This window comes from Culex quinquefasciatus, chromosome 2 (genome assembly GCF_015732765.1).
Source record: "Culex quinquefasciatus strain JHB chromosome 2, VPISU_Cqui_1.0_pri_paternal, whole genome shotgun sequence".
Taxonomy (NCBI): domain Eukaryota; kingdom Metazoa; phylum Arthropoda; class Insecta; order Diptera; family Culicidae; genus Culex; species Culex quinquefasciatus.
In genome coordinates this window covers 167,604,424-167,748,602 of record NC_051862.1, presented here as the reverse complement: position 1 = coordinate 167,748,602, position 144,179 = coordinate 167,604,424, and the positions used below count along the sequence as shown (strand labels likewise).

The 144,179-nt window shown below is 38.2% G+C and overlaps 6 protein-coding genes and 2 long non-coding RNA genes across 11 annotated transcripts in view; 5 read left to right on the top strand and 3 right to left on the bottom strand.

Moving 5' to 3' along the window:
• LOC6036387 (brefeldin A-inhibited guanine nucleotide-exchange protein 2) overlaps positions 1–7,124 on the bottom strand; it is a 15,216-nt gene extending 8,092 nt beyond the window's left edge. Inside the window, 4 exon segments of the mRNA XM_038252474.1 lie at positions 1–1,233; positions 1,236–1,607; positions 1,610–2,140; positions 6,387–7,124. The exon segment at positions 1–1,233 is cut by the window's left edge and continues 681 nt beyond it. Of these exon segments, the coding sequence (XP_038108402.1) occupies positions 1–1,233; positions 1,236–1,607; positions 1,610–2,140; positions 6,387–6,609 (2,359 nt within the window). The 5' untranslated portion in view covers positions 6,610–7,124.
• A 3,829-nt stretch (positions 7,125–10,953) lies between these two features.
• Positions 10,954–36,440, top strand: LOC6036388 (RISC-loading complex subunit tarbp2). 2 transcript variants are annotated; one of them, XM_001846390.2, is made up of 6 exons: positions 10,954–11,104; positions 11,322–11,799; positions 18,968–19,268; positions 19,558–19,701; positions 34,332–34,600; positions 34,658–36,440. In XM_001846390.2, exons 2-5 carry the CDS (start codon positions 11,543–11,545, stop codon positions 34,578–34,580), a joined length of 951 nt encoding a protein of 316 aa, XP_001846442.2. In that variant the 5' UTR covers positions 10,954–11,104; positions 11,322–11,542; the 3' UTR covers positions 34,581–34,600; positions 34,658–36,440. The 2 variants fall into 2 exon arrangements, with proteins under 2 accessions (XP_001846442.2, XP_038108355.1); XM_038252427.1 differs by lacking the exon at positions 19,558–19,701.
• Positions 28,283–33,594, bottom strand: LOC119766759 (nuclear exosome regulator NRDE2-like). 3 transcript variants are annotated; one of them, XR_005277110.1, is made up of 3 exons: positions 33,186–33,572; positions 32,850–32,982; positions 28,283–28,661 (listed from the first exon to the last, which is right to left on the bottom strand). XR_005277110.1 is itself a non-coding variant. In XM_038252424.1 (3 exons), the coding sequence occupies exons 2-3, from the start codon at positions 32,704–32,706 to the stop codon at positions 28,615–28,617; spliced, it is 1,155 nt and encodes a 384-aa protein (XP_038108352.1). In that variant the 5' UTR covers positions 32,707–32,982; positions 33,186–33,594; the 3' UTR covers positions 28,283–28,614. The 3 variants fall into 3 exon arrangements, 2 of the variants coding, with proteins under 2 accessions (XP_038108352.1, XP_038108353.1); XM_038252424.1 differs by having other exon boundaries at positions 31,599–32,982; positions 33,186–33,594; XM_038252425.1 differs by lacking the exons at positions 32,850–32,982; positions 33,186–33,572 and adding an exon at positions 31,599–31,867.
• A 4,197-nt stretch (positions 36,441–40,637) lies between the features above and the next one.
• On the top strand, positions 40,638–76,436 carry LOC6036390 (mothers against decapentaplegic homolog 3; the record flags this gene model as incomplete). The annotated part of the gene is made up of 8 exons (XM_038253582.1): positions 40,638–40,930; positions 70,990–71,083; positions 71,223–71,461; positions 71,523–71,761; positions 71,980–72,145; positions 74,676–74,881; positions 74,945–75,089; positions 75,155–76,436. Coding segments are annotated over 8 exons (1,506 nt in total), but the record flags the coding sequence as incomplete, so codon positions are not given.
• Positions 76,437–86,794: 10,358 nt separating this feature from the next.
• On the top strand, positions 86,795–87,048 carry LOC119766880. Its single transcript, XR_005277186.1, has 3 exons — positions 86,795–86,832; positions 86,887–86,950; positions 87,002–87,048. It is a non-coding gene; the product is annotated as an uncharacterized LOC119766880 (long non-coding RNA).
• Positions 87,049–89,195: 2,147 nt separating this feature from the next.
• On the top strand, positions 89,196–89,449 carry LOC119766879. The gene is made up of 3 exons (XR_005277185.1): positions 89,196–89,233; positions 89,288–89,351; positions 89,403–89,449. It is a non-coding gene; the product is annotated as an uncharacterized LOC119766879 (long non-coding RNA).
• An 8,182-nt stretch (positions 89,450–97,631) lies between these two features.
• LOC119766391 lies at positions 97,632–102,983 on the top strand. Its single transcript, XM_038250904.1, has one exon. It carries the CDS (start codon positions 97,632–97,634, stop codon positions 102,981–102,983), a length of 5,352 nt encoding a protein of 1,783 aa, XP_038106832.1.
• A 6,237-nt stretch (positions 102,984–109,220) lies between these two features.
• On the bottom strand, positions 109,221–109,867 carry LOC6032193 (40S ribosomal protein S14). The gene has a single exon (XM_038253203.1). The coding sequence runs from the start codon at positions 109,662–109,664 to the stop codon at positions 109,425–109,427; it is 240 nt and encodes a 79-aa protein (XP_038109131.1). The 5' UTR covers positions 109,665–109,867; the 3' UTR covers positions 109,221–109,424.
• Positions 109,868–144,179: the final 34,312 nt, after the last annotated feature.

The window sequence follows — 144,179 nt, the reverse complement described above, 5'->3', positions numbered from 1 at the left end:
GTTCCTTGGTCATCTTGTGCTTGACCTGGGGCGAGTGCAGATCCGTCGTCAGCATAATCACCGAAAAGGCCAACACGTAGACGGTGTCGGCGGATGCGAATAGGGTGTTGTTCGGGTTGCAGTCGCAATATCTGCTCGCAAACTTCTCCATCAACCGATCGATCTTCTGCGCCTCGCCGGGCAGACGGAACCCTTCCAAAAAGTACCGCAACGCGGCCACAATGTCCAGCTCGGCAAAGTTCATAGCATCGATATAGGCGCACATCACAGCCTTGCTTTGTTCGTCGTTATCCCCCAGGTAGTCCCCGACCTGGGTCTTGTCCAGCCGTTCGTCCTCGTGCAGCCACTTGGCCACGTCCTCGCAGCTCGTCCCCAACATGCCACGCTCCTGCAGAAACTGCATTCCCTTCTTCGGTTTGCGGTTGAACATGTCAATCCCCGTTTCCATCACCTCCTTGCGCTGCTTGCGTTCCTCAAGCTCCTCCGGAAGATCCAACACTTCCCGATTCCCACCGGACGTATTCGTACTACCGACCGAGTTCATGCTGATCGTCGACCCACCGTGACTCTTCAACGGCTCGTGCACTTCGTCCGGAGATTTTGGATTCGTCGCAACGGCCGGTGGATCGCCCAAACTGGTTTGCGAGTTTGGATTCGCGTACAAATCCTTGCTCCACTCGACCATGCACTTCAGGATCGACACCAGACACTCCAGCCCGCGGATTCGCATCGACTTTTCCTGATTCACCGACGTGCCCAGCTCGAGCGCCTGCCGACCCTGAGCAATCTTACTCAGATCGTTGACGAGTCGCTCAAAAAGATTCGCCGCCGAAAAGTCACAATCGTAGTTTACGTAAATGTCCACCACGCTCTGTGCGTCCGCACAGATCCGGGTCAGCGCCTGAATCACCATCCACTTGTGCTCAAACGAGGAACTGGGCGCCTCCAGAATGTTCAGGAAGATCTCCTTGAAGAACACCTCGATCTGCTTCTTGAGGTGCATTTTAAAGTTGGACAGCAGGGCCACGAAGATCGAAAGGGACAGCTCGAACACCTCCGGGACGGAACTTCCGCCGTTTTTGGACAGCGCCACGCACAGGTACTGCTTGATGGCCATGATGAACATTTCGTTCGAGCGAAAGACGGGGCCGGCATTCTGGAGAATCGACAGTAGCAGATGAAGCGAGAGGATCTTCGATCGCAACTCGTGCGACTTTGGATCCGGATGCCCTTCGGGAGAGGTTTCATGGAGAGTTTGCACAGCGCACGGAACACCAGGAAGGCGTCCTTTTGCAAGATGTGGGTAAACTTAGCCGTCACGATGCTGTCGTTTTCGCTCGTCACTTCCATGCTCTCCTGGGAGGGTACCCGCGCGATCGAGGTACTGTCCGTGCCACCGTTGGACACCCCACCGATGCTGCCCGTTTCGGCGTCCCCGGACTCCCCGGTACTCTTCGTGCTCAGCTCGTCCACGGCCGACGCCGCAGCCGCTATCACATTGTCCACGATCTCGTCGACGATTCCACGCACCATGTCGTAGTCGGGGTGCTTTTCCTCCGCCGGGGGAGTCACCGGAACTACCGCCGTCGTCGTTGCTGCGTTTGACCCATCTCATACGCTTGATTCTCCATCCGGGTGAAGATCACGTTCAACATCTGCGTCAACGTCGCCCGTGCCGTCGTCTGGTTGATCAAGTTCTTGCTGGACAGATAGATGTCGTAGCAGGTCCGCACGCCCTGCAGCACCGTGCCCTCGTGCACCTCGACATGCTGCGACGTGACCACCGTCAGCAACGCCTTGATGATCTGCAACTGCACGCCCTCGTCCGTTTGCGGGCCCATGAAACAGTTGCAGATCGTCGTCACGATCCGATCGATCAGGAACTTGCCCGGGTTCGCCGAGTCCGGAATGTTCCCCGTCAGATGGCCGTACGCGATCAGCTTTTGCAGGCAGTCGAGCGCCGTCACGACGATCCGCGGCGTCTTGCTTTGGCACGCCAACTCGAACGGCAAAAAGTACTTCTCCGCGTTGACAATGTTGGCCGAGTCGTTCTTGGGCAGCGGCAGGGCCGCCGACGGAACCGGCACCTCGCCATTGTGCTCCACCTGGCCGGCCTCCTTCAGCTCCTCCCGGATGTCCTCTGAAAATGAACGAAGAAAAAAAAAGGAATTCAATTAGCGTCTCACACTCAATAACAAGTTCATCAAAGTGCCATTACAAGGCGGAACGTATTCCCGTCACGTGCGAGCGCGCCCAACGGAAACACGTGGACATCAAGAGTGGAAGTCATCGATTTTTTTCAGACCGAGTCCTTCTTCTCCCATCACACTTCCCTCCTTTTTTCCCCATTTGTAGAAACACACATTGAAGTGTGGTGCTGTAATCGTACTTCCGATGGCATGCATGTTTCAACCCAACAACGTAAGAGGTTTTGACGCGAGCAGCAAAATACGAAACGAAGAAAGGAAACCTTTCATGCGAAGGTGAAACGCGCATACGGACGAAGCTCTTGGAAATAGAACGTAGGTGCATTGGAGAGTAGCTCTCGATTAATGGCAGGCTTTTGAGTGGCCTAATTAAATTTCGTGAAATTCAATTATTTTCTGAAATTTGATTCAATTCTACTTTGAAATTCCTAGCTAAAATCTTTAAAAATAAATCAAATTTTCCAATGCATCAACATTGAGCAAATCAAATGAAACACGCTGAGCAGAGAAGATTGATCACGGTCACCGGCTGAGCGGTTGCGATGCGACCAAGCGTGTCGGAGAAATAAAGGTGTCATAAAATGTTTTACACTTTGTACGAAACGACACGGTGGCGGAGGGGGTTTCTACCAATATGCAATGATGTGTTTGAAAATCCAAAAGTCGTCTGATCAAAAGTCTTTTGCAAATTCCAGATTTTTAAATTCTTAAATTCTTAAATTCTTAAACTCTTAAATTCTTAAATTCTTAAATTCTTAAATTCTTAAATTCTTAAATTCTTAAATTCTTAAATTCTTAAATTCTTAAATTCTTAAATTCTTAAATTCTTAAATTCTTAAATTCTTAAATTCTTAAATTCTTAAATTCTTAAATTCTTAAATTCTTAAATTCTTAAATTCTTAAATTCTTAAATTCTTAAATTCTTAAATTCTTAAATTCTTAAATTCTTAAATTCTTAAATTCTTAAATTCTTAAATTCTTAAATTCTTAAATTCTTAAATTCTTAAATTCTTAAATTCTTAAATTCTTAAATTCTTAAATTCTTAAATTCTTAAATTCTTAAATTCTTAAATTCTTAAATTCTTAAATTCTTAAATTCTTAAATTCTTAAATTCTTAAATTCTTAAATTCTTAAATTCTTAAATTCCTAAATTCTTAAATTCTTAAATTCTTCAATTCTTCAATTCTTCAATTCTTAAATTTTTGAATTGCTCAATCTTTTAATTCTTAAATTCCACCACCATCATAGATTACAAAAAAACTTTAGAGTTATTTTGGAGTATTATTTTAGGTTAGAAATCCAAATTTTGATAAACATAAAAAATCGTGATTCGATTATCCGGATTGGAATTTTTGCGAGGATTTCGGATAATCGAGCTCAAATTGTTTTGAAATTTCTCGAATCTCTGCATTTTTCAATTTAGAATTTCCTAATTTTATTTTTTATTTTGAATTTTAATTTTTTGTATTTTTAGGCTGATGCAAATATTTTTTAAAGTTTATGACTTAACCCAAAGATTAAAAAAAAAAATGCAAAACAACTTCAATTTAAAAAAAACTTTTTTTTCAAATGTTGAAACCATGGTTCTAAATTTCAAATTTTATACTTTTCTTTTCTTTAGAAAACATTATTACTGGTATGTTCCTCTCAAAAGTTGGCATCATATCTTTCAATTTATGAAAATATTTGTTTTTCAAATATTTTGTGATTTTCCAATATGTGATAAAAAAAATATTTTATTCCAGAGCCAAAAACTCAATCAGTTTGACTGAAAGTGGGAAAATAAATATTTTAAATCACTTTTAAGCAATTCTCCACCAAAACCGGAAATAGATTTTATTTATATATTTTAATTAGGCTCTAACTTTGTGGGAGCTTTCCCAATGATCGAAGTAGCCATTTTGTATTCAAAAATCTGTAGGTTTTGGAATTATCTGATCGATTTGTTGTCTTCGGCAAAATTTAAGGTATTGATGAGGGCTTTTCAAAACAAAATAGGAGCATAGAAAAAAAATCCGATATTTTATGAAAAAATTTTCACATTTTTCACAAAAAAAAAAAAAAATTCCCAAACCCCGCAATTTTTAATTTTTGATATTTTTTTTCATGTGTTTTACGGGACAACAACAGCAACATTTGAGCCGCAGAGAAGTATGGAGAACAAAATTGCCACCGAGTTATTATCTATTGAAAAAAAAATTAAATTCGTCGATTTGAAATGTTAGTCTTGAATATTGAATATTTGGCATTCGAAAATGTGGGAATGTTTGGATTAGACTTAAAAAAAACTTAAATTTTCTTTTATTCACTATATTTCAGCAACCAGAGGTCCAATCTAAAATGTATCTTAGGCAATTTTTTTGGTATTTTTTTGGATCTTATTGAAAAACATATTTTTAAAAATAAACAATTACAAAACAAAATCGAAAAACGCGAATTTTCAAGCTTTAAATGGCGAAAACGGCATACTTTATCAAAAAGTCTGTAAAGCATATTTTGATTTTACATTAAAAACTGAAGTCAAAAAATTGTGTAACTAATTTGAATCGGAACACGGCGGAAAAATTGTTTTCTAAAAGTTGCGGTTTTTGTCTCGTAAAATATTTATATTTAAAAAATTCAAAACTTAAAAATATAGGAGTTTTGGGAAATTTATTTGTTGTAGAAGAAGGTTATAATATTATATTATTATTATTATTATTAAATTATTTAATTTTTACTCATAAACACCTAAAAGTTTGCCGAAGACACCATATCAATCAGAAAATTCCTTCAAAAGCTACAGATTTTTGAACATTTACGTACCTATTTTTGTATGAACAGTTGTCAAAACTTGTTTGGAGACTTTTATGAGTGAATCAATGACACAAAATAACTTCTTTGATCTTTAGGAAGGCCACCACTAAGTTTGAGCCAAATCAAAAGAATGCAAAAAATGAAAATGGTGAAATGAAATGATAGACATATATTTTTTATTGGTAAAATGTTACATTTGAGCTCTTTAAAGCGAAGCGATGGTTGACGATAATTCAAAATAAAGTTTAAACACCTTTTAAATTTCTGTATTCCTATTTTATATTTTTAAAGGTTATTTCCGTGAAATGTTATTTTTTTAAGTTATGGTCACCCAAAAATTTAAGTCTTGCCATGATTCTGCTAAATTAACGATTCTTGCAATATTATTTGTATTTTTCATTCCCAATTAAAAAAAAACTACGCCGTTTAAAAATACTTTTTCTATGCTTAGTTCTCACACTTTTGTCTTCCAATTATTTCAGTATCCATCCCATGTTTGAAATCTTTTCTACGACACCCGTTTGACTGTTGTTGACCTTCCGCACAATCCTTTCCATTCAATATTGACCCACTTATTTTATTTTGTCGAATCAATCGATTGTATTTCGATAAACTGAAAGCCTTGTTCAGTGCTTGGAACAAAATCAACCAAAAGTCAAGTGCTAGTTTATATCACTCACTACGATGACTCTCCGCGGAAATCACAATCAATTTCCCACAACCGATCAGCATGTTGCGCTTCGCCACTTATCATCCACAAGCGCAGCCAGCGCACCCTAATCAAGATTTATGCCCTATTATACTGAACGACGACGAGGGACACAATTAGAAACTAAACCAGTCTTGCTCTTCTTTCCACCCGTGACTGAATTCGAGTTCTTATCAAAGTTATCAAATCCCCCAACTGTAATTCACTCGTTGGTTTTTCGCACTCTGTAGACGATGGTTTCAGAGAAGTGAATCACTGCTCCGCTAGTTGCAATGCAACTGAGCGGCAATCTTTCGACGTCCAGCGAGCGATTTACTTTTCCAAAAGGCAATTATTGCCTCACACCACCAACTTCTTCACATCCTTCCATGGTCAGCGTCCTCTGCTCAGAGTGGCGACTTGACGTAACATTTCGCCACCTGGCTTAGCACAGATGGGGCCACCACCCCCGGAAAAAAAGGGAAAATCAATACAAAAACATATGCTGGGACCCGTCCTCGAGGACGTCCAATTCTTCGTCAACACAAAAAAAACCTCCCGTAGGGACAGTGACGAGGGGAAAAGTGGAGCAAAAAATCGATAACCCCTATCATTGGCCAGTCAATTATTCAGGGAAGGCCGCGACGATGCCCCACTTATGCGCTGGGCGGCCTTCGGAACAACGGTGACTCACCAAGTGCCGCATCGCAGGCCCGCTTCAGCTGCGAGTGATGGGACCGCTTGATGTCCTTATCGCCGAGGATCTTCTCCAGCGCCCGCACGATAAACATTTCCTTCGTTTTGCTGTTGCTGGTTCCGCCGCTCGAGGAGGAGGGGGTGGTCGGGGTGGCCACCGGAGTCGTGCTGCTGCTGCTGCTGGTCGTCGTCGGCGTTCCGCTCGTGGCTAATGTTGGCATACTTTACGGTGACTACTCGCTGTTATCAGTGTCTCTTTTGGATTTGGCCCAAGGGCCTAGGCCCGCGGTCCCCGCCGGATGTTATCACTGCGAAAACCTCCAACCCTCGCAGTCCAACCGAGGGCCATTTCACAAAACTTTTTCAAAGAACAAAAACACACTTAAAAGGTCTCCTCCCCCAGCTCCCCTTCGAGGACCACCCAGGTGTTCACCGTGTGACACGGTACCCCGCGGCGGGGCGGAGGACAAGTGGAGACGTCGTGGGGACGAAACGAAAAAAAAAAGATTCTCACTGCAATTTCTTCGATAAGGAAAAGTCACAAATTCGAACACTTTGCGACGCGTCCGGGACCGAACGTGGCCGTGAAACCGCGCACCGGATTGTCCGCTACCGGAGACACCCTATTGCGGACCGATTCCGAGGGTTTTACGGTGCGAAAATAAAGATTTTGTACGATTTTTTCCGACTTTTCGTTCCCGACGACGATTTGCTGATGACTTGGGCACGTAGAAGCAATTTGACAGTATGATGACGTTTTTCGCTTCGCTCTCTCTCTCGCGTTAGGAAATTTTAGTACAAAAGTGCATCGGCGTACGGGGTGTGCTAAATTGTTAAATATTTACGCAAAAGTATTCAAAAAACCAAATTTAATTTTGGCTGGTACAAATTTTGTTTAAAGTTTTTGTCACACTTTTCAGAGCGAGTTGTGGCGCTATAACCACGGCAAATAGAGTCCAGGGCATTTGTGGAAATACAATGTCCCATCCCAGAGGGTCCCGGAGTACCAAACCTTCTTAGCATGGTGCTCCCAACGAATACAACCAACTCTCGGAGCGGATGGTGGTGTGTCCCCACGCTTCTTCCTCCCCTGTCGATTTAGAATTGTGTTGTTGTTCGAACACTCAGTGCTCAAACTCAACCCAATTACGAGTCATCTCTGCGATACGGCTTTACGCAGTAGGCCTGGCCGCTTTAACGTTTGTGATGTTTCAATGCATTCCGATGCAATGGCGCACTACAAATGTTAATAAATGACAAGAAGAGTGCTAGGCGTCATATAACCTAAGGCACTCTCCAGGATCCCTTCGAAAGATTGGCTGCGCTAGGGTCTGATTAGATTAGATTAGATTAAAGTTTTTGTCACACTTTTCAAAATTGGCCTGAAAAATCAGGGGGCAATAAAAAATATTTTTTCAAAAAACTTCAAAATTGCAATGGGAATTATAAAATAATAAAATTAAAAAATTATAAAATTATAAAATTAAAAAATTATAAAATTATAAAATTATAAAATTAAAAAATTATAAAATTATAAAATTAAAAAATTATAAAATTATAAAATTATAAAATAATAAAATTAAAAAATTATAAAATTATAAAATTATAAAACTATAAAATTATAAAATTAAAAAATTATAAAATTATAAAATTATAACATTATAAAATTATAAAATTATAAAATTATAAAATCATAAAATTATAAAATTATAAAATTATAAAATTATAAAATTATAAAATTATAAAATTATAAAATTATAAAATTATAAAATTATAAAATTATAAAATTATAAAATTATAAAATTATAAAATTATAAAATTATAAAATTATAAAATTATAAAATTATAAAATTATAAAATTATAAAATTATAAAATTATAAAATTATAAAATTATAAAATTATAAAATTATAAAATTATTCAATTCAATTCAATTCGGTTTTATTTGTGAATAATCCAAGTTACAATGAGTTCATTTAGGTATATAACAGAGTTTTGGTGTTCCTTTCAGCTGTGTTTTACATCGTAATTCAATCGAAAAATTATTACTTATAACTATGGAATTGACAAGAGTAAGAAAAAGTTTTCAAAAAATTTACTGAAAGTGCAATGGGAAAAGGATAGATAAAGAGAAAGCTTAAAACTAGATCACAGACAAAAATAATCAATTATAGATGTGCTTGATCATCAGCTCCCCGAGGGCCAGAAATTGCTCCGCCTTGTTACGGCAGCTCCGAAACCGCGTCATCATCTCCCCCGCGAGAGCAAAGAACTCCGGCAGGGTAAAGAGATCTTCCCCGGTGACTCCTTGCTGGGCCGCATCGCCGCTACCGGCAGCGACCACGCTGGCAAACGAACGCCCCCATCCAGGAGGGATCGCTGGGTTGTCCGCTGGAACCGTAGGCTGTCCAGCTGCAGGAACGGCTGCGCTCGTACTTCGCTGAGGAGGGTGGGCTTTCTTCTTCCTCTTTTCCTGCTCCTCGAGGTAGGCCTTGCGCGCGACGCATCCGCGGTAATTGCCGGTATGGTTGCCGTCACAGTTCGCGCACTTTACGCGCGGCTTGGTTTGTTCTGCCTTGTCCCCCAAGTCCGCCTTTCGTGGCAGTGCGCACGCCTCGGAGAGTGTGATTCACCGCACTTCACGCAGCGGGGCCGGAGGTTGCAGTTCCGCGAGCCGTGGCCGAATTTCTGGCAACGGTGGCATTGCGCTACGTCCGTCGGGTTCTTGGTGTAAAACCGCCAGTTTACCCAAAAACCGTCCAACGTCTTAGTCCGCCGCAGGTCTTGGATCTTGACGGTGCCGCGGTCGAAGTACAACAGGTACAGAGTGTGCACACCCGTGACCGTTGTCTTGCGCGAGAGCACTTTAATCTCCCGCGGTTTTATTCCGGCGTTCGAGAGGTGTCGCTTCAGGTCGGCGATCGGACGGTCTTGGTAACCCTGCAAGACGACCTTAACAGGGGCTTCTCTGGGTCGTATGTGTAGAAGTTGAAGTTGCTACGCTTCAGTTCTTCAAGCACCAGGTCGAAATCTTTTTTGCTCAGTGTAATCACTTGCACTGCCGACTTACCGATTTTCAGACAATATCCGAGGCCTTCCAGCAACTCGTCAACATCGTCCGCCAACGTGTCCAAAACAAAAATTGGAGGTGGTCTACGTTCCGCTGGAGAGTTGTTCTTTTTTGACGTCGGCACTTTTTTCCGTGCACGACCATCGTCGTCGTCGTCGTCGTCGGTAGTGCTGCTACCGTCGGTGTTGTTGTTGTTGTTTTCTTCATCGTCGCTCAGCATCTGGAACTCGTTCCTGATGGGGATGTTGGCGGATGTTGATGTGCCACTGGTCGTGGCACCGGAGGTACCGGAACGGGTTCGCACTGGTGATCTCGGAACATATCCGGGATGTAGTAACTTTTTGTCGATGCCTTTTGCGCTCACTCTCCCCTGCGCGATGGCGGTCGACACGGCGTTGGTTTGTTTACCTTTTTGCACACGGCCGGTAGACGAACTTCGCGGGTTTTTCGAGGCCGCACTCGAACTGCCACGACCACGGCCGGCCCTTGGCATGCTGCTGGAGCAAACTCGCGGCTAATCACGGTAAATTACGGCGAAAAATTTCGAAAAAACGATGGAGCACTGAGCACTTGACTGCTGCTTGCACTCGTGCGTACACGGAGGTGATTATAAAATTATAAAATTATAAAATTATAAAATTATAAAATTATAAAATTATAAAATTGGGTCCTAAAATGAAGCTTAGGTTGCTGATATTTTTGTTTACAGCGATAAAGCTTATTTTTCTGAGTACAATGACCCTTTGTACGACCACAAAGAGTTCAAAATGGATTTTTAAATCAATTTTGAAAAATTAACCTCGCGGTCCTTCTTGACAGAAAAGCTCCTACTTGACAGCTCGTTCCAAGGGGAACATGGTTGATCCATCGAAAAAATGTTGTCTTGTCAATTTTTTTTTTTAGTTAAATGTAAAAAAAAGATCAGAAATGGTTTTTAATGGTGTTTTTTACCGTTGTACATAAAAATTTACATAGGACTTTAGTACCCAATTATAAAATTATAAAATTATAAAATTATAAAATTATAAAATTATAAAATCATAAAATTATAAAATTATAAAATTATAAAATTATAAAATTATAAAATTATAAAATTATCAAATTACAAAATTATAAAGTTATAAAATTATAAAATTATAAAATTTCAAAATTATAAAATTATAAAACTATATTGTGAAAGCAGACAAAAATCAAAATACGAACGCAACCTGTCAAAGCTGTTGCGCCACAGACTGATGTACACGCTAACGACAAACCACTACATTTTTGTTCGGCGCAACAGATTTTTTCGCGCAACAGAAGTGTTGCGCACTTCGGTTTGGTGGTAAGCGGATAATAAAATTATAAAATTTGAATTAAATTTGAAATTCTGTATGTTTTAATTTATTTTTTCTTGTACTAAAATTCAAAACAACTTTCAAACTCGCTGGGCATCAGCGACTGTCAAACAAACGTCAACATCGAATTCCCAAATTCCCATCATTCGACGGTTCGTCGCTGTTCGATCGCCGTCAGGTTAGGTGTGCGCCGTGTTTGTGCAGGTGAAAATTATCTGATTATCATTGTAAAAGTGTTATAAAGTGTTTAAATTTTACCAAAAGTGGTAGTGTGATATCTGTGTAACCGAATTCACCAATAATTGCCAAGGTGAGCACCGAATTTGGGGTAGTTTTTCGGGATTGAAAAGTAGGGTTTTCTGCAAGCCGACTGGGAAAATTCATCATGGCGGACGGCAGCGGCCGGAACGGTCAAAATCCATAAGTTTTTTTTTTTGCTGAAAATGGAAAGGGGTCTAGTTGGCAGCTGCTTGATTAGTTTACAGAAGGTTAGCCAGTTCATAATTTGGGTTTTCATTTAATTCCAGATGAGTCTGCTTCCGGAGGAGGATCTGAACGCGTATATCATGCAGACCCGCGGCGGCGCTCCCGGAGATATCCTCGGGGACAATCCGCCCCTCGGGCAGCTGAACAACGTGCAGCACAAGCGGCCCCGTGGACCGAAGAAGGAGCGGCCACGGCTGGCAAACAGCAAGACTCGCTACCCATTGAGGAAGCGCTCAAGACGGAACTGACCGGTTCGAACAGCATGAAGACGCCGATTTCGGTGCTGCAGGAACTGCTGAGTCGCCGTGGCATTACGCCTCAGTACGACCTGATGCAGGTCGAGGGCGCCGTCCACGAGCCGACGTTCCGCTACCGGGTTTCGTACCAGGACAAGGACGCCATGGGAACGGGCAAGTCCAAGAAGGAGGCCAAACATGCCGCGGCGAAAGCGCTGATCGACAAGCTGACCGGATGCTCCTTCGGCGACACACCGGTGGGCGGGGTGAGCGTCAAGAGCGAGTGAGTATTATTTTTTAAATATTTTTTTTAACATAACCGGAACGTATCTCCGGAAAGCATCTCCAGGGTGTTTGGAAAACCAGTTAAGCCGAAAAAATATTTTAAGTCGACGTACCTACTTGAATTTCACGTCTGTGTTTGGGAAGTGCAATTTCAGGATCTAAGCATTTTAGGTACTTGAAGTTCACGGCCGTGATAGGGAAGCATTGCAATTTTTTTTATTCAACAGATTCATGGAATCTTTCAAAACATGAAAAAATATTAGTTTTTATAGCTACCTAAAAACAGAATACTAAAAAAATTCGAATAAAATATTTGGAAAATTTTGGTTGTTTTTTAATACCCCTGACTCAAGGCGGTTTCAAAAACACCCAAAAAGCAATAAAAACTGGAAATTTGGTTTATTGGACCTTTAAAAAAACTCCAGATATGTTTATTGGACCTTCTTAAAAAGACTCTACAAATGTTTCATTTTTAACATTTGAAATTGGAAAATTAGTTGCTAAGATATTGGCAATAGAAAGTGTGGGAATGTTTGGATGAGATTTAAAAAAAACTTCAATTTTCTTGTTTCCTTTTTTTTATTCACTGTATTTCAGCAACCAGAGGTCCAATCTTCAATGTTTCTTTGGAAATTTTATTGGAAATTTTCTGACTTATTTTCAGGAATGAACACTGTTTAAAAAAAATGAAATACAGGAATTTTTCAGTTAAAATTAAACTTTGAGTAACTAAATTTTAATAACCGTACACTTTTAAGTATTTTTGATTGCAAATTTGATTTTACACCGAAAAGTGAAGTCAAACTTTTTTTTTACTAAAATTTCTATTTTTTTTTTTTATCAAAAAACTTAACTTAAATCGGCGGCAAAATTTTACGCCATATTTCTCTATGACTCAAAATTTTTGATTTTTTCCGAAAAACATATCATATGCTTTTTTTTATTTTCTGAATAGTTCTTATTACAACTACAACTTTGAATATTTAAGTATCATTTTTGTAAGGAAAGCTGCCAAAATTGTATGGAGCCTTGGGTAAACCAATTACACAAAATGGTTTCTTTGGTTATAGATAAGGACCCCACAAAGTTTGAACCAAATAAAAAAATATAAATAAAATCAATTTCCGGGTTTGGTGTAGAATGGGTGGGGGACATTTCGCCGAATGTCTTTTCGCCGAATGGGACGTTTTGCCGAAAAGGAAAAGAAATGAAAAAAAATATAAAAAGGACAAAAAATGATTAAACTATTAAACTTACTCCAGGATAACTCAGCGGAACAGTTGTCAATAAGGAAGACTACTTTGTTTATGCAAACTTTTGCGACAAAAATGAAAATTTATATAAAAAGTATGAAAACGAATATATCATATCTAATACGATTTGGCAAAAAAACTTTTCATAGAATCATTAATAGTTTTGTTACATTTTTGTGTGTTTTTCCATTCTTTAAAACATGAGCAGTTCTTATCATACTTCTTAATGCAAAATTGAATGACTAGAAAAAGTTTCTGAAAATTGTCTGTTCTTTTAAAATCAATATTGTTTTTGTGTTTTCACATACTTTTTAAAAAAGAGCAGTTCTTTTGATGGTTTAAGTGTAGTTGTCAGTCTAGATCAGAACATGTTTGGAAAAACATCAATTCTTTGAGACATCTTTATCTTTTAAACATTTTTGTTTGTGTTTTCCATTCTTTAAAACATGAGCAGTTCTTATCATAGTATTCAATTCGAAATTTTATGACTTCAATAAAAAGTTTCTCAAATTGTCTACTCTTTTAAAATTAATAATGTTTTGCTTCCACATTCTGTTAAAAGAGGAGTTACTTTGATGGTTTTTAAAGCGAAGTTAACTTTCTTGAACATGTTTTTGAATTTCTTTAAAACATGAGCAGTTCTTTAAAAAATCTGACTTCAATATACATGTCTGTGGAAAAATTATCCACTGTTTGAAAAAAAAAAAAAATTTGTTTCACTCTTTTTCAAACAAATAATTTTGAATATTGTCTAACAAAACTATTCTAAAAGTTTTTGTCCCTACAGTAATCTTGTCTTTGTTAAACTTGTTGTAACTATGGATGTAATTCTTTCTTACTAAGCATTAAGCAGTAAAAAACAACAACAAAAAAAAACTAAAAAAGAGCAGTTTTAAAATACATGAAATTAAAAACACTTTCTCTCAAATAGCATAAGAGACCATCTCTCAACCATTTATACAATGTCGAAATCTTAACAAAAAAACAACCCCCACACAACCCCCTCAGCGTCTACGTGATTTTTGGATGACCCCCAGCCAGTACCTAAAAAAATCGGCGAAATGTCCATTCGGCGAAACGACTTTCGGCGAAACGTACCATTCGGCAAAACGACCTTCGGCGAAACGACATTCGGTGAAATGTACCTGATCCGTGTAGAATTCCCAGTGTTGCGATTTTGAGCGCTCATCCGCTCATGAGCGAGCATTTTTCGCTCATTCGTGAGGAGGAGCGCGACGCGAGCTAACTCACGTTTGCTCGTGCTCGTGTTTGCTCATTTATTTTATGAGCGAAAATGCTCATTGCTCGCGCTCGCGCTAATTTTTGCTCATTGAGCAAAATGAGCGGTATTTTTTACCTGTAACGGGTAAACGTTAATAACTTTTTTTCAGCAGAGCTTCGAGGTTGTTTTTTTTTAAATGGAGGCTTGAATAGGCTAATCTTAATAATATTGGATGAATATACAAAACATATTTTTGCCTTCCTCACCTCACTGAGGCAAGGCTATAAAATAACTCAAAAATTGAACTTTTTAAATAAGCCTCCCAGATATACCTTTACGTATACATATCGACTCAGAATCAAATTCTGAGCAAATGTCTGTGCGTGTGGATGGACGTAAATTTTTTTCTCACTCACTTTTCTCGGAACTGGCTCGACCGATTTTGTCCGGATCTATTTTTTTGGATTTGCCTTCAGGTTCTTTAAGTCTTTTTTAAATTTCATCCGGCTTGGTGCAGTACTTTAAAAGATATGTTCGAAAAACTGTTTTGGTTGATACTAAAAAGGGTCATTATTTACATAATTTGAAAGCTCTGGCGGATAGCTGTCGGAACTTTACGCTCAGTGCACGCACACAAACACTGCAGTGCTTTCAAATGGTTCATTAAATTTATCATACCTAGATGGCAGCACTCAGATGTATAGTGTCTTTACTAAGTAAGCGTTAGCCAAAGCTTTCGTAGTGTGTGGTTGCAAGGCTTTTAGGAGGAAGGCAGCAACCACCTTCCGGTGGATTAAGTAACGTTTTTTGTTTTGAAACTTGTTTTAGAGTCAGAGTTAAGTTGTTACATTAAGATCTGTACACAGCAAAAAACCATAGAAATATTACATCTGGGAAGGGGTACGTCTTTTATGTTAGAAAAATGCGTAATTTTACTTCTGAAAATGTGTAATTTTATCACTTTTCTGGTGTAATGCAACTTTTTCAGTCTAAATCGAGGTAAAATCATAACATTGAAGAGGTAATTTTCAACCTTACAAAATTACACCTTCCAAATGTACACTTTTTTTACTGTGTAGAAATAATTCGATTAATAAAAAAAAGTTGATAAGAGAGTGACACGTGAAAGTGAACTATTTAATAAAGCTGAAAAGTATCTTTTAAGGAACACAAATATTTTTTCTTGGTAAAACGTTTAGTCATGTTTCAATTCCTGGGCACCTCATCTTGTTTAGTCAATTATTTGTAAATAATTTTGCATAATAAATGTCAAATCTTTGTCTTGGATAATTTTCACAACAATTATCTTATTTATATGCTGGAGTCGATCCAAAAAAATAAATGAGAAATGAGCGTGCTCACAAGTAAAAACATGTTTTAATATAAGAAAAATCGATTACCATCCTATTTACAGCTTATTTAAGCCCTAACAATTCCATTCCTTGACAGTTTACTCTAAATTTGAAAGTGAAATAAGCTAAAAAAGTGTCTGGGATTCTTAGCAAATTAAGACACCTTAATTGCGAGTCAGCCATTTTTCATTTATCGGGAATTTGATCAAAACTAGTTTTCTAAATTATCAAACTCTGAAAAAAAATAGGCTGACAAAAGTAAAGTTTAATTGTTAATTTAATTTTAGTTAACCGCGGTAAATTTTCTTGAAATATTTCGAATTTACTAAAATCCACCAAAGCATTTACCATTACCACATTGATCACACAAAAAACTGTGGTAGAAAAGTATCCCCCGCAATCCACCGCGATCAATGTTTGACAGTTCGACGCCAACGAATGATCTCAAGAAAATTTACTGCGGTTAACCAAAATTAAATTACCAATGAAACTTTTATGAGTTCATGTCCCTTTTTCGCGATGAAATTATCTTCAAAAGTGGCAATCCAATTGGCCTGTGCCAGATTCATCAACAATACTAAAAATCTACCTGATTTGCTGATGAGCGCTCATTGAGCGCGAGCGCATGCGATGAGCATGAGCGACTTCACGGCTTCTGGCTTGCTCGCTCATTCGCAACCCTGAGAATTCCTCACAAGAGTAATTTTCCGTCAACTCAGGGAAGTATTAGACTACGACAAACAAACAAACAAACTCGCATACAAATAAACTTTTTGACAGTTTGGCAGCTTGCCTGCATTTGTTTGCAGAAACGTCAGCCTGAGCCTGCATACATTTCTAGCAAAACAATGCAAAAGTTTCTAGCATTGGGTTTGTAAACAAAAAGTGTCTCCGGCTCACGCTAGAGGATGTTTGGCATTTTGGCTTTGTTTGCGAGTTTACGAGTTTTGCAAACTGTCAAACAAAAAAGTGCGAGATTGTTTGTTTGCCATAGTCTAATACCTACTTCAGGCGAAATCGGAAAAAGTTGCCCCAATACCTCTTTGATTTGCGTGAAACGTTGTCCCAAGGGGTAATTTTAGTCCCTGATTACGAATTCTAGTGCCATTTTTTGAACATTTGAAAATACGTGTTTTTAAATAATTTGCAGCCTGAAGCTAGATTTGATGGCGTACTCAAGGTTACAAAAATAAGTTTGAAAAAAAACCATTGCCATATTTTTTGTTACTTATAACTGTAAAAAAAATGTGGCAAGTCATTAGTAAGAAGTAATTTTTTTTTTTGAAAAATTGGCAAACTAAATTTAGCTCAGATCTACCCATAAATGATAGGTCATTTCGAATAGCCTTTGATATATTGTGGCCGAATTGCGAAGACTGAGTTGAAATTTATGAGAGATTACATTGCTGAGCAATTCTCTACGAAATCGGTCTTTTTTCTTCAATTTTAATTTTTGTATTTTTTAATCCGACTGAAACTTTTTTGGTGCCTTCGGTATGCCCAAAGAAGCCATTTTGCATCATTAGTTTGTCCATATAATTTTCCATACAAATTCGGCAGCTGTCCATACAAAAATGATGTATGAAAATTCAAAAATCTGTATCTTTTGAAGGAGTTTTTTGATCGATTTGGTGTCTTCGGCAAAGTTGTAGGTATGGATAAGGACTAGACTGAAAAAAAATGATACACGGTAAGAATTGTTTTGGCTATTTTTTATTTCATTTTTTGTCACTAAAACTTGATTTGCAAAAAAACACTATTTTTATTTTTTTTATATGTTTTAGAGGACATCAAATGCCAACTTTTCAGAAATTTCCAGGTTGTGCAAAAAATCTTTGAGCGAGTTATGAATTTTTGAATCAATACGGATTTTTTCAAAAAATCGAAAAATTGGTCGCAAAAATTTTTTAACTTCATTTTTCGATGTAAAATCAAATTTGCAATCAAAAAGTACTTTAGTGAAATTTTGATAAAGTGCACCGTTTTCAAGTTATAGCCATATTTAAGTGACTTTTTTGAAAATAGTCGCAGTTTTTCATTTTTTAAAATTAGTGCACATGTTTGCCCAGTTTTGAAAAAAATATTTTTGAAAAGCTGAGAAAATTCTCTATATTTTGCTTATTCGGACTTTGTTGATACGACCTTTAGTCGCTGAGATATTGCAATGCAAAGGTTTAAAAACAGGAAAATTGATGTTTTCTAAGTTTCACCCAAACAACCCACCATTTTCTATCGTCAATATCTCAGCAACTAATGGTCCGATTTTCAATGTTAATATATGAAACAATTGTGAAATTTTCCGATCTTTTCGGAAAAATATTTTCAAAATTTTCAAATCAAGACTAACATTTTAAAAGGGCGTAATATTGAATGTTTGGCCTTTTGAAATGTTAGTCTTGATTTGAAAATTCCGAAAATATTTTTTTCGAAAAGATCGGAAAATTTCACAAATGTTTCATATATTAACATTGAAAATCGGACCATTAGTTGCTAAGATATTGACGATAGAAAATGGAGGGTTGTTTGGGTGAGACTTAGAAAACATCAATTTTCCTGTTTTTAAACCTTTGCATTGCAATATCTCAGCAACTAAAGGTCGTATCAACAAAGTCCGAATAAGCAAAATATAGAGAATTTTCTCAGCTTTTCAAAAATTATTTTTTTCAAAACTGGGCAAACATGTGCACTAATTTTAAAAAATGAAAAACTGCGACTATTTTCAAAAAAATCACTTAAATATGGCTATAACTTGAAAACGGTGCACTTTATCAAAATTCACTAAAGTACTTTTGATTGCAAATTTACATCGAAAATGAAGTTTTTTACGACCAAAATTTCGATTTTTTGAAAAATCAGTATTGATTAAAAATTCATAACTCGGTCAATGATTTTGCACAACTTGAAATTTCTGAAAAGTTGGCATTTTATGTCTTCTAAAACATATCAAAAAATAAAAAAATTAAAAATAGTGTTTTTGTAAATCAAGTTTTAGTGATAAAGTTAAATAAAAAATCACCAAATTTTTTTACCGTGTATTATTTTTCCAGTGTAGTCCGTATCCATACCTACAACTTTGCCGAAGACACAAATCGATCAAAAATTCCTTCAAAAGATACAGATTTTTGAATTTTCATACATCATTTTTGTATGGACAGCTGCCAAATTTGTATGGAAAATTATATGGACAAACTAATGATGCAAAATGGCTTCTTTACCAAACCAAAAGTTTCAGTCGGATAAAAAACAAAAAAATCGAATGACCGAAATCCTAGAGAACTGCTCTGCTATTTAAATAGGTATGTGGTTTTACTTAAACTGTTAAATTTTGTCCCCCGTCAGTCCCGAAGCCGGCAGCGGTGACGACGAACCGTCCGGCAACCCGATCGGCTGGCTCCAAGAAATGTGCATGGCCCGCCGCTGGCCACCACCAACGTACGAAACCGAAATGGAGGTGGGCCTGCCCCACGAGCGACAGTTCACGATCGCGTGTGCCGTCCTGAAGTACCGCGAGGTCGGCAAGGGCAAGAGCAAGAAGATCGCCAAACGGCAGGCGGCCCAGCGCATGTGGCAGCGGCTGCAGGACCAACCGCTCGAACCGAACCAGATCATCCAGATGCTGGACGAGGAGGGCAACGAGGAGGTGAGTTGGGTTTGTGTAGAGTTTGATTGAGTTGTGGTTTTTGTGAGGAAATTTGCTTCAGAGCTGTGAGATTTGAAAGAATTTTGGAATCTTCCCTTGAAAATGTTTGCAAAAAACTTGGTCGAGCCCTTCAGCTGGAATTCTGTTTTGAAAAGAAAAGACACACACAATTTGTAGTTTCAGGGAAAGATCCCCAAAATTCTTTCAACTCTTCGCGGGCCCCCACTTTGATGAAACAGAAAATAAGAAGTAACAAATTGTGTGCCTCTTTGCGCGGTTTCAATTCCAGCTGAAGGCGGCCAGCATCTCCGGACGGTACGCCGGCCTCAAGGATGTGCGCATCCCGAGCCTGACGACGGGCCACGGCCAGAAGGTGTCCCAGTTCCACAAGGCTTTGAAGTCTCGCAGCGGCGAATCTCTACGTAGATTGCAGGTAATTGGACATTTGGGGGACTTTTTTTAAAATTCTTTTGATGATTTCACCCTGCTCTGAGCTGTAAACTTGATTTGTGACGATTGTAACCCATTTTAATATCACACACACAGGCAAAACCTTATCTCGATGAAGCTACCAAGAAGAGAGTTGAAGAATACTTGAAAGCATTTCCGTACCATAATTACAATTAGAAAAGATGGCATTCCTTTTCATTACATTGTGTCTTAATGCAAATAAAACTAAATCTGTTGCAAAAACAAACCCGTGTCCACCAAACCGAGGAGCTTTACGAGACCGCTTTTCTGTCGTGCTCGCACTGCAGCCGTCCATTGGGTAGCGTTTTTTGAAGAAGTGGCTCCGCTGTCTTGGACGTAAAACAAAACTCGCAACAAAAAAAGCTCTAGAGCCAAAACAAAGTTGATCAAGAGCAGGCCTCCAGATCGTTCCCACACCCAAATATCTCTAACCGAAAGGCCAGCCAGTTTTCACCCCGTAGGAGGCACGTTTCATGCTTAGACGCGGCATGGAAACGCGAATTCTGGTTCAAAGGTAGAACGATCGGGTTGTAGAGACTCCGATTAGGCGATTGTTCCTCGGAGCCGTTTATTTCGCGGAGAGTCTCTCCCCTAACGAAGATGAAATGGCCTGTTTTGGTTTTAGATTTTCAAGCGTTATGTTGAAAAACAGTTGGTTTGATAAAAAAGCAGTTACAAAAATAGTGTTTAGGTTGCAGGATGTTTATAGGGGGAATATATTTATTCTAATCAATCATCTATCTTCAGCATATGGAGAGTTTGTTACTCAATCAAAGCTCCAAATAACTGTTCAGGCCATAAACTTTCCAGCAACAGCTCCACCTAGAACAAGCACACAAATTTGTTCCATTTACTGGGCAACAAGATAAAATTTAATGCACTTTTGATCACAATTTCTATTTCGCGAGACCCCCTGGGCATGAGTAGAGATCTCATCGCCGTTAGCAATGTTGGCTTAAAAATAAAATTCATTGGATAATATCACCCTCCCCCCAGCCAACATTTTTGCCATGCGAAGCGGGCCTCTAACACTGTGTCTAGGTAACACCTAGCTAGGAGCGATCAGTGGACAAACACAAGAGGTGATCCCAGGGTCGATTAGGAGTTCATGAAGCAAATTAGTCGTCTCCACCCTTTTAAATTGAAAAATGAACTCTGAAACCAGCGTCTACTCACAACAACAGAAACCGAGGCCTCTTCTAGGCATTGTAGGGTCTAAATTACTGCTTGCCATACAATTTTGAAATCAATGATTAGAGTATTTAGGATAATTATTTTCAACATTACAATATTTATCTGTTTGTTATCTCCACGTTACTTTCTATAACAGGTTTTAAAAAGAATACTTTCTGTTGTTACATAAGCCTTTTGCTTGTTCAACAGACAATTTAGAAATGTTAGGTGTTAAGCGGAATTAAGCTAGACCATTTAGAAATTTAGAAGTGCAGGTTTAGGCACACTTATTTTAACCATGAGCTTCAGTTTTATTTTTATTATTATTTAGAGAAGATTTGTAGGGTTTATTCTCCCTAATGAGTTCGTTCCTTAGAAATTAGGAGAAAAAAGATACTGCCGCCACCTTTGTTTAATATTTGCAGGTACCCAGCCTCATCAGCGGAGCTGGTCAAAGGATGACCAGGTCAAACTCGTTACTGACCAATTCCGACATCTACTGGCGAAGGTGATCTAGGACATCTGACGGCGGTTGCGGGGTCGTCCTCTCAAAAGCTAAGTAACAAATCAGTAAAGTAATCGTATTACAGGCCTGCCTATTATGGTCATGTTGAATACGATTAACTACAACACTAACCATTTAAACTTTCAGCAAACAAGACTTATGACGGACGTGACAAGACGAGGGCCTGTTAAGCTTTTAAACATTGTTTTCTGTTGTTTTCTTTGCTTCTGATAATTAATTACTTTCGTTGATTGATTGTAAACCTCAACATATAAATTCATTTTGATAACTTTGCGTTTGTTGGGATGGTTTAATAATCGGTTAGTAAAGGTCCATTTGTGCGTGGATAGTGTACTCCGTTCGCTAGGGTTCCTTGGAGTCAGTTCTGTGGGGTTTAACAGTCTCGACAGTTTAAACCTATAGCGCTGATTTTGGGAAGCTCGTGCGAACGGGTTTTTAATGAACATTGGGGGCGGCGATTGAGCACGAAGTTTCGATTTAGCTTATTTACATCATTACACGATTACATACTCTCACAAACACAATCTCATTTTAACCTACCCAATCATGTCCTCAATCCCCGCTCCCATGGAGTGCGAGCGATCCGCATGTGATTGACACGACCATTACCGTTCCTTTACACAACCGGACTTGGACTGACTTGATCCTGGCTATCCCACCTCGATCCGCAAAAAAAAAAAAAAAATTTCTATTTCGCGAGACCATTTGTCATCATTTTGTACGCAAGATGAGAGCTTAACCGCTTTATAGTTTTTATAGCGCTTAAGATATGAAATTTGTTCCCAACTACCGGCAACATGTTCTTTTGGCCATTATTTAGTCACTCATTTGAAAAATAATCCCGAAACATGTAATTAATTTGCAAGCGCTATTAAAAAAAACAAACACGCCGGGTCACTTGTCTTTTATACCTGAGCAGTTCTCTCAGATTTCGGTCATTCGATTTTTTTTGTATTTTTTAATCCGACTGAAACTTTTTTGGTGCCTTCGGTATGCCCAAAGAAGCCATTTTGCATCATTAGTTTGTCCAAATAATTTTCCATACAAATTTGGCAGCTGGCCATACAAAAATGATGTATGAAAATTCAAAAATCTGTATCTTGTGAAGGCTTTTTTTCATCGATTTGGTGTCTTCGGCAAAGTTGTAGGTATGGATATGGACTACACTGGAAAAAAATGATACAGGGTAAAATTTTTTTTTGGTGATTTATTATTTAACTTTTTGTCACTAAAACTTGATTTGCAAAAAAACACTATTTTTATTTTTTTGATTTTTATGTGTTTTAGAGGACATCAAATGCCAACTTTTCAGAAATTTCCAGGTTGTGCAAAAATCTTTGAGCGAGATTTTGAATCAATACTGATTTTTCGAAAAATTGGTCGCAAAAATTTTCAACTTCATTTTTCGATGTAAAATCAAATTTGCAATCAAAAGTACTTTAGTGAAATTTTGATAAAGTGCACCGTTTTCAAGATAAATCCATTTTTAAGTGACTTTTTTGAAAATAGTCGAAGTTTTTCATTTTTTTAAATTAGTGCACATGTTTGCCCACCTTTGAAAAAAATATTTTTGAAAAGCTGAGAAAATTCTCTATATTTTGCATTTTTGAACTTTGTTGATACGACCCTTAGTTGCTGAGATATTGCCATGCAAAGGTTCAAAAACAGGAATATTGAACAACACACCATTTTCTAATGTCGATATCTCAGCAACTTATGGTCCGATTTTCAATGTTAAAATATGAAACATTCGTGAAATTTTCCGATCTCTTCGAAAAAAATATTTTGAAAATTTTCAAACCAAGACTAACGTTTTAAAAAGGCGTAATATTGAATGTTTGTCCCTTTTGAAATGTTAGTCTTGGTTTTCATATTTTAACATTGAAAATCGGACCATTAGTTGCTGAGATATCGACATTAGAAAATGGTGTGTTGTTTGGGTGGGACTTAGAAAACATCAATTTTCCTGTTTTTAAACCTTTGCATGGCAATATCTCAGCAACTATGGGTCGAATCAAATAAGTTCAAAAATGCAAAATATAGAGAATTTTCTCAGCTTTTCAAAAATATTTTTTTTCAATGGTGGGCAAACATGTGCACTAATATTAAAAAATGAAAAACTTCGACTATTTTCAAAAAAGTCACTTAAAAATGGATTTAACATGAAAACGATGCACTTTATCAAAATTTCACTAAAGTACTTTTTGATTGCAAATTTGATTTTACATCGAAAAATGAAGTTGAAAAATTTTTGCGACCAATTTTTCGATTTTTTGAAAAAATCAGTATTGATTCAAAAATTCATAACTCGCTCAAAGATTTTTTGCACAACCTGGAAATTTCTGAAAAGTTGGCATTTGATGTCCTCTAAAACATATGAAAAATTAAAAATAGTGTTTTTTTGCAAATCAAGTTTTAGTGTCAAAAAGTTAAATAAAAAGTCACCAAAATTTTTTTACCGTGTATCTTTTTTTTTCAGTGTAGTCCATATCCATACCTACAACTTTGCCCAAGACACCAAATCGATGAAAAAAATCCTTAAAAAGATACAGATTTTTGAATTTTCATACATCATTTTTGTATGGCCAGCTGCCAAATTTGTATGGAAAATTATATGGACAAACTAATGATGCAAAATGGCTTCTTTGGGCATACCGAAGGCACCAAAAAAGTTTCAGTCGGATTAAAAAATACAAAAAAATAAATTTAAGAAAAAATACCGATTTCGTAGAGAATTGCTCACCTATTCAAATCGAAGGCTGAAGAAAACCGAGCGAGAAGCGAAGAAAAACTAAAAAAAAAAACAAAGGCTGGCCACCAACACCAGCAGCAGCACGTGTGTAATCCAGTGATGCCAGGAAACTTTCTCTATAAATGCTACTTTTCTTGAGTGTTCGCAAAAAATTTCATCACAAATGGCAGCACTAGGCAGACACATAAAAGCGTTGAAAGGAAAAAGAGCTCAGCCGAAAATACAAAGTGCATAGACCAGAATACACTTGGGATTTTTTTTAATGTTTGTAAAAGGAATACGAATAATTTTTAGTAAATGTCAAATTTTCACAAAATGCTGATCTACTGGTTGGTGTTCTTGGTTCTTTTTTAAACTCCGGTCTTTTGAAAGAACCGTTCCAAGATGATATAATTTTTAAATTTGTTATAAATATAATTTATTGAATTTCTAACAAATTGTAGTGTTAAATTTGCTTTTGAGGATTGAAAATACAATTTCAAATATTTCATTGCTAATAAAAAATGATCCCAACATTGTGCCTTGGCATACTTTTTCAAGTTCTTTGGGATGAAAAAAGGCAGGTTAAAGAGGGGCTATTTCCCGACATTTTCATAGCTGAATTGTTGTATTTCATTGGGGTGTCTATGGCAACTTTCAAACCAATATAATATATTATATAAAGAAACCCTCTTAATGGCAAAACGAAACTATTGGCACTACGCCCCCCGGGGCATGGCCTTCCTCTAACGTGGGATTTCTGCTCCAGCGCCTCTGACGAGACAGGAGAAACCGGGACCGACGTTTTACTTCACCATCCGATAGAAGCTCAGTGGATAAGGCGGGAATCGAACCCGCGTCTCATAGCATCATCGGGATCGGCAGCCGAAGCCGCTACCCCTGCGCCACGAGACCCACTTAATGGCATTGATGTCAAAATATTAAAAATAAACCACTTTTTAAGAGCTCATATTTTCAGTTTCCTACTTTTTTTTATTCTAAAAGTAAATGATTTTCTAAACAAAATGAAGAAACTTTTCATTGTACTTATCGTGCATTAAAGTTTTACCCGAATACAAATTTGAGCATTTAAAATTGCTGAACTTATGAACGAATAAACTTCAGCGTTTATGAACATTGTCGATCAAATTAGAATGTAGAAAAGAGTTAACAGAATAGTTTCTCTAAATGAAATATCAGCATTAGTTCAATTTTGGCAGAAATAAACGCAATTTTAAAATTAATAGCAATTTCTCCAAAATCCTATATTTAAGTTCAGATGCCATTCAATTATTCGAACGCTAAGGTTCGAGTATAAATGTTGACATAGAGACCGCCAAGACCTATGGTTTTCAAGGACATAGCGAAAGAGCCGTTCAAAAGAGCGGCACTTTTTAAAGAGCGAACGAAAATGAGCGGCTCCCAAAAAAAGCGGTTTTGCCCACCTTTAATTCTGGTTGTTTAATGCCAAACTGAATTCAAAAACGCTTTAAAAACGAAAATATTTTTTCAAAAAATAAAATTAATCTAAAACGTTTTTCGATCCAGTTTGGCATGCTAAACAATCTTACAGAAAAACAATTGTTTGCCCAAAAAATGATCGAAACTTTACTCTTTTAAAAATCTTCATATAAAATCTTATAAATATAAAATAGCCTCTCTTTCACAAATTCCGATCACCTTCCCCGCAACTGCCTTCAAATGATTGCTGTCACCATGCGATACCGCACAAGCAAAAGAGAGAGAAAGAGAGAAAAAAAAAGAGTAAGAGCATGTGAGCATGCTGCTCAAGTATCGAGCTCGGCATTCGTTCGTTTCAACTTTTTGTTCGTTCACTGATCTGGTTCTTCGTAATGGCGATCATGACAGGCGCGCTCAGTCAGCACTCAACGGTTGAGTCGACGATGAAAGCTAACTGACTAGCTCTTTCAAGTTTCGGGAAATCACTTTTTAAACATTGTGTTCAGAGAGCATCGAAGATAGGGGAGCGTTATTTTGTTACGAAACGCAACATTTAAATTTGGCATAGTGGAAATAGCTTTGACAGTGTCTGTTTCGCGAAACCGTTGCATCAGATCAAAATGTGGTCAGAGACCAACCTTTAGGAAATTTGATAAGCCTTAAAAAAACACTGAAATAAAATAAACGCCATTTCTATGACACTTTTTGATTTTTATGTTTAAAAGTCAAAATAAAAAAGCCCTCGATTTTTTTTATTCGATTTCGTTCAAAATTTTTGAGGTCTAATTTGTTTTTTTAAATCACAAAAGATGCAAGAATCCCTAAAAAAAACTAAAATCATTTATAAAACAGTTTTTTGAACGTCAACATTTAAAAAAAATCTAAGCAGTAAACTGCCGTTCTAAGCATAATTGTCCCATGTAATTTTTTGACGATTTTGACCTTTTGACATTTTTAAGTTTAGTTTGTCGTAAAAACGAAACTATTGGCACTACGCCCCCCGGGGCATGGCCTTCCTCTAACGTGGGATTTCTGCTCCAGCGCCTCTGACGAGACAGGAGAAACCGGGACCGACGTTTTACTTCACCATCCGATAGAAGCTCAGTGGATAAGGCGGGAATCGAACCCGCGTCTCATAGCTAAACTGTCTCAAGTTTTCGTAGAAGGGAAGAGTAAGCCACTCGGAAGAGTAAAAACAGGAGTTGTTGTTTGTCTCGATGCTCAGCACGTAAAGAAGGCCGCAGCCGGACGTGCGAGCTCATTTATTCATCCTCCATAGTATTCATGTCACTAATACCCTTACAAGTAAAGAGAACGTCAAATGACATTTTAATGATAGGGCGGTACCTATCAGTTCTTCCCCTTTAGAGAAAATACATAGTTTTAAGATAAGAAAATTCATTCAAGAAATTACAAAGGTAATGTAGTTAGTTACACAGAAAATAATCCAAATTATTTAGATGAGCATGAGCATGAGAGATCACCCATGGTTGCCCCTCCGTTGCTGAACAGAACCGTAATATCCTTTCAGCACTACTGATTATAGGCTTCGACGATCAAGTGGTGTTTCCCTTATCAACAGCATGTATGAATGCGCTGAAAAGATAAAACACCATGATTGCTAAAGCTAGATCAGTTGCGAATAGGTAACAGTCATTGGCCACCAACGGCGCCCGCCATGTCAGTTTGTAGACCTCGATTTTAAGGGACGGGAATGTTAGTTAGCGCAGGTTGCTACTAGGGCAGCTGATTTACTCTGTGCTTACACCCCACGAGCGCCAGGAACCTGAAAACTTGTTAGTAGGATAGGGTGTTTGGTCAGGATTCATCATAGAAGATGATGATGCGACCCAAAATCATAGTGTTTGTTGAACGGTATTTTGTATTATTCTCAAGGCAAGCAATCGGAGGCTGCGGATGAGACATTTCCGTTTATCTGTTGTTAAATTTTAAATGAAATGGTCCAGTCTTAGACAGCCGGCTGTGGAAAGATAGAACCAAAATCATTTGTAATTAAAACTGAAGGGTTAAACAGTGTAATTTTTAACTTGAGATGATTTCACGAGTTTTGAATGATTGATGTTTAGTGAGGTACTGATTAACTTTGCGAACGACGAGTTACGATGTATCGAGATGAAATGGTATGATAGGGTTTTGTTGTTGTTGCACATCGACAACGGACGCGAAAAATTTACCGACCCGACGAAAAGGCATCGCAAATCGAACTGACTGTCATCGGGACAGTCAAAGCCAGCCGCACCTTCACACGCACACACGCACGCGAAAAAAAACGAAAAACACACTGCGACGGACGCGAAAAATTTTGCGACCCAACGAAAAGGCATCGCAAATCGAACTGGCTAACTGTCATCGGGACAGCCAAAGCCAGCCGCACCTTCACGCGCACACACGCACGCGAAGAAAAAACGAAAAACACACTGCGACGGACGCGAAAAATTTTGCGACCCAACGAAAAGGCATCGCAAATCGAACTGGCTAACTGTCATCGGGACAGTCAAAGCCAGTCGCACCTCACACGCACACATGCACGCGAAAAAAAAACGAAAAACACACTGCGACGGACGCGAAAAATTTTGCGACCCAACGAAAAGGCATCGCAAATCGAACTCGAAAATAATCCAAATTATTTAGATGATGAGAAAGAACTAAGTGTTCAGAAATCGTAAAATTATTATCTATAGATAAATTCACTATTCACCACAGGCTTCTTAATTCTCTTCGAGCGCCTAAGGCAAACCGCCGGCAATTCTGCCGCGGATGCGTCTCGCTTCCGGCTTCTGGATCGTGCTGTTGCAGCCTCCGGGAAACCCCGGAACAAGCCGCTTCCACCGTATCCGGCCCCCAACATATCTTCGTCTAAATTCAGCATCTCCACGTCCAAATCCACCACTGCCGCGTCCGGCGCAGACTTCTCAAACGGCGTCATCAGGTTCGGCCGTTCGCCTTGTTGCTGGTAATGTGGTTTAAGCTGACCGCGATGCGCTAACCACACCGCGCTTCCAGCCGACACCTGAAACGTGTTCAAAGAGAATTTTTTTAAGAATGTTACCAAAATCCATTTCTTTGAAATGTTTTTATTATTATTCTTATACCAAACGGTATCACCTGCCATCAGGTTATCTAACTCGTCAGATGACTTTTTGTTAGACACTGTAGGTACTTGTACCTTATCATCAGAGGCATGCTGAACAGATAAATGTTTCTTATAATTACTTTTAGGATTTAATAAATCTAGCATAGTCTTTGGTTTGTATGAGAACACTTTCTCCGAGGGTAATTGCCCTGTACTCGTCGTTATGTTATTTCTAAAGTTCATCAAAAATAAGTTAATCTGGTCTTCCAAATCAATATTATCCAACTCTGGATCAATCAAAAACTTTTTCAAAACGTCTTTAGTTGTTCTTACTAATCTCTCCGCTTGGCCATTGCTCTGCGGATTATAAGGAGGACTTTTCATTACCTTAATTCCTTGCCGACTAAGAAAAGAAGTAAAGTAATGAGAATTGAAAGGAGGACCACCGTCCGATACCAAAACATCTGGTAACCCAAATCTAGCAAAATAAGCAACCAACTTCTTCAAAACCTTAGCACAATCCGTGCCATGCTTCATCCACTCAACTTCCAACCACTTTGAATATGAATCAACAATAAGTAGAAATGTGTGATGTGAAAAATAGAAGAAATCAATATGAATTCGGCTAAAAGGCCTGGTAGTTGGTGTCCATTTAGACAAAGATTTCGGTTTTGGCACCACTGCCATACTACCACAAACGTCGCATGTCGTAACATAGTTTTCTATATCCTTGTTGATTCCAAACCAATAGACTTGTCTTCGTGCCAATTGTTTCATTTTTACTATCCCTGCGTGATTGGCGTGTAAAAGTTTTAAAATCCCGCTTTGCATTACACGTGGTATCACCACCCTGTCTTGGTACAATAAGCACCCTTCAACTTCTTCCAAATCATTCTGATTTGCAAATACGTCAATAAAGCGTTTGTCTACCCTTGCTGGCCAACCATCACGCAGATAGCTTAAAATTTGTTGTAAATAAACATCGTCAGTTGTCGCCTTAGCAACCAAAACAAAATCTATTGGGCAATATTTACTGAAGTTAATGCTCCTAACGAAATCTTGATCCAATTCGGCTGGTACCGACTGCTTCAATGGAAATCTCGAACAAAAATCCGCATTTCCCATCTTAGCAGACGGCCTGTACCGAAGCTCAAACTTGTAAATGGACAATTCCAAAATATAACGCTGTAGTCTAGTAACGAATATTGAGTTTTTGCCTTCCTTGCCGAAAATTCCCAGCAATGGCTTGTGATCAGTGTAAGCAATGAAATCTTGTCCAAATAAGTACTTATGAAATTTCTTAATAGTGCAAACTAAAGCCAAAGCCTCTAAATGAAGAATAGGATACTTCTTTTGCGCGTCATCTAAACTGAAAGATGTAAAACAAATGGGTTTTTCAACACCATCGACAACATGAGCAATCACTCCACCCAGGCCATAACCTGATGCGTCAGAAACTACCACAATAGGCTTGTAAGGATCATAAAACTCCAAAATATTGGCTGAAATGAGAGATTGTTTACTTTCAATGAAAGCTTTGTCACAATCATGACTCCAAACAAACCTCACATTTTTCCTCAACAAGTTATACAAATGGTACAACTTGGAAGATAAATTTGGAACAAAACGATTATAATAGTTAATCAAACCCAAAAAGGATTTTAGTTCATGTACATTTGTAGGCACTTTTGCTTTTTGAATCGTTGAAATTTTGTCAGGGCTGGTCAATAAACCTTTGTCCGTAATAATATGTCCCAAATACTGAAGTTCTGTAACAAAAATCTGCATTTTCCCAATTCACCTTAATATTTGCCTTTGCAAGTTTTTCTAAAACAATCAACAATTTGCTTTTGCAACCCTCAACAGTTTCACCTGCTATCAGAACATCATCCAAGTAGCAAAACACATTTTCAACTCCGCCCAAAATTTGATCCATAATATGCTGAAAAATAGACGCACTAGGAGAAGCCCCCTGTGGTAAACGATTGTATGTAAATAACCCTTTGATTGTATTGATGACCGTGAATTTCCTGGACCTCTCCGATAATGCAAGTTGAGTATAAGCTCCTTCGAGATCTAACGAACAAAAAACCTTGCAATTAGCCAATTTAGCAAAAAGATCACTAGCAACTGGCAAAGGGTAAGCATTAGCCACCAAAACTTTGTTAATTGACACTTTACAATCAATAACTAACCTTATTTTATTGTCTTTTTTCATAACAACAATCACCGGAGAAGCCCAGTCACTGGCCTCAATTGGAGTGATCACATTCTCTTTCTCCAATCTATCCAAATAAATTAAAACTTTCTCCCTTAAACGGTACGGAACGTCATAAGCTTTCTTAAATATTGGTACATCACTTTTTAAAACCAATTCCGCCTCAAATCCTTTGATTGGGGTGGAAAAATCCTTGACAAAAACCTGAGAAAAATCTCGTTTAATCTCCTCAATCCATTGATCACTATTTTGCACACTCACGCTGTTAACTTGTTCATCAATATTTGCATTGTTTGAAAAAAATTGCCTCCATTGAGGAAAGAAAACATCCATCCAATTCCTGCCAAAAAGCGGAATGAATTTGAAATCAGAATTTAACACAAGCAACTTCAATTTATGCTGGAAACCATTAAGTTTAACCGAAACATCTGTTTCTCCCTCAATTTTGAGTTGATTACCATTAACCACCAAAAGTTGCTTATCACACCTGTTCAAAGGTTTGTCAAAAAATTTAAAATACTGAACTTTTCCAATCACAGTCACAGTAGACCCACAATCAATTTCCATTTGGACGAAAACATTATCAATCATGACATTTATCAAACACGGTTCACTGATTTTATTAATGGACTCCACACACATGCATTGTAAACTACCTTGGTTCCACTCGGAGTAGCTTTCCGCATCCGAAGTCTCCTCATTCGGATCCTCCCTCGTGTTCATACGCCCCAATAGATCTGCCAGCTCTCTCTCAGCACTGGTTCCCGGTCGCGCCATCTCGACGAAATTCACAGCATCACGTCGCAAATTCTTCCAGGTGAAGCACCTCTTTTTAATGTGCCCCAGTTTCCCACAATAATCGCAAACAGTCTCAGAATAATCAGGCTTAACCCTCTCAGTTCGATAATTAAATCTGTTGTTGTTGTTGTTATTGTAATTTGTGTTTCTTTGATTGTTATTACGGTTATCACCTTGAAATCTGACTGAACGTTGTGTGTTATGTGTATTTTGTGTGTTTTGTGCGCGCTGCTCATGATTATTTTGACCCGATCTATTGTTGTTGTATCTATTATTGTTTCTATTGAAGCCCGATCTGTAATAGTTGTTATGTGTGTTTGAATGTTGTCTATTGTTGTAGGGATGTGAACCTAACCTCTCGTGCACTGGTCTTCGAACTTGGTTGACCATTTCAGGTGGAGGGTAGTTAAATTGTCCAAAATTAGCACAAGAATTTTGATTGTTTAGTGCACTCACGTTACGTTTTGCTATGTTCCAAGTCGTGATGAACTTGTCCATCTTGTCCAAGGTCAACCCCTCCTCCTTCAACAAATTCTCCATCAAATTCCCGTCAAGAAGACCCGCCAGAACTCTGTCCATTATGGCCACGTCCTTAAACGCACCAAAACCACAGAATTCCGCCTGCAACTTGACCGCCTGCACGAAATCCTCATTGGATTCATCAGGTTGCTGGTTTCGCTGACTAAAACGAAAGCGTTGGACTAAGTCCGGCTCCGTTTTGTCCAATTTTTGTTTCAATTTTAACACAATATCAGCATAAGAGGCTTTATCCAGCTCATCTTTGCTGTAGTGCAGCTTTAATTGAGAAAAAAGAAACGGTCCGCAAATCGTTATGAAATGCGATTTTTGGCGATCAGCCGCAACTTGATTTGCGTGAAAGGTATAGGCCAATCGATCAGACCAGTCCGTAAATGACGTACCCTTTCTGTACGATTCAATAGAGGTAGCAATTCCATTAGAACCCATGTCTAATTTACAAAGTTTTACAAATTAAATTACCAATAATTTTTTTTGAAATGACAAAAAATAGAAAAAAATAGAGAAATAAAAAACAACGAAAAAGCTCTATTACACACTGTTCAGGGATCAAAAGTTTTTGTAGTACTCACCGACCACGTGCCCGGCCTTTGCCAGCTTTTGCTAGTACTCCACAAGTGGAATGGACACCTAACCTCAAAATCCACACGAGGCTCGAAATTTCCCGAACCGGTCCTCCGTAGCTCCGCAAGATCACAACCAAACCTAAATTCACCAAAAGAAAAATAATCTCTCTTAAAAGCAGTCCCAATAATGGTGCAACTACCTTAGATTTCACTTTCACTTTTTCCCAACTGCTGGTCAAACGAACAAAAGGCTAAGAAAATGTGCTTTAGCACAAGCCAGTAACAAGAAGAAGAAAGCTTCCCTTTCACAAAATTACAAAAAGCACTTTTACTTTTTCTTACCACCACGTCGAGCAGCAATTGCCGGCCCTGGTCAAAAACGCCCTGCCGCAACACAGCAAAATCCAGCCGAAATTCTCCCACCGGTCGAAATATCCAGCACCCGGAACTTCCCGGAAGATTTGCACTCTCGTTCCCGTCGGCTACGTCACAGCACCTACCGTCAAACCACCGACCAGCGAGATCTGCACACACACACCCGGCGTCACCGCAGGTTAAACAAAATGGCTGCTGCCAACGCCGCACGAGGCTTTTTCAAGCAACAAATTCACCGCGTTTTGCCTTCTCACGATCGACTCACGACCGACTCACGCACAAAATTTTTTTTTTATCAGTGTTTTGGAAGCCTCACCGGCCAATCGTTCTCCGCGAGGTAAAACGAACTTTTATAACCGAACAAAAATAAATTATTGCACGCACCACGACCGCGTCCAGTTTCCTCGTCGCCAACTAAACTGTCTCAAGTTTTCGTAGAAGGGAAGAGTAAGCCACTCGGAAGAGTAAAAACAGGAGTTGTTGTTTGTCTCGATGCTCAGCACGTAAAGAAGGCCGCAGCCGGACGTGCGAGCTCATTTATTCATCCTCCATAGTATTCATGTCACTAATACCCTTACAAGTAAAGAGAACGTCAAATGACATTTTAATGATAGGGCGGTACCTATCAATAGCATCATCGGGATCGATAGTTTGTCGTATACTTTTCGAAAAACCCGTAAAATCTAGGAAACTCGTCAAAAACAACACCATCGTTACACTTCTACGCATGATTGTCTCACTAAGTATTTTCTTTCACGGAATCATTAGTTATACGAAGCATTGAGTCTTGTTTACATAATGTATAGCAAGAGGATCATAAATAAGAGTGATAAATCATTAACTAGGGCAATCGGGGACACATAGGACGAATAAAAACCTACGGGACAATTATGCGTAGAAACACAGAAATCGATCGAAAATTCCAATCGCGTTTTTCTCAGTTGCACTTTTTTGAACATGGGACAATTATGCGTAAAACGGCAGTAAGGCAGTTTTAAATTTGGATTAAATTAGAACAAATCCTTAAGTATCAGATCAAAACTAGGCAAAACAGTTTTGTAATTCGACAGACAACCAACTAACCATCCCTTTTTTTCCCTCCCGAAACCCCAGAACACTTGTCTGAACGACAAGTCCGTTGACTTTGTCCAGATGCTGCACGACATCGCCACCGAGCAGCGCTTCGAGGTCACGTACGTGGACATTGACGAGAAGACGCTGAGCGGCCGCTTCCAGTGTTTGGTGCAGCTGTCGACGCTGCCGGTTGCCGTCTGTCACGGCAGTGGTGCCACGGCCAAGGAGGCACAGGCCGCCGCCGCCCGCAACTCGCTCGAGTATCTGAAGATCATGACCAAGACCTAAGCTGCGGGTTTTTTTATGTGGTAGGAGCTCGTTTTAATTGAGTACAGTTTTTTGGAATGATTTGATTAACTTTTCAGATTTAACTGACGCCAACTTCGACGATAGACCAGCATCGCAGTGGTGAGTTGCAGTGAAGAGAAGATAATTTGGGCGCAAAGTAAGTAATAACGATGGCGCTTACGTCGCAACAAATTGAGCCAGGCGTCAATATTTCCTAAAGCAAACACATTTTTACTCTGCGTATTTGTCTTAACGATTGATTTTTTTTACACGTCGATAGCAAAGTCTTGTATCGACATAAGCCATCACACAATACGGCGAATATTGTAAAGATTGTATTTCTAATTGATTTTTATTTGTTTGGACAACTTGTCAATTTGCTTTTATTTTAAAATTATGATTTTCATGCCTTTTCGGTTTTACTTTTGTATGCTTTATTTATAAATCTTGCAGAGAAAAATTATATCGAATAAATTAACTATATACATAAATAACTAGTATTGCTAAAAAATATTAAAATATTACACAAAAGAAAAAAAAAAACAATTATTATAGTATCTTAGCTACACGCACTACTTATTGCAGGTGAAACTGTAGCGTTGTGACGACAAATCTTTTCGAAACAACACCGCCGAAAACATTTGTCGTGTCAATTGATAAGAATTTGACAAAGGGAAAATAACAGAATCAACATCATTCGAGTTATTTATGTGTGTAGTATAATCACGCGAAAATCCTCAAAAGCGAGTCCAAAATCCAAGGATCGTTCGAGTTTAAAACTGATCAAGCAAAGAAAAATTATTAGAAAGTTACACAATTTTTACAACACGACACAAGATAAAAATTAAAAATAACGCAAAATACTTGCAAAGTGAAACGAAAAACAAAAAAAAGGTTAATTTCTTTAAAAGCAACCCGCAAATATTAGATGCAAAAATGTGTGCGTATTGAAGCCAACAAAAACAAACAAACAAAAAGTAAAACCAAGATCGGCAGCATCTCCACAAACGGAGCATGCGCCAATCTTGCTTGAACCAACATAATACAAGCTATACTTTGCATAGAATTAGTGGGTTTTATTTTCCAAAATCAATATAAAATAATCGATGCGTGAAGGATTAGAAAATCGTCACGTGCTTAATCGATATAAACTCAAAAAAAAGTCTATGTTTTTGCCTCAGTTTGAAATTTTTCTTTTATTTTTGTGCTTTTAGTTAGTAATCCTTAAAACTACACATTTCAAGTGTTTCCATTCTATCTTTTTCCTCATACATTATAATAAACGCTATTTCAAATTAATTACCAAACGATATGAAAAATAAAACAAAATAGTACATGTATTTGCTGTCATTAATGGTAACAACCACAAACACACACACAGAAACTACAAGAAACATAATATGCTACAATGAATGAAAGCAAACAACATATTTGAGACATACCAAAAAGGGTGGGATTTTTTCAAAATGCATCTTACCAGACACAGAGGGAGAACATCAAACTACGACGAAAGCTAAGAGAAAAGTCCCATACTTGTAGGAAAATGGGCATTATTTTAATGCAAAGTATAGAGGTTGTAACCAATCCTTGAAAAATAAATTTAAAATAATCACACTTGAGAGAGGATGAAGAAACACACGAAAAACAGCATCAGTAGCAGGTCCCTACGTGGTCTGGATGTATCGTGTGCGCCCGAATATGCTCTTTCCCGATAAATCTATGGACAATGAAAAGTGTCTTCAACGTGTTGTAGCTGGAGCAGAGATTTCCGATCGGGAAGCAGCGTATTGTGTGCATAATATTGTAGTTTTCATGTATTTCAGCATAATGAATAAAAAAAAAAAAAAATGCATAACTGCATGTTGCTGGCTTCCGGAAATGCTTACTGTTTGAACTTAAAAGAAACTCCCAAACATGTCTCCAGTCCAGCTACACGTATAAATTGTTTCATATTTTGCCCTCCTTACCATACTGAGGAAAGGCAAGACAGTCATTCGAAAAATCACCCTTTCAATTTGACCTCCTAGACTCACCTTCACGTAAACAAATAAAAAATCAAATTATTCGCTCTACAGCATTGCCTTGGCGTTCTCGATTGCGAGATTCCTATTCGAAACTAGCTGCCCGAAGGCTTGATTGTTAAGGCACAAAAAAGGTTGTTAGTTCGAATCCCGGGGTGGATGGGGAAGTGTAAAGTGCCTTAACAATCAAGCCTTAGAATAACCAGCCGTGTTTCGAGCGTCATTGTTACAGTGATAAGTGTTTTTTTTTGTGCTTTAATAAAGATTACATTAATTGTTATTTGATTTTAAAAGCCCTTCCTATATCATCGTTGATCAGAAGGCACGGCGTCAGGTAAATTGTGCATAAATTTTCCAAATAATGTGTAAAACTTTCACGGTAGAAAATTTATTTCTATATGTACAATCATTTATCAGAAAGACACGCAGACATTTAGTATAGAGCATTAGTGCGCTGGCCACGGGGACGCCCAGACCAGTTTTTGCATTATCATCTCTTCCATTTTAGTTGTATCGCTGTTAAGATTCGATTGTGAGCGCGGGAGCTCGCGGTTACTCTTTTTTATTTGATATTTTATTTTTCATAAGTCCTTCTTCATCAGTTCCTCTTAGATTCCAAAATATCCATTTAGTTTTTCTTCAGTTAGTTTTCCTCCAGTTAGTTTTCCTTCAGTTAGTATAACTCGCCTTCACACAAAGCCCTCGTTTCTGGTTTGCACCGGAAGCAAAGCAAGATCGCCCCAGCAGCTGGACACTGAGTTGCGGCTGAGGACAAAAGCAAAGGCCAGCAGAGCCAACCAAGACCCCTACACAATCCCCCTTCCCTTCCTACGCCTTGTCTTTACATCAATCCCTTCCCTACTAACCCCGAGTAGGCCGCGGGTAATCGGCTCCCCTCCCACTAACATTTACACACAAGATCCTCTGTAATTATTAAGTCAAATGTAATTACGAAAGCCGACTCGGTCCTAACCAGGTCCCAGCACCGAAAAGGACCTAATAAAAATAATTTTATGAAAAAAGTCCTTCTTTTATCATCGTTGATCGGAAGGCATACCGCCGGTTTAGTTCGTTTAAGTTATTGTTTTAATTTCATCACAATCGATCTAATGATCTTTTCAATAAAAATAATTTAAAAGTTTTAAAATCAAGCGTAACTTTTAAAAAGGTCTACAAATAGATAATTTTCTTTATTTCATATTTTAGGGCAAATTTTAATATTTTGAAATTATTTGTATTGAAAGATCAGACAATTTAAGAAAAAAAAAAAAAAAATAATTATATTTATAACTTTGAAATTTTGATTATAATGCTTTGTGCATCATAAAGGCCAGATGGGTCACCCAAAAATGAAAATTTCCAAAACTATGGTATCTCGTATGGTCATAAGAATCATTTTCCCATAATAACCAAAAAATATTATTATTTTTGTAAATTCAACGACAAATCGATGCCACTGTGCTCTCTTTCTTGAACTTTTGAATGAAAAAATGTTTAAACACCTGTCCAGGTTGTTTTGCAATTATTAGTTTCCAAAAGATTGACGATTTTTTCGCAAAGTTATTTTCATTTTAATGATTTTTTTGAGTTTTCTGAAAAAAATTGTTTGCCCCCTGATTTTTTGACATAAATTTTGAGATATATTTACAACGGCATTAATCCGAATCTAGAGAACAGCATCTAATTCCAGCGTGTCTCTAATGTTGCCATTTCAGCACTTTTACATTCAATTACAGCTTATTAAAAGCTTTTTCAACTGAAATTGAAACTGGACGCATATTTTGCTAAGTTAAATATCGTCTCTTAGCTTCGAGTTTCGCCTCAATCAACATAAGTACATGACGAAATCCAGTCTGCAACCCGCTAAAATCACCATCTCCATGCAAATGCTCTTAAATTTTATGTTTTTTTTTTTGGTAAAACTGGTGGCACTACCCAATAACTTATGAAAAGGCTGGTAACATTTTTATTTAAAGTTTTTGTTGATTTAACATAAGACGTTACAATCAGCACTTTTTCACCAGTATCAAAACTGTAGTTAACTTTTTGGCTATCAAATCGTGATGTACAAACAATTCCCTTTAACAAATTTACATTTAACAGGCGTTTTTTGTATAAAACTAATTGCTGATATCATTGTTTACAGCGATAAAGCTTATTTTTCTGAGTACAATGACCCTTTGTACGACCACAAAGAGTTTAAAATTGATTTTTAAATCAATTTTGAAAAATTAACCTCGCGGTTCTACTTGACAGTTCGTTCCAAGGGGATCATAGTTGATCCATCAATAAAATGTTGTCTTGTCAATTTATTTATAGTTTTTGCATTAAAATGAAAAAGAGTGATCCGAAATGGTTTTTGATCGTGTTTTTTACCGTTGTAGATAAAAATTAACGTCGGGCTTTCAGTACTGACCCAATTTAAGTATTTTTTCACGAATTCACGAATTTTACGCGTTTCGCATAATTGTGAATATTTAACATTGAATAAAGATGTGCTTACTACAGCTTTATCTTATTTTCTCATAATCTGGTGATGGTGATGGGCCCGAGGCTGTTCCGTTTTGCAGGTCTTGTTGAAAACTTTCAAAGGGGCTTTAAAATATGAAAAAAATGTAACAGAAAAACACAAGGCAAATCAATATTTAACAATGAAAAACCTATACCTTTCCTTTGTAAGAAAGGCAAAACACATTTTATAAAATAAAAAGTCTAATAAAGAAGTAATTTTAATTTTACATCTCGTAATTTTCTGTAATCTAATTTTAGAATGAAGGCTAGACGCGATAACAAAATAAAAAAAAAATTGTTACGATTATCCATTGTTTCTATTAGAAGTGGGCAAAAAAAAAAAACGAACCGTGGCTCACAAAAAAGAACCGCGGTTCTTTTTTAAACTCCGGTCTTTTGAAGTTGGCATGGTTTTTGTTATAGGTAATTATAATTTATTGAATTTAAAAAAAAAAATGTTGTATTAAATTTGTGTTTGAGAATTGAATATGCAATCGTTGAGCAAAATCCATTGAAAAGTTTAAAGATTTTGGAAAAAAAACCTTTTGTTAGAAATTATTTGTTTTTTAGTTTCATAAACTTTTTATTTGTTTTATTCACTTTTATTCTTTTTTGCTTTTATTTTTTTTCTTCTACAATAATATACCTACCTCATCGTTTCAAGTTACATTGCCCGACTATGACTTCAATCGTCTGACATTTCTTTCTGCTCCCAACTTGTTCGTATTTGTGCAATCCCGAGCTAATAGACGATAGACGTCTGGTCGTCCAATTCAGTATGGGTGTTTATGAATGGGACCTATGGTTATTGTTTCACGATGAATGAAATGGTTATCAATTGGGTTTTTAAATGTTTTTATAACTAGTTCCAGCTGTCCTAGGGCAAGATTGTTCTTTTGAATCTTTATGGTATATTGAATTGTTTTGTTGTTGCATGGTTTAATTTTTTCAGTGATCTTTTCTGCTTTTTCTGGCCTTCCTTAGACTACATCTTAAGTTACCACCTTCGATGCCATCCCCTTGGCCCAAGGAACCAAAGGAAAGCAAAGCAGAGCAGACCATCAGCAGCAGTCCAAGTCCAAGTCTCGCGTACATATTTGGCAAATTTCCTTCCTGTTTTTTGCTGTCGGTGTGTCGGCCGTGTCCGAAATTGTGAAATTTTCGCGTCGACCCTCGCGAATCCGCTGTGTCTGTGCCCGCCCGGTAGTCAGTGGTGGCCACAGTCGTTAGTTATCCGGTTCGCGGTTCTTGAGGTCGCGCTTACGGACGTCGAGTTTTGGGCTGAAAGGTCCGAAAAAATCCGCGATTCGGTGCGACTTTTTGTTATCTTTTCCTTGTGGCGTGTGTGACGACGGCCGTGGCCCCGCGCATCAGTGTTGGTTAGTCGTTGCCACTAGTGCCCGCCGCCGCGGTTCCCTCCCCCCTCCGGTGGCCGTCAGTCACGCAGCAGATTCTGCCTCTCTCTGTGTGTGGTGCACCGCCGAAGAACGAACGGTACGCCGCGGTGGTGTTCCAGAGTTAGTGAAATAATCGATTTTCTGCGGTCTGTCCGCGCTTGATTGTTGAGTGTCGTGCCAGCCAAGTCCGGAGGTATTGCGATCCGGTGGTCCATCCCCGAGATGCTCCGTTTAGTCCGCCGATCGTGAAGCGTCTGCTCGGCTGGAAGAAGGCCTCGTCCGATGATTCCGTCGAGGGCAAATGGTGCGAGAAGGCGGTCAAAAGCCTCGTCAAGAAGCTGAAAAAGTCCGGCGCCCTGGAGGAGCTGGAGCGGGCCATTACGACGCAGAACTGCAACACCAAGTGTGTTACGATTCCCAGGTAAGCGGCGAAAGGGGGCAATGTGTTTTTTTTCTGTTTTCGAGGGGGGTTTAGATTCGCCGTGCGGAAATACGGGATATTTGGCTGAGTCAAAAAAGGTTGTGCGGCTGTGTGGTGAACAGCAGAGCAGAGTACAATCAAAATACGATTGATACGGAGAAATTGACAATTAAAAAAGTAACACTTTTTGATACAAGGGCTACAAAGTTCTACTATTCAGAACTGAAATGGGTGCTGAAAAGGTGTACTTTTTTTGTAATTCTTTCAATAACGTTTTAATTTCGAACGGTGAATATGGACGTTTGACTTAAAATTCCATTCAAAGGGTGTTTTCCAGAAATGCAAAAACTGATGTATGCAATTCGATGCAAAATTTGTTTTTTTAGCACTTATCATATTTATCGAACTCAGTGAATCTCGTTGAATAAATGTACGTCTCGTGCTACAGTTTTGCCTCTTGTTTTGAAGACTACTATTTTGCAAATCAGTTATGAAAATAATTACTATTTCGACCTTTCTACAGTGAAAATAAAAAATTACAGTGCTAAAAAGTTTCATATATCACAAAACTGAGTGTAAAAAGGTTATTTGAGTTCAGCTGTTGTATCGAAACCAAAAACTTTTTGACACTGTTTTGATTTGTTGACAAATTTAAGCGGAGAAGTTCTCTATAGAATCATGCAAAATTTAAATTATTGTGTGTTTTAATTTATTTTTATGATACTTTCTGCATCGATTCCTTATGTCCAAATAAGCCAATTTGTATCATCATACAAGTCTCCATACAAATTTAGGGGCTGTAGAAAAGTGTTATAAATATATTCAAAAATCTTGAGAAGGGATTTTCTGATCGATTGGTGTCTTCGGCAAAATTGTAGGTTGTGATGAGGACTATTCAGATGGAAATACTAACAGTTAGTTAGTCCAGCGAATCCACTGAGGCGGGACCCAGGGAGACGACTCCTACACCTGCATTGAGCTAACGATCTAACCCTCTAGGTTAGACTGGACCAACATTTACTTACCCGTCCGACGGAAGGCGTGGTCAGACAAATCGCGTCTCGAAAAATGCCACCAGGACCGTCTGGGATCGAACCCATTAGGGGATTATCCCTACACCACGGTCCCGGACCTAGTAACAATCTTATAAAATAAAATAAAATAACTTTTTTTACACTAAATGTTTCTATGTTTAGATTTGTTTTACTAGACAGAAAGTGCCATAGGGACGTGGCGTTACATCGTGCTGCCATCTGTTTTTTTTAAGTGCAAGAGTGGAAAAGCGCTGAGTCATCATCTGAAAATAGACGGCGTCCTATCTCGTCCAGTAAAATGAAGTCGATAAAGTAGTCGGTTTCGATGGAGAAAAAGTGGAAAACGTGGTCTAAAAATAGCGACGCCATCCCCCTATTCACAATTTCATATTTTTTTTATAATCTTATAGAGTTTTTGAGTACTTTTCAACTATGATTTGAAACTTTTTTGTATGGAGCGTGGACAATCGCTAAACACCCCTCCATCCCCCCCTCCCCCCCAAAGTGTCCACGTGTTTTATGGATGATCCCATCACAGTTTTAGGTTTAATTATTCAACAAAATTGGTTTTTTTAGTGTCTATACTGAAAAAAATATTCTAAAAGCACAGAAAATTCTACACAATTTACTGTTTTAGACATTGTTGATCCAACCTTTGGTAGCTAGCTGAGCCTTACAATGAAACTGAACAACTGTTGTTTTTCAATCATTAGTTTTCAAAAAAATGTATTCGACGAAAAAAAAATAATAATTAAAAAAAACATTTTGCGATGATAAACATCGATAATTTTCAAAAACTCAAAAGATTTTTAAGTCAACCCAAACATGCTAAAAATGATTCTAAACGCAGGGGAATGCATTTGAAATTGATTTCTGATAATTGCAGTTCAATTTCCATTGAAATCGAAAAAAAATTGCCTCCTGATTTTTTAAGCCAACTTTGAAAGCAGGGATGGAGATAAATACTTTAAATTTTTGCAATACAACACAATATTTGATAAATTTAGAATCATGGTTTTAAACGTGAAAAAATCCCAAAATCGAAATTGTATGTAAAAATTGCGAAACATTTCTGATAAAGGTCAATAAACCAAATTTCCAGTTTTGCTTTTAAACCGCCTTGAGTCAGGGTATCAAAATCAAAATGAATATTTATTGACAAAAAACGTAAGGTCGTTTGAAACACAAAAATTTTCACGTCTCCCATCTGTCAAAATAAAATTTTACAAGTAGTTTTTGCATTGCAATTTTTGAGTGTTTTGTTAAAAAATATTAAGTTTATTTTCTGAAAACGTTGCAACAATATTTTTTATTTCAAGTATTGTTCACTTTTACGCTAACATCTCTAGAGCAACACGAGAGAAGGGCGGATAAGCATTTTGACAGCTGGAACTATATTGCAAATTCCAAGACAATAGATAACTTTTTCACAAAACTCGACATGTTAAACAACAGCTGACCTTCACAGCTTCCTTTAAACACTGCGTTTTTTTTTAAATATTAACCTGTTTTTTCCCGAATTTGCAAAATAGTCCTAGCTTTGAAAAGGCTTATGCGCCCTTTTCAAATGTTGCTTCAGATCTGTAAGAGGCAGCGGTTCTAAAATTATTCGAAAAGCAAAAAAATAAAAATGTGGTTTGCAGAACCTTTAAAAAACTCTGGAAATGAATATTTACGTTTTATTCTTTGGCCTTTTCAAACACAATGTCCGGTATTCTTTATAAGCAAATATATCCGTAGTAACAATCCAATAGAGCGAATCTGCGTATGTAAACATGCAGTCTATCCTCCTCTTACTTGACGTGAACTGTCACTTGAGCAAAAGTGATAGACTGCTTATTTACAAACGCAGATTCGCCCTACTGAACTGTTACTACGGAAATTAAAAATATTCAAAATTTTAGGCTTCGACAAATTCGAGAAGAATATTTCTGGAGTTTTATTTGGAATGGTCCAATAAACCAAATTTTCAGTTTTTGCTTTTTGGGTGTTTTTTAATACCCCTGAATCAAGGCCGTTCAAAAACATCAACAAAGCAAAAACTGGAAATTTGGTTTATTGGACTTTAAAAAAAACTCCAGATTTGGAAGAATTGTGGACTTTTCGACTTAAAATTTTGGAAATTATTTGTTAGTTGTATGAATCAAAAACTGAAGCCTATCATTTAGATATTGTTTAAATGATTCTAATTCATGCACCAAGCATCTTGCAACCAATTTCAACAGAATAAATCTAATTGTAAAATTGTATCCCTTCTAAATCACAACAAAACGTTCCCGGAAAAAAGTGTTTACGCCGCAGAACAGGTGCAGCACTCGAATTCTAAAGGTCTATTTACATTGAATCCTATGTCGCCTAAACCATAACACATGTAAAGCTGAAGCTATTATATTTTTGTTCCGAACCAAACAAAAAATAGTCTCTAGAATTGGGTCTCTTCTCTCATCCGCTAATTTCGCGACTCAAAACGCAAATTCTCGCATGTCGAAGAGTTCGCTCTCCCATCTTTCGTTCGTTCGTTCTAACAAAATTCACAAACACAGCTGAAACGCGTTGAGTTCACGAACAGTGCTTATGTGAGACCAGGATGGATATAATAATATTGCGTGTCTGCTGCTGCCCTGGCCAGACATTGAAATTTATTTTTTCTCCTTTTTCCTTCTCGTTTCGAGGGGTAAATCAATAATCTGGAGGATTCATTGCACTTTGCACACAGGCGCAGCAACACAGGCGCAAGGTCAACAACATTTTGCGCGCGAGACGACCCCTACACACAAGCGTTTGTTTATTTCAGCGGCGTGTGTGTGTGTGGATGTGGGTTGGCCAGGCGGAGTCGGTTCCTGGAGATTGCGGAATATTCTCCAGTGGGAGGCTTTTTTGGATGTGTTTGTGTTTGTTGTATGAAATAGTTCTAACGATTGGTGGAGAAGCTTGGTATTTTATCTGTTTTTATTTTTAATAAATTTTATAAAAAGAGTACTTAAGTTTTTTTTTATTTAAAGTTTTGTAAATTAAAATTGTACTTTAAAATTTCGCAGCTATTCATTCAACGCAAATTTTTATTTTTAACCTGGAATTTAAGTTTAAAGCTAAATAATTCTATATGTAAACTTCACATAAATAATTATAACCAGACAAGTTGGACAGACGTGGAAAGGAAGTACAAGGATGATAAATAAACATGTCCTCGCAATGTACCGTTCTTTCCGTTTTCTTGTGAAATTGCCACTGGTGCTGCTGCGGGGAGACTTGCGGGATTTCTTTTTTGCTTTGTGCAACATCTTGTCATTTTTATCTTTCTTGTACCATTTGCTGGAGAGCACTTGATATTAATTTTTCAATTATTCTGAACGTAGGATTAATGAGGTTGAACCGTTTTAATAATTTAAATAATTAATATAAAGCTGTTGCAAACATCTTTCAATGTTTTTACTTTGAAAAATATTTGCATTGCCCTTATTTAACCTTAGAATTAACATAAAAAGCAAACTTTACGTTTCTATTTTTTTTTCTTATGAAAAGTTTTCTTCACAAGGTGGTAGATTATTACTTTCCATGCAGTTGCAAATATTTTTCAAAGTTTATGTCGCTGCCCTAACATTAATTACGCACGGAATGGTATGGAATCTTAATGTCCGTGGTAGAGAAGTGTTCTTAGTACTTCAAGAATAAATTTTCATAGAATTTTGAATTTTTGTAAATATTTGTTAACTGTAATCACGAAAATGTTTATTTATATTTTATAGAAGAAGATAACAGTTGTTTCTCAATAACATATTTTATGTTTTTTTAAACGCAATTTGAAAAAAACTGCAATTTTATGGGCATTGGCAGTAGAACAAATTTCATATGAAATGTGAAAACTTTTTATTCGTGCTTCGAATTCAGTTTAAAATGCAATTTAAATCTGTATTTTTACAAACAAAACTAGACAAATTTAAAAAAGAAAATTAAAACAAAAATCTATTTTTTTCATAAATTTTACCTTAAATTTATACACCCAAACGAAAAATATACCTCAAAATCTGCAACAGTGAATTTGCTGCAGAAAATGTTATATTTTATTACATTTTTTGCAGCAAGCCCATAGATCATTTTTGCCCGCGTGTAAACACGTCAGCGATCTGCAGTTCTCACCAACACATAGAATGCTGGCGCGTCCCCGAGCAACAATCTAGAGAGAACATTATGTTCGCGCTCTGTCCCTCACCATTCATCAGATTCATGGCGCGGTGGTAGCGTGTCGGATCAGCAACCTAGAAGTTGATAGTTCAATCCTCGTTCTGATAAGGTTTTTTTTTCTGCAATACAATCAAACTGCCGTCGGTAATGTCGATAATTGTCGGTAACGGGCAAAAATGTCATACCCCTATATCGCAAAAAATGCATGAGGACAGTTTTCATGCAGATTCTGATATACTTTCATGCTGCCATGCATCAAAATCATGCGACCGCCGGTTGGGTGTATGTATTTTGTAAAAATGCTTGTCAATTTAGTTAACTAATTAAAAAATAATGTTTTTTTTTTCTAAAAAAATATAGTGACAATTTTAATAATAGTACAGTTGATGTAAAAATAAAATTTGCATACTGATTTTAAAACAAAAAACTATGTCTATCACAAACACCACCGAATTCAATTTAAATATCAAAAAAAAGTCCACGTTGCTTGTTTTGCCTACTCCATAAGCCTATAATAAGCTTGATATTGACTTGAGACAAACCTTACAAGTTGAAAAATGTTCCAAAAATAAATTTAAATTCCGCCAATGTCAACCCGGTTTACGGTACCGGAATTATGAAATTTTAAAGAAAACGTTACTTAATCCTGGTTGGTGCCTTCCTCGCATATTTTTATCAAAATATCTGAGATCCGGCCTCAAAAAAAGAATAAACTTATAGCTATTGATAGGGTTGTCAAATCTTCAATCTTTTAGGCTTGTTGGAAAGGTCTTTTGATTACCTATCCAACGATGGGTCACATGACAGTTCCGGACAACTTTTTCATCAAAATATTTGAGATCTGGCCTAAAAAAAGTGTATAAAAAACACTTCTTACAAAAACCGCCCTTTTTACAATATTTCAAACTACAGCCCAATCGTTCTTTTAGCATAACTTTTGAAGTACTTTTCTAAACTTCATAATATTAACTAGGGTCTTGTGGAACCCCAAGATGGATCGAATGAGACCAAAACGGTTCAAATCGGTTCAGCCAGTCCGGAGATAATCGTGTGCATGTTTTTCGGTGAACGGACTTACAGACATAGACACGCACAGACATTTGTTTAGAATTTGATTCTGAGTCGATAGGTATACGCGAAGGTGGGTCTACGAGGTCGAATAAAAAAGTTCATTTTTCGAGTGATTTTATAGCCTTTCCTCATTGAGGTGAGGAAGGCAAAAAGGTATATGATTTTTCGAAAATAAAAATAGTACGTTCATGAAAATTTCATGTTTTATTTTTAGATGCAAAACTACACTGCAAAATATCCGATGGTAAAATTGCATGCAAAAGCATGCATATCAGCTTCGTAAAAAAATACACTTAATATTACACACAGCATGTACATTTTTTGCAAACACAAAAAAAAGTTTCGACCGATAGGATTCAAACCCAGCACCATCAGTAAGGACTGACGCTTTAGCCCGCTCGGCCATCAGACCAATGAAGAATGGAAAGGATGAACGCATATATGACGCATATTGACATTTCGGTCAAGTAGGTTTCCCATACTGAAGGGCTACATATTTCAGGGTGTAATTTTACATAGAATTTCATAAAATAATGCAACATTTATTTCACACCCAAACCTTTTACACGCAGCTGGATTACTACTTTGTTTTGCTATGTAATGTTGCAATCGAAAATGGATTTATCATTTTCTGAAAAGGGCATGGCATAAATCGAAACATATTTTTTTTCAAAATAGAAAAATATTTAATATTTTTTTTTACAAAATATTTCTGTTAACAGAGAATTTCACAGAGAAAAAAACATGTACTATTAAAGGGACACATTTTCTAACAAACATATATTTGTTGTATGGAGCGTGTGCAATCGTCATAAACCCTGCTTGCAGTTTGAAGTTCTAGCTACAAATTCCACCCTGCTAGGTGGATACGATCAGGTACACACGCTCTCGCTCCTGCTGCTGTTTCTGCAGCGATGCTTATCTCCTTCTGGGAGTAGGTACTTCCCATTCCTCTTGCTTGGATGATGGCCTGTGTCGCGTGGTGGGGAAGATCTGCTACTTCTGCGCTGTTGTAAAAGCTGAAAGCGAGAGTTACACAATTCTGCGCTTCCAGTTATGTACCTTCTTGAGTGCAAGAAAAAGAGCGAAAAGAAAAAAAACTTGTTACATATTTCCATCAACGAGAACGCAATTATGCTGTACATGCTTCAACTTGCCTCGGAGGGACCAACCGACGTCATCAGAGGAAGCGCGAGAAGGGCACGGGACGGAAGTGGGTCCTGAACACGGTTCTGCTGATGTTTACACTTTTGCTAGGGTTCATTTAACTCTGCACTGCTCTCGGTGTAGTGAAAGGATCCTTTTCCCTTTCAATTTATATTTCTCTCTCTCTCTCTCTGTGACAGGGAGATGCCGGAATTTGAACGATTCTGATGATGCGAAAGTTTTCAGGATTACTGGGGCTCTGGGTGTAATTTTGGTCTTTTTTTTGACAAACCCGTGTCCCGTTAGTAGGGCGGTATTACATTTTGACTCTTGAATGCCGCTGGGGAAATACTTTTGTTTGTCGAGGGGCGGTACTCAAAACTCGTTGTGCGGCAAATTATGAATTGTTTATGAGCGATTTAATATTTCAGCAGAAATCGACGATTCTGAGGTGGTTAAACAACTGGAGGGCATTTTTTGAATTCATAGCGAAATCGCAGGTCAAAATGATTTGACATTAAAGTGAATAATTAAATACTTTTAACATTAGCTGGTTACATTCGGAGCACACTCTGTGGAACTAAATAATAGCTAAAAATTCCGAAATATTTAATTTTCCGATCAACCGAGTCACAAAAAAAATGTTGTAACAGCATATTTTTGCTTTTCGGGTGTTTATGTTTTAGGGATACATAAAAAATAGCAACAACGAAGAAATAAACAGGTTTTATTTTTTTTAATATCTACAATTTAATGATTGCACAGAATGCAAATTTCAAAACATTATACAACTTTAGTATTAACCAAAATAGGGGAATAGTCCGGATTCCAAGCATACTCGTTTGAAAATTATTTTCTTTTTTTAAAATAATTTTGAGATATTTTCCCTGTGCTTTGTCATAACGAGTTTCATAGGTTTGATGCTTGTTTGGCAAGGAGTATGATTTGATTCGATGTGGAATTAAAATCGAAGTTTGCAGAATATTGCTCAAGCTTCCGTTTTGTATTCAATTCAAGTTAGTTATCCGCAAACGAATATTTGAACTTTTATGAATAATTGAACATTTTAGACTTGCGAATAAAACACATTTGTTCATTTCTGGAGTTTTTTTTGAAAAGGTCCAATAAAAAAAATTTCTAGTTTTTGCTTTTTGGGTGTTTTTAGAACCGCCTTGAGTCAGGGGTATTGAAAAACACCCAAAAAGCAAAAACTGAAAATTTGGTTTATTGGTCCTTTTCAAAAAAAACTCCAGATTTATTCTATTGTCAGATCCATACAGCGTCAGTGTTTATTTGGTCGAAAAGTACTACACAGAAAAAAATATTTCTGTAAATTTACATTATTTATCATCAAGGTATCATGATAAATGATGTATATTTACATTAGGTTTATTGGAAATTTACATTAGATTCATTGGAAATTTACATTAGTTTTGAAAATTTACATTAGTTTTGGAATTTACATTAGTTTTGAATTTACATTAGTTCAAATCAACTAATTCTGATTGGCCAATGGGAATGAGCAGCTCGACTTGGTTGCAGTAGGAAAGGGTGTGGCCTATGTTCTATTTTAAATGAGTGAAACGGGCAGCAAAAGGAAATTCGGATTTTAAAAGTTGTTTCACAGGTAGGGGACGCTTTCTCGTCGACGGCCAAGTGGAATAGCTGGACTGAATCGAACGGACGACGGGTAGGATGTTCGGTGTTACTGCTGCTACCCGCTGCCGACTGAGCCATCTTCGCATTTTATAAACGAGCGGCTAAAGCATCAACTTCTTCTGGGCGAGGCTCAGGCAGTGGGCCAGCGAAGTATGAGAACGATAGAAAGAGAACCAAATATTACTATTTTTAGTTCGGGTAGTTTGAAGTCAACGTTTGGCAGAAATACATTGGATATATGATTTACATTAAATAGGAATTTACAGGAAGCCGAACACGGGTAGAAATTCGTCAGATTTGAGTTTCCATGCTCAACGTTTCCATTAGATTCATGATTTACATTAGATTTAGATTTACATTGGAGCAATTTCCATGACTTTTTACTCTTTACATCATATTTCAACATTACATTGAGTGAGTTTACATAAGAAACAGTAATTACGTGCTGTGTAAATTTACATATTTTTTTCTGTGTAGGTAATTCATTGGCAGATCTGATTCTAGTTGTAATGTACGACAAGACTATTGACGGACGTGACAGGACGAGGGCCCAGTTTAGAGGTTTCAACATCAACGATGTGCGGCTGGATTACCCTCCCAAAAAAAAAATAATAATAATAATTTTGAGATATTTTGTTCACCATTCAATTCAGGTGCACTAATTCGTTTGTACAAGACGGAGCACATCATCCAAGGAAGTTGTTTTTTTTTTCTTATTCTAAAATTGTCATACCTACGGACCCAATCCTGCAAAATCTTGATTGTGAAAATAGTCAAACTGAGTTGTAAATTATTTTGTAAACAGTTCTTTAGAGGATGAATAAAAAATTACGTCGATAGTTCCCGTAGTTTTGAAGATACTAAAATGTGTGTAACAATGTTTTAGGTGCAACAAGCTCTGGTTGATGTGCACCGTTAATAACATATATAAGGTTGCTTTTACTATTCTAATTACTAATTTTGGGTTTGTTGATTTAAATTTTAAATCAATTGAATTGAAAACAAACGGTTTGAAATGTAATTTTTTAGCTCTTCGCTATTTAGATGTTTTTTTTTCAAAAAAAGATTTTCTTGAAAAAAAAAAATTCATAATTTTAAAAATTTTAATACAGTTTTTTATCATTTTTTCCTTTTACTATTGAAACCGAAGCACAAAAAATCAATGTTTGAAATTAGTCATTAGTCACTGACAAACTGACATGCCACGAGCAAACCACTTTTGACCGCAGTTGTCTTCTTCTTGTTTGACGTTTTTCCTTCTAGGGAACAATCTGTCAACCGTAAAATTATGTAAAATTATCATTTAAACCCAAAATATGACCAAAAACCAATTTTTCGACAATTTGGGTCAATTCTGACGACAGATTTAGATTCTACGGCCAAAATTACACGGAAAAACATATATTTGGACAATTTTCGAAATTCGTTAGGGTGGTCCCATAAGGTTTTCCCTTGAAAATTAAACTTTTTCAAATGGCGATATCTCGAGTTTAAAGAAAAACACCCCTGAGATTTTTTCAGCGTTTGTAGTGATGGATCTCCTCTTTCAAATGCAACCTGGCGCTTAAAATTTGGCTTGCGCCTTTTCGAGATATTTAAGTTGTAAATTTGCATCTTTTTTACCTTTAAAATAACCTTTATGCTCTTTCTATAAATTTAGTCGTAGAAGGCGTAGATTACGAGATAAAATTTTGGTGTCTTCGACAAAGTTGCTTGGATTGGCAAGCCCAACAACTTTCTACAAGACAAAAAAAATCCTGAAAAGTTATATTTTCAAAATCATCCTAATCGTGAATCACCCTAATTTCCAACCAAACCAAAAGTTGCCCCTTTCCATATGCAACAACTCTTCTGAAGACACCAAAGCTCCAAAACTTCTTCATTTTACGGAAAATCCATTTTCCACCTAATTTTGCGATCTGGACCACTGTGCAATGTTTACATGCAATGTATTGTTGAAGTCAGCATAAACTGACACAGGCTTTCGCCGAAACGAACAGCGCGCTCTAAAATCGTTCTGAGCGCATACTTTTTTGAAACGACGCAGATTACAAGTCGAATCATAGTCGCAATATGAGCAGTTCTCTCAGATTTCGGTCATACGATTTTTTTTTTAATCCGACTGAAACTTTTTTGGTGCCTTTGGTATGCCCAAAGAAGCCATTTTGCATCATTAGTTTGTCCATATAATTTTCCATACAAATTTGGCAGCATACAAAAATGATGTATGAAAATTCAAAAATCTGTATCTTTTGAAGGAATTTTTTGATCGATTTGGTGTCTTCGGCAAAGTTGTAGGTATGGATATGGACTACACTGAAAAAAATGATTCACGGTAAAATGTTTTTGATGATTTTTTATTTAACTTTTTGTCACTAAAACTTGATTTGCAAAAAAAATACTATTTTTTATTTTTTTTCATTTTTTGATATGTTTTAGAGGACATCAAATGCCAACTTTTCAGAAATTTCCAGGTTGTGCAAAAAATCTTTGACCGAGCTATGAATTTTTTAATCAATACTGATTTTTCAAAAAATCGAATTATTGGTCGCAAAAATGGACAAACTAATGATGCAAAATGGCTTCTTTGGGCATACCGAAGGCACCAAAAAAGTTTCAGTCGGATTGAAAAATACAAAAAATAAAATTCTAATAAAAAGACCGATTTCGTAGAGAATTGCTCATATCGAAAACACGTGTGGGAGAGAGAATTAGTTCAGCGAACCTGGAGGTAGATGGAGTTGGTGTTCGCTGAAGAATTTGCGGTCAGAATTTTCTCATAAAAACATATGGGGTAGCACGTCAGTTCGTCAGTGATGTTATGTAGTAGTTTGTACATAGTAGTTTTGAGCTTTTTTTTATTGTTTGATTTTTTCCAAAGTTAAAATTACGAGTGCTGCCATGCTTCAAGTACATTTTTTATAACTTTCTAGAGTTTTTTAAGGCCCTATAAACATTTGAAACCCAATATCTAATAGGACCTTTTTTAAAAGAAAATCTAAATTTGTTGTTAAGTTTTTATGTATACTACTACTACGTTGTCAGTTTTAAAATTGATATTGAAATTATGTTCGGTTTTTATTTATATAGAAATTATATTCGGTGATAGATGTTCAGAACATTGTTCACTTTCCGAAATGCATTTAAAATACATTCCCTATCCAATATTTTGGTTACTTACTTCCAGAACACTGAAGTAATCAGCCATCTCTGATCAAGCTATAATTGTGTGGGGTTCTTGATACTATTCAAACATGCATGAATCCCGAGTTGTTTATGGTTGCTTCACGCAAAAAAAATTGTTGAAGCTCGAAGCAAATCTCGATTTTTTCTGCACTCGTGCGTATTTATCCAACTTGGTAAACCTCGTTGGATAAATGTACAACTCGCACTGCAAAAAACCTTAATCTTTAATTTCGCAAATTAATTTAAAAATTACGAATTCAACCAAGGAACTGCTCTGCCCCAACAACAGCCATAAAAATTAAGCAATAACCATTTGACTTCCTGCGCCGCGGTGCCAATCGAATCGGTTCAATCTTATCTGCGCGCGCGATGTCTGAGGTTAATTATGTTATAACCGTTGCGTTGGTTAGTCCTTCTCCCATGCTCATGCACCAGAGTGCACCACTCGTCATGGAAACTCGTTCTATTCCAGTTCGCGTCGCCCGAATCAGACAGTCTGATGCGTCTGCGTGAGTATGCTCGGCTCGGCTCGTCGTCGTCGTATTTTTATTTTGCACCCTCGCGCCGACGACCAGTTTAAGCCATGTGTTGGTTGGGGTTTTGTTGTTGTTTTGGTGTGTAGTGTATGTTTATGTTGGTGTTTGGGTTTGAGATTTTGTTTTGCGTCGTTTTTTTGTTGGCCCCACACATGTCGAGCCGAAAAAGTTCGCAAATTCGCATGCATTTCTAGTTGTTTTGTTTGGCAAAAACCGCTATTTGCGAATGTGTTCGTGAATTAAGTTCTACCTACACGCGAAAAAAATGGCAGCAATTTTAGCCAGACGGGGTTGGGCGAAGGGTAACGAAGCCGATAATGGTCCGTGGACGATTTGAGACCATTATAGGCGACGATTTTAATTTTAATGGTTGAATTAGCGGGTTTAACCCGGAATAGATTAGTGCAGCCCCGGCGGTGGACGGCGGTCCAATTTATAGCTCATTTTCAGAGTGTAATTTATTCAAATTTTTGGCCCAACTCGAAAAACCTGATGAATATTTTATTTGCAGAGTTGTTTGTGAGTTTGTGTGTGTGTGCCTGTGTTCTGATGGCGAATACAAATGACTCATTTCGCTATCGCATGCAATTTGTGTGTGCCGAAATTTGCTTCCTGTAGGTATTGGGTTTTGATGGGTTCGTTTTTTGCAGTTTCTGCGATCGTTCTGCAGACCGATGACGATGCCTGGCTGCAGTTAGTGGAGTCGTCGTCGCGGTGGGGTCTTTTGAATAATGCATTTTTGAACAGAACCATTCGCGCCAGGAGATGGAGAATGAGGAATGGGAGAAAAAGTTTTTGGCTCATCAAAAATATTACTGAATGGTCTAATAATCATTGAAATTCGAAATTTTAAAACGTATAAAAAGGGAAAATTTAGGACACTTTTGAAAAGGTTACGTCCTAATGATTTGTTACCAAATAAATTATATATATATGGCTAAACAGTTGCAGAAATTGAAAGAATATTAAGAAGCGCATTTTTTAGTTTTATAAATGGACTAGCGGCGTACTGGACTTCCAATCTAGAGGTTGTGAGTTCGATTCTCGTACCGGGATGATGAAGTTTTTCTTTAACATTAGTTTTTCTAGACGGGCTTGATCTGAAAAATCGCCGAAAAAAAAGCATTTAATCCAATTTTGAATCTTTGAAATGCATCAAAGGAGAGTTCGTAAATTTTAGGAAAAAAAAAATCAAGGACTTTATTGGTTTTATGTGATTTTGTCAATGTTTTGATGAAAAAGTATTTTCTTAGTTCAAGTTTGGTCGTGTTTTTAACAGTAACTTGTTACGATTCCAGATTAGACCAATGCAAAGTTTATTTAAAGTTTCTGTCAACCCCGAAAAATTTCAAATAATGAATGCTAACAATATATTTTTTTTACTAAACAAAATGTTGCAAAATCTAGAGAGCCTATATGAAGAGGCGAAATGTCACTCTCAGTTTCCAATCGAACTGTCAAATCGGGGTTCCAATCGAGCAACAAGATCATGCAAGAACAAGGTCGGTATCTATTTCAAATAATTTTGGCAGAAAAACGAGACATATAACAATCACAAGTATTGTAAAACTGTTGTTGATAATAATCTGGTAGTTTTTGTTATTTTTGTGCTTGTTCGGTGCAAGAAAAGTGCCAGCACCAAAGAAAAACTACAAGTTTTTCAACCTTAAATTTGAATGACTTTCGGTGTTTGAAATTTCTCCCAGAACCCAGATGGTCGGAAAAAGTAGCAAAAAATAAAAACAAATATTTTCGTTAGCTTACATCTATTTTGCAATTTGGGGTTTTATATTTTTAATTTAATTAGGTTTAAACAATTTTTTGATACTTTTTGCTTTTTCTTTTGCAAATTTATCTAAGCTAATTAAGTTTGCGATTCAGTTTTTTTTTGTCTCATTTAAACATTAAAAGGCGTGTTTTTCAATAATTTCCATAAAAACGTAGATTGTATCATAAAAATTCCTAAAACTTGATTACCCTACCTTTGAAAAATCTTGAGCCATGTCATGAGAAGGATTTTTTAATAACCTTTTCAAAATCAGCAGGTTGAAATTTCTTGTGTTTTTGTAACCTGATGTGCAATTTTCTATTTGAAGCCATATTTTTATTCAAGATTTGATCTCCATTACGTATTTCGTATAGTTTTTTTTTTAAATGCGAAACTTGATGAAAATGTTTTCAATATGCTCTTTTTGGGTGTGATGGAGATGGAATGCCCCATTTTATTTTGCTGTGGGCAGTTGATTGAACTTGTATAGAAACACAAATTAGTGTGTGTGTGTGTGTGTGTGCAACCGACCAAACGGAACCACGCGGTCGCTTCTTACAAATTGAGTTGTTTCCATGTATTTTTGGATCTACATTCTATACATGCAAATAACTCGCATAGGCATTTGGAAGGTGTTAGCTCAGCCGAGCTTCGGTGACCCATTTCTACGCTGGCTAGCCGAGCGCGAGGTACTTCAGCTTTATCGACAAGCCCCGCCCTGAAGAACGTTTGGACCAATCGGATTCAAACGTTATTTAGAACTTCCGAACCCTTGTCAAATGGACAAGGACCCAGCGCGTATATAGTTGATAGTAACAGTATTCCTAATTCCAGTCATAGCTCACCAAGTCGCGAAGGCATAGTGGTTAGCATTTTTGCTTACCAATCCAAAAGACGGGGGATCGAACCCCGACTCGAGCGACTTTGATTTTTCGTTCATGTTCAGAGTTTTCAAGATTTATATTTCCTATACTTTCTCATTGGGAGCAGATGGGAATCGAACCCAGGACCATTCGCTTACAAAGCGAACACCGTGACCAGTAAGCCACGGCCGCTCCTATTGTATAGAAACACAAATTAGGGAGCAAAATTGTTTTTTTAATGAGAACGTTTTCAGATGTAAATTGTTGCTTACTTTTAAAAAGTAAATAAGTAAAAACATTCAAAATATCGACTATGGTCATGAATTTAAGGCTACCAACTCTTGCTTAACAAAAATCCGTACACTTTGCCGATAAGACACCATGGCACAGTAGTTGTTCGGTAACTGGGCTGAGAACGTAGCCCAGTCACCAAATGTGTTAACTGAGCTGAACAAAAAATAACGAGGTGACCACCGATGCATAATATTTTCCAGATGAAATATAAAATAAAAGTTACTCAAATTTATTTACAATGCTTAATTTTTAATTTTTCTTTAATTGTAACTTGAAATCAAGGGTCCTGATTGCTCAAAATCAACCACTCTATCCGCGAGCACAAATAGCAGGCGACGCGATACTGCCCTGATGAATCCCTACTGTTTGTCACTTTGAAACCATTCGCTCCCGAACACTCTCTTTCTACTCCTTCTCTCTCTGATCGGCTCAGTCTCCGAACGGCTCAGGCAGGCCGAACGTCGCCGATCACTCTGAACTGAAAACATTTTTCTCTGATGCGCTGCGTTATACTCATTGATTTGGGTTGCCTAAAATCAATGTTATCAATTAAATTGTGCATTTATTTTGATTTCAAAACATTATAGACACCATTCAAAGAAACATCAATCAAGAAAAAATCAAATTGATGGCAAACTGAGGGCGGGAAAACAAAAAGACTGCCACGCTGGCGTTTTGTGAGAATGGCTCTTCACTGAGCATGGTAGTGTGTGAGTGTCGTCGAGCGACGGAGTAGGCAAAAAATTTCACGATGTATTTGTTCGCTGAGTGAACAGTTCGGGCCACTCGCTGACTGCTTGCGAGTATCATTCGCTCGTGAATGCTAGCGGGTTGTACCTATTCTAATAGGCGACGAATGGATAGGCGATGAGTGAGTGGTTTCTGTTCATTGAACCGAAAATCAGAACCCTTGCTTGAAATTAAACAAAAGTTCGAAAAAAGTTTTTTGATTATTGAATATGATTTTTGCATCCATTAACCCCTTGGTCATTTTGGTTTTTTGACGTTTGTCTGCTTTTTAACTGAGCTACGGCCCAGTTAAAAAGCAGATCAGTTAAACAACACCCAGTTAGCGAACAACTACTGTATAACAAAAACTGTCAAGGAATTATTTAGATAAATTAATTTAAATAAATTTGAGAACTACAAATATAAAACTGTGGCGTTTTTACAGCTAACAAATTTCACAAAATTAAATCATTATTGTCTTAATTTTTTTTTTTGTAAGTGTCTAGTTTGCTTTTACGAAGGATATCGTTCTCAATTTTTTCACGAACACTTTTCCAGTATTTTTTTTTAACATGTGAAAGACAACAGTTTATAGGACTTTTAAAAAAACTATAGATTTGTTAGTTCAAAGGTTTTTACAAGTTTTAGAAAGCCTTTGGATCTTTTTATGGATAAATATATTTAGTAAGGAATGTCTAAAAGAGCAGTTCTAGAGTGTTTTTCAAAAGATCCTATTAACATATGAAAGAAAAAAAAAATAAAAAAATAAAAAATCAAGTTTGAATTGAGAAAACCCGGAAAACTCTCCCTTTTCAAATCGAACTCACAGTTAAATTAAAATGTCTAAATAACAAAAGCTTTGACCAAATCAAAAAAGCAATTCAATGTTCAAAAATTGTTAAAATTCCATACAAATCCGTATTATGCGTGAAATTCCCTACAAAAATTCCGGCCTGTTACAAATCCGCGAAGAGGGTCGAAAATCCGTATGGTAAGGAAAAAATCCGTACAGTTGGTAGCCTTAGTCATGATTTAAAACAGTCGATTATCCGAAGTTTTCAGAAAAAAATGTTTGGAATGGCTGGTACAAATTTTATACAAAGTTTTTGTCACCTCTCCCTTGAAAGTCGGGCTGAAAAATCAGGGGCGAAAAAATACTTATTTTTCTAAAAGGATTAATTTTTTATGAAAATTTAAGTAAAATAAACTGAAACCCATCTAACATGCATTCTCCTGCGATGAGAATCATTTTTAGCATGTTTGGGTCAATTAAAAATAATGTTGAATTTTAACGAATTTTCGATGCAAAAAGTTTTTCTACGCCAAAAAATAGGTTTTCTTCTAATCATTCATTTTTTGAAAACTATTGATTGCATATCAACTGTACGGGTGTCGAATGGTTTTTTCATTGAACAGATGAAATTTTCGGGATGATCAAAGTTGGATAATCGAAATTTCGGATAATCGAGTCTGGACTGTATTCTGACAAATATTTGAAATGATTAAGGCAAGGTTTACTCGTAATTCATAAAACATAAACAGCAGGATTAAAAAAAAATAAGCAAAGGGTTAGCAACGCAGACCCATAATGTGGGAGCTGCTTGGCTATATGCCGTCATCGTCACCGTCATCCTCCGCCAAACCATCACAAGGCAAAGGCATTACGACCGATTGTGGCGGTGTAATCATTCACTTCAGAATGCAGGAATTTTTGCGTTTTTGGATTGAACAACAACGTGTGCAACTTCTCTGGACAAGGGGGGAGGTTGAGGTTGGGGAAGCATGCATCAATAATAATATACATTTTAAATTGTTGTATTTAATGCTGTTGCCCCTTTCCCGTTTGCGTTTGTGAATGCTTCTTCGTGGTTGAGCCGATTTCTGACGTGATGATGATGTTGTCGACTTCAGTTTATGGTTATGTGAGGTCTGTCGTATACGGTTGAGTAATTTCCAGTTCCTACCGGGGGTCCTGGTGGGGAGTGGCACGAATTGACCATTCATGGTGATACCAAAACAGTGAACTGGGCTTTGAATGATACATTGTTGTTGAATCTTGAGTTGTGTGATAAGTGTAGAGTCTCAAATCTTTTTCAAGTTATGCTTTACACTTTACCACAAAGTTCTGAAATCGTCAACTGTACAAATTTTAAAATCGCTGTAAAGATCAGATTTTAGAATTAGAGTGCCATGCGTCTTCATTTACTCCATGAAACAAATTCATTCATACCTTCTCTACGTATCATCTCAAGGTACCAAAGCTTGTACGCAAACTTGCCTCATCATTAAACTGCTTGTATTCCTGGATGTTCCAGCACATGTTCGATTCCCCAACAGTGCAGAAACTCTGCACTGTGGGAAAAGTGTCATAATTTGAAGGTCAGGTCTGCAAAAATATTTAAAGTAATTAATCCCAAAAAAAATGTAACGATTAAACTCCTTTAAATATTTTACCTAATTTTAAAAAAGTTAAACATTAAAAACAATTTTCATTGAATCTCGCAGTGACAATTCTTCGCTTGCATTTCCTCCCACCTCTCCCCAATCTTCCAGAGCCACAAAGTGTGTTGCATAAATTTCCGTACACATGCGTGTGTCTGTGTGTGTATGAGGCAGACAGGAAAGCATTACCCGGCTGGAAGCAGCATGGTTCGTCACAGAACTGCTCTCCTCCCCAGAGTGTAAGAGCTATGTATGCGCCCCGTCTGCGTGCCGTACATCAACACAAAACACATGCAGTTTGGGGTTTGGGTTTGTTGAGTTTGAGCGAGAGAAGATTGTCGAGAGAAGTTGATGCTCTCTCTATTATGGTTCTTGGCATCGGAGTGTTGAGTTGGTGTGTGTTTTGTGATGTGTGAGTTGAATCGTCATTTTTGTTGGGATACACAATTTAAATTTCACATGTACACAAAAACTAAGCTTAAATTTACACAATTTAATTTGGAAACAAATTTGACAGTCGAACCAGGATTTTTATTTCGCTTTCGTTATCCGTTATCGTTATCCGATGTTCGATTATTCGAAGGTGTGTATGGGACTTCGGATAATCGAATCATGAACATTACCATCAAATTCGAGTCTGCGGCCCATTTTAGTCAAATTTGAATATTTTAGTATAAAAATCAATTTTTCCATATGTCATCACCGCCATTTTGGCCGCCATCTTGAATTTAAAAATTCTTAATCATTTCAGAGTAGTTTATGTTTTATTTTTTTTCGTGATTCGATTATCCGAAGTAAAATTTTTCCAAGGCCTTCGGATAATCGAGTCTGGACTGTATGAATTTTTGATTGCATGATCCCAGATCACTTGAGTAGAGCATTTTGAGATTATATTAGATCTCAAATCTAGTATTTTTTTTTTTTGAAAAGGTCCTATAAACCAAATTTTAATATTTTGCTTTTTGGGTGTTTTTAGAACCGTCTTGAGTAGGGGGTATTTAAAAACACCCAAAAAGCTAAAATTAAAAATTTGGTTTATTGGACCTTTTCAAAAAAACTTTGGAAATATTCAAAATAAGATCACAAAAACCCGATTTAATATCACCAGAGGTGAAATAGAGCCTTTCTTACAAAATGATGAAACTCCGACAAATATATTGGTGCAATTAATTTTTCAGAAACAAAATTATACCACCCAGTGAGAATTTGACCAAAAGCTTCGAATATTTTAAGGCTAAACCTCGAATAACATTTTTGGTCGCTAGGTATTAAAATTCAATTAGGAAAAAATATTGGATTGACATTATTAGAAAAATATAAAGGGTACTCAGTCTTTAATGTTAGTCTATGATTAACTTGTATGTATCGCTATTGCACTTTGTCGATCTATTATGAGAAGCCAAAAAGAACACGAAAAAAATAAAAAGAAAACGCGCAAGCGTAAATGCTTCGACTTGACGACTTGTCGATCTTTCGAGCGAGAACGTGCCGGGACTTCGAATTTGATGTTCAGTATATGATTCTGTATAAAACCAACAATTTAATTGAAAAAAATAGGGTAAAAATAAGACGAAAAACATGGCTAAAAAAAAGACTAAAACTAACATTTCAAAAGGGCGTAATATTGAATGTTTGGCCCTTTTGAAATGTTAGTCTTGGTTCGAAAATTTTGAAAATATTGTTTTCGAAAAGATCGGAAAATTTCACAAATGTTTCATATATTAACATTGAAAATCGGACCATTAGTTGCTGAGATATCGACATAAAAAAATGATGGGTTGTTTGGGTGAGACTTAGAAAACATCAATTTTCCTGTTTTTAAACCTTTGCATTGCAATATCTCAGCAAATAAAGGTCGTATCAACAGAGTCCGAAGAAGCAAAATATAAAGAATTTTCTCAGCTTTTCGAAAATATTTTTTCCAAAAGTGTGCAAATATGTGCACTAATTTAAAAAAATGAAAAACTACGACTATTTTCAAAAAAGTCACCTAAATATGGATTTAACTTGAAAACGGTGCACTTTATCAAAATTTCACTGAAGTACTTTTTGATTGCAAATTTCATTTTACATCGAAAAATGAAGTTGAAAAATTTTTGCGACCAATATTTCGATTTTTTGAAAACATCGGTATTGATTCAAAAATTCATAACTCGCTCAATGATTTTTTGCACAACCTGGAAATTTCTAAAAAGTTGGCATTTTATGTCCTCTAAAACAAATCAAAAAATAAAAAAAAAATAAAAAAAGTGTTTTTTTGCAAATCAAGTTTTAGTGATAAAAAGTTAAATAAAAAATCACCAATTTTTTTTACCGTGTATCATCATATCATTTTGTATGGACAGCTGCCAAATTTGTATGGAAAATTATATGGACAAACTAATGATGCAAAATGGCTTCTTTGGGCATACCGAAGGCACCAAAAAAGTTTCAGCCGGATTAAAAAATACAAAAATTAAAACTGAAGAAAAAAGACCGATTTCGTAGAGAATTGCTCAAGGACTTTGTGTAATCGAGTCTTAACTGTTCAAATTTCAAGCCCTACTCTCAAAACATTACCACAAAATGGAAAATGCACAAGACATGATCACTACATATTTTTACTAAGGTTTTACGTCTTTTCCGATCTGTTGGCGTGGTCTTAAAAATATTTTTCAAATCGGAAATCAAATTCAATCCAATAATTCACTTCCATAAATCCAAAATTGTTAATTGAATTCTCTTTTTGTATTGGCCAAATTGAGTTAACAAAACAATTATAAGGAGTAAACCACATATAATGTTTTGCCAACGATGATTTTTTTTTGTTTGGCGAATTGTAAGATTTCGGTATTTTAATCGAACTTAAAATACCATGCTTCTCCATCCAAATCACTTCGTAGCACATTTTGCTGGAGACGCATGGTGCTTTTTGTTCAATTAACATACCGAATCCTAATATTTTTTTTCCTTTCCTGCGTAAACATCCTGAAAATCATGGAAAAATATTTTCAGCTGTGAGATTTTTGGATCAGAGATCTTCAAATCAGCAAACAATGTTTTCCTTTGATTGTTAAGTCTATTTAGCTATGAATTAAAAAAAGTCTTAGTATGGTTTATTAAAATTCCACCTAATCACCTTTCTTTTGAAATATGACGGGCCAAAATGGGTTAAAACGTTCCGGAGATATGATATAAAAAAATGTGTTTGCGAAAATCGTCAATTTTGAGGAGGACCACTTGAATTCAACGTTTGAATTTGATTATGATTTTTTTTTAATTTTAAATTTAAAATATGTTTTAAGCTTGAATTTTGAATCATGAACATATGAAAAAAGGTGAGCTTTAGGCTAAAAATAAATTACTGCGTTTGCTTAAAATTTAAGCTTATCCTTTTCAAACTGATATTATTATGCAGGGATTAAATAATCGCAAAAAATCATTTTCGCTTGCGAACTATCTTCACATGCGAAAGAGAGAGGAGCCAAATCACGCAGAAACGATCGCCCCCAAACTTCTCCAAGAAAATCTATCTGTTGATGATTTTTTGTGAATTTCCTTGTTAGTACCACTTAAAATGATTAATTTCGCTTTGTTTACACCCATTGCACTTCTACAAAATGTAACAGGTCATTTTTCGGCTTGTAACGTTACACTTACAAGTGTAGTAGGGAAAAAGATGTTGCGCCGAATAATCAAGACGATGATTTTTTTTTAGATTCCTTTTACCGATCTTTCGTGCGCGAGAGAGGAGAGCCATGCTCCCTTCGGATTTTTTATCTTGATGAACGTCCAAAGATTTTCTTGCAGGCCAAGGATTGATACCTAAGAGCATGCAATGGCACTGACCTTGTTGCGTGCTCTTCGGTTGACGTCCACGTAAGGAACATCTTGGAAGGAGCGTAACTAACTACATCCGTAGTTCTGTTAGATCATCCGAATTATCTTGATCAGAACAGTATAGCTCTGGTTCCTTGCGAGTGTCCTATTTTCTTACCTCCACGTTGGCTTGGTTTTCATGATGACCTAGCTGGTGGCCTGTGGAAACGGATCGTAAACCTTTGACCACCGCGGGTCAGAGTCGAGACGGCTAAAAGAAAGGGGCGCGACAATGTGGGAAAGGGAAGTAATTTGTGATTGTAGACGGTATTGTTTTGATTCGCAGTATGTTGAGTCAACTGCTGTGGATGTACCTGAAACATCGCACAACGGGGTTTCTCTTCTCTTCATTCTCAGCTACCACCTATCTCCTATTTTTATTTTGCTCTTCTGATTTCCAATTCTTCACTGATTCTTCTATTGAATATCCAACATTTGATTTTAATTTTACTAACTATTGATTCTCTTATCTCTCAAAGCTTTTCCACTCTTTTCTATCAATTGATACTGCTGTAACAAACTTTGTTTTGTTTTTTTTTCTTTTTTTTCCTTAAAAATATTCTTTTCCTTAATGTACTAGTAATATCAAGTCTATCTTTTTTGATTTTATTGCGAATTTATTTATTTGAATAATCCTTTATCTGTCCTATAAATTATCATTACTATAATCTAAGCTTGTTTTGTATCTCTATTTATTAACTATTGTCTAATTTTACATCTAATACATCTAACTTCTCATTTTTATTCTTCAAAATACGCTCATCATTCTCTTACTATTGATACTTGATTTTCATAAAATAAATTCTCTTTTACTGTCAATTGCTTTCAATCTTTACCCTTTTTTTCAAACAAGTGAGGTTTGAGCCCTTACTCAATTTATGGAATGGTTAAAGGATTAACACAAATATTACTATTGTATTTTTGGTAAACTTTTATAACATGCTTAGGACCAAAAATTGTAACAAAACACCGCGACAAAAGAAATAGCAACATATAAACACGACTCAACACTAGGAAAGATTTCAGGAGAAAACAATACACAGTAAATAACAATAAGTTTTTGAATTCAAACTAAAAATAAAACAGTCTTTGCTTTAATGAAAGTTGATAGGCACACTTTAAATGGTTAAGCGCTTATACTTACATCAAACCCTACTTAATGTACCACCCCCGGCCGAGTTAAAATGCGTAACCGGAAAAGAAGGTGTGCAAGCCTGGCACGAACACTCAAAGCGTGTTCTAGCGTGCTGCTCGTACTGACTCAGAGCAAGGGTGAGATGTAGGTGTAAGGGCAGTGCGTGTTCGTCGGGACCCTAGTGCATAAGATCGGTCAAGGCACGTTCTTACACTGAAAATTGCGAATTGCGAATTGATGAACGTCCAAAGATTTTCTTTTGATGATCGCTGTTTTTATGTAATGAGTAAGCAAGGTAATAAAATGTATGTAATTTTTCAAATTAATTTCGAATGGTCATGTCGAAATAAATTAATTTCGAATGGTCATGTCGAAATAATCCGAGAATTTATCTATTTTAAAAACGCAAATTTTCAAACAAAGGTAGATGATATCATCGTCCCCAGAACATCCCTACCGATATCCTCGGCAACTCATAACACATGCAAAATTTTGCAAAAACCCACACAAATTCACCTCCCCGCTCTCTCTGGTGAGTCACTAGAGGAACAAACTCTCTCCCTCTCTCTCTCTGTGGAGCGCCATCCAAAACCCAGTCCAACCATGCACCATGGCAAGAACATCGCCAGAACCGGCAGTACCGTCGTCGAAGGAAGCGCGCAACCCGTCGTTCGCGTTGTTCGGGATCGGTCGAGACTCGCCAGACACAGACAGACAGTGCCTAGCATAGCTATTCAACGCATCTCCAGCAACGCAACGCTGCATCGGCTTAGTCATCCAGGGTCTTCGGCTACCCACGGAACTTGAAGTTGAACCTTTACGGGCGTGGGCTTCAACCACGCAAGTTTGGTGATAAAGCGATGGATTAAGGAAGAGTTGGGGACGTTTTGGGACGGAGACTTTCTCCAACGCTTGAAGACCTGTGTGGAAGGGTTAAGTTCGAGTTGGCGTTAGGTGGAAGACGCAGGAAGAGAAGACAAGAAGCAGAACCTGAAGGATCTACCATAGCGGTGAAGAAGGAATGTGGGGCGAATAGCTCGATTAACTCACATCGGCAGACACACGGAGCAAGAGAAAACCCAGAGAAACAACATAAAACTCGGTGGGGATATGCTAAATGTTGGGCGGTGGGGCTAGGGTTCCTAAAATGGCGTATGACGCCGGTGCTAGGAGCCTCAGGACTGAAACTGTGCCGAACAGCCAACGAATCTTGAAGAATACCAAATAAATTGGCGTGGCGCGTGGGAGGAAGTGACCTCCTGAAGAGCAACAGCAGCAGCAGTTCGTAGACATTCGAGGACGACCACGGCGTGTCGTCTAGACTTGGCCTCGACATTGGCAGTCAAAACAAATATTGATTAACGCAAGGCCCAACGACGTCGACGGTATCGCGTAACGCAACAAGAAGAAAGAAGAAGAAGAAAAAGGAAGCTATTAGCTTAGTGGCAGTCACTACAGCATAAAGCATCGTCCCCTTCGGGGAAGTAACAGAACCCGGCAAAGTAAGCACCGCACCACGCACTGGATGTGTCTTATCTCTCCGGTGGAAATTGTTGTTTTTTTTTGGTTTTCATTTGCGCGCGAGCGAGGGTGGAGGCGCCGCGTGGTGGCCTTGGGCAGTCTGGCAATGGTCGCGCCTGGGTGGGTTGGTTGGAGTGGGAGGGTGGTGGGTGGCAGCAGCAGCAGCAGCAGCACCACATATCAAACCATCCATCGATCGATTATTTTCGGTTGTTGTTGTTCTGGGCTGGAACTGCTGATTGGAATTGTGTGTGACACTGTGTGGGTGTGTTGTACAGAGTTATTTTTGTCGCCTGAAGGGCTCCCTTGCGGACGTATCGGGTGACACGTGTGGACGAACTAATGGATAATTTGTTTTTCGGGAAGAAAAGCAAAAATGTGCATTGTGTTTTGTTGAGATTTTGTATCCAATGGCTGGCCTGTTATCGTCAATGCTCAATTGAAATGCCTAAATTAATGATCGGCCGATTTTCCGATTTTTTTTGGGCTTATACGTTTTATGGACCTTCTCTGTGACCAAAAAGCTATTTTGCATAATTGGATAATGCACAATTTGGCAGCGGTTCATATAAAAATATTGAAAAGTCTGTATTTTAAGATTATTTGAATTGGTGACATAGCCAGCTGCGTGTAAGGAATGGGTGTAACATATTTTTTGCTTTATTTTATGAAATTTTATGCAATATTACAACCTGACATAAACAGAAAAAATATGGTGTTATTCATCAGGGAATTGTGACTGTTTTTGTGCCAAAATAATGTGTAATAAACATAAAACATCAGGAATCGATTTTTTTTCAGTTTCACATTTTTACACATTTGTTAAAGAAAAAAAAAGAGGTAATATGCAACCAACCTATTTTTTTTAATTTCATTTATCCAACGAGGCTCTGTCGATTTGGATAAACACGACGAGTGCTGATAAAACGAAATACGAGTTAAAGATTTGTTTTTCCACTTTAGTTTGGCATTTCGTGTTTGACAGTTTGCCAAACTCGCAAACAACTCAACATGTGTGCAGGTTGACGTTTCTGCAAACAAATGCAGGCAAACAAACAAAGCAGGGAAACTGTAAACAAGTGCTATGTTGTTCGTTTGTTTGTCATAGTCTAATACCTGCTTAAATAATGTCGAACAACAACAAATATAGCATTATTTTTAAATGCAAATTGATTGTGCACCGAATTTAAATTCACCCATGTCTGATTATTGATAAAAACTTGTTTTCAAAACAATAATTTCCTGATACGTTTGCTTGACTCATTGAAAGTGCTTTTAAACCTTATTTTTTTATTTCATTAATTTTCAACATCTTCATCTCAGGAATGAGAAACCAGTGTTACTAGGGCAAATTTATAGGGAATTTCTGAAAGCAAAATTAATCCAATGCAAATGTTCTATGTACTAATAGGATTCGAACTCACACCTTTGGATTGGAAGTCGGATGCTCTAGACATTCGGCCACCAAGAGATTAATAATTCTTGAGCGAGTTAATCCGTAATGGTGAAATAATGTCACAAGGTCATTTACTATATAATACAATAATCCCTCCCCCAACGATTCCCCTACACACCACACACCATTATAATCTATAAATAACTCGAACCGGATGGTACGGTATGGTACGGTATGTCCCCGGCTTCTTCTTCATAGAATCTGTCTCATGCGGTTAATGCAACGCAGTAAGCCGGGCCGCTTTAATGAGTGTAATACACTTCGGGGGTTCTCGAAAGTACTGCAATATAATGACAAGAAGGAAATTGAGGCGTAATCTAACCATAAGTTCTTCCCGGATGCTTTCTTCGGACTGGCTGTGCTTGTGTTCGATTAGATTAGAAAAGTTGTTTAAAACTAACTTCCAACTAGAGACAAATAAAAATAAAATTAAAAAAAAATTGGACAGGTGAGGGCTATGACTGAATATTGAATCGTAAAAATGGTAATATTACTTCAGCAAACTTTACACGTTCCAAAACTATTAAAAAATCTGTGTACACGAAATTTTTCGAAAAATTAATTGTATTAAAAAAGAAAAGGTTCCAGTTCATGGTTATTTTGAGCAATTTTTTATATAAAAGAACAAAAGAGTTCTAAAACATTGTCGTTTTTATTATTTTCCTGTTATCTAAAACACTCCAACAAATAATATGTTGCGTGATCTCCAGCTCATACAGAGTAACACACTCTTGAGAGTTTATTAGATAGTGTAAGAGAAATCTCATATCTTTGGCACGTTAATAATTGGCTTTTATTTCCATCCAATCACCTGATTATCATTTAGGTAAAATACTTTACCTGAAATCAGTGTTGCGTTCCTCACGCGCTCACGCGCTCGTGAGCGCTCACTCTTTCAGGGAGGAGCGCAGCGCGAGCTAGCTCACGTTTGCCCGCGCTCACGTTTGCTCCGATTTTTTCAGCTCGCGTTTGCTCCACGCTCGCGCTCACGCTCATATTTCGCTCACGGAGCGCTCATTTTGGTCGTGTCGCTAATCTTTTAACGTTTTTGAGAAAGTTTTTTTTTTTCAATTCTAGATGGATTTTTTGCTTGAGGTACAGTAGGGCTGAGGAAATATGACTTTGTGAACAAATTTTATGATATATGAATTGGAATAGCTTATTTTCATCAACCATGTTTTAAAATAAAAGGTTGGATTCGCAAGGGTCAAATCATTTTTAGACATACAGTTGAATGTATAAATATTTTAGAGTTTAAAGGCCTTATTGAAGCAGAGAGTTGAGGGGGGAGGGGTATAGACGCCCAAATAAAAGGGCCTGTAAACATTAGAAAAACTTACAAAACAATGAATTGATTCAAGAGGATTTCTGCTTTGGTAAGTTCGATTTAATGTTAAATACCTCGTTGATTAAAATATAATATTAAACTGTTTTATGTACCTAATCAGTGTTTTGACTACATTTCCAGATTGCGGGTCAGAATGAGCTACTATAAAAAAAGTTATTCCGTTTATTAAATTCAGTGAAAAGAAACGGATGATCATTTCTTAAGGTTAGTCTTTATTTGGCAGAAATTTCAGAAAATAGAGTAACATTTTTGAAACAGTTCTATTTTTAAATATTACCCTCAAAATTGCTAATGGTTGAAATAACCCTTTGACTAAAATCAAATAAATTGTCAATATTTTTCACCACAAAAAGGTTGGCTCTTTTTCCAGCAAGTGGATTTTATTCAACACTTCCGCAACCAAACCTCTGAAAATATTCAATTACAAGTTAAATATGATTTTTTGAACATGGATGTTTGTAACTGTTTAAAAGATTATTTAAAAATAAATAAAATATACATAAATTGTCATTTTTTTTGTTGTACATAACAACAATACAATATGGATTTGATATGTGAACAAACAGTGCATCCCTTCACGTCAATGAATGTTAACATTATGAATTTAGTTTTTGTTAATTGTTCGAAAAATGTCTAGATTTTAAATAGATCGTAAATTTCGGTTTGCTGACCAAATCCATTTCATTGCTTGCTTTTGTTTGTTCGACCACTTTCTTGTTTGTTTTTGCTGCCTGTGCTGAGATAGTTCTGGAAACTTCGTTTCAAACAGGCAGATGCTTCAACAGGAAAAACAACTACCTACTTTGGCTCACCAGCTCACGTGAGCGCAAAACGCTCCGGTGAGCGTGAGCGAGCACGAGCCACCTGATAAAAACTCACGCTCCAGCTGGAGCGAGCAAGCCTTCCGTGAGCGCTCGCTCATTCGCAACCCTGCCTGAAATGAATATTTTGGTAAATCTTAAAAGATACCCCTTGGTTCGATTCTTTAGGTAAAAATAAGATTTCGAAACAAATCGGTTGAGGTATAAGGGTCGCTTTTTATCGTTGAAGTTTGTATGGAAAAACCCGCAAAAATATATGAAAAAAAAAAAATCAAAATTCCACCAAAAGCTAGCGTTGAATGTGTCGGATCATTGTCAAGTGTGAGATTCTTGAGTAAAATTTTATGACAAACAGTTTTGTCGAAGACCGCAAAGTGATCCGAGTTAACCCTGACGAGTTATTAGCGATCTAAAGAAGACGTTTTTGTATGAATAGATTTTTTTCACCAACTTTAACGATCTATGCGACCCTTAAAACCTTTCACTCAAAGTTTTTATAGTTTTTCCTAAGGAATCGAACCCCCTGAGGGTATACCTGAGGTCGGTTTTTTTTATTGTCACACTATTGCTCACTCATCTGTGGTACCAATATCTAAAGTTTACCAAAAGCTTCAAAACATCAAAGGATGAAAACAGATGAGAAATAAGAAATTATTAATAATAAAAAAAACATGAAAAAACTTTTACGCGGTTTACTTTAAAGTAAACAAATTTCACAAAATTCAAATAGTGATGCATTTGAATATAAAACTCTCCAAATAAGACAACATCTGTTCATGCAGCATGCCTATACGGATCTTCATTCAATACCGGAATATTACCTCATTCTTTTAAAATTTTGTCACCATTTGTGCTACATCCTCTTCGAGAAGGGAGTGCTTGTCTGATTTTTGACTCAATTTTCACGGTAAACCATCAACACCAACGATATGTGGGCTTACAAATATTATTTTTGTATTTTGTAGAACAGTTTAACTAACCTTTTTCTTCTTATTTCTTTGTTTTTGCAGAGCCCGTCCCGCGAATGGCGAAAATGGAGTTGCGCTAAGGAAAGGTCTTCCGCACGTGATCTATTGCAGACTTTGGCGCTGGCCAGATTTGCAGGTGAGCAGCTAATGCCAAAAAAATCGTTATCTTAGATTTTTCAGAGCGCACTCTCATTAGCATGATTTATGGCCATTAATCATTCCGCGAATGAAATTATCCCATCCGTTTTTGTATTTTTTTTGTGCTTTGTTTACAGAGCCAAGCAGAGCTGAAGGCGCTCGACATCTGCGAGTACGCGTTCCACCTGAAGAAGGACGAGGTGTGCATCAACCCGTACCACTACACCAAGGTTGACTCGCAGTCCCAGCAGCCGCTGACCATTTTGGTCCCGAAGAACCTATCCACACCTCAGGGCGGCGAAAGTTCCGTCACCTACACCTTGGACGATCTCAGCAATACGGTGCCGGTCAACATCCAGTACAACAATGCCCTCAAGTAAGGGAGTGGGATTTTTAAATGTTCAGATTTCGGAGTATCCAAGAATTTTTCATTTTAGTGAAAACTACGTAACCAGCCCACAGACACCGAACCCGCAGCAGCAGCTTCAGCAGACGTCCCTCACAGCCGCCGCCGCACCGTCATACATGGAGGCCACGCTGGGTCAGCAGATCCCGACCAACACCACGATTATGGACTCGGTGAACGTCGGTGTCGGCCAGATTCCCAACACAGAGACGCCACCGCCCGGTTACATGTCGGAAGACGGCGATCCGCTCGACCAAAATGATAATATGAGTGAGTCTAGATTGTTGGTATCCCGTTGTACGAATTACTTTCGGGGGTGCGGGACTTTCTATCATATTCCTATTTCCATTTGCATCCGAGGAACTGGTTTTGGTCAGGTACATTTGGCACATGCCAAAAACTTTTCGCAAATCGTGACTTCAAACATGTACCGCCTTTCCTCGTCCTCCGTCACTAATCCACGATCTTTCCCCACCGTGCTTTCGTAGGGAGTCTCTCGCCACCAATGGACGCCCAGCCGGTGATGTATCACGAGCCCGCGTTCTGGTGTTCGATCAGCTACTACGAGCTGAACTTGCGCGTCGGCGAAACGTTCCACGCGTCCCAGCCTTCGATTACGGTGGACGGCTTCACGGATCCGTCCAACTCGGAAAGGTAAGAAAGCTGCGTTGTTCTATTGTTCTGGGTTGAGTGGTTCTCTACGATTTCGCAATTCGATTTTTCTTTGACTTTTTTTTATTTGAAATATATATTGTTAAAAAAAAGTAATTTTTCATCATAAGTTTTCCCTAACAAGTTTCCATACAATTGTGAGGGCTGGTCATACAAAATGGATGTACAATGGATGTACGTATCTTAAGAAGGAATTTCCCGATCGATTTGGTGTCTTCGGCAAAATTGTAGGTTATTTTTTTATTTCACATGTTACGACTTGAAGTTGAATTCCCAAAAATACCCATTTTTCTTATTTTGGAAATTTTTGATATATTTAGGGGACCAAAAATACATCATTTGTGTCATAGTTCGTGATGTGCAAAATGTGGTGTAGGAGATATGATTTTTTTAAGTAAGACTTTTTTTAAGCATCAAAAATCCTGTCATTTTTTTTAAATCAGCAGAATTTCATAATTTGGTCTAAAATATGAAATATGGAAAATTACATAGGAAATTGGTAGACCATTTTTATTGAAATGATCAGAAAATGTTTCAAATTATTTTTTTTTATTAAGGTTGTTTTTTGAAAATTTCGAATATCTGAACAAAAAAAAACATTTGAAATCATTGATTAAACTAAAATTTTATTTTTTTATTTATTTTTTTGTGTAGGGGACATCTTAAGATGACTTCGCTGAAAAAATCTCGTTCCTAGAACAAATCCTGTTGTTTTGGTAGATGTCTAATGTTGGGGTACGTTTTTGGCCAAAAATGACCTCTCGAAAAATCATTTTTCTAATATTTTTGTTAGAATTTCTCGAAAACTACCCAAATGTTTGAAAATCTCCACTTCAAACATTGTAGCGTGTCAATACGATTCCCTTTAACAAGAAACACTGTTGGATGACTTATTTTTACCATATCGTTGTATTTGAGCATCATTTTAGTTTCATTTGACCCAATGTCACCTCCTCTAAAGGGTGAGTTTGGGTCAATTTTTAAACTATTGGCATTTAAGGTAGTGTTCATCAAAATCCACCATATTTGGGAAAATGTTAGTAAACTATCTAAGAACAAATCTACGTTGATAGATTTTCAATGTTATTTGAATTGTTTTGTTATTAAGAAAATACGAGAGGTGTATCGTTTTTTGACCCATAGTCACCCCCACTGACGGTACTTTTATTGGAAAGATCAGAAAATTTCGCAACAGTTTAAAATTTTTACATTAAAAACATGGCCAATAGTTTCCGAAATATCGTCTGTTAAAAATTACAGGCTAAGTAGGTGACATAAAGAAATTCATTCTTAACGATTCAATTTCTTTGTGAGGCTGTATCTCAGAAACTAATTAATATCCAAAGAGAAAATTGTAGGATTTATTAATTTTCTCAGCTTGTTTTTCAGAGGTTTCACAGGTTCTTTCTCGAAAATATAGGTAAACAGTAGCTTTAAGTAGCTTTAACTTGGAAACGGTACATTTTTTTTAATATGATAATTTTCGATTTGGCTTTGAAAAATGATTATTAATACTTTTGTCCAGATTTTCATTATTAAAAATAATAAACATTTTTTAAATCATATTTCATATATTTATTTTATATATATATTTTTTAAAATTTTTGAACACATCCGTACAGGTTTCAGGCAAAATTGTTGTTAATTTTGATGAAAACGAAACATTTTGCTCATGATTTAATTTTTTTTCAATATCTTGGGAGAAGGAAAAATGCCGTTTCAAATGTTGTTTTAATGCATTTAAAATAAAAGCACGAATCAAAGAACTATTTCGATCATAAATCCATACTAGCCGGGACGGGGAACGGTCAGTGACGTTTGAATACTTTCAGTCAGCAGTCATCATCAACAACGATATTTGAATGCTCACACAGAGCGCCTATCATGATCGAAATTCCGAAGCGACCGTCAGAACAAGCACACGAAGTTGAAACGAACGAAATCAAGCTCGGCACTCAAGCAGCCGCCCTACACGAAGAAACATGCTCTCTTATCTTTCTCTCGCAACCCTTCTCTTTCTTTCTCGTGCGGTGCTGTGTGGTGACTGCAATCATTTGAATGTAGTCATGGGAAAGGATATCGTGCTTCACTTGCCTTTTTCAGTGAATAACAACTTGATCGATAATTTATTTTATATTTGGTCTACTTGTTTAAAAACAATATTGAATGACAAATGAAGCGGCTTCAATTTTTAAAATTTTGTGAGTTATGATAAATTCGACTGAAGAAATCTCAATTTTAAGCATTGTCTTTGAATCAACTTGATAAAATCCTCAAAAGATATTAAAATTCTAATTAAGGTTGGAAATAGAAAAATTATAGAATTTATAAAAGTTTTTTTCTACAACTACATTTTTTCTGTATTTTTTTCAGTTGCAAAAGCTTTTTTTAATTTAGAATTATCCGGCGAACAGTCTCAAAAATTCGCTGTATAAATTCCTCCACAATTCGCGCACTTTACGCGTGACTTTTTTCGCGTGACAATTTACAATTTTACAAACTAAATTTCCAGATTCTGCCTCGGGCTGCTGTCGAACGTGAACCGCAACGAGGTGGTCGAGCAGACGCGCCGCCACATCGGCAAGGGCGTCCGGTTGTACTACATCGGCGGCGAGGTGTTTGCCGAGTGTCTCAGCGACTCGAGCATCTTCGTGCAGAGCCCCAACTGCAACCAGCGGTACGGCTGGCACCCGGCGACCGTGTGTAAGATTCCACCTGGTGAGTGGTTATTTTGATTGATTTTTTTTATTAAGAAAACTGTTAATGTCTGAAATGTTTCAGGATGTAATCTAAAGATTTTCAACAATCAGGAATTCGCAGCTTTACTGTCACAGTCCGTTTCGCAGGGCTTCGAAGCGGTCTACCAACTAACTAGAATGTGTACAATTAGGATGTCCTTTGTCAAAGGATGGGGCGCAGAGTACAGGTTAGTATCGACTTTGCAGGTATTTTTCATGAAAAAGTATTGATTTTGATAAAAATAATTTGTAGACGACAAACCGTTACCTCAACACCATGCTGGATTGAATTGCATTTAAACGGTCCGTTGCAGTGGCTGGACCGGGTTCTGACCCAGATGGGCTCACCACGATTGCCATGTAGTTCTATGTCATAAGTGAGGGAGAGTGCGAGATAGAGAGGGGCAGCTCTAAACTAACTACAACAAAAACTCAACAAAGCAGAGGGAAGCATGGCTGCTGCTGATACAAGATGGGAAAACGCTATCAAAATATCAAAAACAAACAAACAAACGTACTATTAAGACATGATGCTGAGAACGCGGTACCAGTTTTCATCAAGTTTGTTTTAAGTTGTCCAACAGAGATGTTTCACTATTAACCATTGTTTTGCCTAACCTAGAGCTGTGGCGATAAGCCAAGCTTCCTTCCTAAAATCATTAGCGACAGCTTGAGCTAGTCTCGAGTCAATTTTGTACAGGTGACAAAGATGAGTGCGTTTACTTATTGACTAACTCTTATGATAATCCTTTATGTTTGTTGACCCACGAGCGTCTCTTCTTTTTTTTTTCTTTGTAAGTAGCAGTCTTTCTTAATAAAAATGTCCGTTTCGAAACAGTTGCTAAAAGCACTGTTATGGAACATTCAAAACCAATCAAATGTAGTTGCATGAAACATCAACAAGTTTTGTTACAATACGATACGTTTTATAATAAAGCATTGTTACAAACACACACGTGTATGCGAGGAAGAGAATGAAATTCGAAATTTCCAAATTTAAAAATTGTCTTCACACGCACCTTACGTACTATTTTGGCAAAAAAGAAAACCCAACACACACAAAAAGAGAACGGAAACAAATGCAGTGAAACACTGAAGAAGCTAATACAATTGGTAAACGACTGGTGATTTTAGGATTCGTGAAAAGGAAACAAAAAATAAAATAACTCGATTTTATAGCGGAGAACATTTCTTCGCAAAGAAAAAAAGCAAAACACAAATGAAACACAACAAAAAGTAAACAACATAAAAAAAGAGCAGCGTACTATTTTCTGAGAAGGTTTAACGAGATCGTTTTGAGATGATACGATTAAGATTATAAGAGAGTAAACAAAAAAATACACACGTAAAAGAGGAAAATGAGACGACAAAAAAAGTGTAATGAGAAAAGTAAAGCATATAATAATGTTTGTGATTTTTATCTTTTGTCTTTTTTGTTTTCTTTCCAAAAGAAAAAAAAAACTCAACTCGTTTGGGAAATAAGTAAGACAAGATTTAGTGGTTAGTTGCTTAAAATACATATACAAATGAGAGTAGCTTGGTGTTGTTAATTATCCGAAAATTCCATGTGATATTATTTGCAACAGAATCTAAAAAAAAATTTTTTGGACATATTTTTATAAGAATAGATGCATGTGGCAGTGCGTGGCCGAATGGTTACGCTGTCCGCTTTGGAAGCGGATGATTCTGGGTTCTATTCCCATCTGCTGCAACCTTCCATCGGCTGAGGAAGTAAAATGTCGGTCCCGGCCTTGGTTGTTAGGCCGTTAAGTCAGGAGTGTAGGAGTCGTCTCCATGCCATAAGTACAAACAACACACCAAACCAAGCCTACTCCGGTGGAATCGCTGGCGGCGGTTGGACTCGCAATCCAAAGGTCGTCAGTTCAAACACTGGGGTGGAAGGTTCCTTGGAGTAAAAAGAGGTTTGGGTGCTCTCCCCATTCAAGCCTTCGGACTCCAAGGTTCGAGCAGAAACTTGCAATAGAGACCACAAAAGACCCGGGGGTCGTTAATGTGGATGGTTTGATTTTTGAGATGCATCCTTACTTTTTTCAGAAGCAAGCGGGCAAATTAAGGCTCAAGCCTGATGAACAAATTGCTAACTTTGGACGAACGGCCAGCACGAGACTTTGAAAAAATTTGCGACCAATATTTCGATTTTTGAAAAAATCAGTATTGATTCATAAATTCATAACTCGATCAAAGATTTTTGCACAACCTCGAAATTTCTGAAAACTTGGCATTCAGGGTTGTTACGGACGGCGCGGGTCGCGCGGATGGCGCGTTTCGCGCGGATAGCGCGGATTTGGCGCGGATTTGCTGACTAATTTTGCTCAGGCGCGGATTTCGCGCGGATGGCAATTTTAATAAATAAATAGATAAAATTACTTTCAAGTTTGTTTTTTTCATTGAGTTGCAATTTCAATTTCTTATTAATAGATTTTTTTGAAAATGATTGTTTGTATTTTCTTAGTACGAACCGTCGAAAAATTAAGATGAAGATTATGTAGAGATTATTTTTCAAATGTATGGTTGAGAATTTCTTAAATTTAATTATTACTACACTTAACTCATTTCTTAGTATATCCGGCTCTAAATATGTAATTTCTTTTGAGTTTTGAGTAATGTTTTTTTTAACCCTTATTTATTTTCAATTTTTTAGTGGATTTATTCAATTTGCCTTTGAATTGTAGATGGGATTTACCCGTAGAAATATTTTTCTAAATTTAAACATTCTTGGTGAAAAATAAAAAGATTGCTCTATCATTCAAAATTCAAATTTCAAAAATTCGAATTTTTTTTTATATTTAATAGTTTTTTTGAATCAAAATTTTTAAAATTCAGATTCAACCAATTTTGAATTTCTAAAATCGTAATTTAAAAAATCCTAAATTTCTAAATTCAGAATTTTAAAAATCTGAAATTCAAAACTCCAAAAACTAAAAATCCAAAATTCAAAATTTAGAGAAAAATCAAAATTAAAAAAATTAAAATTAAAAAAATCTAATTTTGAAAATAAAAATATTAAATTTAAAAAAATGAAAATCTAAAAAATCTCCAATAAAATTTAAATTCTTAAATTCTTAAATTCTTAAATTCTTAAATTCTTAAATTCTTAAATTTAAATTCTTAAATTTTAAATTTTAAATTTTAAATTCTTAAATTTAAATTCTTAAATTCTTAAATTTTAAATTTTAAATTCTTAAATTCTTAAATTCTTAAATTTTAAATTCTTAAATTTAAATTCTTAAATCTTAAATTCTTAAATTCTTAAATTCTTAAATTCTTAAATTCTTAAATTCTTAAATTTAAATTTTAAATTCTTAAATTTAAATTCTTAAATTCTTAAATTTTAAATTCTTAAATTTAAATTTTAAATTCTTAAATTTTAAATTATTAAATTCTTAAATTTTAAATTCTTAAATTCTTAAATTCTTAAATTCTTAAATTCTTAAATTCTTAAATTCTTAAATTCTTAAATTCTTAAATTTTTAATTTCTTAAATTCTAAAAATCCTTAAATTCTTGAATTCTTAATTTTTTAGAAGAAAATATTTCAAATATTGGAAATGCAAATTATTTTGGAATGAAATTTTAGTGAGAAATTTGTAATACAATCTGTATTAAAATACATAGATTTTGAATTTATAGAATTTCGAAATCTAAAATTTAATCATAATAAAATTTTAGATTTTGGTTTTTTTAGCCAACATTTTTGAAGTTAAATATTGAATAAATAAATTAGATTTTTAAATTTTGTTTATATTGGTTGATAATTTTCTATTTTGTTTATATTGGTCAAAATTATTGTAGTGTCCTTCTGATTTGCAAATAGTTTTTTTTTTGGTGACACTTTTCTTGACGTTTCTTGAGGTATTTTTAAAAGGATTTTTTGCTTTCATTCCTTCAAACATAAAACGAGTTTAATTTTTTTATCAAATGCTTTCTGTATTAGTTTTTTTCTTTGGAAATAACATTTCTTGAATATTGGTCGCGATTTTTTTTATATGGCGCGGATTTCGCGCGGATATAGGTTTCGGTCGGCGCGGATTTGGCGCGGATTTTTTTCGACTTTCCCGTAACAACCCTGGGCATTTTATGTCCTCTAAAACATATCAAAAATAAAAAAAAATTAAATTAATATTTTTTTGCAAATCAAGTTTTAGTGACAAAAAGTTAAATAAAAAATCATCAAGTTTTTTTTACCGTGTATCATTTTATTTCAGTGTAGTCCATATCCATACCTATAACTTTGCCAAAGACACCAAATCGATCAAAAAATTCCTTTAAAAGATACAGATTTTTGAATTTTCATACATCATTTTTGTATGGACAGCTGCCAAATTTGTATGGAAAATTATATGGACAAACTAATGATGCAAAATGGCTTTGGGCATACCGAAGGCACCAAAAAAGTTGCAGTCGGATTAAAAAATACAAAAAATCGAATGACCGAAATCTGAGAGAACTGCTCAAGTAGAAAAAAAACATAAACGCCTGAAAAATCTGGAATAAACTTTGTTTTCCAAAATATCAATGGCAATATGATTTTTGAAAACTACCTAATTCTTTAAGCTAGGAGACGTGATTGCAGACTGGATTTCGCAATATGATGTGAAGCTTGATTTGTAAAATGCTTCATACATGAATACCGTCATGCTGCGGTCAAAGCAGATTGCAGACTGGAATTCGTTGTGATAATTGGTTTTCAATTCAGTTTGCTTAGGAGTAGCTTATTTGGAATAACATCAATTCTTCCAAAAGAGATCTTCAGATCTCCACCACGCACCTACGAACTAAAAAAGGGAATTTTTAAGATGGGAAGAGTTGATGATTCACTTTGTGAAGGAGATAGGGGAAATTCTCCACAGCATCCCCAAATTATTAGGCAGCGAATGACAAACATGTTAAAGCTGCCTGAAATAAATCAACTACCACCACTCCAAATAATTGCTGCTGTGAAAGAATAACTAACTTTCTGGGGTGGATCCATAAACCAAATGGGCATTTTTTTTAAATTTTAGGTTATGTATGGAGCGTGGACAATAACACCCGCCTGGAAGTGTCGTTAATGGATAGCCCCTATCTCATAACCTAACCAATCTTATTATGTTTTCAAAATTCAAATTCGCACCGTTTTGAGATGTTAGTCGTGAACAAAAAATATTTTTTTGGAAAATACCAGACAACTTTACGGATTTTTAATCGCTTGCTCACTTCCGATTCAGCTATTTATCACCGTGATTTCATTCGAAAATCCCTTTTATAGGCCGGAATTGAGTGAATATTTTTTTAAATTTATTTTGAGTATTTTTCGATAACCCGTTGAGTATTACAACAAAAAAACATAGAACCTTACTAGGTATTTGTTTTTTCTAAAAAAGTCCTAGTCAAAAAAACAACTTTGTCGAAGACACAAATTTGATCAGAAAACTACTTCCCGAAGAAGAAATTTTTGATTAGATATTTAAATAACATTTTCATATGATCAGCAGCCTAAATTGTATTGAACTTTAATGGATTAACCAATAATTGCAAATTAGCTTCTTTGGTCATATAGAAGCCCCAAACAAAGATTTAGGCAATTAAAAACAAACAAAAAAACTTTTCGCTATCAATTAAAAAATCATATCTTCCTAAATCTCATTCGCACGATAATCTATTATTTGAAAGATTTCTAATCGATCCAAGGGCATCCAAAAACTTGAATGGGGCCCCGGGCCCCCGGGCCCGAGACTTTTTCGAAAAAAATTGTTTTTATTGTAAAACAGGCAGCTGCCTAGAAGATCTCTCTCAAGATCAAAACACTAAAATCAAAACTCGAGATCAGAACGTCGAGCGACTCATGTTTAAGCACGAGCACAAAATTTGTAACAGTAAATTCATGTAGCTAGGTGCCCCTCGTTCGCTACTGGTATAATGTTGCCCACGTGTCGAAGCATACAACTCCACCCACTGGGCACACAGTCAGACTTTTGTTGTCACTTTTATGCTTTGTTACTACAGTACAACCCCGTTCATTAGACGAAGGGATAGATCAATATGGTTGAAAAACAAAAAAAGATTAAAGTAAAGGTATATTTCGTGCAGCCTACACTCAGCCAAAATATCTATTTAAATTCATATGGCTAACCTTATAGACACCAACAATATCCTCATTTTTCCATTTCATATGCGTAACTTATGGCTTATGATCGATTTCATTAAATTTATAAGGTTCACTTATGACATTCATTAATGTTGTTTATGTGAAAAAGTCATATGGTTAACTATATAAACAGTAAATGTATTATCACGGAGCACATCATCTCGCAAAGTTGAACGCGTCCGTTAAATTGACGCTTAGCCAACAAGTCAGCAGCGCAAGTCGGTGGCCCGAAGCGACCGGAAGCTGCAGAAGGATGTGACGATCTGGTCACGCCCGAGCGGCAGAACCTGAGTAGGTACCCACGGACGCCGGTACCAGTATCGACCGAAAAGAGCCACAGCGGAGTCAAGAACGGAGTGCGGAAATGAAGGTTGTCAAACCGGTAAGTTCAATCAAATTATTCTATAACTCGAAATAACCGTCCTTTTTTATTTCTTCTCAGTCACCGGAAGCACCACAGGACGAACAAGCTCCTTAACCCACTCGCGAGATCACCCCTTTCTCCCGGAATCAGTCAGTCGTTGAGAACGCCGTAGAGAGCACCGCCGATATTGGCCCAGCATCGCTAAGAAAGTGCACGAGAACATAACCACGGCAGCGGCAACGGTCGGTTGCCTGAGCATCTTGGAAACGGCCGCAAAACCGACGAAGGTTGGGAGTTTATTGGAAGAAGGGAGTATGGCAGGAGGAGAAAAAAATGTAGTCCTAAGAAAGTCGTGGCGAGCGTTCCGTAAGTAGAAAACTTCACCGGAATAGGAGTTTGGAATGTTATTATGATTTGATTGAAATAAATTGTAAAATTTTAAGCAAATTCAATGTTTACATTTCCAATAACAAAAGCAAAAATCATTAAATGTTTTACAAGTACCAAATGCTGCAAGCTTCTCATATTTAAATTTCATAAGGTTTACTTATGAAAGCAACAATTGATCATATATATTACATCTATAAGGTTACCTTATGGAAAGAAATCCATTTATTGATCCTATAAAATCTATATGGTTAGCGTATGGAAAAAATCTATATGGCATCCTTATGGCTGGTATGAAGTGTTTTGGCTGAGTGTACGATAATCCAGCTTTTCATTGCTTATCAAAAAACAACAGAATTGTATGCATAAATGATCCCTACAGTTTTTTTTATAAAATTTGGATTTATGCTTTTGGGGTTTTTTGAACAACTCTGACTTTAGGCAGTTTCAAAAACATCAGATTTTTCTTGAATACGTCCAATACACATATGAAAGAAAATAGTTTATAGGACCTTCTAAAAAAACCCTTGGTTCAAAAAAAATATATATAAAAAATAAGTGCGCCTTTATAAAAAAAATGAACTCTAGAGTTTTTTTTTCAAAGGTCTCATAAGCTGTTGTGTTTCATATATTTATAGGACCTTTGTAAAAACTCCAGGGCTCTTCCTCTCACAGTTTTGGTGTCTGTCAAAAAACTCCAACGCAATACTTTTCTGTCCAACCATCGAGGTTTCACTGTTTTATACCAGCTCTGTTGCGTCGCCTCCCACACGCACACACTCACAGGCTTTCTTTCTTCCCTTTTTTTGCTTCCCTCACATAAAAAAGTATGCTCTTTCCATGTCGTCGTCGTCGTATGCTCCCGTTCGTTGGCCGTCCGTCAGTTTTTCAAATGTAGTGATGTTGTTCAAGGCAAAGGAAGTACCGCTGATTTCGAGTTGGTCTCTTGCTGGGTAGAGAAGTTGGCCACGGAATTCGGGTTCGGTTTTGTGCAACGATTCAAGGTTTTTGTGTTTTGTCAAGTACTCGCGAAGAAGCTGGAAAAGTGACGTTTGGAAATTCGATCTGGATTGCACCCGGTGCTGGCCGGAAGTTGGAAAATTTTCTGTCCTATTGGAATGGTGAATAGTTTACGGTGAAATTGGATAAAAATTAGTGCACTCGTGGTGGAAAAATTGAAGTGTTCGATAGCATTCGAATATGTGAGAGAATTTTCCGGAGGAAATCTGAAACCAAAGTGAAATAAAAAGAACGAGGAACACTATTTTGTGGAATTTGCCTTCTTCGTGGCGCTGCCCAGGTTATTTTTCATCTTTACGCAAGGTATGTTGCAAAATATGCTTCCATATACTGCTTATGCAATATTTTTAGTTCTTGTCCCAGCCATAAAGTTTTCATTTGTTTATTGAAAATATAAAGAAGTTTAGTAGAGATTTGCATTTTAAGAAACATAAAAAGAAAGGGAATTTTACATAGCATCAGTAGAGTAATGTCATCATCATAACTCATCACAGAGAGAGGTTGTTCTGTGTGTGTGGTCGAAAAATGGCACGAAAATGCTGAGGACAAGGTTGCCAGCAAAACGAAAGCACCAGATTCATGCACAGATTTTTATTTTTTTGATTTACCTAGTTAAACTCAGTCATATCTTCTAATTAATCATTTCAACATGATTTTTCAGCTGATAGGGTTTCAAAAAAAAAAAAAAAAAAAAAAAACCAGCAAAACAATTCTTGAGCAGAAAAAATAGTTTACAAAAAATAGATCAAACACAAAAATCTAGAAATAATTTTCATCAGAATAATTTCTTCTTTGGAAAGTACATCAATAACATATAAGTGGTCATAACTTGAGGTCGGTTGATTGATCAGGATAGAGTTTTAATACAGATAAGCGAAATCCTTCTCCAAAAACTACATAAATATCAACTAAGTGGTCATAACATGAGTCACGATGTGTAACATGCTGAAATTTGAGTAAATTTCTTAGTACTTATTTAATTTTCGGATACATGAGAAAACACATTTTTATGCATACATTTTTGAACTACACATCGAAACTTCAAACTTTTGAAACTTGATGTTTTGGCCATAAACCAAGTCGAATACGGTATTTTTTTATTTATTTATTCCAAGAACTCATTTAAAAGTAGGGTAAGGCCGTTGCCCCCCCCCCCCCCCCTTCAAAATTGGTCCGAAAAATCAGGGGGCAAAAAAATTTTTTTTTTCAAAAATCTTCTAAATTTTAATGAAAATAGAAGTCAAATCAACTTAAAACAATCTAAAACGCATTTTTCTGCATTTATAATCATATTTAGCATGTTTGGGCTGGATTAAAAGTATTTTGAATTTTTATGAAATTCCAATGCACAGCACCGCAAAAACTTTTTTTTTTGCAAAAAAAAAAAATATTTTTTTGTCAATACTTAGGTATTTTGGAAACTTATGATTGCAAAACAACTGGGCAGGTGTAAAATACATTTTTAAAAACTTTGTTCATTCAAATGTTGAAACCATGGCTCGTAAATTCAATGTTTAGACTTTTTATTTTTTCTCCCCCTCCCCTTCGACTTTGGTCAGAACGGCCTAATTCTCCGCCAACTCACACAGCAGTTGCCCCGACCCTTCTTCAATTTGCGTGAAACTTTGTCCTAAGGGGTAACTTTTGTCCCTGAACACGAATCCGAGGTCCGTTTTTTGATATCTCGTGACGGAGGGGAGGTACGACCCCTTTCATTTTTGAACATGCGAAAAAATAAGTGTTTTTCAATAATTTGCAGCCTGAAACTGTGATGAGATAGAAAATTGGTGTCAATGGGACTTTTATGTAAAATTAGACGCCCGATTTGATGGCGTACTCAGGTTTTCGTAAAAACGTATTTTTCATAGAAAAAAACACTAAACAATTTTTAAAAACTCTACCATTTTCCGTTACTCGACTGTAAAAAAAATTGGAACATGTCGGGAAATTTAATGTACTTTTCGAATCTACATTGACTCAGAAGGGTCATTTTTCATTTAGAACAACATTTTTCATTTTAAAATTTCGTGGAAAAATCGTCACCCGCGACATACACGGACGACAAAACAAAGAGAAACGCAAAAATTTACTTTTTCAAAACTTTTTTTTCGTAAAATCGCGATAACTCGTGATGTTTATAAACAAACCCCTTATGTTAAAATATATTTTTTTGTAGTTGTCTGCTCTACAACTTTGTACAACATTATTATACTTTAAATAATAACCCTGCAAAGTTAGAAAAAACATGAAATTTGAAAATGAAAAATTTTGCTCTAAATGAAAAAATGACCCTTCCGGGTCAATGTAGATTTAAAAAGAACATTAAATTTCCCTTAAAATGACATGTTCCAAATTTTTTTACAGTCGAGTTACGAAAAATGATAGAGTTTTAAAACATTGTTAGTGTTTTTTTTCGATGAAAAATACATTCGAAAATCTGAGTACGCCATTAAATCGGGCGTCTAATTTTACATAAAAGTCCCTTTGACACCAATTTTCTATCTCATCACCGTTTCAGGCTGCAAATTATTGAAAAACACCTCTTTTTCGCATGCTCAAAAATGAAAGGGGTCGTACTGCCCCTCCGTCACGAGATATCAAAAAAACGGACCTCGGATTCGTGATCAGGGACAAAAGTTACCCCTTAGGACAAAGTTTTACGCAAATCGAAGAGGGGTCGGGGCAACTTTTCCCGATATCGTGTGAGTTGGTAGAGAATTACCCAGTAACAGTGTGAGTTGGTAGAGAATTACCCAGTAACAGTTTTGATTCAATGTTAGCAGAGATAGGCCCAAGTTTACCCCGACCAGGTCCCAGTACCAAAAAGGACTTAATAAAAATAATTTTATGAAAAAAGGGCCCATGTTCCTAAAATAAAAAGTGACTTGCTCCAAAATTTCTTGATTGAATTCTCTTTCACACGAATAACACCGCCTACTCAGATAATTTTTATGATGATAAATTTTATCGAAACAATAAAATCTTACTTGACGTGAACTGTCCCTTGACTATAGAATCGAAAAAAAAAAATCTTCATAAATATCTGAATTATGTTAGCTAACAATTGGGTCCTAAAATGAAGCTTAGATTGCTGATATTATTGTTTACAGCGATAAAGCTTATTTTTCTGAGTACAATGAACCTTTGTACGACCACAAAGAGTTTAAAATGGATTTTTAAATCAATTTTGAAAAATTAACCTCGCAGTCCTTCTTGACAGAAAAGTTCCTACTTGACAGCTCGTTCCAAGGGGACCATAGTTGATCCATCGAAAAAATGTTGTCTAGTCAAAAAAATTTTTTGCATTAAAATGAAAAAAAGTGATCAGAAATTGTTTTTAATCGTGTTATTTACCGTTGTACATAAAAATTGACATAGGGCTAGTACCCAATTGTTTCAAAGTTCCTGCGCCACAAACTTTAACACCAACAACTAAACTGGCAACACGTCAACCGATTTTATCCGCCCCTAAAAGCTAAACAAGCGATGGGGGATGACGGGGGTGAGAGGTCGGTCCCCGAAGGGAGGAAAAGAACTTGTTTTCGCACTTGGCATCATTCACCCAGTCGTGGTCCCCACACAGAGTCAGCTTTTTTTTAGAGGTGTGTAATTCGCACATGTGAAGGTTCGCGCGCGTGTGTGTGTGCGACCTACAGCTCACTCATTTGCATAAAATTTGGACCATAGAGTTATCTAAGCCCGCGCTCACGCACACTTGCACGCCATTTGTTTTGCTGGCCGGTACAAAATTTAACCTCAATCTTTTTCGTGTATGTTGCCGCTGAAATTGCCGATGTGCTTACGAACTCGAAGATCTTAACGTAGGGTTAGGCGATGGTGAGCAACGGTCTATATCTAGGTGAGCGATAGCGAATAAGAAGAGTTAACGCACAAGAATAGTAGGCGAGTAATTTGATATTCTGTTTAATCTCAGTTAAAGCCGACTTATTCTGAGATGTCCAATCAGGATAGTGAGTTTGAATTGTAGAAAAGTCAGTGAAAAGAATTCATGAGTAAGTTGGTGGGCGTAAACTGCAGGAGGAAAAATTAAGAATTATTCGTTACAGTTTTCGCAACGCACCAAATTGCTGCTCTAAGTTGGGAATGAAGTTGGGTTAGGAAACCTATTTTGTGAGTAAAATTATATCTAGTTTATCCAAATTACTAATATTTAATAAACAGCTTTTAGCAATTAAGATCACTAAAATGAACGGTGTTTCTTGTTCGCTCAAAAGACGGCAAATCCAGCCCTCCCCCAACGTCAACACTAAAAGAAAATAGTTCCGATCAAGATGCCGATCGCGAACAGCCGGGAACTTCCCTGCCGGAGATGCGGTACACCGGATGTGTACACGATGTGGAGCTACTGTCGATGCCGGTCGGGGTTGCCCGACGCAAACGCTACCAGGAACGCCAGTTTGCCAAGCGGTTCGACTAAAATTAGCCACCAGTATCGCCAAGAATGCAGGGAAGTTTACGCGGCACGACTTCAACAATTACGCCAGGATCAACTTGCTGCCCAGGAGGCGTTGGCCACGAAGCAGCGAGAATGGCTTGAGATACAGGCGCGGATTAAACGGGACTACCAAATCGCCAAAGCGGAGCTGCAGCAGAAGGTAGAGGAGTGTGAAAACTCCTTTCGATTACGGGAAGAGCAGATTATGAGTTCGGGACGTTTTGAGGTTAGAGGCACGATTACACAGCAGAGTGCGGAGAATAAGAAGGAGGATGAGCAGCATCGGGTACTATTTTGTGAGTCTTCCAACTCGACGGTGGAGGCAACGAAGACAACAGTACAATCGGGTCAGGACAACCCAATCGGTTCGACATCTGGAGTAGGTGCCGGGGTGGATAGCAACAAGCCATCAGCCGGCAAATCCACTTCAGTAAGGACGTTTGCTGGTGTGTCCCGAAATGACGCGGATTGGATGTCATCGTTGGGAGAAACTACATGTCGAGGCTGGGAAGCAGCAAAAACTGCCGTCAGCTCACTACCGTTCACACTCACACCTACTGTACAAACGTGTGTAAACGACAACAACACTCACAAATCTATCAGCAGTTCTTGTCTTTTTGTAAACGAGCCCAGTTTGTCGAGAAACAAAAGATCTGCGAGCAAAACAAACGTCGTTGAGAGTTGTTTACAAGATGTGGCAGCACAGCTGGAGGTGGAATTCGGTGGGTTGGTGTCGTCGAAGAAACTCGTTCAGGATCAGCTGATGGTGAATCGGGAATCTGGACAGCAGAAACTCAGTTATCAACAGGAGCAGCGATCGATTCCAGAACGAGCGTTTCAGGACCGGGACACGCAGCGTTTGCCGGAACGACGAAACCAACAAGTACCACCTCTGCAAGATACTGGATCGCCGCTTGTCGTTTGTTCGATGACGCAGCGAGGGCGACTAAACCCGAAGGGCAAGTCTCACGATGAGCCAATGTTCATCTGCACGTCTATCACCATCGGTCGATGGAATGAATATTCCGGTGCAGAGAATTTTGAGAAAGAGAGAAAGCTGGTTGGACAACCAGGGCAGAATGAACGCCGAATGAGTTCATCAATGCAGCAGAAGGGGATGTGCGGAGTCTCGGCGACATGGCATGAACAACTTGACAAACTGTTCGTACTGAAAATCGTGTTGCCGAATTCCGAAACATGGGATAAAAGTATGTTTATCCATGGTACAAAGTGGTTCAGCGGTGTGACAGCTGGCAGAATGATGTTCCCACTGCAGCTGCAAGAAGGTGATCACAACAACCCAGGATACACGAAAGCCATCAATCAACAGTACTCACGGAAGTCGCAGTCGGTCGTGGAAGCGGTTGTGGTGCCAGAGGTACCGCATGAGATAGTGCGTTTGTGGTTCAACAAGAATGTTGACAGGAATCAAGTGGGAGTACCGATGACTGCTGTTTCACACTCGACTGCAAAGATCGGAGATGGTGAGCTGGGACGGTCTGGATCGTACCGTAGCAGAACTTTGCTGGGTCAGTTTCCTAGACAGAAAAAGATCCAGTGGTTCCAAATCGATCCCGGTGGGAAGTCATCGAGTGATGCAGGTTCTTCGAGTACCAGAGCAATGCAACTCGTAGGACAACTATCAGTAACATCGGCTGCTAGCACGAGAGGAGGTAACAGTGGACCGGAACGCTGGACCACTCTTACGGTCGGGGAAATGTTGCCGCTGAAATTGCCGATGTGCTTACGAACTCGAAGATCTTAACGTAGGGTTAGGCGATGGTGAGCAACGGTCTATATCTAGGTGAGCGATAGCGAATAAGAAGAGTTAACGCACAAGAATAGTAGGCGAGTAATTTGATATTCTGTTTAATCTCAGTTAAAGCCGACTTATTCTGAGATGTCCAATCAGGATAGTGAGTTTGAATTGTAGAAAAGTCAGTGAAAAGAATTCATGAGTAAGTTGGTGGGCGTAAACTGCAGGAGGAAAAATTAAGAATTATTCGTTACAGTTTTCGCAACGCACCAAATTGCTGCTCTAAGTTGGGAATGAAGTTGGGTTAGGAAACCTATTTTGTGAGTAAAATTATATCTAGTTTATCCAAATTACTAATATTTAATAAACAGCTTTTAGCAATTAAGATCACTAAAATGAACGGTGTTTCTTGTTCGCTCAAAAGACGGCAAATCCAGCCCTCCCCCAACGTCAACAGTGTACGTATACGCAATACATGCGCACGTAGATAACTTTATTGTTTTAGTTCGCAGTTCGTGGCGAAATTTCACGACTGTGACTGTGTGTGTGTGGATGTGTGAGTTTGTGTAAGTGTCTGTGAAATACACACTAATGGCATGAATAATGAAAAGGTTTTGCCCTTCGTCGTCGTCGTCAGTCAACTGAATTCACATGCACAAACGAACCGGAATGAGTCGAGCTCTGATGTTGTTTTTTGTTGCTTCAAGTCGTCACTTTTTGGAATGTCGAAATATGATGAATGAGCGAGGAGTGGTGAGATGATGTACACGCTAAATTTACGGGAATGTTGTGGCATTTTGCACACTTATTGTTGAGTTACTGAAATTTTATAGCGCACAAGCATGAAAAGGTCTACATTCTTAATTGACTTTACAAAAGCAGCAATGACAAAATTTATCCTTTTCTTTGTAGGTATTGCCTTGAAAACTCACTTTGCTTCAAGCTCTTAAAAAGCAGAAAGTTTCCATTGCCTGTCAGAGGAACATAACATTCTCCTAATTAATTACCCAAATAAAACGTTTTGTTTCGTCGTGACGTGTTTCTCTCTGGGTATTCATGTTCTTCCTTCGACGGCGTCAGGTTGGCACCGCCATGGGCAAAAAAAGGTGATGGATCTCTTTGGGTTGCTGCAGCAGGAAAAGGCAAATGAAATTTACGCCTCTCTTTGTCTTTTCTCGGTCTTTCTATATTCATTTATTTACTCATTTGTTGGCGTTTTGTTAGCGATGTCTTCCGGCCCATTTCAAGGGTAGCGATAGTGCACGGTTTTAAAGTCTCTGTTTAATGTTGATTTAGGAGAGGCACTTGGTTGACCGTGAAAATCGTCATTTGATCTGTTTTGATGTTCAGCAGCGAATTTGTGATGTATTTAAATGATCAACAACGCAATAACTTTTTTAAAATGGCCTAACCTTTTTTATGTTTGCCAAAGGTCATGAACAAAAAGGAAAAATTAACAACAATACCAAAATCAACACAGTCGCCAAAATTAACCAAATTAACAAAATTAACAAAATTAAAAAAATTAACAAAATTAACAAAATTAACAAAATTCACAAAATTAACAAAATTAACAAAATTAACAAAATTAACAAAATTAACAAAATTAACAAAATTAACAAAATTAACAAAATTAACAAAATTAACAAAATTAACAAAATTAACAAAATTAACAAAATTAACAAAATTAACAAAATTTACAAAATTTACAAAATTTACAAAATTTACAAAATTTACAAAATTTACAAAATTTACAAAATTTACAAAATTAACAAAATTAAAAAAGTTAACAAAATTAACAAAATTTACAAAATTAACAAAATGAACGAAACTAACGAAATAAAAAAATTCAAAATATTAACAAAAATAACAAAATTAACAAAATTAACAAAATTAACAAAATTAACAAAATTAACAAAATTAACAAAATTAACAAAATTAACAAAATTAACAAAATAGCAAAATATCCAAAATTACCAAAATTACCAAAATTGCCAAAATTACCAAAATTAACAAAAGAAACAAACAAAACAAAAAACAAAAAGAACAAAAGGAACAAAACGGAACAAAAAACAAAAAGAACAAAAGGTACAAATGAACCAAATTAACAAAATTAAAAATTTGATAAAAATTAACACTGTGTTGCTAGCAAACGACTCAAAATAATTTTTTATTGGTTTCGCTTATCAAACGACGTTTTTGAATTGCCCCAAAACACCAAAAATCAACTATTTATCCAAGCTTTTTTTTCTGGAGCAGCTATCATTCCGGGAGATCTTAGTTTCTTAACTATACGGCTTGCACGAATGAAACGAACTAACGGACTGCGGTGCTTGTCTGACTTTTTCCGCCTTGCCTATATCGAATTTGTTATCGTGAAGCAGGAGTTGGTGGTTGGGTTGCTACTTTGTGGTTGCTCTTTTTGGCTTGGCTTGAAGAATGTGGTGTTATTGTTGCAAGTTTAGTTTCCGACGCCGGGGTGCGGTGCGGTGCTGGGTTCGAATTCGGATAAGCTTTAACCTATTTACACGATGAGGTTTAATTGGTTAAGAGCGCAGAGTTGCTGCTCGTTCCGAAGGGGGTGTGGGTGAACTTGTGCGGATGATGATCTCTTCAGGAAGAGAAGGAGAAGAAGTGCCACGCTATTAACGTTAGCCAACGAGAATGGGGAGGGATTAATTTTAATTGGACTTTCTTTTTCTAGTGTTTTATGGATTTGAAGAGCTTTTTAGTATTTGATACGACTAATTGATTTTATCCTATAGACGTTTGTACTTGAAGAGTTAACATTTGAATACAATCATCATAACGAAGTTAAATAAAATAAAAAGGAACGCTTTATATTTATGAATGTTTCATATTCAATGTCTTGTAAATTTTTTACTCTTATTTGCTCAGCAAAGCAGAAAGGTGTTATTTGTTATAGTTTCAAGCCAGGATTGAAATTCTAATCACATTATACCTCTCTGGTGTTTTACCAAGTGCTGTTTGTTTCCAAGCTCAGATATAGTTGCGATTTCTTCAGACGAAAAAAAAACCGAATTTAATCGGAGCAACAAGTACCGCTACGATGTAATTTTTGGCCAAACTTTCTTTCCGTTCAATCTCAAAACATACTAAATACACTTTCTAACCGTAGCCGATAATGACAAGCCGCACTTCGAGAATAATTTAAGGAGGGAGTGTAAATAAACAATAATTAATTAGCGTCTCTAAATAATAACACAGTTTGGCGCATTTTTTCGCGCGTTTTTCGGTCAGCCCCACTCTTGGGATCGCCGGCAGGCGACTGGAATTTGTACCTGATCAAGCTTGTGGTGCCTCCCGGCAAGTCTACGGTTGAGATTTGGCTGTTGGAAGTTTTTAATCGCCCGTACTTAATTGTGGAAAGTTTTTGCTTTCATTGGCTTTCGATGCCGACTTCTGGTGTTTAGGCAGGTGGAGGGGCGAAAGATCGTTGCTGACGCACAAACTTGAGCGAGGAGTGTAACTGATGATTGCACTTTGGAAATGGCTTCTGGTATTTAGGGGAATTGAGAAATATGCAGACTATTTTTTATATATCTAGGCAGGCTTAGTTAAAAAAGCTGAACATGTCTGTGCATCTGTCAAAAATCCAAATAAATCACTACCTGATAATTGAAAATCATTAGAAAATGCATTTTGGAGCCGCAGGCCAAAGATTGATACCTAAGAGCATGCAATGGCACTGACCTTGTTGCGTGCTCTTCGGTTGACGTCTACGTAAGGAACATCCTGGAAGGAGCGCAACTAACTACATCCGTAGTTCTGTTAGATCATCCGAATTATCTTGATCAGAACAGTATAGCCTTGCGAGTGTCCTATTTTCTTACCTCCACGTTGGCTTGGATTCATGATGACCTAGCTGGTGGCCTGTGGAAACGGATCGTAAACCTTTGACCACCGCGGGTCAGAGTCGAGACGGCAAAAAGAAAGGGGCGCGACAATGTGGGAAAGGGAAATAATTTGTGATTGTAGACGGTATTGTTTTGATTCGCAGTATGTTGAGTCAACTGCTGTGGATGTACCTGAAACATCGCACAACGGGGTTTCTCTTCTCTTCATTCTCAGCTACCACCTATCTCCTATTTTTATTTTTGCTCTATTGATTCCCACTTTTCACTGATTCTTCTATTTAATATCATTTGATTTTGATTTTACTAACTTTTGATTCTCTTATCTCTCAAAGCATTTCCACTCTTTTTTACCAATTGAGACTGCTGTAACAAACTTTGTTTTTTTTCTTAAACATATACTTTTCCTTAATGTACTAGTAATATCAAGTCTATTTATCATTTGCCTAATCTTTTTTGATTTTATTGCGAATTTATTTATTTGAATAATTCTTTATCTGTCATATAAATTATCATTACTTTAATCTAAGCTTGTTTTGTATCTCTATTTATTAACTATTGTCTAATTTTACATCTAATACATCTAGCTTCTCATTTTTATTCTTTAAAATTCGCTCATCATTCTCTTACTATTGATTCTTGATTTTTATAAAATAAATTCTCTTTTACTGTCTATTGTTTTCAATCTTCACCCTTTTTTCAAACTAGTGAGGTTTGAGCCCTTACTCAATTTATGTCGCGAACCTGGTGCATAAGATCGGTCAAGGCCCGTTCTTACACTGAAAATTGCGAATTGCGAATTGCGAAAATGCATTTTGGAGCCACTGGTTAATGTGCACCGTTAATGAAAATTTTAAAAAGTTTGTGCACCTCCTGTGCAACACAGACAAATCTGTACATCTGGCATCCCTGCCTTTCAGTTACATTCGATCTGATTTGAGCCACATAGAACGCTTTTGAATTATTTGAAGTTTCGATAAGTAGATAAAAAATGTTTAAACATGTGTTTTCGCATTTTTCCGGATGTTAGCCTTTTTCATTGATGGTTAGGTAAACAAAAGACCTTTCTAAAAAGTCAAAAATTTAAAGTTCTCGCAATCCTGTCTCTAAGTGATATTTATGATTTGATTTTGAAGCCAGATCTCACTAATCTGTACGTCAAATCATGTCCGGATTGATCAATCGAACTATCGTTGGTTACACAGCTAAAAAAGTAGTAATCCAGCTGCGTGTAAAAGACCTGGGTGTAAAATAAATATTGCATTATTTTATGTAATTTTATGTGATTTTACATCCTGAAATATGTAGCCCATCAGTATGGGAAACCTACTGGACCGAAATGTCAAGCTCATATATGCGTTTTTCCTACCAGTTTTTCATCGGTCTGATGGCCGAGCGGGCTAAGGCGCCAGTCCATACTGTAGGTGCTGGGTTTGAGTCCCGTCGGTTGCAACTTTTTTTTTGTGTTTGCAAAAATTGTACATGCAGTGTGTAATATTAAGTGTTTATTTTGACGAAGGTGATGTGCATGCTTTTGTATGCGATTTTACCATCGGATTTTTTGCTGTGTAGGTAATCGAGAGACTTTTAAAAAATTTAATATTTATGTGCTTTTTGTAAGCTGAATTTCACTTATCTGTTCGTAAGGCAATCGGCAAGCGCAAAACCATGATGGTTTAACCATCCCAACGATTTTAAAAGTTTGAAGAACTGGCAACCCTGTCTCAAGTAATAACCAATTAAGTGATATTTATGTACTTTTTTCAGCCGGATCTATCTCACCTGTATGGAAAATACATCCGGATAAATCATCTGACTTATCTTTTGGGTCTTTTGGATTTATGTAGTTGGTTCTGTTTGTCAGGTTCGATGTCACATGTCAATTCTGGATCATTTGTTTTGTGTTACCTATTATGGTAGTGTACAAATTAGAAACTTAGCCAACAAAAATTCGTCCGTCATACACAAGTTGTCCATACAGCAATTCCATTTGAAAAGAGCCTAAACCGAAAAAAAAAAGTTCTCCGATCGGGCTCAAAATGTTTCTGGGGGTTCCTTGGCCAAAATAATTAGATCCATATATTTTGTTTGGCCATTAGGGTGACCTAAATCGTGCTAGGGTGGTTCAAAAAATGGCATTTTCTCTCAAAATCCATTTTTTTTTTCAAAAAATCATATCTCCGCGTCATTTTATCCGATTTTAGCATGCAAATGTTACCAAAAATTTTGGTACCCTAACATGTATTACTGCCCCTGATCGCATAAATGTCCCATATGCATTTTCGTCGTTTTTGAGTTGATAATGCAGTTTTGTTCAGACTCGTGTGATCTTTCAGAAAAGCCTATAACATCCAGTACTTTGTTCTAGATATCAGGAGGAAATCCAGTTTTTTCGTGAAAACTTAACACGTAGCCTATGTGTGGGACAAACTTCAAATGCGTTTTTCTCACTTTGCTGTTTTTCCATATGGGACATTTATGCGAACATGGGCAGTATTGGTCATCGCTGAAATTTTTAAGTTATTGCAGTTTTAGTGAAAAAAGTAGATTTTTTGACGATTTCGTAATTTTCCTGTTTCTGCGCGTGGCGCGTCGAAAAACTCAGTTTTTATTATTTTCAAAAAATCATATCTCAGAAACGTACGAGTTGAAATCGCCAATTTTTTTATATGTTATGTGAAATTTTCCAAGGAATCCGATAAAAAAAATTTCAGACATAGGCTCTTTGGTCCAGACGCGGTCAAAACGCCATTTTAAGTATTCATACGACTTTTTCAATAGTTAAGCTAAATTTTTGAAACTTCTAACCGTCAGTGGGGGTGACATTGGGTCTGGGGGGTGAGATTGGGTCAAAGTGATTTTTTACGGATTTTACCATTTCTCAGGTTCTTCTCAATGAAAATGAATTCTTTTGGAAGGGTTGTGTAGGGGACATCTTAAGATGACTTCGCTGAAAAAATCTCGTTCATAGAACAAATCCTGTTATTTTGGCAGATGTCTAAAGTTGGGGTACGTTTTTGGCCAAAAATGAACTCTCGAAAAATCATTTTTCTAATATTTTTGTTAGAATTGCTCGAAAACTATCCAAATGTTTGAAAATCTCCACTTCAAAAATTGTAGCGTGTCAATACGATTCCCTCGAACAAGAAACACTGTTGGATGACTTGTTTTTACCATATCGTTGTAATTGAACATCATTTTAGTTTTATTTGACTCAATGTCACCCCCTCTAAGATTGGGTAAATTTTCAAACAATTGGCATTTAAGACAGTGTTCATCAAAATCCACCATATTTTGGGAAAATGTTAGTAAACTATCTAAGAACAAATCTACGTTGAAAGATTTTCCATGTTATTTAAATTGTTTTTGTTATTAAGAAAATACGAGAGGTGTATCGTTTTTTGACCCATAGTCACCCCCACTGACGGTACTATTTTTCCCAAATAGCCAAACTTCATCACCTTTCTTTTGCGTCTAAGACAGCTAAAATCGGATGAAATGACGCAAAGATATGATTTTTTGAAAAAAGTGGTTTTTGCGAAAAATGACGAAAATTGATTTTTTTTGAACCACCCTAGCACACTCTGATCGCGCGAGAGATCAAATTTACTTTTGTTACACCCTAGATGTGATCCACACGAATAAATGTTACACTGTCCTTGTCTTTCTCACACCGTCCCTGGTCCATCTTTGATGAGAGCCAGCAGAGAGCAGAGGGAATCCTCGCTCTACTTGATCTCTCCCGGCCAGCCTCCCATGTACAATGGATTTTAGATTATAGTTAGAAATAAACTGCCGACTACGCCAGACGGTTACGCGTTTTAAAATAAACGTTTTTCTGTTCGCGCAATAAAATTGTTTTAGTTCGCGTAGTTTAAAAACGGTGTTTTACTGCGTCCGAAATCTCCCGAACCGACCACACGCGCGAACATTTGGTCCTTCGAACCGGATCCGAAGGATCCGGTCTGGCCAGGTTCGGGACACTTTGCGAAACGGACAGTTCAGTGCGAAGTGTAGGCCGGCTCGCGAAGAGCAGCCTGAAGTGAACGGTGCAGAAGCGCGCCTGGACAGTTTTGGTGCGTGCTGCGCGTGAACCAACGGACAAAAAGTGCACGGAAAATCCGTGAAAAAAGTGCCAAAAAGTGCGGAAAAAATCCCAAAAAGCGGAGCTGAACAGTGGCACAATTGTGCATAGAAAAGTGAATTGTTCGTCTTGAACAAAAGCGGCGGCGATCAGTGCAGTGCGGTGAAGAAGATTTCGCCATCGCGGAACTCACGGCGACTCACGGTGCGCGCGCTTTGGCAAGCGTCGCGACGTCACCATCTCAACCGGTTGGCTGACGTCATCGTTCGAGTTCGTGATTGATTGCGGCTGGAGCTTTCGGGACGGATTTGGCGGATTCCGAAGCAGATTCAGGAGAGTATTTGCACGTAGTACGGTGGCTCGGTTAGTTTGGTTTTTGCGGACGAAAATAAAGTTGGCTTACAAAATAAAATTGCACGAGAGTTTTTATTAGTCTAGTCAGGTTGCATGAGTGTTGTGTTGTTCTGTCTGGTCCTCTGGAATTCCCTGGTCGATTCCCCTGTCGCTGCTGTCAGTACTGGGTCGTACAGTTCGCAATCTGTCTTGCGCGGTCGCGTCGTGGAACGTCGAGTCGATCTGTCTGTTTCCGGTGAATCTGAAAGTGAAAGTGGATGTTATTCAGTTGGCGATCAGTGGTCACGATGGGCGATCTGCAGACTTTGCGGAAGAAGCAGGAGATCCTGCTGAACAAGCTGGAGGTGCTGAATCAGTTCGTCGAGCACTACAAGGCGGAAGAACACGAGTGCCAGCTGGAAGTTCGACTCGGAATGCTGAACGACGTGTACCTGGAGTTTACGAACCTACGGACGAAGCTGGAGTTGCTGCTGGAAGAAAAGGATGCGGCCAAGTACGCGGATGCGGAACCGAAGGTCAAGCAGGAGGTCGTGTCACATCGTGAAGAGGCCAATCTACAGGTGGTACAGGAGTTCGACAACAAATTCTGCAAGGTCAAGGCGATGCTGATTGCGAAGCGGCCGGTCAAGGTCGTCGCACAGACAGCTCCAAGTGTTGGTGATGCGGATACCTCGTTTCCGTTGCGCGTCAAGCTGCCTGACATTCATCTGCCGAACTTCAGCGGAAATCTGCGCGAGTGGGTGACCTTCCGTGACACCTTCAAAAGTCTCATCCACCGGAACTCGAAGCTGACATCGATGGACAAGTTCACCTATCTCCAATCGTCTCTTTCTGGTCCTGCGTTGCTGGAGATCAGTGGCATCGATCTGTCGGAAGAAAACTACTCCGTCGCGTGGTCCGCGCTGGAGGAGGAGTACGGAAACAAGAAGCTGATCGTGAAAGCCCACCTCGATGTCATTCTGGATCTGGAACCGCTGACCAAGGAGTCGTACGACGGTCTCAGCCACCTGCTTGGTGAGTTTGAGAAAAATCTGCAGATGCTGGACAAGATGGGCGAAAATACTGCCAACTGGAGTACGGTTATGGCGCACGTCCTGTGCTCAAAGCTGGACTCGGCCACGCTTAGGAATTGGGAGACCCACCACAACAGCAAGGATGTCCCAACCTACAAGGCTCTACTGGAGTACCTGCGCGGCCACTGTTCGGTTCTTCAGTCGATCCAACGAGCGAAAGCGAAACCGTCGGAACAGCGCCCTCCGAAGGCAGCGGTCTGTCATACTGCTGTGCGGAGCAGCAACCAGTGTCACTTTTGCAGCGGCCCGTGGCACACCCCGTTCCGGTGCTTCAAGTTTCAGAAGATGACGATCTCGGAGCGCAACGACGCTGTTTCGAGAAACAAGCTGTGCAGAAACTGCCTGAAGCCTGGACATAACCCGCGGATGTGCGAAGGAGGAACTTGCCACCACTGTCACCAGAAACATCACTCGATGCTGCACAACGATCAGATGAGATCCTCCGTTCCACAACAGCAGTCGAGACCAACCGCGACGACCTCAGTACAGCGACAACAACCCAGACCACAGAACAAGAATCAGACAACACACACTCCAGCCAACAATGCACCTGCTAATCAGACTAACCTACAGACTACAGACTCTCAAGCCACACAGCCACAAACCACTAGCCAAAACTACGTTGCACTACCCGTCACGCCCACACACAACATCATCCTGTCAACCGCGCTCATCCGTATTAAAGACCGCTTCGGAAACACGCTGCTAGCGCGTGCGCTTCTTGACTCGTGCTCACAGCACTGTCTGATGACCAGAGAGTTCTCGCGAAGACTCAAATTCGAGCGACAATCGTCGTATTTGCCGATCCAGGGGATCGGAACGTCCCGTTGTGTGTCGACGCTGCTCGTGCGTGCAGATGTCGGTCCGCGTTCCGATCAGATTTCAGCGTACGAGTCGGAGATGCAGTTCCACGTCCTGCCCAAGCTCAACATCTCGCTGCCGACGTCGTACATCGACCCGTCTACAATTCAGCTGCCCGACTGGATGTTCCTGGCTGATCCGGAGTTCCACAAAACCGGCCCAGTGGACGTCATTATTGGTGCCGAGTTCTACATGGACTTGCTGACGGACGAACGGGTGAAACCAGCTGCTGACGGTCCCACGCTGCACAACACGGTGTTCGGTTGGATCATTTCCGGCCGGCTTCCCGGCAGCGTTCCAGAATCGACGTCTCTCGTATCCGTCGCGGCAATCGACGAGCTGCTGACCAGATTTTGGGAACTGGAAACGTGCCGCACCAAGAGCACGCACTCGATCGAAGAATCCACGTGCGAGCAGCTGTTCGAGGAGACGACGGTTCGTGACGAAACTGGCAGATTTGTTGTGACGCTGCCCAAGAAAAAGTATGCTGTCCAGCGTCTCGGTGAGTCCAGATCAACAGCCATCAAACGCTTCCTGGGACTGGAGAAGCGGCTGTCAGCAAATCCAGACCTGAAACAACAGTACAGTGATTTTATTCACGAGTATGAAGCCATGGGACACATGAAACGGGTTGCCGGCGACACGGCCGGGGGAGAGTTAGCGTATTACCTGCCACACCACTGCGTCTTGAGGCCGGACAGCACCACTACGAAGCTCCGCGTGGTGTTTGATGCTTCGTGTCGCACGTCTACCGGAGTTGCTCTGAACGATGCGCTCATGGTGGGACCAGTTGTGCAGGACGATTTACTGGACATTGCGCTACGCTTTCGACTCCACGCTGTTGCCATCGTCGCTGACATCGCCAAGATGTACCGTATGATTCGCGTCCAGCCTGACGACCAGAGACTGCAGAGAATCGTTTGGAGAGACAATGTGGACGAACCCATCCGAATCTACGAGCTGACAACTGTCACGTACGGAACGGCGTCTGCGCCGTATTTAGCAACAAAGTGCTTGCAAAAACTCGGTGAGATCGGAGAAAAGACGCACCCATCCGCTGCCAAGGTCCTCAAACGTGACTTCTACGTTGACGACATGCTGGCAGGTGCGCACACGGTCGCAGAAGGAAAAGAGCTAGTCGCCGAAATGGTCGATCTGATGGAATCTGGTGGATTCTCGTTGCGAAAGTGGCATTCAAACTCTCGAGACATCCTGCTCGACGTCCCGGAACATCTTCGCGACGAACGGACTCTGCTTGAACTGGACACGTCTGACGCAACCGTCAAGACGCTCGGGCTCGTCTGGGAGCCAAGTACGGACTGTTTCCGTTTCAGATCGCCAAAGTGGAACGACGTTGCAGTGATCACGAAGCGTGTCGTGGCCTCAGACATGGCCATGATCTTCGACCCGTACGGGCTGATCGGTCCTGTCGTTGTCCAAGCAAAAATCTTCGTGCAGAAGCTGTGGCGCATGGAACTGGACTGGGACGCCGCTCTGCCAGAAGATCTGCAGGAGTACTGGCGAGAATACCGCAGAAATCTAGCCGGTCTGGACAGCCTGTCAATACCCCGCTGGATTGGCTTAGGTGCTGATGACCGGAATGTGCAGCTTCACGGGTTCTGCGACGCTTCAGTCAACGCTTACGGTGCGTGCATCTACATCCGAACCGTTTCGGCCAACGGCGACGTCACCGTCCGCTTGCTGGCTTCCAAATCCCGCATTGCACCGCTCGAGAACCTGAAGAAGAAGAAGCGTAAGCAGTCGATTCCCCGCCTGGAGCTGGCGTCCGCTCTGCTGCTGGCGCATCTGTACGAGAAGGTGGCCAACGCCATCAACTTCCGAGGCAAAGCATTCTTCTGGACGGATTCCATGATCGTACGCTGCTGGCTTGCGTCACTACCGTCCAGATGGAACCAGTTCGTGGCCAACCGTGTGTCCGAGATTCAACACCTGACGGAGAGCGGATCTTGGGACCATGTGCCCGGATTAGAGAACCCAGCTGACATCATTTCTCGCGGCATGACACCGATGCAGCTGCAGTACTCAAAGCTTTGGTTCAACGGACCCGATTGGCTGAGTCTCGACCACCAGCACTGGCCGCACGCTCAAGTGCCGAACGCAGCAGACTTCGACCACGAAGAACTAGAGGAACACAACGCTGTCGCTGCAGTTGCACATGACGCCGAGCCCTGCAGACTGTTTACAGCGAATTCGTCGTACACCGTGACAATACGGACGACCGCTGTAATCTACCGCTTCTGTTTCAACAGCTGTGCGGCGAACAAGCACTGTCGCAGAGTTGGTCCATTGACGGCTGAAGAGCTCGAGGTCGCCTTGAAGAAGCTGGTGCGCCTCGCTCAACGAGAATGTTTCCCGGAAGAGTACGATGCTTTGTCCAGAGATCGCGCGATTCCAAGCAACTCCCGCATCGCTGCGCTGAACCCAAGAATCGTCGATGGAATCCTGTGCGTCGGCGGCCGGTTGCAGCACGCCGCAGTCTCGGACAACCGAAAGCATCCGTACATTCTCGACCATCGTCATCCGTTCACGAAGCTTATTGTTACACACTATCACGAGACCATGTTTCACGCTGGACAACAACTGTTGATCTCTGCTCTGCGTGAACGGTTCTGGCCGATTAACATCCGCAACCTCGTTCGCGAGGTGATCCACAAGTGTGTCGATTGCTTCCGTGTCAAGCCGAAGGTTCTGGACCAGCTCATGGCGGATCTGCCGCCCGAACGAGTCACTCCGTGCACACCGTTCGCACGAGTCGGAGTTGACTACTGCGGACCTTTTCAGGTCGCGTACCCGCAGCGCCGAGCTCGCCCAGTGAAGTGCTTCGTTGCCATCTTCGTCTGCCTGGTCACCAAAGCTGTTCACCTAGAACTAGCAGCAGACTTAACGACGCAGGCATTTCTGGCGGCCCTCAAACGGTTCACTGCCCGGCGTGGCAAACCGAAGCTGGTCATGTGTGACAACGCTAAGAACTTCGTCGGCGCAAGACGTGAGCTGAGCGAACTTGCTAAGCTGTTCCTAAGTCAGCAATTCGAAGAGGAGATCATCCGCGAAACAGCGAACGACAGCATCGAATTTAAGTTCATTCCCGCCCGCTCGCCGAACTTCGGCGGCCTCTGGGAGTCCGCGGTGAAGAGCTTCAAGTTGCTGTTCAAACGCACGATCGGGTTGCACACCCTGTTGTATGACGAGTTCCAGACTGTGCTGGTTCAGATCGAAGCGATCCTCAACTCGCGACCGCTCACGCCGCTCAGCAACGACCCCGCAGACTTTGAAGCGCTGACCCCAGGTCACTTCCTGATCCAGCGTCCACTCACTGCGATTCCTGAGCCAAACCTCGACCACATTCCCGAGAACAGATTGTCGGCCTGGCAAACCGTCCAGCGTTACACGCAGCAGCTTTGGAAGAAGTGGTCCAACCTCTACCTGTCGGATCTGCACAACCGCACGAAGTGGACCAAGCAGAAAGACAACGTCGCAGTCGGAACCATGGTCCTGCTGAAGGACGAAAACCTTCCGCCGTTGAAGTGGCAGCTCGGACGCGTTTCCGATGTCCACCCGGGAGCTGACGGCAACATCCGTGTCGTCACGGTGCGCACAAAGGATGGCAGCTATCAGCGTGCGATCTCTAAGATCTGCATTCTGCCGATCCGTGATAATCTTTCTACCGCGCAAGGGGAGAACTAGGACTCCTCCAACGGCGGAGGTCGAAAGACCTCCGCACACCAGTTAAGTTATGTATTGTTTTGAATTTCAAAAAGTTCACCGAATCTTTTTCCTCCAGAGTCGCCACCCTGTCTGCGCCCAGACCTGCGGGTCATTCTGCGCTCGGAGGCCGTTGAAAAGATCGGAACTTTCCGAAATGCTCTGAGGTAACCTGTTTTGTTTCGGTGGTGGTTTGCATGAAGATGTTTGCTTGCGATCTAGCTGGCAAAGGCCCAGCATAATTACGGTTACGGAAAACAGCGGCGCCCAGCGCCATTTCAGTCAAGATGACTGCTCCCAGTTCTGAACTCAGCTAACTTCTGTTCCACGTTTGGAACTCTTCGAGGTACACACACGCACACGATGACAACAGCGGAGGAGACGTCCTCCCGGTCCCATCTGCCACGACCAGCAGCGAGCTTGGCCAGCTCGTTCCCAATCGCAGCCCGATGGAGCCAACCCCCGTCATTGCAGCATCTGTACACCCGGAGAACCATCGTGTCGGTAACCGCTGAGGGTCAACAGCGACGCCAGGAGGCGTCGGGGGAGGCCACGGAGGTCTCCCCCAGTTCAGGCAAGTCGTTTTAGAATATAATTTTTCCGATAAAAAAGCACCCTCTCATCTGATTAGGGAGTCTCGCATCGCATCGACGCCGACGTCGGCGTCACCGATAGCACCAGACAGCAGAGCAGCAGATCACGCACGGCGCCACCCACGCACGGTGGCTTTGCGTTCAGCAGATCATCGCAGATTAACAGCAGCAAGCAAGCAGACAGACGAACCGACGTCGGCGGCATGCCGTCGAACAACAACCGCAACATATCGAAGCATCCACCCCCGCAACCAACAGAAGATCAACCGATCGAGCCAAGCAGCAGCATTTCAAATCTACACCAGCAGACGGTAGCAGCACATCCCAGTTCCAACCCAAGTTCAAGGTCGACCTGTTGTCGATCGACGCCATGTTGACGCCACCTGGAAAGAACATCAAAAATCAACATTTTGCAGCACACCACGACACCATTCAACCGCAGAAGTGTCCCCAGCAGCAGCGCGGCATCCTGGTTGATCGCCCGAGGTCCAGTCCGGTCCAGAAAGCAGCAAATCCGAGGCGAAATCGGTGCATTTTGACTGCAGCAAAGTGCACGATCCAGCCCGTCCAGAAGAAGAAAAATATCTGGCTATTGTTCGATCGACGGCCGCAGCCGCGATCGCTAGTATATAAGGAGAACAATGACCAATCTTGACCTAGGGTAATAGCAGAAACAGTAGAAGTAGATAAGAGACGAAGATAACGGATAAGGAACAAAACAAAAACAAACCAGTGGGTTATCAGTGGGAATTAGAGTAGTAGTTGTGATAGCGACACGGAGAAGATGATTTGAATCAGTGTGATTCCAAGGCGGCCGGTATGATCGCGCGAGAGATCAAATTTACTTTTGTTACACCTAGATGTGATCCACACGAATAAATGTTACACTGTCCTTGTCTTTCTCACACGTCCCTGGTCCATCTTTGATGAGAGCCAGCAGAGAGCAGAGGGAATCCTCGCTCTACTTGATCTCTCGGCCAGCCTCCCATGTACAATGGATTTTAGATTATAGTTAGAAATAAACTGCCGACTACGCCAGACGGTTACGCGTTTTAAAATAAACGTTTTTCTGTTCGCGCAATAAAATTGTTTTAGTTCGCGTAGTTTAAAAACGGTGTTTTACTGCGTCCGAAATCTCCCGAACCGACCACACGCGCGAACACACTCTTAATGGCCAAACAAAAAAAAATACAGGTCTAATTATTTTGACCAAGGAACCCCCAGAAAAATTTTGAGCCCGATCGGAGAACTTTTTTTCGGTTTAGGCTCTTTTCAAATGGAATTGCTGCATATAAGAAATTGAAAGAATCGAAAAAGAAAAGTTTGTCAAAATCGCATTTTTGGTGGTATAAAAATGATTTCAGAAATAAGGGTTTCTTAAGAAAGTAACCGAATATTCCTGATTGTAACCTACAATGTTGCCAAACACATCAAATTTAGTAGTGAATTCCTACTCGAGATTTTTTTTCCAATAATCACATTGCAATTCTGTTTGGAGACTTGTATGGTGTAAATAAAACAATGTTTTGAAATGGCTTATTTGGACGAAAAGAATAGATTACACAATGTTATACAAATAAAAAATGCAATTAAAAAACGATTTGTAAAAATGAAGATAAATGTTAAAATTATATAAAAATAGTTAGCTTCCCAGTGCTTCCTGTGGTAATTTTATTACTTAAGGGTTTACATACATGTATATCTGCAAAAAAGTCAGAGGTTGGTATGAGCACACACTTCAACTTTTTTTTTAAATTCTTTTTTCAGGGCATTAAAATATACATTTTCACCTATTAACAAAACAAATGGAGATATTTGGTTGCATGATTGCCGAGATATAGCAATTTCAAGTTAGTAGTTTCAAAAAAAGGGTGCCACGATATCTCAACACTGTCTTGACCAAATCGGCTCAAAATTTTGGTGAAGACCCGTTAAATCGATTCCGTGTGCATGACGAAGCCCGATTTTCAAAAAGTTTATTTTAGAAAAAGATAAAAATATTTTAATGTTTTTCATAAAAAAAACCGTTAGTTTTTGATTTTTGTATTTTTTTAAAAAGCAAATTTTAAAAATTGAGCTTCGTCATGCATCTTGAGAGTCTTCAACTCAAATTTCAGTTAATTTGGACCATCTCATCTCGAGATATCGTGGCACTCGTAAACCAACTCGGGGTTTAGAGAAAAACGCCAACAAAGTTTGACAGCCCGCTTTGCGCATGGCAAAATTTTGAGCTTAAATCGTCTCTCACTCAATTTAAACATGAAATATCTTCATGAAACTTTCAGGAGTGATTAATAAACATCTTTTGAGTGGATTCAACAAATATTCTGTAATATAAAATTTTGTGATTTTCTACATGTATGTAACCAACCCCTTAATTAGTTAGTATTACAACATTGAATTCAACGATTTCTAAAACAAAGTCGAATTTGGATTCCAGCATTACTTTTACATCATTGTTAATTGTTTTTTTTTTAACAACATTTTGCCGTTGCTAACTCCACCCAATTGTTCATTCAATTAATAAGTCAAATATTTCCACGTGCAGTTATGGTACCCAAAATTGGCCAGCATTCGGAAACCATTAGAGTGGGTGATTCACGTACAGAGACGCTGAGTGACAGTACCTTACAGGCCTTAGCCTACACCTTGACGTGAAGTTATGAAAGTTGAAAATGAAGGGTTCTCGTATTCAAATTCCATCACCCGATTTGGATAGTGTAGAGAGACGTGAATTGGTATGGCACAAGACGATGGCCGCGAATTTCTTGGCACGAACCATGAATACAATTGAGCTGAGTTGGTGGAACGTGGGTGAAAATGAGATGTCTTCAAATTGTGTTTTGCTGTAATGAATCACGCGATGACTATATTCTGGTAGCTTTAACATTCTCCAAAATAAATTGTACACAGTTGACATTGTCACTGCCAAACTTTAACTCAACCTGCGGAGGTCGACAACGAAGTGAATGTACGTGTTCCGAGAAGTGACATCGACTGTTTCACAGTTTATTGTCAAAACAACTCATTTCAGCCGTGTGCACCTCTCAACCCGACCCGCGAAACCATCGTGAGAAATTCACAACATTATGTTTGGGTCCCACGTTGAAAGCCCCGGCGTGAAACAGCTGCTTTCAGCAGCAAAACGATTGTCATCGAAAAGTGCACCCGTTGAAGAGTGCGATCGCTATGGTGTGATACTCATCCATTACTACTGCGCGGAACTGCCACGCGCGTTTGAAGTCGATGTTAGAGCTGCAAGAATCGGGCAAGCAGAATGGTTTGGGTTGGTCAGCAGAACTAGCGCTGCAATTTGTCGCCTTTCCGATGGGAACACTCCATCTTCAGGTTTCGTCTCAGCCGAGTTATTGCTGCGTTCGTCTTGTAGTTCGTGTGGTTTATTTTTGGAGCTGGTCACAAAAAAAAACAGCAGCCAAGACGCGATAGGGATGTTCAAAAGTGTCGCCGTAATTGAAACTGTCACTGTCCCCTCGTAAGGGCAGAGGCCTCACATAGCGGTACACGAAATTGGAACACCACACTACAGCAGATTGAGTTGGGCCCGACTGAGGCAAGAGTCATTGACTTATGGTTGACGCGGACTTGTGGTGCGCTTTGACAGACAGCCGGTCGCGAGACTTGGCGTCTGTGACGATGGTAGGTAGAAGTCGTGATGAAGGGGCGCGCGCGCATATCTTCGATCAGCACCGTCACACGGCTGCGTAGGACTATAACTGCGGGGAGAAGACAAGAGTAGCACGTGCTACGAACGAGTTTGTAATTACCGGGGAGTTGGGGAGGAGGAGCGCAGAGCAGATGAACTAGTAACCTCTTGTGAGAGTTATAATTAACTCTCGAGCTTCGAGTTTGAGCAGATAGCAGATACTTGGGAAACCTCTCAAAAGTTATGAAGTGGGATGAAGCAAGATAAAATTGCTGTTGTTCTTTCGGCTTGGTTGGCTCAGAAGCCGCAACGTCGCCCAGGAAGTTCGCCGACGATGCGCTCGAGTTGCAATTGTTGTCGGAGTCGGTGAAAGTTGAAACCGCCCACAGCAGCAGCCGCCTGGACACATTGATGCAGGGTCATCCGGGAGAAGTCGTGCGTACGTGGGAAGATCCCACATCTCGACGTATTGGATTTCTGCCTGTGTAGGACTTTAATTTAATTAAGGTGTCCACCCCAGTTCGGTGGTTGTAGGCCGATGTAAGCCTATTTGCGAAACAAGCCACAAATCGAACACCGCGAGGTAACCCTTTGAAGAGGTGGCGACGAACCTCCAAGTTGTTGGAAGTCTCGGACCGTACCTACCAAGAGTTGCCAGCACTCTCAATGGATGTAATCCAGTTGTGGGAGCAAGTTGGGCCGCAGTTTGATTATGTCCACACTTGGACCACGGTTCAACACAGGAAAGAGTTATGTTCTGCACTTTGCCAACCAGGAGAGGGCGTATTAAGGGGGTGTAAATTGAGTTCCCAAGCCGCTTCGAAGTGTCGATTCCGTCATCGTGCTCACTTGCACCGAAACAGTAACTTGCTCAACGCGAGCTCCAAAGCACACCGCAAGTAATCTTTACGACCCGGAATAGCCCTGGTCGACGTCCTCCTCGCGCCCGGTATTGAGCAATAATTGAGCAACAGGAAGCGATAAATTCGGGGCCCCGCGAATTATGACATGCCGCCATCGAGGAGTACCGTAATGGGACTCCGACTGTCGCCCGCAAAGCCCTGAAACTTCGCCGCGGCCTCGTTCTACATCGCTATAGGGCCGCCATGGCTGGATTGTTTTTGTTTGCCAAACCCATTCGCGCGTGAAGGTATTGCTTGTCTTTTTTCGGCGTGGTTTTTAATGCCGTTGTTTTCGGCGAATCAATCCCTCCCGACGAGTGACTCAAATATGTACGTGCAAGTCTTCCCTTCCCCCTCCTCAGTTGTACGTACGGAATTGATTGTTTAATCAATAATGGAGGGTGAGGGTGGGGACGCTGGTGACGATCTTGAACTACACGGGGGAAGTTAGGGTAACATCCAGCTATTTTATCTGGTTGTCGGAGAGTAAACCGCACAACACAATGGCGAAGTAATTTGAGGTGAATCTTGGGGACAAAAGAATAGCGTTACTTCATAGACGAAGTGTATCGGGTAAAGAATCACGTGTTTGAATGAGTTAACAACTCTGCTGTGCTGTGTCATTTGATTTGGTGACCTGGATGACATTGTTCACTTATCACGGTCAAAATATTTTAAATGTTTAAACTTTAAAACTCAGAATATTATGAATCAAAATTTAATTTTCTTTTGGACCTTCTATTAATTTACGAGTATTTAGAATCTAATCCCAAGTAACCGTGGGACTGTATATGGTAGCTTTAAATCCCCTCTATATCAACATATAAAGTATGCATACAGAGTCTCAAAACTTTATATTCACTTTATACGCATGGAGGTAAAATTGAGTGGCGACTGGTAGAGTTGATATAGAGTTATACAGCGGTAAAATGTCAAAATACTACCTTACCGACAGTATTTGAAATAGAAAAAAAGGCTTTGCGCGCAGCTCTCTCTCTCTTGGGAGAGTGCTTTTCTTCACGCTGGGATGACGGTTTTTGAAAGCTGTTTGCGTTTTTTTTGCTGTGTTGTGCTTCATTCGAGATTCTAAACTGCGTGTTGATTTGATGTTCAGAGATGTTTCACCTAGATGCCCTGCGCCAACCGTCTCGCCCGTCCTGAAATATGTTTACACGTATGATTTTTGTCGATAGAGTCTTCCTTCAGTTAGTTGCATGAAAAAAGAATACACTAGCCAGGTTGAAACAAAGTACATATTTATTAATCAATACACTTCATACCTTAACAAGATATTGATAATCTTCACAATATTCATCGACGAACGGGATAGGGCACGGAGCACCGATTGCGCACCCGGTCCCGGGGTCTTGGTGCAAGTTCCGCCGGCGGCACGCAGCTTCATGTGCAGCGAAGTGATTCCGAGGGACTTGCACTTTCGCCTACGTACAAAGCGGCCACATAGCAGCGTAGGGCGAGCCTTGTCACGATCAGCCTTGACCTTCATGCCGCCGGTGCTCCGCCAGATAGTTACTTGCCCAAAAGATCCGTAACGTGGACGAAGGTATCGTTGAAGCTGGCGTAGACGTATGCCACTCCGAGCACGATCTCGTCCGAGTAAAACCTGGACCTCCTCCAAACGATTTTTCCTGCATCAACAAAAATACCACCAAATACTGCCAAACTTTCTTTGCTCTCACTAATGTTGAGTTAGTGTTTTGAAACATTTGAAGAAATGTCAAAGTGTGATGTAACTTTAAAAGCTTACTTTACATTGATATATAAAGCTTACCATTAATGTTTTGAAACATTATTGAGCTAAATGCTTTGAAACTTTAATTGGCTGTTCTATATGTCATTATACAGTGGATAATAATGTTTCAAGCTACAAATGTTTCAAAACATTGGGAAAGACTATTTAAAGTGTCATAGCATCGTGAAAGTTTATTTAGAGTGGATTTAGAGTTTTGATTTAGTGCTTCTGGTTACTTGGGATAATAGTGCCATGCTTCAAGGTGGCGAAGTAAAACCTGGACGTCCGCTCAAAGCGTCGAAAAATCGGGAAAAAGCTTGAAATTTAGATTTTTTTTGTTAAAAAGTTGGGACATGTCGGGAATCCCAAGCATACTTTAGCAAAACATTGCAATAGGACCGAAGCCGACTTGTAAACAAAGAGTCTATCCTGCTCGTTCCTAATGTAAACATCAACTGACGTGAGCAGGATACACTCTTTGTTTACAATTCTGCTTCGGCCCTATTGCAATGTTTTGCTTGATTTGCTTGAAAATTATTTTGCAACCCTTGAATCACTTTCATTCAATTAAGGTCGTTGCAAACATTTTCAATGTTTATGTCACCCTCCCCCCTCATGAAAATAGAAGTCTAATCAACTGAAAGCAATCTAGATTGAATTTTTCTGCATTGATAATCAAATTAACCATGTTTGGGCTTGTTTAAAACTGTTTTTAATTTTTAAGAAATCCCACTGTACAGCACCGCAAAAATTTGATTTTTCGCAAGAAAATAAAATTTTCGTCTATACTTAGATATTTTGGAACCTAATGATGGCAAAGCAACTGGACAGAAGGCCGTCCCAAAAAAATAAAAAGTTGTCAAATCTTTGGTGCTCACCCCTAGAATGATAGATTAGGATGTCCGAAACAATGTTTTCGTACAACAAAAAAAAATCCGAAAATGGTTTACAACTCGCGCGTGGAGCTTGAATGAAAAAAAGTGCATTTTTCGAGTATTTTTCAGAAATGCGCGTAATAATCATACTAAAGTCATTCAAATTTGGTCGCCTTGGGCTTCAAGTTGAGCGTCCAATTTCCCGGGAAACTGGAAATTTTCTACCAATTTCCCGGGAAATCCCGGGAAATTTTAAATTTATTGAAAATTGTTCTAATCTTGGTTCTGAATCATATTTTGCATCAAAGTTGAATAGGACAGCGACTCTAATGGTTAAAATAAGTGTAAAGATCAACTAATTCATGCAACTACAAGAAAATGTCTATTTTTTCTAATTTTATAAGCTCAAATTGTGTAATAAAAAAAAATGATCTCTGATATTTTTTGTTGAGAAGATTTTTTTCATCAAAGTTTCTGAACAGTTAGTTAAATGAATCCATACTCCACAATCTTATTTTTTTTTAACTTGCCTCTGTGACCAGTTTGAGAGTGTATGGTTTGACACATTATGTTGAATCGAATAAGATCATTCAGAAATTATTTTTTTTTCATAGCAAATAACTTTTCTAAGCCAAGTTATACTGGTTTCAGCTCTTGAACAAAATGGTTGAGCTTTTTAGTTTTTCCTTAAAAATTAAACTTCTCAATATTTTCACATATTAGAGCAAGTTTTTAAACTATGTTTGCATTTTCGGGCACCTCTTAAACAATACAAAGTAATTTTTAAATGATTTTGTAATGTTTTTTTTCACATGGTTTTCAGATTTATAATTTACTTCTGTTAAATGTTTTTTCATAGAACGAAAACATGATTTAAATTGTAATATAAATTGACATCATCCCTTTACCTTTTTTATGTTAAACCTTCTAACACCCATTGTTGCACCAGTGCTCCATAATTCTTTTACTTAAAATTTATTTTTTTTGATCGAATTGAAGTAATTCTTCTTGTAAAAAAATCTCAAATTTGCTTTGGCAGTACAGGGTTTAAATATTCTTTATTCGATATCCAATTATTCTTTAAAAAGTTTACCTGAGATGTAATAGTTTATTTTCATTAAGCAAGGTTTCTTCATTTTTCTATAGCATTTAAAAAAAATTGAGTCCAAAAAATTAAGAAATTAGGGGAAATATACCCATTTTAATCACTCTAAGCCGTTCGACCAATTCTAATCACTTTTGCCGTTTTCCGCTATTAAATCAACATTTTCAGATGTACCAACAATGGACACTTTTACTTGAGCTATTTATTACTTTGGAACAGCCAAAAACACTTTAAGAAAGCTGTAATTTATGATCAAAGTGCTGATAGGCCGATAATAGAAATAGGCTGAAAAAGGGCATAGTTCCCCTATATACTTCTGCTTATATTTCAAGAATTATTTTTTTACGGGAAATCCAGGGATTTTTTTTCCCGGGACGGGAAATTGGACGCTCTAGCTTCAAGTTATAGTTTAATGTCCCTGAACAAATTACTGTACAGACATAGTCCATAAAAGCTTGTATTTTTGCATAGCACCCTGAAACTATATAATATCAGATGTAATTTCATAAATTTTGAATAAATGATGCAGTTTGGTTCCATGTCATGTAAACCAATAACATTTAATACTAGGTATATATTGTTTTTTTCGGCTTGCTGTTTTTACATTTGGGGCGGATAGATTGGAGTGGATGTTGAATTGTCAGATAACATTCTAAAAAAGGTTGTTTTTTAAGCGTACTGTTACGTTTCTTATATTTGCTTTGCTTGTTGCTAACGTAGGAAATAAAAGTGGAAGGTTTTTCAAACTTAAAATAAAAACAATTTATTTTTGTTAAACGGAAAATTGAAGAACAAGAACTTATGAAAACTTCGAAAACCTTCGTAGTGACAAAAAACACGTTTCTTGAAATCCAAAATATGTGTACTATTATTATTAACAAGACTTTTCTTTTTTCAGCACACACCATTTCTTCTGAACCATACAGATCATATAGCTTGGTAAGTTTTCATGACAAAATTCCTACACAGATTCGGTGTTTTATGTTTATGTCTCCAAATTGAATTTCACTCAGTGTTAACACCATACTCATTCCATTCAAATTCAATCAGCTTAATGATTCCATGGCAGTCATAAATTTGGCCGCAATTAATCAGTTCTTGTTCAACCATAAAATTATCAACTGGTGCTTTCCAAGCTAAATGCAGTGCAATTAAACGGCTCCCTTGTGTGGTCACATTTCACTCTATACTTTAAATATTATCAGAGCGGGTTCGTTATGAAGAGCGAGGGGACTCCCTCACTATCATGCACACGAATAGATCGCACTGATTGGAAACGGGTCGTTTGGACCCATTCGACTGTTAATCGACGAAATTTTTATCCCATAGTCACATAATTTGAATGACGGCCATAGCAGGGGTTTGGGAGGACGCCGAATTTCGACGTAACATCAGCTCCCTCCTCACAAAACTTTTGCTTGCTGCAGTGTCTGGGCTGTCGAATGTTGACTTACAGATTTCCACGTGGCGTGCGGGCGGCTGGCTGTAAGATCTGACTCCATTACAACACTGCATAAGTTTGTGGCGGCCGTCCCTTTTTGGAGTTGGCCTGAATGAGTCTCCCTTCAGTTCCGCGGGGGTGTCTCTTTCGAGACTTGCATGGCGCCCGTAGGAGAAAGCAATCTATTTTAAGTTGTGGCCTTTGTAGCAAATCGAAGAACATTTAAAAGAAAAAAAAAATAGTCTGCTGCGCTGTACACAAATCAAGTGCAAAGACAACAAAATTTCACTTTCGATTGTGGCGTTTGGCTGCCCCCTTCAAGCTTACATTGAAACCATTTTCATTCATTCAGGAAAAAAAACCATTCAGGAAGGCGCTCGCGTGCCACCAAACACCTGGGAGAAAGGCGCCCAAAATTAAAATCTATGCCCATTAACGACACACCAACCGGCAGCAGCAGCGGGTGCCATAAAATGGAAATTATAATGCAATTCTGTTTCAACGCTGATTTTCTGGCCGGGAAAGAGTCGCATGTGTGGGAATGGGGTGTCTGATCGGGCTGGGAATTGAATTACGGTGCTGGCTGGCTGGTATAGACAGATATATGGTTTGGAACGACTTTGTACGAGTTTGTGTGGGTCGTTTAGTCGTAATTAGATGCATTTGTTTTGGATTGGAAATTTGATTTATGTTACTTTTATGTAACGTGGAAATGTACGGGTTAGGGAGATTATTGGTACTCATTTGGTTAGTATACAATGTTGTATAGTTGACATGACAAAAGATTTAATCCATGATTTTTCTGGAGTGTATATAAACTATTTCAAAACAGCAGAGCAAAATGATTCAAATAACACCTGTCCATCTACTCAACTCCCAGGAAGAGCACGGTCATCCACCTTCGACAGTCATCGTACATCACACAAACCGACTGGATCGATTCCCGCCGTGTTATTTCCAGTGTGTCACGATATGACCCCGTCCCGGAGTATGGCCATGGAATTTCCCTGGAACAACCACCCCCACGATGGAAACATTTGCCTGTCCTGAAATGCTGGCTACAGAACTACGAGCAAGATACCACCGTAACGAAATGCACGTTTTGAAGGCGGGCCAAGTTTCTTACGGCAGGTCGTTTGTGGCCAATCGCCAGAACCCGTAAAACCGCACTTTATGATGAACTTAACGGTTGCGTTGTCGGTTGCATCGTTGCTCGACGGGATGGCACCGTTACAAGTGTTCGGGCTGAAACTAGAATCAGCTCAACTGTTTTTTTCAACTGTGCCTGTTCCAGGAAAAACCTCCGCATTGGCCTACAGTCGAAACAATTGCGGTCGCCGTAGGTTGGCGCTTTTGGTGCAAAACCCGCGTTTATGGTTGTAAAGTTTGACAGTTACGGGGAAGAGCACGCCAAGCTGTAGTTGAGCCGCGACTCGTTGAAGCATAGATAATTCCGCGATAAAAACCGCGTGCGCATAGATCACGGACCCACGTTAAGTGAAGTCAACCGGCAAGGTCTAATTTTCTCTTGAACCTTGGTTGGTCGTTGAAGAACAACACACTACCGGCTCGAGCGGGACTCCGGTTATCTAATTGGGCGCACGAGTGTCAACGTTCGCGCTCCATTTAGCTTTCGTCCACGACGGCCGCTTCCATGACTGACTGAGCGGCCTAATTACACTTTCTGCTAAACTATATTATGCTTGGCAAAAAAAGACACGGGAAGTTCGCTGATGTGTACGACGACATGCGACATCGGTTGATTATTTCCTCCAGCTCCAGCGCAGAAATGGCGCGTATCGCACCGCATGAACTGTAAGCCGGGGTTGAATTGATATTTTATATGGTATTTGGTTTTGAAATATTTGCTAAATGACTTTAAGCTTTTGAAACAACTTGTTTCAAACATGTTTTAAACCCAGAATGTTAAAAAAAAAATTGTTCAAAATTGCAACCTTGATAATTTAATTTCCCTTTCATTACAAAATGATTATAAACAAATATTTAGAATCCACACGCTTAGATTTTTTTTACCGAATTCGGTAGTTGAAAATCGGTAAAGTTAAGATCGGTAAATCATCTGTCAAATTGAATAAAATTTTACCGAATTTCGGTTGTACGAGGAACAATAATGAACTGTAAAACAGAATTTCGGTAATTTTTAGTTTATCGAAATGTTCAGCAGTTGAAAATTCGGTTAACTTTACCGAATTCGGTAAAGAAATCTAACCGTGCAGCAGTTTTTAACAAAAAAAAAAAAAAAAAAACAAAAAAAGCATACATAGATTTAATCATTTTTACAAATTAAGGTATTTTTTGCGTCAACAAATTTGGTAAATTATGTTAATATTTAATTATTTCAAGTTTTAGACTTGGTATAAGGGTTTGTCTTAACCAGTTTTTATTTATTATTAGTTTTCTATGTAATTTTTTATGTAATTTATCAACTTCAAAATCTTAAATTGTCTGTCCTGGTAGAATTGGTTTTAATCATCAATTAGGATGATACATAGTAAATTTTGTTTAAAATGGGGGGCTTAAAATATTTGGGGTTGATTTTAAAATCTCTTGAATTTTTGAAAATGTTCGATGTTTAGATCTGAATTCTGAACTAGCGTAAAATACATTTTGAAACACGTTTTGCATTCAAATGTTGAAACTATGGCTTGTTATTCCAATTTTTTAACTTTTTAATTTTTTTGCCCCTCCCCCTCGACCCCGGCCTGAGCCAAGGGACAAAAACTTTGAAAAATATTTGCATCGGTCTTATACATGACGAAATCCAGTCTGCAACCAGCTAAGATCACCAGCTCCATGCGAATTCGAATGCGAATAGCAATCATTTTATCAACTTGGCCTTAAATAATTGAATTTAAATATTATACGATTTATGATTGTATTTTATTGAACATGTGGTCAAAACTTGTTATTTTTTAAACTAACTGGTTATTTTTTAATAAAAATGTTAAATAATTAATGGTAGTAAAATTACAAATGGAAAAGTTGTCGAAAAATATGTAATTTTACGTTCCTGATGTGAATGTCCATGATGAAGTGTCCATTATTTTCTGTTAAATTTACTTTTTTACACATTTATTTCACAGTAAAAAAATGTAAAATTTGTAGGTTGAACATTACCTCTTTAATGATTTAATTTTGCCTTAATTTTGACTGAAAAAGTGACATTACACCAGAAAAGTGTTAAATAACACATTTTCAGAGGAAAAATTACCTATTTTTCTGACATAAAAGATGTACTACTAGGATAAAATTACACAACCGTCAAATTTTCAACACAGCAGTGCCCAAGTAACATTTTTAAACCAACTAGCCACCACCAAGTTTTATTGAGGTTTTATTGTAGCATCTTTATTGCTTAATAGTTTTATTTGGGCATTCACCGCAACCAACAAGCAAGAGCTAATTAATAGGTTCTAACAGGGTTTTATGCCTAGGACATAAAACCGGGTGGAAATAAAAGCCGACTGGCTTTCAATAAGGTTTTATGAAAGTTTTAATAGAGGCTTGAAAACCAGATGGCAATGCCATGCCAAACTGTTTTATCGAATGCTTTGTTAAAACCTAGGGTATTGTAGCTGTCAAGTGCCATTAGGCATGTAAAAAGCTCACTTAAAACCGTAAGCTCCTAAAAGAGCATTTATCGCGGCCAAATAGCAGTGCATAAATATGGCGCTAAACGCGTGCTCTGATTGAATATGATTGACCGCCATCTTGATTGAAAAAAATAGAAAACTGAAAAATTTGATTTAAATTTGATGAAAACACACATTTATGCTGAGTTTCTGGTATGATTAATGTAGCGATAGATGTTTAAAAACATGTTGAACATTTTTTTCAAAGAATTGCAAAATATATTTTTTGACGTTAAACACTATGATTACAAAATATTGATTTTTGATGAAGCGAGTTGAATTTTTCGGCTCTATCTCCCCTACATTTATCAATAAAATTTCAACCGCAGCTGAATTTGAGCCATCAATTGCGAGAAAAAAGCTTTCAAATTATTTGGATTACCTCTAATAGGTATCTATTATTTATCATCGCCATTTTTGACAACCATCTCTATAATTTTATTTGGCAAGACGAAGACTTATTTTTGCCAAAATAAAACCTATTTGGCATAAGACGTTTGAGGACGTATGAAATGTCATTTTTCCATAACTCCTGACTAGGTTTTAACAAAGGTTTTATCAAGGCTTTGAGAATGTTGTTAGGATTCAGTTGTAAAGCCTTGAACTCCTATGTAGGTTTTATAAATAGGCCGTAACAACCTTTTGCGGAGGTCCTTTTGGGTTTTAAGTGCGTTTTATCAAGGTTCTGGGGAGTTTGTTACGACTAAGGGGTTTTAATGTTGGTTTTGGCTGATAGGTTTTATAGCGGTTGTGACAGCTTTGATAAAGCCTAAAATGTTACTTGGGTGTACACAAGTAGAAATCTGTTTTTTTAAGTTGAAGCTGTTCTTTTTTTCAAATGTAGTAAATATTAACTCTTTGATATGTGAGGTTGGCGGTGGCGAAAACAAATTACATAATCTGCGTTAGGAGAGGGTGAATTTAGCGGATCGCAGACTGGATTTTGTCATGGTTTCGAGCAGGGGAATGTCTATGAATTGATAATTGGGAATTAAACCAACTCTATCTAAGCTGATCCTTAACTTCATGAGAGTCATCCATAGTCGGTCGCTTCACCGCCCACGAGGGATAAAAAATGCGATTTTGAAGACGGGATTTTTAAAGCTCCACCTTTTTTTTAAGGGGATAAGGGAAAATCTCCACGGAATCCCCAAGTAAGTTTCGTTTGGAATTCGACTGTTTTTTTTTGGGAAGGCATAAGGTCTAGGATACGCAGGGATGGTATTTTCTCGTTTCCTCGCCGATGGCGAGGGCTTTTAGATATCGTCCCTCGCTCAAATCATCAAATTTTCGGCGTTCTCCCAAAACTGCATCAAGAGAGCGAAGCGAAAACGACGCCGATGAAATAGCGAGCAACGAACAAACCGATGCGAAAGACGAAAAAAACTTTCTCACACAGCCTGTCCTCGCAAAAAAGCAAGAGAAAGAGCAATCGTGAAATTCTCTCGTCCGTAAGCCCTGTAGAAATGAGTTCATTTGTGTGCGTGAGCTCCAGTGTATGTATACAGCAATTTCGTGCGCGTGCCTCTCCGGTTGGAACAATAGTTCCATCGGAGCCAGCGAAGGTATTTCTCGTCGATGTGATGGGCTTTCGATATTCGCGATAGCAAGCCGACCATCACTCGGCTGCGAAAGTGAAGAGAAATTTTAAGAGACGAGGAACGCACCGAAATATGCATCAATGATAGTGCGATGGTGATGGTTTACCTACCCTGAGGATACGCTCCAAGCAAGCGTTGGGACCACTGCATTGGTATATTGTGTTTAAAGGTTATAGTTTTAATCTCAAGGCAAACATTCGGATGCTGCTGTTGAGAAAGTTTTCGTTTGAGTGTTGTGATGTTAGTATCTGATGCTGCTGCTAGAGACAATTTTAATAATATTTGTGATTTCATTTGAAAGTTGTTTGTTATCATAAAGTACTTTTCAGAATCTTTTATCAGTAACCCCACTTTACGGTACTGGAAAAAATTGCCATCCAAGTCGCAAAATTTAAACTATGCGATTGCGTGACATGCTCGAATTCGTATGTTGTAGAGGAAAATATTGTCAACGAAAGTCATCACGTAAAGAAGTTGCCTGGCTCCTCCGGGCTGATGTGCCAAGTTGAGTGTGACAGCAACTCGAGCTCAATCGTCGAAAGTCTGCTTGAAAGTGACGATTTAGTGTGACTGTTGTTTTTTGATGGTTTGTTTTGTGAATTTCACGCATGAAGGTGAGAAACGGTGCTGGGAAATTAAAGTTAATGGGTGTATGGTGTGGAAGTGAAATTCATAATTGGAACATGGGAAATTTTGCTATAGTCGCAGGTGAAATTTTCAAAACAATTTCTTAAAATGGAATTATATCTGTTGGTGTAACTATTTTTATGAATGTTTCAAACAGCATAATTTGCAAACACTTATGCAAGAGTTCGCTACAAATAAAAAAGAGAAAGCTCATCAAACATTCCACGATTGAGGAAGCACTTCGAATGCGCGCCAACTCCCAAGTAGATATGCAAACAAAAGAACAAATCGACTTTTAATAACTTTTTAATAACACCCTCCACGATCAGCCCTCGAACCATCATTTGTGGCGGTTTCCCAAGTGCAGGCTTTTCCCCCTAATCGACCCCAATCTAATCTCTCTAGCGCTCGTACACCATCGTTGAGCATTTCCCACACACACACACACACAGTTTGCACACTTTAATCAAATTTGCACTACTCTGCGCATGGGGAGCAGGCACTGAGAGTGATTTGTCAGAAAACCTCATCAAACTCCTCTTCACAGCCCCTAAATCTCGATCGAAACTTTCCCATCTCATCTGCCCGCCAATTTCGCCACTTCTTGTGGATTCAAGGTCGTCACGCCTGTCTGGATCAATCGGACCGCGCACTGGACTCACAATCCAGAGGTCGTCGGTTCGAATCCCGCGGCGGGCGCTCTAAAATTCTTTGTGTAAATATGGGTATTCGGCGCCGTCGCTCCGTGCCATACTTTCATACACTTAGGAGCCCAGAGCGGCGAAGTCCTTGTAGATAAAAGGAAGACACTAGTGGTTGGTACTGAAAATGGTGGCCGACAGCTATAAAGTCAACTTCGTTTTTTTTTTTTTTTGTGGATTCAAGGTACAAGTACCACCACCATGTGTGTGTTTTTATTCCGCATACATCACTTTCCCTGGCGCGAGTGATGCAAGGATCGCGATCACGCGCGACCATGATCGTGATAATTTTTCATGATTTTTTCATCACTCACTCAGTGAGTGGCTGTGGGGCGCCCTGTACGGAACATTGTTGTGCAACACATCTGTGCACCTGTGCCCAGGTGATTTGTGTGTTTTTAAATCTTTTTTTCTTCTTAGTAATTTGCACACGGTGATGTGCGTCGCCTGTTGATGAGCAGTTTCTGCGCGAGAAAACTCGTGAAAATGTTACGCGATCATCGCCACTGAACCAAAACGTAGCAATTTAGAAGAGTTTGTTGCTTTTCGCTGATGGTGGGTTTAACAACTAGCCTGTTTTTCTGTCTGCTAAGGTGTTTTTTCAACTTGGTTGAGATCGCTTTAGTTTTTTGGGGAAACGATACTCGCTTCAAGTTCAATAGATTCCCGTTAAAAGCGCGCTGAATAGTGATTTGTTTGTTTGTTTTGACTTGCGGAAGCGGGGCGCAAGGCGTAAAACAACAATGCAAGTTATTTTTGGAGTAATTTGTGGGCGGCGGCCGGTAGTTCACCTTGAGCCGCGGGACCGTTTTTGGAAAAGTGAACTTTCTGAACCGGGAAATTGTATGGGCTTGGGAAGGAATCAGTATTGTGGTGAACTTTAAGTTACTGATGTTCTTAAAATAATTTGACACTTTGACAAATTTGTAAAGTAAATACAAATTATTTACATGCCACCTCTAAAAAAAATAGTGTGAAGTAAGAACACGAAAGCAATGTTTGTAATTTGTGTAAAAACTAAACTTAATCAACCGACCAACAATACAGAACTTCAAAGTCCAATTATGTTTCATAATCACATAAATTATGTAAGCAAACTGCAAATTACTACCATTATTACGAAAAGCATTCCTTCTGAAAAGAGTGCGTGTTCGCTTTACGACTGCACTACCTACAGCACCCAAGAAGCCTCTTCAGAGTCTCAATAATTTCTGGTGATCATTACGAGCAATGTTCTGGGGGCGTTCAATTACGATAGCTAGGAGAACATAGCTTAACGGCCCGTAGCCAACCTCCAGACCGTAACCAGCAGTGATGTTGGTTATTATCATGGTGCGATGATTGGGTTCTGTGAAGAAGCGCGTGCCGTACCTAATGATGTTCATAACTTTAAACGCCCCTGAAGATCACAGGTTTATGCTACTGGTGAAGAGTGCAAGCTTTTGCCAGCGGAATCCGCGCGTTCAGGCAGCACGCAGATCATAAACTACACTGAAAAATGCAATATCCTTGTAAGGGCAATCCGCGGAGATTCGTATAATAACTATATTTTCGCCCACGGGAGTCTCAGCCGTTTCAGGTTGGCAGGTCATAAATTAACGTCACATTTCTCAGCTCGTCAGCCACGCAACTGGTGGCGAGATTGTGGTTGTGGAATGCTGGCCTTTTATCTCCAAAATGTCCATAACCGTACCCACCCTCAAAAAATATGACATTAAAATAACTTACTCATTGACGCTGCAAAAGCAGCACCTCAATTATTTAATAAGTGTGCCATAAATAATCTATATGGGATACAATCACCCGACGTGAGCTCGCGAAATGCCCAATTTTTTAACTGCTTTCACAGTGCAGGTAACTTCGGCTGGGTACGTAATCGATCCAAAACTGTACCCGAACCTGTTTCATGCACTTCTTTGCCCAAAGATATCCTATCTTCAAACTTCAAAGTCACTCAGAGTTTAACCCACTGCGTGAGCTAATCACTGCTCAGTGTCTTGCGAACCTTCGTGGTGAACGGACACTAGAGCTGCGGTACTTTTTACTACCTAAGCTCAGAGTTATTTCAAAACAAAATTCACAGTCTTTTTAAAGACTACCTGAGTTATTTTCCAAAATTCTAAACAGTCTTTTCAAGACTAACCCCACCTGAAATTTTGTTGTATTTTACAAACGAAGCCATCTTTTTAAGAGAACTTTGCTTGCAAAATGCGTCAAAACAAAGGTAAACGCAAATCTTCTGAAGATTTGGTCGTTACGTCGGTGAAGCGTTTGAACGCTAAACCGGCTAACGGAAACAGAAAAAGAAAACAGCCTCTTCTGAGGTCTGATTCTGATTCTGAATGTGAGGTCAATCCTCCAATTCCATTGACAAACAGTTTCGGTGTTTTATCCGAAACTGATGACAAGAACCTTCTCCTCGTACTGAGCCTTCTGCCGTCGAGAAACGAGTAAAGGCTCCGCCAATTGTAGTGACTTCCGTCTCCGATTTGGCCAGCTTTCGACGCAACTGAAGAATTGCAAGGAAACTTGCAATTTGAAAGTTTCGTTCAACAGTCGAAGAGGAGAATGTCGCTTGTTGACGGAATCTTTACAAGATCACCAAACTTTTGTTGGTTATTTGAAAAACCACAAACACAATTTCTACACGTATGAGACCAAGAATGCTCGTCCATTCAAGGCGGTCTTGAAAGGTCTCTCCAACGACTTGTCGGTGGATGAGATCAAAAACGAACTTAAGGTGTTGCTTGGCTTTGCCCCATCCCAAGTAATACCAATGAAGAAAAAATCAAACGGGAATATTTCTCGCTTTGGTTTGACTTCACAATTTTATCTGATTCATTTCAACAGAAATGAAATCAACAATTGAAACTTTTGGACAAAGTTCAGTTTTTGTTCCATGTACGGGTAAAGTGGGAGCATTTTAAGAAACATGGCGGTAATGGCCAGAATCTGACCCAGTGCCGGCGTTGCCAGGCATTCGGTCACGGTACTGATCATTGCGCCATGGTTCCAAAATGCATGGTTTGCGGGGATTCTTCTCACGACAAGGACAATTGTCCCGTGAAAGAAGTCACCCAATTTAAATGTGCAAATTGTGGTGGAAATCACAAATCAAATTTCTGGGATTGCCCCATCAGAAAAAGGTTTTGGATTCTCGTGCTAAGCATCAGCCGAAATCCAAACCGAAATTTTCTCAAAGTCAGGTTGTACCTGCATCTTTAAATCAAACGTTCGTGCTGTCTCACTCGAACAATTCTAGAAATACCCCTACCGTGGAAAAGTTAGGTAACAACAATGGCATTTCTTATGCTAACGTCGTTTCGGGTTCGGGTTCATCCACGAATTTTAAATCCTCTACCAATCTTTCTGAAATTGGGTACCTCAAATCTCATTTGAAATTTTTCTGCTGGCAACGCTTTGGGATCTTCTGATCTCGGCGATGTTACGTTTGAAAAATGACTTTTTGCAAAACTCACTGTTTGGTTTGATTCAAACAATGAGTAATGCTACATCCATGATGGAAGCAATCCAGATTGGATTAAAATTTGCGAATGATGTTGTTCTTACCCTGAAGTTTAATCATGGATCTAAGTAATTCCATCAATATTATGAATTTTAATGCTCGCTCTTTAAAAGCGAAAGAAAATGAATTTTCAACTTTTACGAGTTCATAACGTGCATGTTGCTGTTATAACCGAAACATTTTAAAAACTGGCACTTATTTGAAAAGTGATCCAGATTATAAAGTTATAACTAATAACCGAATGAATCGAAATGGCGGTGGAGTTGCAATAGTTATCCACCGTAGTATGACTTATAGCACGTTACGTGACTTTAAGTTAAAAGTTATTGAAAGTTTGGGCATTGAACTTGAAACTTCTTTTGGGAAAATTATGATTGCAGCTGCATATTTGCCATTCCAATGCACTGGGAAAATAAAAATTATTTCAAAGGGGATTTGAATAAACTTACTCGGCATAGATCTCGATTTTTGATCATCGGTGATTTTAATGCCAAACACCAATCTTGGAATAATTCAAAAGTAAATTCCAATGGTAAAATTCTGTTCAGAGATTGCACTTCTGGTCTTTATTCGGTTTTATACCCGAATGGGCCAACTTGCTTTTCTTCTGTTAGAAATCCATCAACAATTGATTTGGTGTTGACAAATCAAAGTCAGTATTGTGGTCCTTTAGTGACTCATGCTGATTTTGATTCTGATCATCTTCCAGTAACTTTTCACTTTCTCATGAAGCAGTTACCAGACCCAATAGTTCTGTGTTTAATTACCACAAAGCTAATTGGGACAGGTATCAGCATCATATTGAGAATAATTTAAATCATGATTTTGTTTTAGAAACCAAAGCTGATATTGATTCAGCCTTGGAATCTTTAACTAATGCAATTTTGGATGCTAGGAATATTGCTATTCCTAAAGTCCAAGTCAAATTTGATTCTCCCATTATTGATGACGATCTTCAGCTTCTGATTCGTCTGAAAAATGTTCGCCGAAGACAGTATCAACGTTCTCGTGATCCTGCACTGAAGCGAATTCAAAAGATTTGCAAAAGGTTATTGACCACAGATTCACTCTCCTGCGAAATGAAAAGTTCGCAAGAGATGTCGAACAAATTAAACCTTATTCCAAACCTTTTGGAAACTTTCAAAGGTTCTTAAGAAACCTCAAAACCCATCCCTTCTTTAAAAGATGGTGATAATATTCTATTAACTAATGGGAAAAGCTCAAAAACTTGCTCAGCAGTTTGAGAGTGCTCATAATTTCAACTTGAATGTTTTGAGTCCTATTGAAAATCAAATTTCAATAGAATTTCAGAATATTGTTGAACAAGAATTTTCATCAGATGAAGTTTTTAATACGGATCTGAATGAAATAAAATCTATTATCAAAAAATTTAAAAATATGAAAGCCCCTGGTGAGGATGGCATTTTTACATTTTAATTAAAAATTACCAGAAGCAACTTTAAGTTGCTTGGTCAAAATTTTCAACAAATGTTTTGATTTGGCATATTTTCCCAGTAGTTGGAAAAATGCCAAAGTAATTCCGATTTTGAAACCGGATAAAAATCCTGCTGAAGCCTCAAGCTATCGGCCCATTAGTTTGCTTTCATCTATTAGTAAATTATTCGAAAGAATAATTCTTAATAGAATGATGACGCACATTAATGAAAATTCAATTTTCGCTGATGAGCAGTTTGGATTTCGCCTTGGGCATTCAACTACTCATCAGTTGTTGAGAGTTTCAAATTTAATTCGAAGCAACAAATCTGAGGGCTATTCTACTGGCGCTGCTCTTCTAGACATAGAAAAAGCATTTGACAGTGTTTGGCATAAAGGTTTGATTGCGAAATTGAAAAGGTTTAATTTTCCGATTTATATCGTGAAAATTATTCAAAATTATTTGACGGATCGTACTCTGCAGGTATGTTATCAGAATAGCAAATCTGATCAACTACCTGTACGTGCTGGCGTCCCTCAAGGAAGCATTTTGGGTCCAATTTTATACAATATTTTTACTTCTGACTTGCCTGATTTGCCCCCAGGATGTCAGAAATCACTTTTTGCTGATGACACAAGCATCTCCGCCAAAGGCAGAAGCCTTCGTGTCATCACAAGAAGATTACAAAAAAGCTTGGATATTTTCAATTCTTATTTGAAAGAATGGAAAATTACTCCAAATGCTGCAAAAACTCAACTTATTATTTTCCCTCACAAACCAAGGGCTGATTTTCTTAAACCAAAAAGTCATCACATTATAAAGATGAATGAGGTAAATTTAAAGTGGGAGGATCAAGTGAAATATCTTGGACTTGGTTTTGACAAAAACCTTACTTACAAGGATCACATTGAAAGTATCCAGGTTAAATGTAACAAATATATTAAATGTTTGTATCCACTTATAAACAGGAATTCTAGACTTTGTCTCAAGAATAAACTGTTAATTTATAAACAAATTTTCAGACCTGCCATGCTTTATGCTGTGCCGATCTGGACAAGCTGTTGCTTAACCAGGAAGAAAAAACTTCAGAGGATTCAGAACAAAATTCTGAAAATGATTCTGAAACTTCCTCCTGGTTCAGCACCAGTGAACTTCATCAATTAGCCGAAGTTGACACTTTGGATGTTATGTCCAATAAGATAATTGATGCATTTCGACAAAAATCATTGCAGTCTTCAGCTGCATTGATCCGCTCTTTATATAGTTTATAAGTTAGTTTTAAGGTATCCCTTTTCCCTTTTGTACATGTAGGACCTCCTACATTTGAAATCACTGAATAGCGAAAGCTACAATATTTCATGAATAAATGAAAGTTGCTAGTATTTAAAATTGAGGTGAAAAGTCATCGTTTGTGATTGGACACTCAATAATATTTTAACTGAATGAATGTACATGGAAAAGAAATTTGAATAAATATAAACTTAAAAAAAAAAAAAAAAAAAAAAAGCTAATCACTGCAGCGCGGAAAACTGGAGAACAAGACAACACAATCGTAATAACACTTTATCCAGCTTGTTTATCTTGACGTGTTCTAACTAGTCTTTTTGTGTGTGTGTGTTTGCTGCGAGTATACGTTTAGTTTATATAACGCACGGTGCAGCTTATTTCAGTTTAGAGTAGTTTCTACTTTTTTTCTACCTTTTTGTTGCTATATCTAAGTTGACTACGGTTGACATGGATTGCATACCAACTAGCCTACAGCAATAGCAGCGCACAGCAGTATTAGCACATATGAGGAGTAATTTTGACAGACGTTAGAAGGTCACGAACGGAGTGATCTAACTAATAACCGTACCGATGGTTGTCGCCGCCCGGTATATGTGGGTCAGATATTTACCCCAGATAGTGCGCCGACAACTTGACGACTTAATTACTGCACTTGCTTTGATGATAAGTCATACGGAAGTAAAAAAATGTCGCAAATTACACCACTCTGCTCTGTTGTTTTGTTCTCCTTAAAAATGCAAAACATCCCAAAAACCCCAAAGTTATGATTGTTTTGTAATGGTGGTATTTTTGGAAAGTTTTCAAATACACTCATAAATTACTAAAACATTTTAAGCTTAATCATAAATCGAAACGGATGTTATGGTATGTCCATACATCCTTCCTCCCCTAGATTCTGTGAAATGTGAACCGTTCTCAGAATCCTCTCTGCCAGGAAACATAACGCGTAGGGCTGACCGCTATATTTTCGGTTGTTCTCGAATTTACTGCAACTAGGGTACGTTATCCATTATTGGACCCCGTTCCTATAGTGGACCCTCTGAAGGGTTTTTGATGAAAAATTCAATAAAATCACAACTTCAAGCGTGTTATTGTCTACAAATCTTTTATTTGGCATGTTCAGCATCATTTAAACCAATAATGTTGACTGATATTTAACTGTCCTTTTCACCAAAATAAGTGTTTTGAGTTCGACATCTGAAATCAGCCATGGCCACTTGCATTTTCACAACAAAACTGCATTTATATTTTATGATTGAATTAACTATCCAATCATTTTTTGACTGATTATTTAATTTCAGCAAGTCGAAATAATGTAAGTTTAAGGAACTTTACTAAAATAAAGCGAAGAACTGCTCATTTTCGAGCAAAAATTAGGGGGGTCCAATATAGGACAACGAAAATCCAAACTTTTCCAAAAGTGTAATTAAACCTTTAAAAATTTAGAAAACTGTGTATTTAACCAAAAGTTTCTCTTAAACATACAATGAATGCTTGTTGTTATCAACCTAAACGCATATATTTTTCAATTATGTGTATAAATATAGCTGTTTCATGTTAAAAGTACCAAAAATGCTGAAGCCGTAAAAAATTATAATTAATCAAAACTATAGTCAATTATACTTAACTGAAGCATCTTAATTGCAGTTTGAAATGATATTTTATAATAATAAATCAAGAACAAAATATTTTTTTTTAAATAAACATGCGTGGTTTTATCAGCAACTGTAAACAAATCTATTGTTTAGTTTTGGTCAACCATTTATGTAATTAATATGGAAAAATTTGCATCAAAATTACTTTTTTTAAATTATTTTACGTTACAGTGGTTTTTGAAACGTTTTCTCTGATCTTTTTCGGAAATAAATGTGTTTAAATGTCTGTTAGGTTTTTGTTGTTGTTTAAAGCCAAATTTGTTAACAAAACATATTTGTTTATGATAAAAAGTGAGCAGAATCCGCAGGCCAAGGGTGCACATGATACTGATGATACTCGTCGGTTGACACACCTAGGCGAGGAACATCCCGGAAAGAGCCCAACTACATCCGTAGTGCTGTTTGGACAAAACAGCATGGCTCTGGTTCCTTGCAAGTGTCCTATTTTCTTACCTCCACGTTGGCTTGGTTTAGTCATCATGATGACAAGGTGTAACCTAGCTGGTGGCCTGTGAAACGACTCGTAAACCTTTGACCAGCGAGGTCAAGAGTAGAGACAGCTAGAAGAAAGGGCGCGACAATGTGGGAAGGTAATTTGTGATTGTAGACGGTATTGTTTGATTCGCAGTATGTTGAGTCAACTGCTGTGGATGTACCTGAGCATCGCACAACAGGGTTTCTCCTCTTTCCATTTCATCTACCACCTATCTTCTGTTTATTTTGTTTCACTGTTTTTCTAAAACGGCTTCTGTTTACTATCCTCCATTTGATTTCGATTTTACGTATTTGATTCTCTTATTTCCCAACGCTTTTCCACTCTATTTTACAATTGATGCTGCTAACAAACTATCTGCTTTCCCTTAATTTAGCAGCGATGTCAATTTTGTTTATCATGTGCCTTTTCTTTATGTATCTATTTGAATAATTTCTCATCTTCCCTGTGTTCCATCATAACAATAATCTAAGCTTGTTTGTTACCTCTTTTTATTAACTATTGTTAATTTCTATATCTACTTCATAAATTACTATATTCCTTTTACTATTGATTCTTTACAAAGTATGTTTCCTTCACTCCTTCATTGTTTTGAAGCTTCACCTTTTTCTTAAGCAAGTGAGGTTCGAGCCCTTGCTCAATTTATGGAATGATTAAAGGATTAACACAAATATTACTATTGTACTTTTGAAAAACTTTTCTAAGATGCTTAGGACCAAAATATTGTAACAAAACACCGCGACAAAAGAAATAGCAACAGATAAACACGACTCAACAATAGGAAAGATTTCAGGAAAAACAATACACAGTAAAATAACAACTAGTTTTTGAATTCAAACTAAAAATAAAACAGTTTTTGCTTTAAAGAAGAGTTGATAGGCACACTTTAAATTTGCTTTAAATGGTTGGGCGCTTACATCAAACCTACTTAATGTACACCCCGGCCGAGTTAAATGCGTAACCGGAAAGAAGGTGTGCATGCCTGGCACGTCTCAAAGCGTGTTCTAGCGTGCTGCTCGTACTGACTCAGAGCAAGGGTGAGATGTAGGTGTAAGGGCAGTGCGTGTTCGTCGGGAACCTAGTGCATAAGATCGGTCAAGGCCCGTTCTTACACTGAAAATTGCGAATTGAATTGCGATAAAAAGTGAGCAGAATCCATCTTTTATTCATTATGCAGGCCAAGGATTGATACCTAAGAGCATGCAATGGCACTGACCTTGTTGCGTGCTCTTCGGTTGACGTCCACGTAAGGAACATCCTGGAAGGAGCGTAACTAACTACATCCGTAGTTCTGTTAGATCATCCGAATTATCATGATCAGAACAGTATAGCTCTGGTTCCTTGCAGTGTCTATTTTCTTACCTCCCGTTGGCTTGGTTTTCATGATGACCTAGCTGGTGGCCTGTGAAACGGATCAGTAAACCTTTGACCACCGCGGGTCAGAGTCGAGACGGCTAAAGAAAGGGGCGCAACAATGTGGGAAAGGAAGTAATTTGTGATTGTAGACGGTTTTGTTTTGATTCGCAGTATGTTGAGTCAACTGCTGTGGATGTACCTGAAACATCGCACAACGGGGTTTCTATTCTCTTCATTCTCAGCTACCACCTATCTCCTATTTTTATTTTGCTCTTCTGATTCCCAATTCTTCACTGTTTCTTCTATTTAATATCCAACATTTGATTTTAATTTTAATAACTTTTGATTCTCTTATCTCTCAAAGCTTTTCCACTCTTTTCTATCAATTGATACTGCTGTAACAAACTTTGTTTTGTTTTTTTTCCTTAAAAATATACTTTTCCTTAATGTACTAGTAATATCAAGTCTATTTATCATTCGCCTAATCTTTTTTGATTTTATTGCGAATTTATTTATTTGAATGATTCTTTATCTAACCTATAAATTATCATTACTATAATCTAAGCTTGTTATGTATCTCTATTTATTAACTATTGTCTAATTTTACATCTAATACATCTAGCTTCTCATTTTATTCTTCAAAATACGCTCATCATTCTCTTACTATTGATATGATTTTTATAAAATAAATTCTCTTCTACTGTCAGTTTTCAATCTTCACCCTTTTTCAAACAAGTGAGGTTTGAGCCCTTACTCAATTTATGGAATGGTTAAAGGTTAACACAAATATTACTATTGTATTTTTGGTAAACTTTTATAACATGCTTAGGACCAAAAATTGTAACAAAACACCGGGAGAAAAGAAATAGCAACAGATAAACAGACTCAACAATAGGGAAGATTTCAGGAGAAAACAATACACAGTAAATAACAATAAGTTTTTGAATTAAAACTAAAAATAAAACAGTTTTTGCTTTAATGAAAGTTGATAGGCACACTATAAATGGTTAGGCGCTTATACTTACATCAAACCCTACAATGTACCACCGGCCGAGTTAAAATGCGTAACCGGAAAAGAAGGTGTGCATGCCTGGCACGAACACTCAAAGCGTGTTCTAGCGTGCTGCTCGTACTGACTCAGAGCAAGGGTGAGATGTAGGTGTAAGGGCAGTGCGTGTTCGTCGGGAACCTAGTGCATAAGATCGGTCAAGGCCCGTTCTTACACTGAAAATTGCGAATTGAATTGCGATAAAAAGTGAGCAGAATCCATCTTTTATTCATTATATCTATCATTAGACCTACACCATGCATCAAAACATCAAATATCGGTTAAATTTGGTTTAAAAATAACAGTTTGCCTATAGTGGACCCGGGTCCACAATCGGATTATGGACCCGGGTCCACTATAGGAAAAGGGGTCCATAAAAGGAAAAAAACTTTTTTTTCCAATGGCTATTTTTCTGATCAAAAACAAATAAACTGACGAAACAAATAGTCAAAATTGTTGTCATCGGCTACTTTGTAGCTATTGCTGAGGAATATTCAGAAAAAAGGTACACGGAAAAAACAGACGATTTTTAAAACTACTTTTGTCCTGGAAATAGAAAACTTTTGGTTTGATAGAAAATTAGGGTGGTTCACGATTGGGGGTGATTTGAAAAATCTTTCTTATCAGGAATATTTTTGGGTCTTTTTGTCTTCTAGAAATTGTTGGGCTTGCCAATCCAAGAAACTTTGAAGAAGACAGCAAAAATTTATCTTGACATCTGCGACCAAATTTAGAAAAAGCCTCTGAGCTTGAATGTTTGCTCAGTTTTTTGAACATAGCAATTCATGGTTAAGTTTTAGCGAATAGTGATATTAGGAGCACATTTAGAGCTCTAAAATAATATTTATTTGACAAATTAATTTGGACTTAAGCTACAAACTTTTTAAGGTAAAAATGATGCAAATTTAAAACTTTAATATCTCGAAAAAGCGCAGGCCAAATTTCAAGCGCCAGGTTGCATTTAAAAAGGGGAGATTTTTTTTCCGTCCGTATTTTTTGTTTGGCCATTAGGGTGATCTACGCCGTGTTAGGATGGTGCGAAATATTGCCATTTGCGACGATTTTCGCAAAAAACACATTTTTCAAAAAAAATCATAACTCCGCATCATTTTAACCGATTTTAGCTAAGCGTTTGAGGAAAAATAGTTCATAGTTTCAAATATCTAGTCTAACATTTTAAAAGGTCAAATGAAAACTTAAAATGCTCTTTTAAGGGTCACGGGACCAAAGAGCCTATGTCTGAAAATATTTTTATCGGATTCTTCGGAAAATTTTACACAACACATCAAAAAATGGTGAAGTAATGTTATCAATATTCCGAGATACGATTTTTTGAGAATAAAAACTGGGTTTTTCGATGCGCCGCGCGCAAAAAAGGGTGAATGACGAAATCGGCAAAAATAGACTTTTTTCACTAAAACTGCGATAACTTTAAAATTTCAGCGATAACCTATACATGTTTGGGTGCCAAAAGTTGCGTATATCTATTTCAAAAAGCCTATCTAATACCCTATCGTTTGCCCCAAGACAGCTAAAATCGGTTGAAATGGTGCGGAGTTATGATTTTTGAAAAATGTGGTTTTTGCGAAAATGGCAATTTTTCGGACCATCCTAACACGGCGTAGGTCACCCTAATGGCCAAACAGACAACCCCAGAAAATTTTTGAGCCCGATCGGAGAACTTTTTTTTTGAATCATGCTGTTTTCGTGGGGAATTGCTGTATAGAGACATTTATGTAAAATTGTCTGGAGAATCGATTCTCGTGATTGGGTTTTGAAAATAACGAAGTTAGTTTTATAGTTTTATTAAATTATTTTTTTTAGGAAACACATACCACCCTATATTTTTCCTGAGGTTTTTTGCAACAAATTAGGTTATTTCCACAAAAAAATGAATGAAAAAAAAGTTGATTCGCCTTAAAATTTGTCTTTTAAACATTTAAATCTTAAAATAAACAATCAAACAAACTTTTAAATCAAAAAATCTTATAGAAATGGCGTGCATTTTTATTTAAGTGTATTTCTTTCTGAAAGCCCGTCACTTTGTGATACGATGCAACGGTTTCGAGATACAGCAAGATTTAAATTACGAAATTTTGAATATTTAAATAACATTTGCTCTTTTCAAAAGTCATTCTCGAGGGTAACTGGCTCCATAAACACAAAAATGGCTTATATAAGCCCAGGATAACATATGTATAACGTTTCAATGATATCGAAGAGGGTTGGGTGCAACCGATTCCTTATTTGGTATGGTCCAAAATACGAAAATTTACCTTAACGATCCTTTGTAATGTCTGTAAACAATTTTTGTTCACTTCTCTTTGTTGCAACTTGCATACCAACTCTCAACTGATAACTCGATACGATCCCGTGTCTGATTTATCACCTCCAAGTTCAACACCTTTTTCGTTAAGTGAAAACAACTTTTTGTTGTCGAGAGACATAAAAGTGCATCGCCGTTGTCCCCCCAGACGCTTTTATCTCCTGTCTCGGTATAGAAGAACAGGTCTGACCACGCGCTTCTAGAGGAGTCAGTTTTGTACCAATTGCACAGCAGTCATACAAATGACTGTAACGAAATTTCATGGATACACATTTGAAGGTGTTAACTGTTCCTGGAAGATGCAATCCAAGCGTGGTGACAGCTTATTCCAGGCAGAACTTGGGAGTCATTTCTTCGAAACTTGTTTATTAACCAGTCAGCGTAGGTGAGCCAATGCGCCGCGCAGTCCTGCAAGTAGATAATTTAAGAGACAGTGCAGTAAATTAACAATCGAAGCAATTCGATTGTGCAGAGGTGGGTGCGCGAAACAAAGGCAACGCTGTTGCGTTCTGAAGACATTGCGTGGTCGGTGTGCGCCTTGTCTGGTCTTCCCGGTAGACGTGGTCTTCCTTATGTCGATTCTTACAGCGCAGTGACCACTGTCGCGTGCACGGTCCGGCGGCCGCAGCCACGTTACGTCAGGTATGGCACACGACGACGCGCTTGAAGAGAAGAAACTAGGTGAGTGCATCGGCCGGAACACGCAATGACCAACTGCCGTCGGGTTACGGCCACGCGGAGTACGTCATCTCACTTTGAATAACCCACACAGCCCGTGGAGAGTGTAAATTACGGCGATAATGATGATGCGCGGCTTATGATGGTGCGGCGGCAGTAATGGCATCGCTAAACAAATAATTGCCATTTGAAGCGAAGAAGGCCACCGGGTCTACCAGTGGTGATAAGTGCTGACGGTCGTGACATAATTCCTCTGAGAGATTCTCTGTAGCCCGAGTTTTGTCGGCGGAAGTCCCCTTCTTCTAAGAAGCTAAGAATTTGTCGCCGACAGTCGGAGAAGTGCATCCACGTTGCACTCTCAGAAGAAAGACCAGAAATAGAACGTTCTATTTTTATCACCAACCAAATCCTCGCCGGTGCGGTGCTCGCGACTTTTAGGCCGAAATCCACCGTGATTTGAGGTTAGTTTCTGCTTTGTACAAGCAGTAGTAGAAGAAAAAGAAGAAGAGCTCACGCTCTTCTTTTGCCTTTTTTGGCCTTTTCTGGTCGATCTTGATGGTTTATGGTGCGTTTCGTGTGTCTTCTTGCAGTTGCGTACTAATGCTTGATGGCAGTTCAAAGAGCCAGAGCTAAATTTATATCCACTTTTGAGGAGCACTTGAGAGAGGGGGTGGGGTTTCGTTCGCTCCTAGTCTTTTCGGTGGGGAAATACGACGAGTTTTCAAGTGCGTGTTGTTTGTTATCAGTAGCGTGAAGAAGTTGAGAAATTTAAGGGAGTTACTGGAAAAGTATTGAGATTTAGATAAGTTTTACTTTACTTTATTAAAACGAAAATTTGTATAATCTGCCTACTCACAGGAGCAGTTGCCTCTTCGATTTGGGTGAAGCTTTGTCCGAATGGGTAATTTTGGTCTCTGATCACTAATTTGAGGGCGCTCCAACCCCTCCATTTTTCGAGGGTTTCACTAAGCCATGGTTTTCAATGATTTCTAGCACTAAACCGTGAAGAGATAGAAATTTGGTGTCAAATGGACTTTTTATGTAAAATTGCTCACCCAATTTGACGGCGAACTCAAATTAAAACAAGACGAAAATTTTAACATTTTTTTTAAAACGGTATTTATCCCCCCACCAATCCTCGTTACTTAGTTGTTAAAAATCATGGTGTTGAAATGTTTTTTAACATGTCTCAAAATTATAAGTTTTGATATTGTTTGCTTAGTTAGATCAGAGACATCGACTTTAAAAAATAAACATTTTCCCATGCAAAACTTGTTTACCTGCATGAAGAATTTTGATGTACATTAGTAGTATTTCTGCGTTTTTTTGCAGTAAAATAATCACCTTTTCAAAATATCAAAAATTTTAGCTGTAAATTAGATCTTCTGCTAATTACAATCGTTGGACAGGAGTTACTGAACCCTGGGACCGTAAAATTAGCATTTTATGTTTTCATAAACGAACAAAAAACTTTCCCAAAATCATGAACTGTAGCGTGAAATAAAATTGTGAACCTCGATGAAATTGTTTTAATTCCATAGTACGTTTTCATAACGTAATTTTTGTGATTCCAAATTACATGAATGTTTGTTCATGGCCAAGCTAACTGTGTGCGCTATTGAACTATGTATGAAAACCCTTTTGAGTTTTGATTTTATTTTATTTCATTGTTTTCAAGTATTCCACAATTTTCGCGAAATCCCGTGAAATTAAAGGATTTTCTTAAATTAAAGCAATAAAAATAACAAATTTTACATATATTTTATCCGAAAATTAAGTATTAATTTGATTAGTTTCTTATTGGTAACCGTAATATTTACTTTTTTAAATTTTGAATTAAACTGTAATATTTGGAAGGAGAATTGTTACAAAATTTTACAGCAACTGAATACCTTATTGATGTGATTTTTTTTTTAATTTAAAATGCATATTTTATTTTTCTAATCACCAAATGATCCCAAAATGAGAAAAGTGTGATTTCAGTTAGGCAAGGGAAATTTTGTTTAATATTCTTGTTTTCCAATTCAAAATTGTCAATAAAATAGATGGGTGTTAAAATCTTTTTTTACTTTTTGCGTCAAATAGAAATACATAGTTTTTTTTTGTTGGCAAAAACAACATATTTTCAAAATACTTTGAAATGTTCAGTGAAAATAGAAGTGTAATCAACTGAAAAAATTGCTTTTTCCTACATTTATTGTACTTTTAGCACGATTGGGCTCGTTTAAAATAATTTAAATATTATTAAAAATTTCCATGTAAATTTCGACAAAAAGTTTAACCAAATTTTTCGAGAAAATTATTTTTTTGAAATTCTTAAAAAATTCCGTTTAATAAAAATGTTACTACCATTTTATTTTAAAGGTATCATTAAAAAATAAACATTTAAACTCTATTGGGCTTTACAATATTGTTTTCATCTTCAGAAGTCTCCTGGATTTTTTTTTATTTTCTGATCGAAAAATCACTTAGCTTTGATGTTTAATATATTACATATGTTTTTAAAGGCCTTTTTAGTATGTTTCACGCCATGAAATTTTGTATTTTCGGATAGTGGTCCCCGTGAAAATGACATTATTTTCAGAGTGAAAAAACACTGATCCTACAAGTAGCAACAATTCCATTTGAAAAGAGCCTAAACCGAAAAAAAGTTCTCCGATCGGGCTCAAAATTTTCTGGGGTTTTCTTAGCCAAAATAATTAGACCCGTATTTTTTGACCTTCATCATGCTAGGGTGGTTCAATAAAATGGCCATTTGCGTCATTTTTCGCAAAAACCTCTTTTTTCGAAAAATCATATCTCCGCGCCATTTCATCCGATTTTAGATGTCTTAGACAGACGCAAAAGAAAGATGATGAGTTTGGCTATTTGGGAAAAATAGTAAGAAGTTTCAAAAATCTAGCTTACAATTTGAAAGAGTAGCATGAAAACTTAAAATGGCGTTTTGACCGTGTCTGGACCGTACGTTTTGGAGATATGATTTTTTGAAAATAAAAACTGAGTTTTTCGACGCGCCACGCGCAAAAACGGAAAAATGACGAAATCGACAAAAAATTAACTTTTTTCACTAAAACTGCGATAACTTGAAAATTTCAGCGAGCGGCTACGGCCCAGTTATCGAACGCCCAGTTAAAAAGCAGCCCAGTTAAACAACGCCCAGTTATCGAACAACTACTGTATTTCTACTTTTCTAATGTATTTTTGGAAAAAAGGAAATGTGTGCTCACCTTAAAAGTAATAGCTCGTCTTGATTCAAATACATAGTATCTCAACAACAGTCTTCTCGTTCTTCCTGTTTCGCACCGGTACGATAACAAGCCTCCAAGGTTACCCGAATCTGCTAGGTGATCTCATCGTCTCCATCCAAAAACACAGCCTCACCTTCCTTCCCCCCACAAGACCCGAGTCACCGCCCAAACTAGTCTTCGTCCCAGCGCGCGGGCCTCGAGCGCAGATCATTAGAGAGAAGAGATGTTTCATTTATGTGTGTGCTTTTTTATTTCTTTTCCCATTTCCAGCCACACGACACGGCTAAATCCAACAAACCCGAGGGGGAAAGCACCAGCAGTGATCATCCGCCAAGGGGACAAGACTGTCGCTGCACCATTTGAAGGACTTGGACCCCAACCGCAGCTCGCGAGAATGTTCAATTATAGGCCGGCTGTGACAACCGGCAGCAGCAGCAGCAGAAAAGCCGGCAGCAGCCGCAATAGCCGCAGTTGAAGTGTTGAAGGCATCTGGGGGACGGACGGACGACGACGTTCCGGAATCCGTAACTCTACGACAAACCCGCGAGGAGTATTGTCGGAGAGAGATCAGTTGGTGCATGTTGCAAAGAACAGCGACGTCGTGCAGTGCAGTTATACAAGAAGAAGTGTGTGCAGGTCGTTCCAAATCGAGATCAAACTTGTTTCTTACGTGCATTTTGATAATCCGCCAAACGCGCGGACCAGAGCGAAGCAAAAAAAAAAAACAAGCATTGATTGGAGTGAGAGTGCATTTGGACGTGATCCGAATTTTGCATTAGCTAGCTAAAGTAAGTAGTGCGCAAACAAACCATAAATCTAGTGCAACGTTTGCAAGTGGGGCTCTCTCGAAAGGATATCTACAAGCGGAAAAAGTAGTACTTGTGAAAAGGAAAAAGCCAGCAAGTGAGTCAGTGAGAGAGGTGTGCTGGTGGCTTCTGTCCGAGTCCTTGCGTCCCCGGAATATGGATAGAAGCGTAGATTCCATCGGTAGTTGTTCGCTCGACGTAGATGCTGATTCGACGGATTTCTCAGGTGAGCAGTGTGGAACTATGGGAGACGGATTAAACGAAGCGAAAAATGGCACATAAATCAACGGTCGTTTTGGGTCGACGGTTTTGGCGTGCGGGGTTAGGATTGACGGTGCGTGTTAATCTGATTTTTTAGCTTTGGGTTGAAACTTTCTATTTTATGTCAAATTGTGTTGATCCAGATGTCATGATAGTTTTTCAAAGCAAAGCAAAATCCACTTTAAAGACTCCCGGGTCTTTTGTGGTCTCTATTGCAAGTTTCTGCTCATTTCTAGGCGTCCGACAACCTCTTTTACGTAAATGGACCGACGTTTTACTTCCCCATCCGTTAGAAGGCCAGGAGGATAATGCGGGAATTGAACCCGCGCTACTGATAAACATTTACAACAACAAAATACGAAGTTGGCTTTATAGCTGTCGGCTACTATTGCTAATGAACGAAGTTGACTTTATAGCTGTCGGCCACCATTGCTAGTACCAACCACTAGTGTCTTCCTTTTATCTACAAGGACTTCGCCGCCCTGGGCTCCTAAGTGTACGAGAGTATGGCACAGAGCGACGGCGCCAAATACTCATAAAAAGAATTTGAGAGCGCCTGGCAAAGGCGCCGAATATCCATATTGGCACTTGAAATTTTGGGGCATTCGCCGCGGGATTTGAACAAGCGATCTCTGGATTGTGAGTCCAGTGCGCGGTCTGATTGATCCACAAGGGCGGAAAAAAAACAATGAATTCTTGAAAAAAATCTTGAAGCTGTGGTCTTTTTCAATGTGTAGTCCACCAATAAAAAAAAATCCTCAAAGTGCCCTATGTCATTTAAATTTCAAAATTTATAAGTAACAACATATTTTGCATCTGATTTTTGGAGATGTATCTTTCAAAGGTAAAAAATAACAAAAAGAAAAATTGAGATTTTTTCTGTGTACTATTTTTTTTTTCCTCAAAATTCATTTGAAAGAGGAGATCCAGCACTACAAATGCTGAAAAGATCTCAGAGGTGTTTTTCTTTAAACTCGAGATATCTTCATTTGAAAAAGTCTTATTTTCAAGGGAAGACCATATGGAACCACCCTAACGAAATTCTAAAATTGTCCAAATATATGTTTTTCCATTTAAATTTGCCCGCTGAATCTGAATCTGCCATCAGATTTGACCCAAATCGTCAAAAAAAAAAAAACGATTTTTGTTCATATTTTGAATTTCCATGTAAAATTATCATTTAACCCCAAAATATGACCAAAAATCGATTTTTTGACAATTTGGATCAATTCTGAGGGCAGATTCAGATTCAGCGGGCAAAATTACATAATTAATTTTTTTTCAAAATCACCCTAATACTGAACCACCCTAATTTTAAATCAATGCAAAAGTTGCCCCTTTCCAAAACTTCACCATTTTTCGGAATATCCGTTTTCCACTTAATTTTGCGATCTGGACCACTGTGCAATGTCAGCCCTGATAATGGTACATACTCAAACATATCCGATATTTTCAAAATTCCAAAATTACTATGGCATAATTTAAAGAGATCTTTTCCAGACCTGTGAACGAAAATTTTAACTTTTAAATAATTTGTTAATATATTAACAAAATTGTATCCTGATTGGAAATTTATTTTAGACTGAAATAATAGAATACAAGGATGTAACGAGAACACATGTTTAAATACTAGTTGAATTTCGGAAATATATAAGATGAGCATAACTAGTAGGCGCATTTGAAATAGATTCTACACTACCACGTTTAAATGGCATGGGCGACTTATAAAATTCATCCAATAAGAGATGAGGAAAATTTATGCTTTGCCATGAAAAAACTCGATGAATTCGATAAAATACGCAACTCCAAGCGAAACTAACTTGAGGATAACTTGGAGATTTCCCCGTATCTTTTTAAAATGTGAAGTATCGACAATTCTAGTACACCAAAACCCCTATCCTTGTTCACAATCATCCTGTCTCAACAGAAAGTAGCCACAAACAAAATATGCTAACGCAGTTTAACGGAACGTAATACGTGGTCAGTTCCCAATCCCCTATCGCTTTCTCTTATTGCTCCTGAGAAAACAAAAGAATCTTCGGCGAGTGTTCGTGCAGCAATCATCAAATCGTCGCCGTTGTGATAACTTGTCGTACGTGCATTTTGGGCCGAATTGACTCAAGAACGCCATTTTGTGCCGCTCACAATGCCTCCTTTTGACCTTCACAGATTCCCAAAATACGATTTCAATCCTGATAACTCGGGACTCCGGCAACCAAATTCAACCAAACTTCGAGGCAACGCACAGAACGGTCAACCAAACAAAAGTTGTTTGTTATTGTTTACATTGCGTGCTCTCGTTTTTGTTTATTCAAGGTCAAACATTAAGACGCATGTTTTCTCAGAACGTCAAAAAGCGACGTTCATTAATAGCACGACGGCGTCGAAATGATAGTTTTTTTTATATCACTCATTCACAACACTGCCTGGGCAGCTTGGACTCGGATAATCTTCGCATAAACAGGTCAATATCCAGTATGCAACCAGCTAAAATCACCGTCTTTCTCTCTTACTTGACGTGAACTGTCACTTGAGCAAAAGGGATAGACTGCTTGTTTACAAACGCAGATTCGCCCTATTGAACTGTTTCTACGTAGTTTTTTTTTGTTTTTCTTATCTTGGTTAGTAATATAAAATTTAACAACAAAGTGATTTATGATTTTTGAATGAATCTAAAAGTAGTAAACCATTCATCCATAAACAAATACTGTTCGACATCATCGACGTTTACACCATCCACTCGCTTGCCAGACCCAAAAAAGAAACACGTCCGATCGCGTCGCAACAAATCAACCGTCAGAACATCCAAAATTCTACCTTCTAATAGCGTGTAGGTCGCGGTCCCAAAAATAGCGATTCCGCGTGTCACGTTTCAGCCGAATAAGCGGATATTTGTTTTATTTTGCGTTCTTCGTCGCCGAATCGACGTTGTTTACCTGAAGTTGCAATTCTCGGCCGGCTTCTTTTTTTTTGAACTTTCAATGTCGCCGGGTTCCGCGCTCGGACACCCCCAAGCTATGTGCGGCCTTCTCGTGCGGGGGACCCCTCTCTAAAGAGTGTGATTTTATGATCTCATTCGAGTCAATTTCAAGGGGTTTTTTTTTTCTTCTACCACTAATAAGTAAAGCACTTTTACTCGGCTGTCAAAAAATCTTGTTGGGTGGACACCACAAGTGTAAGGTTGGTCCATAGTGGGATTCGTTCACGAGCTAAAGCAATTTGACGGATTTGTCAAGGTTTTAATTTGGATTTTATTTCTGCTAGCTTGAACGATCAAGCTGCGTGGGTGTTACTTTATGATAGATCATTCCAGCGGTAGAGGATTTTCACCTGGCCGAGTCTATTAGGACTGATGATTCAATCTGTTTCGTGTTATTTGTTTCGATTTGTTATTTTTTAAATGTGCATAAACTTTGCATTAATCAACCTCTCAAACTGAACTGGAGATGTTCTGGATTGTTTGTATAAAACGGATTCGTTCACATTTCTTTGTTTTGATTGTTTTTCAAACGCATAATACAAAGAGTTCCCTACAAAAGGCCATCGTTATCTTATCATCTTTCCACCACAACTACAACAACGACGATACAGAATCAACTTATAAATATTGATGGCAGTGGTTCATTCAAGTTTCCTGTTTTGCGTAGCAGCGACGACAGCATTCCAACGCGTGTGGTCAATGTGCGACTGTCATCTATGTCCAGTTGGACATGGTATTTTGAACTAAAATGTGAGAGTAAAACATTGGGATGCCCGAAATTCACACCATTGGAATATCTTGTTCGGACAAATACTTTGCACAACGTGCTTGAAGTCAAGTATAATGAACAAAGATTTACCAGCATTTTAGAGCTCTGGTGTCAAAGGAACATTTCTTCAGTGTGAAGCTCTACGATTTTTATAAATTATAGTCATGTTTGCGCGTCAAAATGCACATTTTTTAAATAAACTTATGAGTCCTTTAAATGCTGGCACCTATCCCCTTATAAGGCGAATCTCCATAAACTACACTCTGCTAATCTCGCGCTCTTGAGCCCACGAAACATGCCCTTTCAACGACCACTTTATCACCGCCAAAGGCCAAACCTTGTCCCGATTGTGAGTGGCCCTCCTTAAGTGCGGCCACACTCTCTGCAACAATCTTGCCCTCTTGCACTCTCGCTCTCTCTCTCTGTTTCTCTTCAATAAATCAGCAGCAAATCTGCGAATCATCTCGTTGCAGCATCCAAGTGCACTCTTCAACACCATCGCATCGAATTCGACTGACTGACCAACTCATTTGCATCTCATATGCATTTCACAAACACTGTGGCTTCGGTGCACCGTCTGGACTCGCGGTGCGTTCAGGTTGTTGTTGTTGTTGAAAATTGCGTCATGACTGAGTGGACGTGCCAGCCAGTCGCTGCTGGTTGTAGAATAATGCACACGATTGATTAACACACAGACTCGATTTTTTTTTCCACACACTTGCATTTTGGTGTTGTTGTTACACTGTTTGCTCGATATAATTGTAGTTGTTGTTTGTACTAAGCTTATACGATTTGTTTGCACTCGGCCGGCTATGGTTGAACGAGTTTTGTGTCCAACATCAACAGCACCTCGTGTGTAATGTGCGTTGCACTTAGTCGGTACTACTACACAAAATTTTTTAGCTTAGGTGTTAACAACATACTTTCAGCAGAGCTGAAATGTAAACCTATTTTCGTCACCATTTGATTTGCAACTTTGCAATCGAGCACTTATCAGAAGTCTTAAAATTCTGGTAAATTAATAACAAATCTTAGTAAAAATAGGTAATTTCCCCCTATTACACCCCATTGAGCTGTCAGAGACGTTGTTGGCGGCAGCGAGTTGTAGCGTTTATAGTCAGATCAGCCAGTCAGCAGCAGCGGGTGACGACTAGTGCATTTTTGTAGTTTTTTTTTGACTCGTTCTAAGGCGCGCGCGGTTTGATCGTGCGTTGGTTGATCGCACTTTCCTTGTATGGAACGTAGAGGTGGCGTACGGGGGGTCCAAAAAATGACGAGGGTTTGAATTTAGTTGTGTCATTAATCAAATTAGTAAGGGGACAGATTTGTTAAATTTGCATGAAGTTTGAGTAAATTTTTGTCTGAGTTTTCTGGTGGATTTGATTTAAATTCAAATAACACTGACCTACAAAAAGTTACAATAATGACTGCGCAGGCTCAACTAGAGAGGAAGCATAAAGTTTGGAGTCCCCAGAATCACGTGCATTCTGAATTTTTCAAAAATGGTTTGTCTGGGCCGAATGGTTTTTCTTCATAGTTTGTATGGAAGATTAGGGCGGTTTGTCGCTCTTGCATACAACTCAAAAATTGCATGCAATATGTAGGAGAAGCGAACCGCATTAATTCTCCATACAAACTTTGGAGAAAACGTCAGACAAAATATTTTTGAAAAATTCAAAATGCGCGTGATTCTGGGGACCCCAAACTTTACGCTTCCCCTCGAGTTGAGTCTGCGCTGAAATTTTGTTGGTCGGTTCAGTTTAGCGAAATCGGAAGTTTAAGTTGGTGTTTTAACATGATTTAAAAAAACGTATTAAATATGAGAAGATTCAACCTCTACGGACCAATTCACTCCTAAAGGCAAACTTATGGGAAATTGGACGAGCTTTCCGGTAAAAATATTTACGAGACTGAAAAACCAAGTCTGTCATATAGAAATTGCCAAAAATCACCAAAAACCCGTTTTTTCAACATTTTTATTTTTAAAACCGCTGTATCTTCCCAAGGATTGGACATAGGACAATGGTCAATATGGAGACTTTTATGTAAAATTGTCTGGAGAATCGATCCCCACTACTGGTTTTTAAAAATGTTGACGTTTAGACCACTTAAAAAAAAACAGTTTTAGTAAATGAATTTTGTATTTTTTTAGGAGAGACATACCATCCTGCATTTTTCGTCAGTCTTTTGGTAACATTTTAGGCTATTTCCTCAAAAATTTTGAACTAAAATCGTGACATCACCTTTAAATTTAAGTTTTAGACTTAAAAATCAAAAAAATCTCATTAATGTGGCGTGTATTTTTGTTTCAGTGTATTTTTTTCAGAAAGCCCGTCCAATTTCCTACAAGTTTGTCTTTGACCACTTTTTTATACGACGCAACGGCTTCGAGATACAG

What these genes read in the sequence shown, in the direction of transcription:
- LOC119766391 (XM_038250904.1), top strand. Translation starts at nt 97,632, where the DNA reads ATGGGCGATCTGCAGACTTTGCGGAAGAAGCAGGAGATCCTGCTGAAC.
- LOC6032193 (XM_038253203.1), bottom strand. Translation starts at nt 109,664, where the DNA reads ATGAAGGTCAAGGCTGATCGTGACAAGGCTCGCCCTACGCTGCTATGT.
- LOC6036388 (XM_001846390.2), top strand. Translation starts at nt 11,543, where the DNA reads ATGAAGACGCCGATTTCGGTGCTGCAGGAACTGCTGAGTCGCCGTGGC. An exon ending in GGGGTGAGCGTCAAGAGCGA is followed by an intron (nt 11,800 to 18,967) that starts GTGAGTATTATT and finishes GTCCCCCGTCAG; the next exon opens with TCCCGAAGCCGGCAGCGGTG. An exon ending in ACGAGGAGGGCAACGAGGAG is followed by an intron (nt 19,269 to 19,557) that starts GTGAGTTGGGTT and finishes TTTCAATTCCAG; the next exon opens with CTGAAGGCGGCCAGCATCTC.
- LOC119766759 (XM_038252424.1), bottom strand. Translation starts at nt 32,706, where the DNA reads ATGGGTTCTAATGGAATTGCTACCTCTATTGAATCGTACAGAAAGGGT. An exon ending in CTACTCCGAGTGGAACCAAG is followed by an intron (nt 28,662 to 31,598) that starts GTAGTTTACAAT and finishes AACACGTTTCAG; the next exon opens with GTGTCGGCTGGAAGCGCGGT.